Here is a 107,025-nt window from a genome sequence, read left to right on the forward strand (position 1 = left end):
TTGGATACATGTCTTCAGACATGTAATCAGCTTATGTTATTCTGCTGCGTACTCTTACGTACGTTGCTATTTTAAACAAGTCAGTTTCACCCAAACTTACGACGATATGTCATAGAATTTGTATGAATTCCTATGACCAAACTTTATTTATCTGATGAACCCCTTTTGTTGACGTTGATTTCGGCTCGATCCTTCATTATTTATTTACTCTCTTTCTATCCCCGCTTCTAATGTCCCTCCCTTAATTACAATTTTCCGGCTTAACTATCTTTTGTTAAATCCAATTGTGACACTCACTGTCCCCAATCTGAAAATCACTGTCTCTCTATCTCCACAACTCACCAATTGCAATGTTATTTGTGTCCTCTTAATCATTGTCTTTTGCTATTAAAATTGAGAGGGCTTCAGATGCTGCAACTTCCTGTTTGATGATGGGCTCGATCTGTTTATGCTCAAATTGGGGGGATCGACTTCACGCTTTGAAAATAAGGTAAATTTTGGATCCATAAAAATAAGGTGAATAGTATTTTTACAACAAGCTTAGTCTGGAAAAATGGACTATGAAAGTTGTACCGTTACAGTCCTTATGGGAGAGTTGCATGCTTTGATGATTGCACTGGGATGTTGTTTGGAGTAGGACACTGGCCCGATTGTGGTATACATCGACTTTCTCTTGGTTGTGCATGTTTGATCATATAGGAGCAAGGTTCAGATTCTCTATGTGATGATCTTTGGGAGGTTTTTGCTCACGCCCGTCGACATGTGGTTGTAGATTTTTCTCATATGTGTCGTGACGCAAACCGAGCTGCTCATGAGCTTGCTTGACGTTCTTTTCACTTTTTTGATGTGATGATTTGGAAAGCCGATTTTCTTCATTGGCTTCTAGAGATTGTTATTTCTGATTCTTCATAATAAAAGTTCGCCCTTTCCGTCTCAAAGAAAAAAACAGAAAATTGATGCATTAATAATTAAGTTTTTTGTAGATATTGATTGTAAATGAGGTTTAAAATATAAAAAATAATTTTTAGAAAATAAAAGATAATAATTTTTGTGGGCGGACAAAAATGTAATAATGAAATTATAATTTTGGTTGATGGATAAGTATAACAATAAATTTAACTACATCAAATTAATTGATAGTCTATTTATATAAATAAAATAAACTAATTACAGATCACATGATGTGGTAACTTCAATTTCCGTAAGAGCGAGCTGTAACGCAACAAAGGCATATAAGGATTTAATATAATCTGTCTTTATTTCGACAAAATAATAGATGTAACTTGATCACTGAATTTAATAATAGTAAATTATAGACTGAAAATAATTAATTATGAATTATTACACATCAAGTTATCAAATCTTAAAAAAATCAAACACTAAAACTTAGCATCCATAAACCATAATATAATCTGCTGAATTTATTAAAGACCACTTGAAAATCTAAGAGATGGAATGCCAAGGCTTATGATAACGAATAATATGCAAATTTTTCCAAAAAATAAAATAAAATGAATAATATGCATATAGATTTTTGGAGATGGAAAACTTAGACACCGAACTATATTGATAACAAAAAAAGTAAGGCAAGGTGAGAAATATTATTTTCATGTTCAAAATTACATATTCTAAAAAAAAATTGAAATTCTTATTTTTATTAGGGGTTATGACCAAAAAAAAAATATATACGAATTTTAAAAAAAGTTGTAATTTTCACACGAACTTTCAATTAAGTTAAAAAATATATGAATTTATATTTTTGTTGTAATTTTCACCTAAGTTTGACTTTCAGCGAAATTAGAGTTTAGTTGATAATTGGAAGTTCACCTGATGTTGATCTAATTTATGATGATGATGGGTATTTAGAAGTTCGGAGGTCTAAGAAGGTAAAAATGAAATATTTAATTTAATTCCGACTGTCACCTAAGATTTAATTTAGTCGAAAGTCAAATTTAAGTGAAAATTGCTATAAAAATATAAATTCAGATATTTTTAACTTAATTAAAAATTCAAATGAAAAATATAACTTTTTGAAAATTCGCGTATTTTTTTTGCCGTAACTCCTTTTTGCCATAACCCCTGCCCTGAGTCCCTGACCCCTTTTTTATTATACTACTCCCTCCGTCCACTAATTCAAGGCCTTCTTTCCTTTTTGGGACGTCCACCAACTCAAGACCTATCCATTTTTAGTAAGTTTTTATTTATATTTAATTGGTTGGTCCCAAAATAATACACTTTTTCTCCACTCAACTAATAAATAATACATTAATTATGGGTCCCTTTCTCCACTCAACTAATAAAAATACACTTTTTCTTAAAACCCATGTTTTGCTCCTCATGAATTAGTGGACGGAGGTAGGGATGGCAGTGGAGCTTGGACCCGGTCCAGATCCGTGGATCCAGATCCGTTTTTACGGATGTGGATCTCAATTTTTTGGACCCGACGGATCTAGATCTGGATCTCAGTTTTGAAAACGGATTTGGATCTGGATCTTGAAATTTTAGATCCGGATCCGGCCCAGATCCGACCCGTGGATTCGTTTTATTATATATATATTTTTTATATTTTATATTTAGTTTACTAATAATATTAACTAAATTAAAAATAATAAATAAATTATATTCAAAAGAATAAAAACTAAAAGTAATTAGATAAAAGTATTTTGTGTTATATTTTTCATGATAGAAATTAGATGTTGTTGATTTTGTGAAATTGTTTTAATTTAATTTAAAAATAGTAGATCCATGGATCTGGATCCGTGGACCCGCGGATCTGGATCTGGATCCAAAATTTTTAGATCCACGGATCTGAATCTGGATCTGGTATATGAAAACGAATCTGAATCTGATATTGGCCAGACTCGGTTCAGATCCGGCCCGTTGCCATCCCTAGACGGAGGGAGTATCAATTAAAAATCTCAAAATCGAAGGCAGAGAGAGTACCGTTCCAAGACCACTCCCAGTGCACGTGACATGTGAAATTTGAATTGTGGATATCAGATGCAACCGCTGTTTCTCCAATTCAATTTTTTGAATTCCATCATACCCTCTCTCTCTCAATTAAATTTTTTTGCATTTCCATAGTAACCTCACTCTTTCATAGATCTATCTGTCTCTCATTTCGAATGGAATAGCCGCCATCTATCTCGCTTACTCAACGCCGATTCTGACTCTCAGTTCACAACGTATTTCCGCTTTTTCCTTACAATTCAGATATATGCTTCTGCTGTTCTGTTGTTTTGTCGGGGGATTTTTGGTGTAATTTTTTTTTGTTTGGTTCAAAACATGGGTTGCAGCTGATTGTAGACAATTTTCTCACTTTAGTGCATTTTTTATTCGTCTTCCAGATTGTATGTAGGCAAGCTTAGGAATTTGGTAAATTGAGAGAACGCAGCTGAAGATGGAGAACTCCGAATCGTCGTCGCAGAGTGTGAGGGTCGCGGTCAATGTCAGACCGCTCGTCACCGCTGAGCTTCTTGCGAGCTGTACCGACTGCATTACCGTTTATCCCGCGCAGAAGCAGGTCTTTATCTCAACCAAATTTGCTCTCCTTTTTAGATTGGCTTATGTTTTTGTTGATGTCTGCTAAGTATATGTATTGTGGAACTTGTGGATTGGAACTCATTAACAAACATTGGCACTTAGACAAAACTCATACGTTTTTTTTTTCTTTTTTTTTTGTCTTATTAATTTATGATTTGGATGCTGAAAATTTAGCTATGAGATTGCAACTAATGGGTTTCCTCTTTTGACCGCATCAGGTTCAAATTGGATCCCATTCGTTCACATTTGATTATGTCTATGGTAGCAAGGGATCCCCATCTTCAACAATCTTTGATGAATGTGTTGCTCCACTTGTGGATGCTTTATTTCATGGATATAATGGAACAGTCCTTGCCTATGGCCAGGTAAGCAAAAAAAATATCCTGAGAATGACTGATTTCTTTGTTTCATACTAGCAGTATCAAATTTTTTCAGGGGATGACATCTCGACTCTCGAGAAAATTTAATAATCTCATATATGATTGTTTTGATCTTAGACTGGATCTGGGAAGACTTATACCATGGGTACAAATTATAATGGCGAAGAGCATGGAGATGCCATCCTTCCTAAAGTAATGGATACCATTTTCTCGAAAGTTGAGACTTTGAAAGAGTCTACCGAGTTTTTGATTAGAGTATCTTTTATAGAGGTACCAAACATAAAATTGCAAAATTTTACATCTAAATATGTGAACTTCATTTCGAGTTGGTTACTGATTAACCTTGAAATTTATAGGTTTTCAAAGAAGATGTGTTTGATTTGCTAGACCCAAAGACTACAGGACCTGCAAGAGTTCCCATTCAGATCAGGGAAAGGGTGAGCGGAGGAATTACGCTAGCTGGGGTTACAGAGTCGGAGGTGAGGACAAAGGAAGAGATGGCTTCATACCTTCTCCAGGGTTCACTAACTCGGGCAACAGGGAGCACAAAGATGAATAGTCAATCAAGGTATGATTTTATTTTTTTTATTATTTATGGTGTGTTTATTTTTCATTTTAACTAATCAAAATGTTTAGTAGTGCAAGTATTTAATCAAAAATACTTTACATGTATCAATAAATGGTTCCAATCACAATTGATATGCTTCTAACTTAAATTATCTTATTTATTTAGCCGTTCACATGCTATTTTCACAATCTCAATGGAACAAAGAAGACGAACTAATGCTTTAGCTGAAGATGACGTCGGTGACGATGTTCTGATAGCGAAGCTTCACTTGGTTGACTTAGCTGGCTCTGAGCGTGCTAAACGTACAGGTGCTGATGGTTCACGTTTGCTGGAAGGTAATACTTATTATTTGTTGTGTGACTTATAGATATGTATGTAGATGAAAACTCTTTACTTTTAAGAGGTAAATCTTTTCTATTGGTTAGTTTTTGAACACTGAATGAACTTTCAAATATCTGTTTCATGTCTTCTAGGTATACACATTAACAAGGGATTATTGGCTCTTGGGAATGTCATCAGTGCTCTAGGTGATGACAAAAAGCGCAAAGAAGGAGGTCATGTTCCTTACCGTGACAGCAAGTTAACACGCATATTACAAGTAAGGTTTTCTTTTACGTATTATCTAATGAATTTATTTTTCTCAAAAGATCTATAGAAAATATTTAATAGACTTCAATGTGCTTATCGTGCTAACTAATACATAATCTGTAACAGGATTCACTTGGCGGCAATTGCAAAACAATTATGATCGGTATGCTTTTGCATATATTACCATTGTTTCATTGGATGACACATTATTATGTGATTCGTATAATGCTTGTTGAAGATTGACTATTGATGAATAATTGGCATATACTCTTCTCCCACTGTTATCCAATAATTGTTTGGATGTTTACAGCATGTGTAAGTCCTGCTGACACAAATGCCGAGGAGACACTTAACACATTGAAGTATGCAAACCGTGCAAGGAATATTCAGAATAAAGCAATTGTAAGTTTGAAATTTATCACTTATCTCTAATCATCATGATCATAGTTTGTAACTTAAAACCTCATATGTTCAAATTTGTAGATCAACCGTGATCCAGTGTCAGACGAGATGCAACGGATGCGAAGTCAAATTGAACAACTGCAATCGGAGCTTCTTTATTTTCGCGGAGATTCGAGTGCACCTACTGAAGAACTCAAAGTAATTAATATCCACCAGTTCAATGTTTTATTTTATCCAAGACTCTTCTGAGTTGAAACAAGACAGTAACCATGTTTACTGATAATCTTGTTTTTACAAAAATGTGATCTACATCTTCTAGGAAGTTATTTTAATCATCCCTCTGGGGTCGGGGTACTAATTTACTACACATTCTTTGTTTTCCGCTTGATATTTACACTAATTTTTGATGCACAGATTCTTAAGCACAAAGTATCTTTACTTGAAGCTAGTAAAAGTGAGCTACAGGAGGCTCTTCAGGAATGCCGAATCAGTTATGAGCATCTGAAGCAACGAGCTATTGATGCTCAGGTTGGCATTACATTGATGTAATTTTGACCTTTTCCTTATGGGCACAAATTATCTGGAGATCAGGAAATGCTAGTCTCATCCATATTAATCTATTTAATTTTATTACAGGTGGAAAAGGATAGACTGGTTATGCTAGTTGAATCAATTCGAAATGGAAATCCTTTGGATGAGATTAATGACAAATCTGATAAGGTTAAGTTCTTAATCATCTTGAACTTTATATTCAACACTTTCATGGACTATTCAGTAAGGACTGTCTTCCTTTTCTCTCTTGTTTGACGAAATTATTTTCCTTACTTCAGGATTTTGATCTGGTGAAAAGTTATATCACTAGGATTCAGGAACTAGAAAGTGAATTAGTAAGGATACGAAGTTCAAACCATTTAAGGCACGGAAATTCTGATGGTTTTCTTTATTCTGAAGACGATGGAACTCACTCAAGAAATTTGTTTATGGATGCTGATATCAGAACTGAAGAAACTGATGGTATGCTGCCACCTACTGTTTTGAAATTCAATGTTTCTGGCAGCTGGTACTTTTGCAGCTGCTTCACTTTTTGTGTAATCATAGCGAGTGAATAAATGATTAGATTGGTTGCTACATGATCTCATCCCCTAACATCTTACAGTTGTGGTGGAAGATGTGGAAAAAGAGCTTGAACATTCTTCTATTCAGGAGCAACTGGACAGAGAACTGCAAGAATTGGACAAAAGACTTGAGCAGAAGGAGGTAAATGTGTTGGGCAGCATTTTAAGTTTGCAGATCCCCCACTACTTTCATATTTATGAATTTTCCATTTCTCTTGGATGTGCATACACTGACTCATTGCTTTATCTCTTCCTCGTATAGGCTGAAATGAAGCGGTTTGCAAGCGGTGATACATCAGTCCTTAAGCAACATTATGAGAAGAAAGTACACGAACTAGAAAATGAAAAGTGGACTCTACAGGTGTGTTCTTGTTCGTGGTGCTCTGTTCCATGATTTTCTATTCAAATGCCTATCTCTAATGTTGTTGTCTTTCACGTTTGTAGAAAGAGATCGATGAACTTAGGCACAATCTTGCCAATATCTCTTCCAATTCTGATGATAGTGCTCAAAAGTTGAAGGAGGAGTATCTTCAGAAATTGAATGTTCTTGAAAAACAGGTGAATAATAAAGAGATGTTATTTTTCAGTTAACATTTTTGTTATAACTCCATTCTTTCTAGAGGTTTCATAGTGCTCTTGTTGATGAGTCTGTCATCTCTACAGGTAGCTGAGTTGAAGAAAAAACAGGATGCTCAAACTCAACTGCTGCGACAGAAACAAAAGAGTGATGAAGCTGCTAAAAGATTACATGATGAGATACAGAGAATAAAGACACAGAAGGTACACATTTTGTTATTTTGGGCTTGACACAAAAGTCTTGGTCTTCTCATGCAACTAATTTTATTTTCTGTAAAGGTCCAATTGCAACATAAGATCAAGCAAGAATCTGAGCAATTCAGACAGTGGAAAGCATGTCGGGAAAAGGAAGTGCTTCAGGTAATTGTGTTTTATTTGTCAATTTGAGCACTCTGAATTTCTACCTAAACAACTACCCTCTCTTTCACATTGTTTTCTTGTTATTCTTTTCAGTCCAGCTGTTCTGATTGAACAATAAATTGTAGAGAAAAAAATTGTAACTAAAGGAATAACATCTCTCAGATGAAGTTACTTCATTACATCGTTAAATTTTTATGAAACTAACCCTTTGGGAATGTCTTTTCTATAGCTAAAAAAAGAAGGAAGAAGAAATGAATATGAGATGCATAAGTTATTGGCACTCAACCAGCGGCAAAAACTGGTAATTTTTTTTTCCAGCTTAGTCATAGTTCTTTAATATTGTGGAAATCTTGATCTTATGATTGTTTCATGTCAGGTCTTGCAACGAAAGACTGAAGAGGCTGCAATGGCTACAAAACGTCTTAAAGAGCTGCTAGATTCTAGGAAAGCTTCATCACGTGAAACATCTGGTTCGAATCTATTTGATAATATTCATTATCCATATTAGTATAAGATAGATTCTTTAAATATTTACAATTTTAGCTTTCACTTTGAAATTTATGCAGGTGCAGGAAGTAACAGAGGTCCTGGAATCCCGGTACGTGTCTAGGTGTCTCTACTAGAGGGGCTTGCAAGGCATTCCCCCTAATTTGTAAATTACCATATCTTCTTTCATTTTGAAGGCACTAGTGCAGACTATTGAACATGAACTTGAGGTAACAATAGGAGTGCATGAGGTGCGGTCAGAATATGAGCGGCAAATGAAGGAGTAAATGCAATCACTCTCATTAATTATGTCCATTTTACTTTTGCAGCTCTTATGTATCATAGCGCTTCGGTGTTTAATTTCTTTTCTTAGTAACTTCATTTATCTATGACTTGTAACCTGTGTTTCCTTTTATATCGTTTCCCAATCAATTTATTGCCCTTTTTGAAGCCTGTGCAAATATCAATCAACAACTAACTAGAATTAGCAATAATGTTAGATATTATAACTTGTGATGAAAGCAACAATGAAGGTTAGTTCTATACTTATAGCCCAAATTCTTATTGTGATTTCTATATACATATAGGAGGGCTAGAATGGCTGAAGAGCTAGCTAGGCTGAAGGAAGAAGCATTGATTGAGAAGCAGCAGAACTTCAGGTCTGAAGTTACTGAATAAGTTTTCAATTGTATTACACGTTTTTGGTTATTGACTATTTGTTCCCTTACAATACAATGGCTTCATTTACTAAATTAGTTTATTCCATTTATTGTAGTGAGTTCCCACAGGTAATGTCTCCTGGTGCTAGAAACTCCAGGATTTTTGCCCTTGAGAACATGCTTGCTACTTCGTCAAGCACCCTTGTTTCCATGGCATCTCAACTATCAGAAGCTGAGGAGCGTGAACGAGCATTTAGTGGCAGAGGAAGGTGGAACCAAGTTCGTTCTCTTGCTGAAGCAAAAAATGTTATGAACTTCCTTTTTAACTTGGCATCATCCTCTAGGTAAGTAATTTTCGTAAACTTCTTATGGTTTTTGAAGTTCATAATCATAGGCTGATGGCTTTCTTCTCACATATTTCACCACTGACAGATGCCAGCTAAGGGATAGAGAAGTTGACTGCAGAGAAAAGGACTCTGAAATTAGAGACCTGAAGGAAAAAGTAGTTAATTTGGTAAGACAACTAGAGCTAACAAAGACAGAATTCAGTCGTCGGGAAAATTTGATGGTGAGTGCACCATATTGTTTGTCACAACATATACTATTTTGTATGTGGTTAAGTGCAACTTTTTCATTATGGACCATTTTATATCTACAGCAATGTCTAATACTTTTAATTTCTAATTTTAGATTTGTTACTTTATAGTGAAATGTGACAGTGATGATCCTGATTGAAACTTGTTTGAGTGTGGTTTTTATGATTCATTTGGCAGATGTTGGCACTGGAGAGACAATCAAATGGAAAAATAGGTTCTGAGAATACGACGAGCAATAGTGACAAACATGTTTATGACTTGCGGCCTAAGGTATATATATGTATATATTGACACTATTTGTTTATTCTTCTACTTTTCAAGGAAAAAGAACTTATTATCAGTTGAACACCACTATAATACTATCATATAACAACAGAATCTCTTTTGCATGATTTATTTTCAACGACGTACTGATTGATGTTACATGCTTTAGGGATCTCGAAATTCTACTATTCTCAGTAGTGGAATATATGATCTGGAGCTTTTAGAAGATATGGATACATCAGATGATGAACAATCAAATCTTGAAAATGATGAGGATGGAGATTGGGGCAAGACAAGAGAACGGAAAAGACGCACTTCAAGAAAAAGGAATTCGAAAATGGAACATTTTGATCAATCCCTTTCTATGAGGTACACTGAGGGAGTGTGCTGCTCTTGCAGCAAATCGTCTTCCTGCAAGACCTCAAGATGTGAATGCCGAGCTGCAAGTGGCATTTGTAGTTCATCATGCAGCTGTGAGGCTACTAGATGCAGCAATAGGGAAGCATCTATGAAGAACATGTTGCAGCTTTCTGATAATATGTCGGTGTGTGATGAAGCAGAGACGAGTCATGATCTTGCTGCTCATGGTGCAATGCTGCTTGAAACTGCTCTTTCTGAAAAGCCTGCCAACCAAAACACTGATGGTGCTGCGAGGAAGCCATTATCTGACATTGGAAATAACATTGTAAGTGTAATTCACATGCTTTTTTAAATAGTGTATGAATTCAGATGATATCTTTGGTAACTGTATAATTTGGCGTCGAACTTTGTGATCTGAACTTGACTTTACAATTCTCTTTTCTTAATATTTCAGGGATTATCTAGTATACCAAAGCCAAATCTTAGGAAAAAGTGGCGCAAGTCAGCCATTCAGCTTGTGCCTGCTACTCCACCCATCGCTCAGCCTCAGAACAGTGAAGCTCCTGGACAGCCACCCATCGCTCAGCCTCAAAACAGCGAAGCTCCTGGACAGTCAAAAGCTAACAGAGAAAATGACATTCCATTAAAATTACCTAGAGCAATGCGCTCTACATTGACGAATAACAATCAGCTGAAACAGAGGAATACAGAGCAGCCGAGCGAGTTGGTTGATGGTGATATCTACACTTCATCTCTTGGAAGTCCTCGTCAACAAGCAAAAACAAGAAATGGGAAAGAAAACAAGGGATTGTAAGCTCTGCTTATCTCCTTGAAATATTAAGGATGATGTACATGTTGCTTCCCCTAGTTGTATTCTTGCTTTCTTTTATATTGACACCTTTAGGAGATAATTATTGTTCAATCACTTAGGAACTGTTGCAGTGCAGAAGTTTGCGTTGCTCCTGATCAAACTGACATTATGTGAGAAAAAAAAGAAAAATGGTTGTGTCGTGTTAGCTTTGTATGTTTATCCATACCGGTTTATTCTACATGAAATTCGAGTGATGATTTGTTTGGATGTTAGATTTATTAGAGCATTTGCATTGGTGCCTACTTGATAAGAGGGGACGACATTGAGTAAGAAGGTCGCATTGGGGTTACTTGATAACCTACTTGATTTTTTTAGTTTTTATTTTTCTATTTTTTATTTAAGTTTAATTGCATAAATTTAAATCACACAATTTACTTCAAATTTAAATTGCATTAATTTTGAAATCCTAAAAATTACATAAAACTTAATAAAATTAAAACAAATCCTAAAAATAACTATTTTTGCTTTAGAGGTCCGAAACGTGCCCAAACATGCTCGATCAAATCACGTTGGAGCGTAGCGTTCATCTGCCTATCTCGGAGAATAATATCTCTTTGCACATATTCTTCAAAGGCAACTGGGGTTGCTCGAGCACTCTCCGTCGAATCACTGCTAGAAGCCCCGTGTCCTACGCCGTCATCTCTCCAATTAGTTGCTCCTTCACCTTCGTGCTCCACAATCATGTTGTGGAGAATGATGCAACACAACATGATGTCCTTGAGGTGCTCCACGTACCAATTGCGCGCCGGCATTCGAATGATTCCCCACCGAGCTTGAAGGACTCCAAAGGCACGTTCGACATCCTTCTGTGCCGATTCTTGCATCTTCTTGAACCTCGTCTCCTTCGAATTTGTTGCCATCGATGGACTCTTGACGAAGCAACGCCACTCCGGATATATGTCGTCGCATAAGTAGTAGCGATGGTTCGCCTGAAAGAACACGAACGGCGCCGTTCCATCCAACACATCGGCGAAGAGAGGCGATTGGTTGAGAACGTTGACGTCGTTGTTCGAACCAGCGACACCGAAGAAGGCATGCCAAATCCACAGATCGTGGGATGCAACGATCTCCAAGATCAATGTTGGCTCCCCTTGATCATCGCGTGTATATGCGTCGTGCCACGCCTTTAGGCAATTCTTCCACCCCCAATGCATACAATCAAGACTCCCTAGCATCCCGGGAAATTCGTGTCGCGCCTCGTGCATCTGAGTAAGGCGTGTGATGTCCTCCCCCGTTGGACGACGCAGATAATGGGCTCTGAAAGCCCGGATGACAGCCTTGCAGAACTTTTTGAGGCATACACGCCCGTTTGAGTCGGCGACTTTGAGATACTCGTCAATATTATCCGCACTGACGCCGATGGCTAATTGGCGGATAGCCGGCATGCATTTCTGCAAATGGGAGAGAGAATCCTGACCTATTGCATCAATGGTCATCTGGAAGTAACTATCTTCACCTTGAACAGCCTCGACGATGCGCAAGAACAACTCCTTCTGCATTTGAAAACGACGTCGGAAAAGTGTAAGCCCGTACGTCGGATTATCGTCGAAGTAGTCTTGCATAAGATGTAGATGGGCATCCTCACGATCACGGTAGACGTAAGACCGGGGACGCTTAACACGTCTCGGCTCCGGTGCCGGTTGGGTGTAGATTTGAGCAAGCAAATGTTTATGCAACTTTATCTCCTCCATGATCGCGTGAGCTACACCGTCGGATGAATCAGACGAAGAATCGTGCTGGTGTTTCGCCATTTTTTGAAGAAAAAAGAAGGAAATATTGAAAGAGAAATATTGGAAGAGTGAAAGAGAAGAATTGTTGTTGTGTGAATGAAGAAGGAGTTTAGGGGTATTTATAGATAGGAAATAAAAAAAAAATCGGTCAATATAGCCGTTGAAGGCAAAAATAAAAAATAAAATCGGACATAGCTGTTAGAGTTCAAAATTCAAATTAATTTTTTTTAATTAACACGCGCCTGATATTAAAGCCCATCGTGCTTACCCTTTCTATCGGGTAGCACTTAAGTAGGGGGGCTGCATCGCCCTACTCGATCTCGACCCTACTCGAGTAGGGCGTTGTGGGTGCTCTTAGTTACTTTACATGTCGCATGCGGCAATATGTTATACAGGAAGATTGCATTATCTATATCTATATCTATGCTATATTAAAAAATGAGTCTCCAATTTCAAATTGATTTCAAATTGATTTGGATGACAATTTCATAAATAAATTCAATTAAAGAGGGTGGTGAAATTACGTATTTAAAAAACTGCCAACAAAATTTGAAAGTTGAAACATACACTAATTGCCATTAGGGATGTCAAAAAAGTCCGAAACCGACGGGTCGGTCCAAATACACCCATAAAAAAGGAAGGTTAGGGTTGAAAATTTTAAGCCCGAAAAAAATTAGCCCGAATGGCCCGAACCGAAAATAGCCCGGCCCGATAGGGTTGGCCCGAAAACCGAGTGGGTTGGCCCGACTAACCGAACACTTTCTTAATAATTAATGTTTAAACTTTAAATACTTTACTTTTTAATTCGATAAAAACATTTTGATGCTTGTAGAATATATTTTGAATTTTTTGCTAACTGTTAATAACAAACATTTATGATATAAAAGTAAAAAAAAGATAGTCATTTATGTTAAACCCATGTACAATTTTTATCGGAAATAAAGTTAAATTTAGATATCATGTAAACTTACGTTAAAATAACACTAATTATTATATCTAACACAAGGCGAAATATCTTTATTTAAAAAATACGACATATTTTTATTACAAGAATATGATTATTTATAAAAAAAATAAACATATAAAAATCGTAAACTTGCGGGCCCGAACGGGCTAGCCCGAAACCAAGTGGGTTAGGGTTAGGGTAGAAAAATTTTAGCCTGAAAAATAAAAAAATCGACTAGCCCGAACCGAAAATAACCCGAAACCGAATGGGATGACCCGAAACCGAGTGGCCGTGTGATTTATTATTATTGTGATTTTTTCTTAATTTTCTTATTTTTTCAATATTCAACTAAAATATATTTAGTTAAAATTAATTTTTTATTGCATTTATAAATATGATAATTGAGATCATGTCAATTTTATATAAATATATAATATAAAAATATTTTTCATGCATTGCACTGCATGCAAATGCTAGTTTGGTCGAATAGTGATTTTTTGGATTAATTGAAACAAAATTTTGTGAACTTAATGGATTATAAGAATGTACGTCTCCTTTATGTGAACTAGTGTGGCACCCGTGCTACACACGGTATGATGATTTATACGTATTTTGAATTAGTATAATAAAATTATATAATTAAGGGTTAAGTACCAAATCCCCCCAACGTTGGGGCCTCTATCGCGTATAGGATCCTATAGTCAGGGTAAGCGCTGTTTACTACCTCAACGTGGCTAAACCTAAGCAAATACGTTATTTAACGACCCCAAACGCCGTCTGCTATTTAATTTTTTTATTATTATTTTAATGAAGGTGGGCCCCATTTCACACGTCACTACCACTAACCTTCTCCCTCCATCCCCGCCGCCGCCCCCAGACATGTTCTTCCCCAACCTCCGCTGCCGCTTCCCCCGCCACCGCCAGCCATGCCTTTCACCGCCACCAGACATCCCTTTCCCAAACCTCCCGGCGTCCTCCTCTCTCTCTTCACCGTAGATCCTCCCCCAATCTTCCCAGTAGCCATTGCCAAACATCCTCCCCCATCTTCCCAACCACCACCACCACCACAACAAAAGAAATCAACCCCAATTCAGAGGGAGGTTGAGAAATTGGGAACCAAACCCCAATTTTTGGAGAAATCAAACCCCCAATTTTTGGAGCTTCAGTTGGTGCGGCGGAGGCGCATAATCTGGTGGGGGAGGGCGGCGGAGAAGGAGAAGGGATTGCTGGGGGTAGGCGACAGAGGCCGTCGAGGAAGGCGGCGGATCTGTGATGGTGGTGGGGAAAGGCGGTGGAGGAAGAGGTGTGGTGGTGGGGGAGGGTAGCGGAGGGAGCTGGAGCTGGAGAAGACGCGGTGGAGGAAAGGCGGTGGATCTGTGATGGTGGTCGGGGAAGGCATGGCTGGCGGTGGTGGGGGAAGCGGCAGCGGAGGTTGGGGAAGAACATGTCTGGGGGCGTCGGCGGCGGGGATGGGGGGAAGGTTGGTGGTAGTGACGTGTGAAATGGGGCCCACCTTCATTAAAATAATAATAAAAAAATTAAATAACAGACGGCATTTGGGGCCGTTAAAACACGGGGGGAAGGGGGGATTTGCTTAGGTTTAGCCACGTTGAGGTAGTAAACAACGCTTACCCTGACTATAGGGTCCTATACGCAATAGGGGCCCCAACGTTGGGGGGGATTTGGTACTTAACCCTAAAAGTAAATATTACCATTAGGGTTTAATATTCAAGGTTTAGGGTTTAATATTCAAGGTTTAAGGTTTAGTATTCAGTGTTTAGGGTTTGGTATTGATTATTTAGGGTTCATTGTTTAAGGTTTAGTTTTCAGGGTTTAGGGTTTAGAAAATATAATACTTTATATTGAATGAAGGGAAATAATTATATTAATATAAATATACATTTGTGCTAACAAATGTATATTTTATACTTATTAAAAATAAATATTGTCTTAATAAAAAGTAATTATTCATAGTAATATTTTAAAATTGTTACTTTTTACACGAAAATTGTTGATATAAAGAAAGGTAATGTTTTAAAAATATTACATTTCTTCATGAATATAATTACTTTTCATCATAACGATATTTACTTTGAAATCAAATGAAAAATAGAAAGAAAAAAAACCAAAAAAATACTCCCTCCGTCCACGAAATGAGTACCCATTTGTGGACGGCACGGATTTTAAGAAATGTATGAAGTGTAGTGTGAATAGTTTAAGGGTCCCACTTTTTGAGTGTATTAATTAAAGTGATGTGTGGGGCACACTTGCCAAAAAGGGAAATGAGTACTCATTTCGTGGACAGACGAAAAAGGAAATATGAGTACTCATTTCGAGGGAGTAACAGAAAATACATTAAAAACAAAAAGAAGGAGTGTATTAATTAAAGTGATGTGTGGGGCACACTTGCCAAAAAGGGAAATGGGTACTCATTTCGTGGACAGACGAAAAAGGAAATATGAGTACTCATTTCGAGGGAGTAACAGAAAATACATTAAAAACAAAAAGAAGGAAAAAACAGAAAATACATTAAAAACAAAAAGAAGGAGTGTATTAATTAAAGTGATGTGTGGGGCACACTTGCCAAAAAGGGAAATGGGTACTCATTTCGTGGACAGACGAAAAAGGAAATATGAGTACTCATTTCGAGGGAGTAACAGAAAATACATTAAAAACAAAAAGAAGGAAAAATATGTAGCTATTGGGTTTTGAACCTGTGCCCTTTACGTTGAAAGTGAGATGTTGCTTCCAACCACTACACCACAATACATCTTTAGTTATTATCTCTCAAAAACAATATACATATGTTGAAAACGGGTCGGTCCCGGTCGCATCCCATGCGGTTACGCATGTAAGACCAGCTCATATATATATATATATATATATCAACATTTTCAACACAAAAATGCATTTATATAAAATATTCTATTAATATATTACATATATTATGTAAATATTACATATATAATACTTATTTATTTATTTAAATTATGAAATTATAAAATTTTAGGACCAACAAAAAATTAGTATATTGTGGGATGAAAAGAAAATGAAAAATATTTAATGTTAAATGTTGATATTATTATACTAAATGATAAGGTCATGTTATGATTGCGATTAAATTGAAAATTGATGTATTTTCTGGTCAAATTATTAGGTCGTGTTATAAATTAGAAAATTGACAAATTATGAGTATTTTCTGGCAATAACGCCTAAATTATACTCCCTCCGTCCCGTTAATAATGGCACGTTTCTTTCCGGCACGGAGATTAAGGAGAAGCAAGTTAAGTGAATAAGGAGTGTGATGTTTGTGATTAATGAATTATTAATTGTTTCTAAAAATTTCAGCAGCAAGACCACAACAAGATTGCAGCAAGACCACAGCAAGATTGCAGCAAGATCACAACCAAAAATTTCAAAAAATCTGCAACAAGATTTAACAACATTTTCGACTTTTCTTTCTTCTGCAACAAGATCACAACAACATAATCTGAAAAATTCAAATTACTCAAAACTAAAAATTCCAACAATTTCTATAACCAAAAATCAACAAATTCCAAAACTAAAAATCGAAATTCAAGAACCATATTCACTAGCTGCTATCCATTCGGCATGATGAGGGAGTGAAAGAGAGAGAGAGGCAGGGGCGCGGCTATCGTCACCTGAAATCGAGTGGGAACATTGGGGATCTAGGGCTCGGTTCTTCTACAGAGAGGGGTGTGAAGTCTGTGAAGTCGCTGGAGTCTGTGGAGCACTCCGCCGTCGACGCTGCTCCGCCGTCGCCGCTGCTACGAGCGCTAGGAGGTGGTGAAGTCGATGTGCGCTAGGAGATAGATCTGAGACGGACATGGAGGCGGAGTGAGTGAAGAAGAAAGAGGGAGCAGAGGCGGCGGCGGCGGCGGACGGTGCTGCATGCGCCGCCCCGGCTCGCAGCGGCCGCCGCAGACAAGAGATAAACGGAGATCGAGAGGGAGAGCAGAGAGAGGGCAGGGAGAAATAGATCTCGAAAGAGAGAAAAAGAATGGGGTTACCTGAAACAGGGTGGAGGCGGCGGAGGAGGGTGGGTGGACGCGGAGTCGCTGCGCCGTCGCCGTGGAGGAGGGTGAGGCGGCGAGGGTGAGAAAGTGAGAGTAATCGGGAGAGAGAGAGAGAGTTAGAGTGAGGGTAGGTTTGAAAGTTGTTTTAATTAGGTTTTAATTAACATTAATCACTCCTTATTTTTTCCAAAAAAGGAAACGTGCCATCAATAGCGGGACAACCCAAAAAGGAAAACGTGCCATTATTAACAGGACGGAGGGAGTACTATATTTTTTTAGAGTAAAATTGAAAGATGATAAAAATATATAATGTGAGAAACTATTATCATATACTCCCTCCGTCCCACGAATCTTGACACGTTTTTCTTTTTGGGCCGTCCGACGAATCTTGACACATTTCCAAATAAGGTAATAATTATTATCTTCTCTCTCCTATTTTATCAATTTTATTACATTCTCTCTCTTACTTTATCACTTTTATACTTTATTAACTACACACTTAAAAATCTATAACTCCTTAATTCCTGTGTCGAAATCAAACGTGTCAAGATTCGTGGGACGGAGGGAACACTTGTAACTTGTGATAATATTATTATGAATTGAAGTGATCATGAGAAAATGATTGCTCAGAATTTTTGTTTTTTAGCCGATTTTTTTTTTCAACTAAAAAAATATGTGAAAAAAATGAGGAAAAGAAAAATATATGTATGCTACCGTTTCCGAACGCAGCCTAACTTTTTTTTTTTTAAGGTTGAAACTTGAAAAGGAGAGTCCATTTAAGGATCCGGTGGGTTTTGATCTGAAGCCCAAAAGAAGGTAGGAAATAGAGGAGAGTAGAAAAGATAAAAGAAGAGTTATATACAGTAGTTGCCGTACATCCATGCGTAGTGGATCCGAGCCCGTTGTGCTTCTGCACTCCAGTTTTACCTTTCCACGATTATTCAGAGCATACTTCACGGATCGAATCCCTCACCCCTTCCCCATTACTATTACTTTACTATATATAAAAAATGTTTTCATTTTCTCACTCCTACGTTCAGTGCTCCCCACATCTCTCTCTCACCTTCTCTCTCTAGACTTTGGTATTCTTCCGCCAAATTAAATGCTTGATCCTTCAGCTACTGCTATCGCAATTGTTTCCGAATCGGTACACATATGAAGGCATGCACGGCGACTGCGTAGACCGGAAATTGGGAAGGATCGGCTGGTGAATTTGATCGGGAAAAATGGGGGCTTCTCCGGCCAAGTTCCTATCCGGATTCCTCTTTGTCTCCGTCCTACTATGGATTGTATTCATGTACGCTGGAGCTACTCATTTTTTATTTTCTTCTAATTCGATGTCGTTGATCATCACGTTGAAACTGAGCTTATTATTTTTGTGATTAGAGCAATGAGATTCGTGTTCTCCTTGAATTAGGTGATGTCCGGTTTCGCTTGCTGTGATCATTGCCTTTGTTGTCTAACTTTTTAGCGAACTAAAGAAAAACATGAATGCCGTGCTGATATTTAGGTGTAACATATGCACCTTTAGTTCGATTGTTCCGTTTGTGTCTCGGTTCTATGGGATGAAGTGATTTCATTTTGCTTGACCCTATGCGCTACTTAATTTTGTACCAATTGGACATGTCATCTGTTATTTAATTTTTAACTCAAAGGTTTACTTATAGTGTGCAATATGATTTGTTTTTGGGGGCTGTTGGACTTTACTCAATTCATTAGCTAGATTCTCTTGTGTTTTGCATTGGCACCTGAAAGGGGCTCATAAATCCTTGGAATGCAAAAACGATCGGCATAGAACTTTACTTGAGCTAATTTTCATAAATTTGTGTAGTCAACTAATCCTGGTAATCATCTAATACCCAAACATGAATAACCATATAGCAGCATTACACTAAATGGAGAATGTGGTGTTTTTCTTCTGGCAATGACATTGGCTAACTGAATAATTACTTGCTGAAAAAGGGAAGTGGGCCAATGTTGTTCATTGTTCACCTAGTAAATTTCCAATACTTCTGTCTGTTGTTTATTTTGTCCATCAAATGTTACATGTTATGGTACCTCTTGCATGACATGTATCAACTATCCCCTTCTTGTTTCCAAGGATTCGAGACCCTATGAGACAGTAACAGGACATGTAACACGTTATGTTTTAAGCAGCAGTAAGGTTTTAACAAAGGGAAATGCCCTACTACCGAACTGTGGTTTCAGTAAACTAAGTAAGGCATTCCTGATCACCCCAAAATTATCCTTTGTAACTTTGTTTGGTGATGTAGGAGTTAGAACATGAAAGATCCTCAGGTCATCTTTAAATAAGACCAGTGGCTATTCAAGGTTTGCCAAAAAACAATGGACAGGGGCTTGATAAAATTTATGACTTAGAGAAAAAACATAAGCTCAAAATAATTGCCACCCTGCCTTATTATGAAACTCAATAAAGAGAGCTTTGTTTATTAATCCATTTGAAATGGACTTGTAGACATAAAAGTAAACAAATGTACTTTTTAGAGTAGGTGACTGCTCTAAAAGTTCACCTCGAGGAAGTGAAAGTTTGTGTATTTTGGATTTCTTCTTGCACTTTGATGGATGGATGCATAAAAGTGTATTTTCTCCTAACACATAAGAATATTCATAAGTACATTTCAGTCCATTATATTTATAACAAATGACGTTAAGGACTTGTATTTCAGAAGTGCCACCAAATATGCAGAAACGTAAAATTGCTCATTGAAGAATGTACCACATCATTTTATGTTACCTTTTGGCCTATTCTTTTTCTATGTTATTTCTAGGTAGTTGTAGGTGACTGGGGAAGAACCTTCAGAAAAATGTAAATGAATTTTATGGTGGGCATGGCATACGATCTATGGCAATTCTGTTTTAATTTATGGAGTCGATGTTTCAGAACCTATTGGTCCTAATTTCAGAATGTGGAAACATTTGGATGGAAACAGTCTTTAGCTAAGGTGGTTTATGTATCGAATTTGTTCATCCCAGAGATATTGATACTTAGAATAAGCTTTTGCAAGCTCTGACCACTGTCAGTTAATTATGGATGGTTGTCTCAACGTCTTTTCTTTTGCCACTCAACTTGATTAATTTCATTCATGAGAGGTGCCAACTTAATAAACTCAACTTCACTACAGAAACTTGATTCAATGAAAAGCTCATCACGTTTTTACCACTGTCTTCTGATTGTGTATGGTCGTCCAAATTTTTTATAACTTAATCTGGCTACTTCGATACGGTCCAGAATATCTGCCAACTCTATGGCAATAAAGAGAAAACCCATCAGCAACCCACCTTTACAAACTATTTATTAAACTCAGCACAAAGTTGTCTTCTGCATTTCATGTATCCTGTGAGAAGCTCGCATCTATAAAAGCTACTTAAAATTTATGAACCTTGTGCTTCTGCAAACGTAGTAACGGAGACTTTGGAACGTTTTCCATTGCAATAGTTCAAGTCTATGACGCTAATTGGTATGTTTTGATCTTTCAGTTGCTTTTTCAAACCTAATTTTACTTTTAAAAAGTTCTTGAAAATAAATTTTTTTACTAGCATCTGAAGACTTCTATAGCTATAATCATGTAGAAAAAAAGGATACTGAGAAAAATTCTCATTGTTGAGCTATAAGAATTTGCTCCATTTTGCTTGGCAATTATGCGAGGCTTACTGTAATAATTCTCCTAGTTCTTGATATTATTATATTTTTTAAAAGCTGTTGTAATGACTTTAACGCATAGATTGCGTAATAAAACTTTTGTTTCTTATAAAAGAAACAATAATTTAAATAAGTTGCATTGTGAAATTAAACATTGTGGGATTATTTGCATGGTTGTCCATTGTGCTCATAGACATTTGCTGCTTGTTTTGATGCTTCATGAACAAGATTTTTGTCTATTTTTTCCCTTTTTGTCCTTTTGTTCTTTCTGCTGAGCATATGGGCAACAAATCCCTTTTGGAATTTCTTTTATTTATTCATTTTTCAGTACCCCTAAATCTTGTTCTTTTGAATTGGTCATGACTCAAGAGATTTGGTTAACTGATAATGATGATCCTTGATCCAGGTTTGCTTCCAGGTTGCTGGCATGGATATTAAGTCGAGTTATGGGAGGTTCAGTTGGATTTCGGATTGGTGGATGGAAATGCTTGAGAGATGTTGTTCTGAAATTCAATAAGGTATTTTTTTTAAAGCTTTATGAAGGGGATCAAAGTGCTTATATTCCTTTAGACATTTAAAGCAAGACTGGATGGTTAATCTTAGCCTGATTAATCTCAGAAAAGAAATCTCTGGTTTTAGGAAAATATTATTGTTACACTTAGCAATTAGCATGATTAGTTCATGCTGACATTGTATTTTACATATTTGGTGGATCTGGTGACAACAGGGTGCTGTTGAATCTATCTCTGTTGGCGAGATCAGACTAAGCTTACGGCAATCCTTGGTTAAGCTTGGGGTAGGCTTCATGTCAAGAGATCCAAAACTGCAGGTGTTAATATGTGATTTAGAAATTGTCATCAGGTCTTCAAAGAAAATCCCTCAGAAAGCCAGATCAAGGAAATCTCGCAGTTCAGGTCGCGGAAAGTGGATGGTTTTGGTTAACATGGCAAGATTTTTGTCAGTTTCTATTTCTGATTTGGTGTTGAAGGTAAGTGGTGTCCGGTTGAAATTAATGCTTCCATTTAGTTTTGCAATATTTCTTCAGCATTTATTCATCTCCAGAAACATGCGAATAGTGATTTTTATCTGAGCACGAAAAGATTCTTAGAAATTAGCATCAATAGTAGTGAAAAGATGAAATTGTTCTTTTGGCCATGCCTCAAACCTAATTCCTTACATCCTTGTATTTACACTTGGTGAAGAAGTTATCCACATAAAAATTTCTTAATTTGAATTGAAGATACTCTTATATTCAGATCAAAGATAATGGGGATGTGTGGTCAATTGGATAGTAAAAATCCACAAACAGAGATTCTGCTAGGACAACCTTTAGTAGGATAGGAACTCATCACATTTATTAATACCAGATGCACTACTAATACAGCCAGGGAACCAATAAGTCGTTAGTATTGATATCTAACAGTTACCTAGAAATAAATAAAAGTAATGATCCTGAAGAACTCAAGCCCCATAAATAGCTTGCACTTAAGATAATGATTCACATAGAAAAGGAAACTGTACTTTGGCAAAACAATTGAAACATGGCAGAGTTGGCAATATAAACTTGTTTCCTTTTTGGACTGATTCCGACTTTGTGTTGACCCATCTAGCTTGAAAGGAATTGAAAAATCTTTGAGGAGTGCGAGGTATGCTTACAAAGTTACAAGAGTCTTGGGATAGATTATGTTTAGGACTTTAGGGTCATTTTAGAATTTTCATTAGCAGTAAGATTATTAGTCTTCCGGTCAATCTTATTTTATTGTTTGTGCTTGTTCCTTAGGTTGGTGGGTGTCAAATCATAATGAGTTTAACCTTAATGATATCGTATATATGAGTTATCTGGAAATTGAAGTTGTATTTTCTAGATTGGATGATGTTTGTGCTGCCGTTTTATCTTCAGTTATAAAGTTTGTTTTTCTCTTATTGAAAGAAAAAGCTTAGGGTAGATGATGGATCTCTAATCATAAATATTTTAATGCATTCTAGTATTAAATTTAGTTAAAGACTAGAGATGTATCTTTGGTTTGAATTGTCTTCAGTTTTAAAGGATACCTTGTCCCTTTTAATGCTTCTTCTATTATAATAAAAGTTTATTCTTCTCTAAAAAAAAGTAGAAGTTTGTTCTTCTTTCAAACCAAAAAAGAAGGAAAACAGAAACATCTTGTTTCCTTTCACACAATGTTGGCTTGAAACTTTAATAAAATTGGTTCTTATGTAAGTGAAGTGCATAAAATTTTGATGTTTGATTGGTGCAGCTAAGATACATGGATGATTGATTGTTCTGGAATAAAAACAATGCTATATGCTTGACGTCATGTGCTGTTTTCTAGGATATGCAGACGTTTGTATTACATGTTTATATGGTACAGAGACAATTTCTAGTATTACTTGATACTCACCGTACCCAACTACCTTAAACTCTATGCTTGATATTGCAGACACCAAAGGCTACTTTGGATATTAAAGAACTGCGAGTAGACATATCTAAAGATGCTGGATCTGAGGCAGGGTTGTTTGTAAAGCTGCAGCTTTTTCCCATTACTGTTCACCTAGGTGAATCACGTGTGGCATCTGACCAGCCAGTTGTCTCTGGTGGATCTTTTTCTGCTAACCAGTTGATGGATGGGGTTTGTGCTCCTTTCAGTTGTGAAGAATTCTCTCTCCTGTGTGAGTTGGGCCATAACAGGTACCTCTTGCTTCTTGACTGTTTCGGAATGATTGATGGAATATGGCCACGTCTTCTACATACTAGTGTTTTCTTGTATTGTATAATGTTAGCTTCGGTTCTCTTTTCAAACAAATAGTGGTTTACTTTTGTAGTTAGAATAAATTTCTGTATGGTGAAGAGCATGCATGTATTGTTTTTCGTGTTCGGCATTGCTTGTCATGCATATGCATTTTCTTTTACTCCTGTCCTTCCCCTCTTGAACTCTACACTAGAAACAAACTGCACCTAGCTTGAGGTAGCTGTACAGAAATGATCAATTAATATCTATTTCACTCATCACTCTTTGAAGACAAACACAGCGGATACTTCTCTTTAATATTAGAGAACAGGTTAGTCTCTTTAGTTTGCAGGGCCTTTAAGGAATAAACTGAAAGGACAGGACCATTATTCGTGTTTGTCTTGAATTCCTTCTGAAGTTCACCTTCCCTTAGGTGTATTGGTCAGAGATATTAGTGCATGAATATAATATTTTACTCTCTCCACTTTGTTTATTTATCCTTACACTTCCAACAAACTACTTAGAAGTGGTGCTATGCTATCCATTTATATTAAGGACAGTTGATGCACCATAATTATGAATCTTTTTTACATCTTTAGGGATTGTATTTTCTGTTAAGACATCCTGAGGATTTTTGATGAACACAACTATCATATTAGTGAGACTTTGGTTGATCAGGATTCTTATGAGGATATGACTTCATACAATCTGAGTGTGAAGATAGTCATCACATTCTTAGTGATATGGGACAGGAAAGTGCTGATAGCTGGATAGATGCGACTGCAAAGGAAGATGAGAACTTATCAGCTAATCACTTTCAGAAACAAGAGAAACACATCATAGGACAGTGCAACCAGTATCAAACAATGCCAGGATATATTATTTGTAGAAAGAGTTGACAGTTAGATCTTGATGTAGTTAAAAAGGAGGAATATCTGGATTAAGATAAATGTTATGAGGCAGTTGAAAAAACCTTAACTTTGGTATCGTGAAATGAAATATGTGGGAAGTATAGGTTCTTGTCAAAAATGGTAATAAAGTGAGATTCTAGGAGGATTTGAGGGTGGGTAATTTGTTATCTTCGTTATTCCCTTGTATTTCTTCATTCCATCATAAATCCATTGTTTCCTTTGTCTCCATGATTCCTGACTCCCTTCCTTGCTCTTTTGTTTCTTGAGATTTACATCTGTTTCGTAACCTTAAGATTTTGAATTGCGAGCTTGTGCTTTTTGCTTAACCTTTTGGAAGGAGTTCATCTTATAGAGGATTTGGATGATGCTAGAGGTGGGTTTTAGATCCATTTGGTAACTTCTTTCAAATTTGAAATGATTCTATCTATGATTCTTTTTCCCATTTCCCTTTCTTTAAAGCAATTTGGTAGGTATCAGTGCCTCGAAAAGTTTAGGTCTTTTCTTGGCTATTGGTTTTGGGAAAGAACTCACTTGTGATGCTTCACAAAGATGTTTCCTATTACAATCTTCTCCCCCCAAATTGGTGTTTCTTATTTAGGAATTAATCCAAAGACCTCAACCATGTCTTTCTACAATGCTTTTTGTAAATTGGTTTTGGATTCTGCCGCGATGGGCCAATGATTTATTTTTGTCTAATCATGGCAGTTTGATCTATATAAGAGGCCAAGTGTAGTTGGTATAGTGGTTAGAAAGGAATAGGAGAATCTTTGATGATGAAGAGAAATCTTTGGAGGAGGTATGGGATAAAGCTAAGTTCAGAAATCTTTGTTAACATTCATGATATGATATTTTATGAAGCAAAAAATATGATAGCCACTTTGGTTAAAGAAAAATAAATAATAGCCACAACTCTAAAAAGATATGAATTTTAGCCACTCTTACCACAATAACCTTCAGTAATTTAAATATAGAGTTTACTACAAAACAAAAATAAAGTTAGAAACTAAATCTGAAAATTAATTTTAAAAACTAAATTTGAGTGGTAATTTAGTAATAGTTTGTCAATTACCTTAACTCTATCAATCTATGATTGGTAAGTCTGCGGACTGAAGAACGGAACTATCAATCTATGATCGGTAAGTCTACGAACTGAAGAACGGAACTATCAATCTATGATTGGCAAGTCTACGAACCGAAAAACAGAACGAAAATATAAATTCATTTTGTGGCGGATCACCTCTACTGTTTCTGTCTTAATATACCACAATGCTGTATCAGTTTAGGGCGTGTCATTTAAGTTAGTTATGTTTTTGTGGTTTTTTGCAAAATAGAATGACCTGCTCAATACCGAAAGGTAGCCTGCATGGTAATTGCTTTTGATTGGAATTTGTAACTAAATATAAATAAGAATTCAAACTAATAATAAGAATTCAAACTAACTTATATCTCTTGGTGCAGGGAAGCAGGGATACTTATTAGGAATTTGGATATTACTAGTGGGGAAGTCCGAGTAAATTTAAATGAGGATTTACTGCTCAAGGAAAAGAATTTGGCTGACACATTGCCTGACCTTCCCCAAGAAGTTGCAAAAGTGAACAATGAATCTGGGTCTGACGATAAACAGCGGGGCGAAAAAAATTCTCCTCTATGCAAGTACAGCTCCACAATACCTGAAAAGGTTGACTTGATTTCAACTGCCTTGACACTGCTTTCCTTGTCATTGTCCCTTGCCTAATATTCTCTTTAAGATTATGCATAACCATCAGGGCTTTTTGCTAGAATAACTTTTTGTGTTTGGAGGATCTTGATGTTTGTCAGCGATAGGATGAGACCTGCCAACGTTATGTCTTTGGAATACTAGGACTATGTAAGTATCTGATAATATGAGTTCCAAATGAAGTTGATGGGTTTCAACTTAAGAAAACAAAAATTACAAAACCCTGTAGAGACTTGATTGTGTGTAACTCAAAGGGAAGAATTCAAGAATAAGATATTGATTAATGAATGGTGTTAATTTTGCAGATGCCACATAAAATTTCAACTTCCTCTGAATTATATCAAGCTTACATTGCTGAAGAGGGGAAATAATTTTTAGTTTATTGTTACATTGGACCATCATTGGGACACTGCTGATAAGCCCGTAACTTTATCAAGGGCCTCTTAGTTAAAAAACAAATGTTTTTCTTCAAATTTCTTATTGCTTCTCTTGAGGTCCGTGTTATGTTCTTCTATTGGTAGGCCTTCTTTAGATAATGTTGACCAAGTAATTAATGCATGTCTGATTTACTTTTCAATAGACAACCTTCACACTGCCTAAACTTGATGTAAAGATTGGACATCGGGGTTATGGGCTTTTGGTTGAGAACAACATTAGGGGGATCCAATTGAAGTGCATGAAATCTCAAGCTGTTGAAGATCTGGGGGAAAGTGTGAGACTTGATGTTCAGATGGAATTTAGTGAGATATATGTAAGTGCGTACAAGTTCCACCCTGAATTTCGACCTGGAAGTATAATCTATTTCCTGTTTATACTGATGTGTTCTACTATATTGTAGCTGCTTCGAGAAACTGGCATCTCTATTGTGGAAATACTGAAACTTGATGTTGTTTCTTCCATCTACATACCTTTACAGGTACGCTCATTCTGAAACTACAGGCTATAGCATTCTATTTTGTCAAACAGAATGCATTCTAGATATGTGCTTTACAATACTCAATTTACTTTGCACTTACTGGGAAAGTAGCTTGATATAAAATTTATTTTTGTCTTCTACTTTACACAATATATAGTATTAAATTGTCTCTCTAAATATGCTATAAGTTTCTGGGTAACTTCTATTTTATGATTGAGCAGAAATTTAAATCCTCAATTTAAACAATACTTTACTTATAAGTTTCTTAAAGCTTTGAAGATGGAATGCATGAAACATTTATAAGATGCTGTATTAAAATATATTCAGCTCTACTCAAGTCTTGAATAAGACATGCCCTATTTTCGTCTAGCTCTAGATATCTTACTTTATAAATATCTGAGGAATCGTACTAAAATCAACTTATAACTCCTGAAATGTCTGAAGCATAAGTCAACTCAGACTAGAACTCTCTACCGTAAGTAAAGAAATATCCCTTCCCAAAGATTTTTCTAAAAGAGCTACACTGAACAAAGTGACATGAAGCATATGGACAAATGTAGGCTTGAAGAAAAGTTGATATATGCATTAGTTCCAGGGGAAGGTTTCTTTGTTCCCAATCAAAGCTTTAGTATGATTCTACACTTTTGTCTTGCTAAATTATCTTGCATAAATAGCGAATACTAGAGTTAACTGTTAGCATGATCTCTCATGCATTAGACATTGGTGGTTTGTTGACATCTTGGTGATAATATCTGCATAATGGTATTAATCTTTCATCATTTCTTAATGTCTTTTCAACAGATATTTTTCTTTTGCTTCTCGTCATGTTGTTGATTTGTGCTGTCTGCTGCAGCCTAACTGCCCTGTCAGATCTGAAGTTGATGTTAAGCTTGGAGGCACACAGTGCAACTTAATTTTGAACAGGTTAGAGCCATGGATGTCCATCCGTCTTCCGCAGAAGCAAAAAAAGGAAGTACTAGAAAAAAGTCCCGCCAAAGAAAAATCACATTCATCTGAACAGAAAAGAATTATGTGGACATGCACTCTTTCAGCTCCAGAGATGACTGTTGTGCTTTATAGTTTGAGCGGGTGTCCACTGTACCATGTAAGCACCTACCCGATGATAATTACTCAACTCTATATTCGTATGATAGGTTTTATCTTTTATCCATTAGCAGCTCTTTTGGTCCATTTTTATTTTCTATAATTTTCAATCTTTTTTTTTTCATTTTTATATATCATGTATACTTGCTCTGACTGATGCAAAATGAGTGTTCTGAGGCAAAACGTGGGCATCTTGTATATGTTCTATGATTTTCCACTGTTACAAGTAAGTTAGTCTGTCTTTCTAGTTTTGTTTAGTTGATAAATTTTGTGAGTTTGACAGAAGAGCCAGCTACTTGCATATGATAAATAATATTGCATTACTTGCATAATCATGTTGCCTTTATCTCTAATTGATCATTCAGCAAATAAACTAGCCTTAACTTGCAATCTCAGAGTCATTCAACCTCTACCGTGATAGTGTAGCATCCAATTGACCTAACTGTCCTTTAGATAGAAACAAGACCCGAACTTACTTCTCTTTACATCCTTATCGTTATCTGTGGACATGCTCAACCCTTTTCACTTGTTGCCACTGCCTCTATCTCCTATACTTGCCCCCCTTCCAGCCACCACCTCCTCCTTTCTGCTTCACTTTAATTTTCTATTCCAACTGTATCTTTATCCCTCTCCTCTCCTATATACACATATATCTCTGTGCAAATGTGTCTATAAATTCTGTGTGTGTGTGTGTGTGTGTGAGTGAGTGAGTGTGTGTGGCGCGCAAGCGTGTAGAAAATATTTATACACACTTGTTGATTGAACAGCAATAGAAGTGAAGCGAAAGGACAAAGAAAGAAGAAATTTTTGTAATAAATACATGTAGCCATTTTCTTAAAATGAAAGCAGTTATATCTTTTGCTTTAGATATTCCAGAATCTTTTCCAAACATCAAGACAATTTTTTATCTTCACTATATTAAAAGGTAAGCAATCTTGGCTATGCTAATCCTTAGTTATGTTATCACCATACCTTACAATAGTTACAGCAAAGGGCAACTTAACAGATTTGTACATCAAATACCTCAGATGTTTAGGCACTATTGCATGCCACCTTTTGACTGTTGTAGGAACCATTGTCCAAGACATCCTGCGGTTTATATGGCAAGCTATACTCTCTTTCTCTCTCCCCCAATTTGGCGTTCTTGTATTGAGGTTCCTTCTTGCACTTCTGTTTCTTTATATTGTTTTGTTCATATCTACTGGACATCTTCTTTTAACTAGCTACATAAACACTGTCTTTGCAACACTTCTCATTGTATATCATGTTTCTGGCGAATGATGATAGATTCTATATTAACAATTCTTCTAATCCTAGACTTGCATACCTCAGTTCTTGCTTGAGAAAACTCAATTCACAGTTATCTGTGATCAAACTCACATGATTATACCCTCCACTCTCAGAACATCAGGTTCATCTGTATTGATTTGGTAGTTTCAGAATCTTTGGTAACATATGACAGTTAGTTTTAGTGATAGGTTCTGGAATTCGTTCTTCTTTCCCATAATTGTCATGTAAGATAGTGGTCTTTTGCATATTAACAAGTTATAAATATTATCTGTGATTGTTGTTGTGAACCACAACAGATAGGAAGATGTAGATTTTCGTGTTTTTTTTTTTGGTGCGAGGTTGTGATGATGATGATACTTAAATTTAGGTTTCTTGTTTGAATATTCCAATGTGCCATGGCCGTCTCATGACTTCCCATTATTAGTTTAACTGCAACTCTATCCTAATCTCTTGTTGAAATTGCCAGGGCTGCTCACAATCTTCACACATATTTGCTAATAACATATCTAGCACGGGTGCAACATTGCATATGGAACTAGGGGAACTAAACTTACACATGTCTGATGAATATCAAGAATGCTTGAAAGAAAGCTTGTTCGGTGTGGAAACAAATACAGGTTCACTGATGCACATTGCTAAGGTCAGTGTGGACTTGGGCAAGAAAGATATGGATTCATCAGATGGCTTAAGTTGTAAGATGGCTCTTGGTGCTGATGTTAGTGGCATGGGTGTTTACTTGACCTTCAGGCGTCTTGAGTCACTGATTTCTACTGCTCTTTCCATCAAGGACTTGGTGAAAAAATTATCTAAATCCAGTAAGAAACCAACACAAAGCAAAGAAATGAGATCATCTAAGCCATCTGGAAAAGGGATTCAACTCTTGAGACTAAGTCTTGAAAGGTGCTCTCTTAATATCAGTGCAGATGCGAGCTTGGAGGACATGGTTATTCCTGATCCGAAACGTGTTAATTATGGATCCCAGGGTGGTAGAGTATTAATCAGTACCTCAGCAGATGGGAGCCCACGGACTGCACATATAATGTCTACAATTTTAAACGAATGTAAAAAGTTGAAATATTCTGTATCGCTTGATATTTACCACTTCAATGTTTCCATGAACAAGGAAAAAAAATCTATACAAATGGAGCTTGAAAGAGCTAGATCTATCTATCAGGAATATCCTGAAGATAGTAATCCTGGAACAAAAGTTATGTTGCTTGACATGCAAAATGCAAAGCTTGTCAGGCGGTCTGGTGGACTTAAAGAAATTCAAGTCTGCTCTCTTTTCAGTGCCACAGATATCTCTTTAAGGTGGGAGCCGGATGTGCATATTGCATTGGTTGAGCTGGGGTTGCACTTTAAGTCTCTGGTACAGAATCACAAACCACAGGGACATGATGCTGGGGAGAGTATTTACATGAGAAAAGATAAGGTGCCGAACATGTCTCCAGGATCGTTGAAGTTAGAAAAACCTGTGAAGAAAAGTGAATCTATTTTTGCTATTGATGTAGAAATGCTTAATATGTCTGCTGAGGTTGGAGATGGCGTTGAAGCCTTTGTCCAGGTTCAGTCCATCTTTTCTGAGAATGCTAGAATTGGAGTGCTTCTTGAGGGACTTATGCTTGAGCTAAATGAAGCTAGGGTGTTTAGAAGCAGTAGAATGCAGATATCACGAGTTCCCAATGCATCTGGAAGTTTATCAGATACAAAATTTGAGACTGTAACTACCTGGGATTGGGTAGTTCAAGCCCTTGATGTGCATATATGCATGCCGTTTAGATTGGAATTGCGTGCAATTGACGACTCTCTGGAAGAAATGCTTCGAGTTTTGAAGCTTGTGACTTCTGCTAAAGCTAGTTGTATACTTCCTCAGAAGAAAGAGCCATCAAAACCCAAAAAGCCCAGTTCAACAAGAACTGGGTTCATAAAGTTTTGCATTCGTAAACTAACAGTTGATATTGAGGAAGAACCACTACAGGGTTGGCTTGATGAGCATTACCAGCTTTTGAAGAATGAAGCTCGTGAATTAGCTGTTAGGTTAGATTTTCTTGATGAACTTATTTCTAGGGGCCAAGGTCATGGTACTGATGAACCAAATGATTCTCTTGAAAGAAAGATTCATTATAATGAAGAGGAAATTGATCTTCATGATGCTTCAGCTATTCAGAAATTGCGCGAGGAAATATATAAACAGTCGTTCCGGTCATATTACCGGGCCTGTCAAGGCCTAGTTCCCTCACAAGGATCTGGGGCATGTAAAAGTGGATTCCAAGCTGGTTTCAGGCCTAGCACATCCCGAACTTCTCTTTTCTCCATTTCTGCTACTGAGTTAGATTTGAGTTTGTCAAAAATTGAAGGTGGTGATGCCGGAATGATTGAAGTTCTGCAGAAACTTGATCCAGTATGTCGTGCCCACAACATTCCGTTTTCAAGGCTGTACGGAGCAAGCATCAATTTGCATACAGGTTCCCTCGTTGCTCAGATAAGAAACTACACATATCCACTACTTGCTGCTACTGGTGGTCAATGCGAAGGCCGTCTTATTCTAGCTCAACAGGTCTGCCATTTAAATGTGGTGCTTTTACTCTCTTATATAGCTATGTGAAGCTTATGTTCTGATAATTTGATTGAAGCTTTTGAGTTCAGTAGTTGTAAATTTTCAATCAAATTGACCACCATGGTTGATTTTAGGCTTAATGAATAGTCCCATTAACAGCAGCATTTGTTTTTTGAGTGTTCACTGCCATCTAAAAGTAAAAGAGTTGATAACATAGTAAATTTCACCCATGCCTTTATATCCATACCTGTTCAAATAATCTTTTATTTACCTGCTCTATGCCACAGTTTCACATTACCTCATTTTTTGGCTTTATTTCGTTCTTTTTCCCTCTGCAGTAAAATCATTAAGTTCATTTCCTTCCAAAATATGGAGTATATACTTTTTAAGACATCCTAGTTATAACTGTGCCTAATGTGTATACAACCACTCTTATAACTGTGCATAAGTCATCTAAAGATTTCTCAACATGTTCGAAGTGTCTCCCATTCTATCCCAACCAAACACTCTAGAAGAATGTGTATACAATCACCCCTCATAAATCTTCTCTCTTTTGCTGAGTGATAACCTTATTCCAGATCCAGAAAATAGACTTCCATATCAGTTTGGTATGACCCAGAAAAGGCCTAGTTCCTTCAACACTCAGCCCTGCAGTGAGAAGTAAAAGAACAGTTTAGAAACATGCAATCTTGATATCTGAACAACTCTTACACAACAGATATCGGCATCATCACATCATCGCATCATCACATTATCACATGTTGCAACTCTTTTGGCTGCCAATTAAGAGAACTGTGAATGAACATCATCATATGACGGCAACTTTCCTAACAACAATAGCCATGAGAAAAAAGTGAACCTTTGAAGGTATTGGCCAGATATTCCATAAAGGGCAGATCAGTAACAGTTGGACAAAAAGATCTGTAATAATTGGAATATATGGATCCAAATTCAGATAAGAGCTTTTTTCTCAGAGTACTTTCTAGTTTCTATTTCCTACCAATAAAGCTAAGTGTAATACAGAAGGGAGCATAAGTGAGAAGAGAAACGCGGTGGGAAGGGATTGTAGATTTAACTAGGATAACCCTTGTAACTGCTAGAAGAATTGATAAGAAGTTGTCTGTCTTGAATCTTGTTCAACTGGTGGATCCATAGAATTCACAGACAGAGAAAAGGATGTGAGTTTTCTTTTTCTATGAACATGTCTGAAAATTAATGGCTTCAACAATCTTTATCTTTTGAATTCCACAATGGAACCTCTAAGAAATACAGAGGGGATCATGTGTTGTTGGTTAAAAATCTTTACAACAACTGTTGAGATATTGGATAAGTACTCATGCTAAAATCATGAGGGGAAAAGTGTTGAGATTATCCTTCGGGCGGGCAACGCGATCAAGCTATTAGAATTTGTATATTCTGTAATTTCATTAGTGAAAAGGTGGCTTCCATGTTTTCAATGCTGTCTTTAGCTTTAAGAGTGTTCATGCCATCCATCTTCATCATTAGTGGGAATCCCTAATATAACATCCTTAAAGAAATGGTTAAACTACTTATAGTCTCTTAGAAGTGTGCCTTTTACTTGAAGAGTGAACCTTCACACTTTTGGATTCCATACTGAAAGTTTCGTGGAGGTAGATGTTATGGTATCATCGATAAACTATTTGTATGTAAAATATATTGAATACTTTATTAGCAAGTTATGGTCATAAGCAATAAATTAAGCTTTTATTTTTTGCAGGCAACTTGTTTTCAACCACAAATTCACCATGAAGTCTACATTGGAAGATGGAGGAAGGTGGACATCCTTCGCTCAGCCACTGGCACAACTCCACCAATGAAAACCTTTTGTGATCTGCCAATACACTTCCAGAAGGGAGAAATTTCCTTCGGTATTGGATATGAACCATCTTTTACTGACATCAGCTATGCTTTTACTGTGGCTCTTCGTAGAGCCAATTTAAGCATTAGGAATCCGAATCCGGTGGTCCAGCCCCCTAAAAAGGAAAAGAGCTTACCTTGGTGGGATGAAATGAGGAACTATATCCATGGGAAGACCACTTTATACTTTTCTGAGACAATTTGGAATGTTCTTGCAACCACTGATCCCTATGAAAACTTAGATAAGCTTCATATCATGTCAGGTTATCTTGAAATTCAGCAATCGGATGGTTGTATTTATGCTTCAATTAAGGATTTCAAGGTTTTTCTTAGCAGTTTAGAAAGCTTGCAGAAGAATTGCACCTGGAAACATTCTTCTGGATTTTCTGCACCTTTCCTAGAAGTCCCAGTTTTAACAATTGAAGTGACAATGGAATGGGATTGTGAATCTGGAAGTCCGCTAAATCATTATCTATTTGCTCTTCCCATTGAAGGCACTCCCCGTGATAAGGTTTTTGATCCCTTTAGATCCATTGCTCTTTCAATGAGATGGAATTTCTCCCTCAGGCCTTCCCTTCCATCTGATAGAGACCAGTTACAGTCCTCTTCAACTAGTGATGATGTTGTTGGTGATGGAGTTTCTTGTAATCCATTGAAATCAGAGAATGCATCGTGTAATTCACCTACAGTTAATCTTGGTCATCATGATTTAGCTTGGCTTATCAGATTCTGGAACTTAAATTATCTGCCTCCTCATAAACTACGGACCTTTTCCAGGTGGCCTCGCTTTGGGGTCCCCAGGATTCCCAGATCAGGAAATCTGTCACTGGATAAGGTAATCACAGAATTTATGTTTCGAGTTGAGGCGACCCCTACATGTATAACACATATTCCTTTACATGAGGATGACCCTGCAAAGGGACTATCATTTAAGATGACAAAGGTGAAATATGAACTCTATTTTGGTAGGGGAAAACAAAAGTTTACGTTTGAATGCATCAGGGATCCCCTTGACCTTGTCTATCAGGGTCTTGATCTGCACATGCCGAAAGCTTACATAAATAAGGAAGATTGTGCGACCGTGGCAAAAGTAATTCAGATGACTAGGAAAAAGTCCCAGTCTGCATCAACAGAAAGGGCACCGAGTGAAAAACCCAGCTCTCCTAGGAACACTACGGAAAGGCATCAAGATGATGGGTTTTTGTTGTCATCTGATTACTTCACAATCCGCAGGCAGCACCCAAAAGCTGATCCTTCAAGGTTACTGGAGTGGCAAGAAGCAGGTAGAAGAAATCTTGAGATGACTTATGTAAGATCTGAGTTCGAAAATGAGAGTGAAAGTGATGACCATACCAGATCTGACCCCAGTGATGATGATGGATATAATGTAGTTATTGCTGACAATTGTCAGCGGATATTTGTTTATGGTCTGAAGCTTCTGTGGACTATTGAAAATAGAGATGCTGTTTGGTCTTGGGTAGGTGGGCTATCCAAGGCATTTGAGCCCCCAAAACCTTCTCCTTCTCGCCAATATGCCCAAAGGAAAATGCTTGAGGAGAATATTGCCAGTGACGGACCTGACATCCAGAAAAGTGATAACCAAAAATCTCCTTCTGTTGTTGATGGTACAAATACGTCTTCCCAGAACATGGAGGCTTCAACATCTCTCTCATCTCCTTCAAACTTGGAGGCAGTGGAAAATCCTTTCTCCAGTGCAATTGGTAAGCTTAAGACTGCTCCCCAATTCCCCATCCTGTTTATCCATACTCATATCCATGTAATGCATTTATCTTAGAATTATTAACTTAATGTGTTGGACACATTCATACATGTGTGCATATGTAACTGATTTGTACATGCATTTTATGTGAATGTTTTACTACTTCTGGGTCGAGGATCCCCTCGCAATCACACTCCTTATATATTTTTGTTCTATTTTATGTGTAATCTACTCTATGTAAATATATAATGGATTAATTGCCTGTAATACATGAAGTATATCCAAATTTTGGTTTTTAACAAACACTATTTTTTTGTTCAATTAATACATAAAACTTGAACTTTTTGGAATTCGGCCCGAATTAAAATTCTTGCAAAATTTTATCCTATGTGGACGCTGAAACATTACATCCTTTTATTCTTCGTCATAGCTAGCTCATATAAAAAATGCCACAATAAAATTCCGGCGTCTACGTAGGATTAAATGTGTTCGGAATTTTAATTCGGGCCGAATTCCAAAAGGTTCAAAGTTTATGTATTAATTGACCAAAATAATAGTGTTGGCTAAAAACCAAAATTTGGGTATACTTCGTGTATTTACAGGCAGTTAATCCAAATATAATTACTAAACTTAAGGATGACACCTAGTGAGAATCATCCATTTGGTGAGAACTAAACACATAATATCCATGAGGTGAACAAATAATTGTAATACATGCACATGATTGACAATCAACTAATGTGGTTGTGCGTTTCTTACATGTATTTGTTCAATTTGGCCATCTCTTGTTCATGCTTTTATGTGTACGTGAATGCGTTCTTATTTCTCTCTTAAAAAGGTCATTCTCATCCTAAACCTATATATATATATTACTGGAAAAAACAGAAAATGCATTGCGGTGATTTTGGGAAGAATCTTATGTATATGTGCATTATTCTTGTCAATGTATTTGTAAAGTTATTTCATTATAGTACAAGTGGTGGCTTAGGTTCCACAAGTCTTATTGGTATTGAATCACCTTGTTTCTGCACATAAATAATGAAAATCTTAAATGTCAAAATAAGTTTAATATTTTCTTTTCTCGAAGTCACTTGTATTCCATAGAACTTTTAAGTCATTGGTTAGTGTATATACATCGTTTAGTATGTATGTTGGTTAGAAACATGTTAGAAGAAGTCTTGACTGCGATTTAGTATTTCTTTATTATGTCTCATCATCATCATCATAAGAGAATATGACTTCCGTAAGGTAACTCAACTAGGTCAAAATTCTTGCATAAAGTAGCAGCTTTTCATTATTAGAGACAGGTCGTACTTTGCCAAATCAATGACTATTAACAAATGCAAACATGTACCTGAGATTAGTGTGAGAATATATCTTTCTGTCAATGTTACTTGAAGTGTAAAAGTCAAGACTATTGTACACCATCAAACCCTTATTTTGTTAGTACCGAATATTTATGATACTTTACTGAACTTTCATATATGTAGATTTCTATCCTTTGAGTTCCCCTATATCCGTAAACTGATTTTTTCGTAATACAATCCCGAGTTTGTGTGTCTGAGATGATTCTGAGCTATTTTATTGTTACTGTCCAAGTAACTCTATTAACTCTTTTCAATTTATATGAGGATATAAATGATAGACTAAAAAAAATTACCTTTTTTGGATGACATTCATCCAATATCATCAACCTTATACATATTTTCACTGAACAAACAAACATAAAAGTACATATATGTCACAGCTATAATTTATTGATAAGCCTAGTTCTGACTTGATGTTATCCCACATACACATAAGAATACATAAAAGTAGGATTAAATTTTAATTGCCAATAACCTCAAAATTGGGACTTATAATAATATATTTGGTGGTCTAATATAAATAAATTATAGAAATAGGAATGTTAAAGAGCCACCTGACGTTGGTGGAGAATGGGTATTGGGTGTTCAGATTTTGAATACATTTTTCTAAATTTTATTGGCCGTTTTACATCAATTGGAATGATGGAGAGAAAGTGCCATATACCATGCGAGTCTGGGAGATGCTTGATTTTACCACAAGTTAATGCTGGTATGAATAGATAGCTTGTTAATATATAAAAGGGAACCAAAATTTTAATCAATCACATAAGGGCTTCAGGACTTTGTAACTGAATGTCAAATCACATTATGCGCAGTTCTATGCACATCATATTTCTCATTTGAAGAATGATCAGCATATATTGTTTTTATGTGTTTGTTTATGTTTGCATGATAAAAATGGGCATGCCTTACATAAATGTTTATGTTTAGTATTGGTGTTGATATATGGGTAGGTTAAATTGGGCTGGTATGAGATCCAAGTTCATCAGATTCACTTGGTGTGATCCATACTGTATTTTGTTTGGGCCCGAATCAGACCAAATGTTACTATAACTTGTAAACCTCTCTATTCTTTTGTCCATAGTATTTTTCTGGAACAATAGTCAAAAGAACTGCCATTCGTTTGTAATACTAATAGTGAGTCATTGTAAGTATCAGACTATCAGCTAACCAACTATATATAATTATAGCAGAATATAATTCAAGATCCCCATTTTGGCTATGCACCAGATAGCAGATTTCATGGTAGCTTTTGCCGACCATAGAAAGAAAGGAAGTTATAAATTACAATATTTCTTAAGGAAAAATCATGGAGTGAACTGTTCTAATAATCAGTTTGTATTATGTCAGAGTTACTGTTCTTGATTTTTAGATAGAATTAGATGTTCCAAAAGGAGGTAGTTTAGATGATCAAATCATGGTAGATGTGTAATCAAATCGAGCAAAGGCGAGATTACAAAGCTGAAGATCAACTCATCTATTACCGAGTCAAGCTTTATTACTGAACAGTTCAAGGCTCATCCTAAATGAGCTTTCTAGATTTAGATTTAAATTATTTATTATTTTTTGCAAATAAATTATTTGTTCACAAAAAATATACTCCCTCCGTCTACGATACTGTTTCCACTTTGTGGATGGCACGGGTTTTAAGAAAGTGGTGGATAGGAGTTGATAGTATTGGTATTGTTGTGAGTGGAGTTTGGGTATAAATGATGAGAATATAACAAATAAAGTTTATTTGGTACTTGATATGCTTATTGCTAATTATAGTATTTTAAAGAATATAGCTTGTGCCAAATTAATATTTTTATATATTTTAAGCTTACTCTCTTAACGGGCCACTAGCTAAATTCAAGCTTCACTAAGCTGAGTTTGAACGAGCTTTTATTGAGCCAAGATTGGAATGGAATAGTTTACAAGTAGCTTGACTTATATACAACCATGCTTGGTGGGGCTAAGGGAGGTAGTGGCATGGTAGGGAGCAGGAAAGTGTAAGACTTTACTGAGGTATGGCTTTGGGTGCGTGTCTGAATATGGGTTTTCAGTATTTAGAAGATCCTCTAGTTCTCATATTTTTTACTTTTGAGGTTATTTATGTATTATGTGGTGTCTAAGTGGATTTTTTTAAGATTCAAACAATATAATTGAATCAATCCAAAATCTTACTTCAGTAAATCCAAATGGACCCATAACCCCAGTGGAGTAGACCTAATTGGATAGGTCTCGATTCATTTGATCTAGCACTGTGATGTACTCATAGTCTCATACTGTAGGCTGAAGCATATTCTGACGTATACCTTCTGTCATATGCTTGACAACTTATTGATTCCTCAAAGATTGCCAATGAGTGGTGGAATACAACTTAAGCTCATAAAAGTAATTTCATAAGAATGTTTCGAGTTAGCACAAAAGCAGTAAAAATAAAGAAATCTTTTGAAAATAACTACTGATTGCAATTCATTTGTCTTTTGCCTCAATGTGGTTCTTTAGAACATTTTGAATCTTCACAGTAAAAACAAAGAAATCCACTTGTGAAAGGAACCACCGATAGTAAAAGTATATCGCCTGAAGGCATTATTCTATTTGGTAGAATTTGATTTGTCTTTTTCCACTATGCAGTTGGGTTTGTAGAATCAGTTATAATGTCCATCCTCATGTAAATCAATTCTGTTTCTAGTTTTGTTATGCTTCTGTGTGAATCACTGACCTATATACATCAGCTCCTTTGTATCACATGCATGAAAATGTTCACATTTGAAAATGTCCAATATTCCCTTTTTCCTAGTTAATATGCATCTTTGTTGGTTTATACAGCAAAATACAGCTTTGATGACTCTGATGAGGAGGGCACACGCCATTTCATGGTGAATGTCATTGAGCCACAATTCAATCTTCACTCTGAAGAAGCTAATGTAAGTTCTGAGACAAACAATATATATGTTAGATATCCAAAGCTTTTTCTTGGAAAGCACATAGAATATAAATAGAATAAGTCGAGAGAAAATTGTCTTTTAGCTTCCAATAGTAGTCCTTTGAGTGGATTTGGATCTCATCCTTAAGGTTTATGGGATTTAAAGACAATATATTGCACTAATAATCTTTCTTTAAGGGGGTGGAGGATAAGAAACCGGATAATTTTGTTTGAAAAAAAAATAAGAGGGTGTACAAAGGGCTCTTCCTATACTAATATGTACAGCGCCAATCTCTAATTAAATGAGACACAATATGATTTTGAATTTTTTTCGAGTTGAAACCTGTTGAAGACCCAATTGTCCCACATGGATTTGGTAAATATCCTGCTTTCAATATAAAACTTGGATAACCCTCTTTTCTTATAAGGACTTTTAAGGGAATGATAGGCCCAATTATAATATGATATCAAAGGAGGCCCAAGTCGATGAGGGTTTATTTGGTCTATGTGTAGCAGCCGATGGTCATACCGGCCCACACGTGCGGTTGCATGTTGAAGCATTGTTTGTCCCACATTGACTTGCTAAAAGATCTTGGTTCTGTTTATAAGTTGGATAATCCCTCTCCCTTTATATGACCTTGTAAGGGTATGATGGGGCTTTCAACAAGACCCACGAATCTATACATTCTCTATAAGATTTCCGGATGGACCTTGACGATTCTTTTGTTCTTTGAGCCATACAGACCAACATAATGCTGGAACAATACCCCCATTAGTATACCATCTTTGCAAAATGAAGCTCTCGGGATTAGACAAACACAGATCAGTCATTGAGCTTAGCAATATCTACTGATGACTTAAATCTTGAAACACTCGCTGCCACAAACTGAAAAAAAGTATTGCACAAAAACAGGATTCAGGTATTTCGTCTGATTGCTTTGGTACCAATTTTTTGGGAGGAAAATAAATGGAACATGTCTCTCTAACACATTGCTGATGAGAAATTTACCAAACAAGTACCATGAAATTGATAAAACCTTTCTAGAGATAGAAACGTACAAGATAGGATTGAGAAATCTGTAGGGTGGGTAGAAGTCTTTAGAATATAATTGCTGGAGAATTTCCTAGATAAATCCAAAATTCATCTTCTTACATCTCCCTAACCGCCAACAAGTGCATCCCTCTAATTGCTTAAGCACATAGCATTTGTTTTTTTCCGGAACCAAGCAAAGAACATTGCTCTTGAAAATTTGGAATTGGGTGTTTGGAAATTCTGATATAGTTTTGGCTTTCATAAAGTTAGCCAGTTGGAAATAGGCCTTCCTATCTGAAGATGGTAGACTAAAGTTTGATAGAGTAAAGAGTATTTTCAGATGAAAGAGATTTCAAAACAATATTAAAATAGAAGGAAAAAACAACTAGCAGGCAACCCTGCCCCAAGCGCCCATCAGGAGAAAACCCAAGAAGAAAATCTGCCGAATCAACTAAGATAAATTTTCTGATGACCCTAAATGATTAAACTCTACTACTTAAATAACAAAGGACCTAGGTCTCCGGAAACAATCCATCTCCTGAAGATATCCTTATATAACTTAACTCTAAACAACTTAATCAATTAAGGAAACATAATATAACTCTGGTCTCATCATATTCTTGGGGAAGTGTGGTTGATTGGGGGGGGGGGGGGGGTTCAGATGACTCACTAAGATGGAATTTAGAACTTTCAGTCTTCTTTCCTTGTAGATCCTTCTTCAGGTCATTGTTCCATTGCAATTTCTGAGGTTCCTTTTGTCAAAAGATTGAGATAATACTAATACCAATGTTAGAAATAGATTTGTATATATGGTATGTCTTGTAGAGCAAGATAGAACTTTCCTAGTTTAGTTAGGACTCTTGTGCATATATAGGTGCTTTGATCAATAGGACAATACACAGAAATTTCTCCAACGTTATGTTTTGTCATTTGTCATAACAACCAACAAAGGTTCAGTTTTTCTTGTAGTTGTGAAATGATTTGAATAATACTGATACAAACATGTGATGTTCTCAAAGATGTCAAGTAAGAGCTCTGGTGATAGTCAAGTATTTCTAATCCTTTTTGCTCCAAAAAGTTTTCTCAAGTAGTGGACCAGTGGTTGCTCTATATTCAAAACCCACTAGCCCGAACTTCGGGTTTGGCCATTGGTAAGGGTGAAATACACATAAAAGTACGGCAGTCTGAAGCACCTTAAGACTTGACAAAAAAATGTGAATAATATATTTTACTTCTCTTCATATTTTCTAATAGGATTAATTTTTTGAGTTCAAGTCTTTGAGCTGCAGTTCATTGCTGCATTACTGAAGCAATACATATTTTATCAAGCTATCAATCAAAAAGAGGAAATAGTGATGTAACATTTGTTAAGCTTAAAATAGAATCTATTTTGACAGGGTAGATTCTTGCTCGCTGCTGTGAGTGGTCGTGTTTTAGCTCGATCCTTCCACTCAGTTCTCCAGGTTGGCCATGAGATGATTGAACAAGCTCTTAGTGAAGGAAAGATCCAAGTTCCTGAATCACAGCCTGAATTGACATGGAACCGTATGGAGTTCTCAGTGATGTTAGAGCATGTGCAAGCTCATGTAGCCCCCACTGATGTGGACCCAGGGGCTGGACTACAGTGGCTCCCTAAAATTCGTCGCAGCTCACCAAAAGTGAAGCGTACTGGAGCTTTACTGGAACGGGTATTTATGCCCTGTGATATGTACTTCCGTTACTCTAGGCACAAAGGTGGAACTCCTGACTTGAAGGTATTCCTCTAAGTTTGAGGTGATAACTAGCAAAGGATTAACATGCATTCTACTGGTGCAGGAAAACATATCTCTAACTTTGTGATGCCAATTCATGTTTAAAATTTACAGGTCAAACCTTTGAAAGAGCTTGCTTTCAATTCTCACAATATAACAGCTGCAATGACGTCCAGACAATTCCAAGTCATGCTTGATGTATTGACAAATCTTCTCTTTGCTCGACTTCCTAAGTAAGAACAATCTTGACCCTTTCTTTTAGAAGTTAAGACTTCCTGTGTGCTTTTCCTTTGGAACATTTGATTTATTGCTCCACAAGTTACTTTTCCATTGTTGTGGTGCTGGTCAGATCTCCATAATTCAAATTCTTTCACCTCTTGTTGATAATAACTCGTCTTGTCCAGATATCTACAAAATGATATCCTTGTTTTAATCACTTCAGGATCAACGTCTAGACTAGCTGAATTGTGTATTGTTGCAAATGTGACACATGCACTGATGCATTGCCTGTTTTTACATGGACTTTTTTTTTTCTAATGAGGTCTATAATTACTACATGATTATGAGGAAATAGGGATTCGGAAAATAAATAATTTTCCCAGTAGAAACTACTAATAATTGTGATGATAGATTATTTCCACATAGAAATTGATTATTTTTTGGCTAATTTCATGCTGAAAACCGTTTTTTCAAGCATAGTGCATGAGACTTGGCAGAGTGAATTTTGTTTGTTTTGGAGATGGAAAAATATTAAGATACAATTGGTGCGTAGAGTAGCTACTTTTCGGATTTATTTATCATTTTTGTGGATTTCAAGTGTTAAGTTTTTGATCCAGGCCAAGGAAAAGTAGTCTATCATATCCAACTGATGATGAAGACGATGTTGAAGAGGAGGCAGATGAAGTGGTTCCTGATGGTGTTGAAGAGGTGGAACTGGCAAAAGTTGACCTCGAACATAAAGAGCGGATGAAGAGGTTAATCCTGGATGATATAAGAAACTTGTCTCTGCAGACTGATATAACTGGAGATCCTCATGCAGAAATTGAAATGGAACTCTGGATGATAACTTGTGCAAAATCCATATTGGTGAGTTCTGAACTAATTGAAATGTCTTTAATATTTAAGCCCAGTAAGGTGTGTTTATTACACGTTGGAATTGGCTTGCTTAAAGATAACATTATTTTGTATAAAGCATTTATACCATTAATAATAATACACAGAAAATCCATTTACTCATAAAAAATTCTCAATTGAACCTATTAATCCCATTTTTGATTCGGCGTTCTATTCTATGTTTTTATATCTACTAATCAGATTCATGTAGAAATTTCTAAGATATCGAAGACTGTCAATGTATTCAGAAAAGTTTAAACATACGAGGGGCTTCCTGTATATTTACAGTATGACTTTCCCTGCCTGTTTCTATGTTGGACTTTATGATTTAATATATTCTCAGGTGCAAAGATTGAAAAAGGAGCTAGTTAACGCGCAAAAGTTAAGAAAAGTTGCGTCAGCTTCCCTAAGGACTGCTTTGCAGAAAGCTGCACAACTACGATTAATGGAAAAAGAGAAAAATAAAAGTCCTTCTTATGCTATGCGTATTTCTTTGCAAATAAATAAGGTGGTCTGGGGCATGCTCATTGATGGGAAGTCCTTTGCTGAAGCTGAGATAAATGACATGGTACGTATCTATAGTTTACGTGCATTATAATTCTTTTGCGGACAACTATGGTTAACATGCTAAACAAAATTAATTTTAAAATTTTGCTTTAAGTAGGAGGGCTTATGATATTACTACAAGTTGCTTCTCATGTTTTTTGTTTGTTGTGATGGTTGTAACAATTTACCTAGGGAAACAACTTCAACACTACCACATCAGCGGCACATCAAAAGTTTGAACCCACCAACTTCTATAAACCCTATCCCCAAAAGCAAACATCAACTTGGGTTCCACTAATATATACACACACATATATATAGGGAGAGGATCATGTGTGAACTGATGAACAACGATGTTCATGTGCGAATCAATGAACAAATACATAAAATACATGAACAAAAACATATGAACAACGATGTTCATGGAGAACCATGAACAAATACATAAAATACATGAACATAAGCACATGAACAACGATGTTCATGACAGTAAGTCATGAACACCGTTGTTCATGTGACGCATGAACAACGATGTTCATGACTTAATGTTGAACAATCGTTGTTCATGTCCAAATAAAGGGCTGTGATTGGTTCCTCATTCTCACAAAAAGATGTAATTCTCACTTGATCTCATCCCTATATATATATATATATATATATATATATTTCGTTGAGAATGCTTGTGAACACGCGCGAATAAGTCAATAACTTTTACAAATAAGTCAATAATTTTTATGAATAGGCAATTTGGTCTAGGTTCGAATCCTGAAGGGGGCGAGATTTTTACCATATTAATTGGATACGGCTATTTGTAAGTTATATTGATTTATTCGTTATTCTCATTTCTCAAGAAAAATAAAATTCGCAATGGAATCACACCCTATATATACAGTGTGCGTGAGAGAGAGAGAGAGAGAGAGAAATGTTATGCTACATACCTATGTGACCTCCTTATGTGAGCACCACTCACATTTAGCATTCGTTAGCGTTATCTTTTTTGTTTTAGACATTTACTTTTATTTTAATACTTCATAAAATATTATTGAGATCATTAATTTTATAAGTTACATAAAAATCAAGGTCCAATTTGTTCTTTTTATTAATTATTTGAAGTTAAAGTGAATATGAACAAATTGGACTTTTATTTTTATGTAATTTATAAAATTAATGATCTCAATAACAATTTATGAAGTATTAGAATAAAAGTAAATGTCTAAAACAAAAAAGATAACGCCAACGAACGCTAAATGTGAGTGGTGCTCACATAAAGAGCTCACATAAGATATGTAGCATAACATTTCTCTATATATATATCATGGGATCTGACAAAATTAAAACTCATTTTAAAATAAATAAACATAAAGTTATATAATTTTTTGAAACTTCAAATGGTTATGTCTTGCTTGTTTCAAGTCCATTTTCTACATATCATATTAAAGATTTTTTTATTTTTGATTTAATTTGCATATTTTGTTAGGAACGAAATTATACGACAAGGACCAAGGTAGATAACAAGAAAAAAAAAATGAAAAGAGATGAACACATTCATAAAAATTATTATAAAAATGAAAACTATTGAACTTAGGAAAAATTATAAGAAAATATATTGTTCGATGCTTCAAATATTTTATGAACACATTTAAATACTCTGAGGTACTTAAAAACATTATTTTATATTTTTATATAAATCAAAATATATTATCCTCCTTTCTAATAGCTTAAGCTTTTCGATAATATGGTTGTTCGTACGGTACTGAAGCAAGGCAAATAAAAGGTCCATGTGTATAATCTCCACCTCACGGTTGTCTAGAAATCTCCAATATGAATTAACTTTCTTGCATGCCAGGTGGAGAAGTCATTAAAATATTAAGTTAAATGATTTCCCTATATTTTAGTTTAGCTTTTAAATATCAATGTGTCCCTCTTTGTTAGTGGTAGTTTTTAGATGTCAATGTTCTCTACAATTTTATTTTTGGTTAACTTCAAGTAATCTGCTTCTGGATACTTGTATATGCATCCTTCATCTTTAAAGAATTTGAGGGAAAGCAGATAACTGAAAAGGAAGGATGCTATAGTCTTCGTACTTATTATTGCTTTCCTTTCTTCCCTATTTTACTGTAGTTCCTTACCTGCAACATGAAATTGGCTATGTAAATGTATCTAAGGTGGTAACATCAATGATAAAAGTTCAAATTTTTGTGTTTCAGAATATTGTCCTTTACATCTCAATTGGATGTCCCTTATGTTTTAATAGAATCCTTAAAGAGGAGCTTTTGATGTCGTTTATTAGCACTACTTTTTTTGTCTAGTTTTAGCACTTAGGTTTTAATTCTCTCTTCAGATCTATGATTTTGACAGAGACTATAAGGACGTTGGTGTTGCTAAGTTCACTACAAAGTACTTTGTAATCCGAAACTGTCTTCCGAATGCCAAGTCAGACATGCTCTTGTGTGCATGGAATCCTCCTTCAGAGTGGGGAAAGTATGCTTCATTTCCTATATCATATTTTTTATCGTTTATCTCTGACTTGATCTCAGCAAATAAGATTTAGTTGATTCGTTACATTTTTAGTCCTTGTGACCTCTCTCACATGGACATGTTGACATGCTCACATCCTAGTGTATTACTATGTTTTTTTATTGTCATCGTTGTGAACTTATTTCCTTTCTTTATAAATTAGGAGCTCTGAAAGTTTACAGCACTTATTTCTGCCATGACCGCTGATTCTGGTTCCATAAAATGCTTACTATTATCCTTCTCTATGACTCTTAAGTCATTCATATCTAACAACCTGCCAAAAGTATCTAAGGGTTTGCATGGATTCATTCTAATATTTTTGGGCTTGAAAGTTTAAAAATGAGAGATGAGATTTTTTTTTTGTTTTACTTTTTATATATCTTTTGGCATATGGTTCTGGAATGTTGTTTCTCAAATTCTTTTCCAAGAAGCCAATATTAGAAAGAAAAAAAAAATAGCAAAGCAAATATTGTCTGATCTTGGAAGTGAAGGAACAAAAGACAGTTCTTTGAAATAAAAGCAATCTGGCTTTAGCTTTATGCTTGTTTTTTCTTTATTTTCCTCTCAAACAAATATTTTCTTAGAACTTTGGATGGAGATCCATTAGGGGTACTTATAAAAGTAAAATTTTGTTTAGCTAAGTGAAAATCAAAGTTTCATCTAATTAGTGCTGTGACTGACTTGGAAAATAGTGTTAATCTTTAAAACATTTTTTTGATAATAACTTTGAACATCGAACATTTATACAAAAAGAATATTTTTGACTAAAAACATGAGAATTGTTTGAGTAATATTGTTTTTGAGCAAATCAAGCCTTCAAGAACACCAAGCACTTTTAAGTTGCTAACGTGTTTCTATTCAACTTCAGTACAATTTTCTTAGCTAGCTATCAATCCCTTGTCGAATGCTCAGCACAAGTTGGCAAAAGACTGACTGACCACTTTTTAAGTGTTTTCTTATTTTATTTCCTGTTATGACATTGTCACGTATGTCCTCTATGCAACTGAGATGTTATTATGTTCCAAATTTTCGTGAAGTTTTTAGTGTTTGATGAATCACAGGCAAGAGATTTAGCTAATCTTTTCCTCTGCATTGTCCTCTGTGTTTCGGTTTCTGGATGCAGAAAAGTGATGCTCCGTGTAGATGCAAAACAAGGCTTTTCAAAGGATGGAAACTCTCCTCTTGAACTATTCCAGGTTGGTACTTCATTAATTAGTGTAATGTCCATTTTCACTTGCATCCAATATTGGTGCTCACTCGTCAGTGTGTGTGTATATGCATTTGATTCATGGACACAGAGATGCATCTTCGTAAATAGATAAATATGCCCACACTGCTGGCATAAAATTTAACTGTTACTGTGTTCTTGAAGTATTAAAGTGTGAAAGCATCCAGAAACCAATTCGGGTTCTGTTCTCATATATTCAATAGAATCAATCCCCGTTGAATTTTCTCATGATCAAAGTGACAATCGATCTCAATATGCTTGGTTTCGCTCATGAAAGACTGGATTAGATTCAATGTGAAGTGCAGCCTGATTATCACACCACAACTTTCAAACCCACTTCATTTACAAACCGATGTACATACATAATCTCATGTAAAAATTTATCCATAGTCCTATACTCCCATAGCTCTAATGAAATCAGATCACTTTCTGTTTCGTGCTTTTCCACGAAATCAAATATTCTCCAAAGAACACACAAAATCCCGAAGTAGATCTTCTATCTTCTTTCGACCCTGCCTAGTCAACATCTGAAAAACATTTAATCTGATTGTGACCATGGTCACCATACAAAATTCCACGTTTAGGTGCTCCTTTCAAATACCACAAAATTTGCTCCACCACCTTCCTGTGTCAACAGTTGGTGATGACATATACTGACTCGTCACACTGACTGGATGAGCTATATCTGGACATGTCACCCTCAAATAATTCAACTTTTCAATCAATCTTCTATACCTCTCAATCATCAAATAACAAACCATCTTTAGCTCCCAAGTTTCTCGTCTCTGAAAGTAAACCAAATTTGCGACAAGAATATTCCTTTCTTCTCATCACCTCGACAAAAAGTACTTAAGCTCTCCCACATATTTTGTATTGAAAGGGAGACAAGCTTTTAAAGAAGCAATTCCTTCGGAATCACTACCAGTTATCATCACAATATCATCTGCATACACGCCCACCAAAATAATACCACATTCAAACTGTTAGTAGAAAACAGAATCATCAGATTTACTTTATTTCATACCAAACCTCTCAACATCACTAGCAAATGTACCAAACCATGCACGAAGATAATAGACCTTCTTAGATTACTTCTAAGCAACAAACTCAAAACTAGGGCGGTTGCTCCATATAGACATCCTCAATTAGATCACTATAAAGAAAGACATTCTTGATTTCGAGTTGGTGAAGTGGCCCTTTGCCAGCGTAATGAGAAAACTTGATAGAGGTGAGTTTGGCCGCAGGTGCAAATGTCTCAGATTGATCAACACCATAAGTCTAAGTGTAACCTTTAGCAACAAGGCGAGCTTTCAGACGATCAATGGAGCCCTCATGATTGACTTTAACTGCAAACACCCATGTACAACCAATAGATCGTTTACCTTCATGAAGCTCCACCAAAACCCAAGTGCCATTAGGATACAACCATTCATCTCCTCAATCATGCAACTGATCAAAGATGGGCCCATGCTTCAAGAATGATTTTAGGAACATAATACAGAGAAGCAACAAAAGAGCGAGAGGAAGAAGGCAAGTGACTATAGGAAACAAAAACAGAATTGGGATAAGTACATGAACGTTTACATTTACAAAGAGCAATGGGAAGTTCATCACTCGTGGTTGGATCTAACAACAAAGCTATTAGCTCATCACGATAGGAGGCTTGCGCAGCTGGAGCAGAAGCAACAGCAGGAACTGAAAGTGATGACAGCAAGAATATGTCCATGTGATGGGAATTTTTTATCTATATTCATCTATTGATCAAAGCACCTATATATACACAAGATTCTTGATTAAACTTGGAAAGCACTAATTTACTCTACAATTTATCCCATTTATACAAATCTACTTCTAACAATCTCAAACTTTTACTTAATTTTTTTTAATGTCTAGTATTAATTTCGGCATGTGAAGCCATATGAATTCAGTCAATTCTTATATTGTGTATTAGGTTTTCTATATTATTTCTTATTTCTATAAGTTTATATAACATAATACTCCCTCCGTCTCTTAAAAAAACATGCATCTTTTGTCATTTTGGGCCGTCTCACAAAAACATGCACTTTCCATTTTTGAACAATACCCCACCACAATCCCTTTATTTTTTATCCATTCTTTTCATACTTATTCACAAAAAAACCATCATGGCCCACCATAGTACACTCTCATCTAACATACTTGATAAAGTGGGACTCATTTTCCACTCACAATACACTTTCATCTAACATCTAACATTTCTTAAAACTCGTGCCACTCATTCCCGCCACATGTTTTTAAGATATGGAGGGAATGTATAATAAATTTTAAAAAAATGATAGTTTGGAAATGTTACCAAGACTTTCCAAGGGAATGCTATTATTAGTTTCTATAAATTTTTTAATAGGTTTCTACGATTGAAAAGTAGATCTGATAAAAAACAATTATTTAAATTATAGGATAAAAATAATGATATGATTTTCCATTCCATCCTCATTCCATAGACATACCAATTTAGGAAATGTTATTCTTGTACGATCCTTTTCCATTTCAACTGAATTCTTAATTTTACTCCATATTGATCACCTCCCTCCTACTCCTAGAGGTCCAGTTCAGCTGTTCTGGCATAACAATCTGCTATCCTACTATTTAGGTGGAGATTTACCCTTTAAAGATACATTTGACTGAGAGCATGTACCGATTGATGTGGCAATACCTCTTTCCTGAAGAAGAACAAGACTCCCAAAGGAGACAGGTCTGTGTAATCTGAACCAACAGAATCTTTCAACCAGATAATCCTCCAATCTTCTCATTTATTTTATATTTCTCTGTGATGTATAGGAAGTATGGAAGGTTTCAACAACTGCAGGTGCAAGGCGTGTAAAGAAAGGCTCAATAATCCATGATGCATCTCAATCTGGCAGTACAACGAAAGAGGTTGACTCGTCCAAATCAAATTCAGCTGCAGCTAACCAGATTGGAACTCAAGCTGATTCTTCCCAAGTGAGTATCTTTTAATAGTTTCAACAATTTATGTATCGTGCTCTGGATATATACAAATTTAGGGATGCGAAGAAGATCTGCATCTTTCGCTATTAATTTTTATGGATTATATTCCAAAGAAACTGAAAGCTGGCCTTTAGGATAAGTACTATATGGAGATCTAGAGGGAATGAAGCATATATCACCTAGCAGAAATCAGGTTAGCAGAGTTGTTGTTTCTATTAATCCTAAGGGTTAAAACTCCTGTCAATACATCTCCTCTGCATCATTTTGAACTGAAAGATAAAACTGCTGTATTTGAGTAGATAGCCAGTAAGGAGAACATGATTATGGGCTTCATATTTGAAAAGAAAATTTTCTCTGGAAATGGTATGCAGAAAAAGTGTGGTCATTAGTATTTGGAAGTTTCAGCAGAAGATGGACAAATTCCTAAGGGAGTAAGGATAGGAACACAAACCCAATATATATTGGAAAAATCAATCATCAGTTGTTTACAGTTTTGATATTTCTCTTCTTCAATTTGGGAAATTGTCTGCATCACAAATTTTCAAGGATCTGAAATACAATACATTAGGCTAGAGAGGCAAACAAGTGCCAGTGCGTCTAGTATATTATTTAAGTGTGTGTTGTCAATAGGTTTATAGGCATCAACCATCACAACCACCTGATTCTCAGGTAGTAAAGGTATTATTTTACTTACAGCTTTTAAGCAAACAACTTGTTGCAAGATATGCCCTCAATGAGCAAATTTTAGCTCTGAGGATTTGAGGAACTTAGGAGTTATATGACCACTCAGCCCTCAGAGGATCCTGGGGTGTTGTTATTCGAGGAGTTTGAATAATGTTATTGTTATGTGTTTATTTTCCTTTGCAAAACCTCTGGTCTGGAGAAGGAACATTACACTAGATGATCACAGCTTGTTGCCAGGAATATTATGCACCCTGTGTGATACTGATAGAGTAAAGAAGAGTGATTAAAGTAAACTAACCGAACTGAATAATTGACTCACAATTGAATGATAAAAGACAACCAGGAGAAGAGTTCTCCTGTCCAAACGCTAACGCTATTTCAATCTTTCACAATCGTCTTTGACAACCCTAATTGTGATGGCTATAAGCACCAAAAGCCCATGCAAGAGCCCACAACCCAAAGTAACTAATAACAAATAACATTATAGAAATAAGGAAACTATATAATCAGGGCAGCTCCCTACATCCGCTTCCCTCGACGGGAGGTGTAGACTCAATCCTTAACAGATTCTCAATAACCAATTATTGCAGGTTCCTCCATGGTTTCATCTGAGATAACATCACCGCCTAGCCATTGTTCTCCAGCTATGAGATTGTTTTCGTAACTGTTTGACACAGGGAGACAATAGTTATTTACAAATTCCTTGGCCTTAACTGAATGCAGGCATCGAAGTTGCAGAATCTAAAACCAAACCCAGAGCTAAGGAGAACTTCTTCTTTTGACAGAACATGGGAGGAAAATGTGGCAGAATCGGTGGCTAATGAACTTGTACTGCAAATGCATTCCTCTACAAAAGGGGGTTCCATTTCTTGTATTGAACAGCCAGATGAAACCAGTAAAAGTAAGTTAAAAGAGACAAAACTAGTAAAACCTGGTCGGGCCTCTCATGAAGAGAAAAAGGGTGCAAAAGCTCAAGATGACAAAAAATCTCAACCTCGAAAGCTGAGGGAATTTCACAATATCAAAATCAGCCAGGTTGATTCTTTTATAATAAATTTATTTCTGATTTCTTGTCCTAATATATTACTATTATTATTTGTATTGAAATTTACTTGTGCTTCATGAATTAGGTTGAGCTGTTAGTTACCTATGAAGGATCAAGATTTGCTGTGAGTGACTTAAGGTTGCTGATGGACACCTTCCACCGCGCTGAGTTCACCGGGACATGGAGAAGGTTGTTCTCCCGTGTTAAGAAGCATATAATATGGGGTGTTTTGAAATCTGTCACAGGGATGCAGGTAAACTCTTATTATTGTTCTCTCTATCTGTCTATTGGAAAAGCGTATACAAATTATATCTCTTGACTGATGAAAATGATGAGTGTTTTATGTCCCTTAGGCAGATACATGCATGAGCATGTTTAACCTTCATGACTGTACGGTGTAAATCTTTAGTATAATAAAAGATTGGTTGCCTTGAACAGGCTACAGAAATAATATTGTTTTTTCCTATATGCAAAACAATTGTAAAGAAATTAGCATCAGGAAACATGTTTACACCCTTGTAACATTCTCACCCATTATTTAAATATATAGGGTAAGAAGTTCAAAGACAAAGCAAACACGAGTACCAGTGTTACTGTTCCGGAGACTGAACTTAATCTGAGTGATAGTGATGGAGGTTCAGCTGAAAAAACTGATCAGAACCCAATGACCTGGCCGAAGCGTCCTACTGATGGGGCAGGAGATGGTTTTGTGACCTCCATAAGGGGTCTTTTCACTAATCAGCGCCGTAAAGCAAAGGCTTTTGTTCTGAGGACAATGAGGGGTGATGCAGAGAATGAGATCCATGGTGAGTGGAGTGAAAGTGAAGCTGAGTTCTCACCATTTGCCAGACAGTTGACCATGACAAAAGCTAAAAGGCTGATTAGGCGTCACACTAAAAAGTTCCGTTCTAAGAAAGGTCAGTAGATATCATCTCTCTTTTGGTAATTTATTACTGTTATATAATCTTTTCATTAGTTGTTTCTTTGTGTGGGTATGCTCATGTGTTTGTTGGTCAACATATTTTTATATGAAAATAAAGGATGTTAATAATGCCTTGGCTGTTATCATAAATTCATAATAACTGTTGCATCAACTGTTCCGCATGCATACATAGTCAATTTAGTGGCAGATAAAATGTCAGTGGAATGCTGTTCTATGCTTGTTTGAAGTTCATACTCGTATCGCTGCTTCTCATCTTGGTAGTTACATACACCTTTGATGAATAGAAGCTTCTGGTCCGTGTTTAGTACCCAGACTTTGTTGAAGATACTTGAATTAACTATATCATTCCTTCAGGCTTAACATTGCAGCAGAAAGATTCACTTCCTGAATCTCCCAGGGAGAGTGAACCCTTTGAAATGTTTGAAAGTGACTCTTCAAGTGGATCCTCACCGTATGAGGATTTTTCACGAAGTGAGGAGTTTCAAGAAGTGTAGAAGGCACATCATAATTTTCAAAGTCGGAGAGCCTGCCGCATGGCATCTTGCGTTATGTATAGAGGATTCTGATTCAGAAATATATATGTGCACCTAAACTTCCCAGAAATATTTGATTGGTTTCCTAGCCATCTGGGGATGAAGTGAGTTGGAAAGAAATGGAGGTACAGTACCAACTGTTCGTTACACTTTTTACTATTTAGAGGTAGAAAGCCCAACCCTGTTTCTTGGTAAGAGTTGTATTCAGTGCTACTCTCCTTTCCTTTTTATGAAAAAAGAAAAAGAAACAGTAATTTTTGGTGTTTCTCCGTATGAGGAAGTTTGAGGCTCATAGAGCCCAATAATTTTGTAGCATAGCAAGAGGCCGAGATGGGTTATACAAATTGAAATTAACTTGTATTTTGTATTAGCTTATAAATTATAATATACATATATGCATTCATGTTCCGAGTGAAAATTGACCACGCTAACATGCATCATACCACAAGCGTTCACCTACTTAGAGTGTTATTCTACTGTTTTTAATTTGATTATTCCTTAGCCTAAACTAATCATGGTTATGATGATATTGAGAAATAGAAAACTATTGTTAGCGATATTGTAAGATAAAGTAGTTGGATAAGATGATTTGTATATATTATCTAAAAAATGTACTTAAATAATTAATAAATTGGGAACCATGTTAAATGGCTAAAATATACTCCCTATATCTCTTAAAACCATGTGGCGGTGTGGATGACATGAATTTTAAGAAATATTAGATAAAAGCATATTGTGAATGAAAAATAAGTCACACTATAAAAAGTAGGGATAAAAAAATAAAGGAATTGTGATGGAATAACATTCAAAAACATGTTTTCGGGAGACTATCCAAAATGAAAAAAAAGTGCATTTTTTAAGATACGAAAAAAGTATTTTGAATTACGATATTGTGAATAGTGTCATAACTAGTTGCATTCATTTTAATGTATTTTCACCAAATATCAACAATTGTCGATGTAGTTGTATGCCACAGAATGAGTATCGATTTTAATGTATTCTCGCCAAATATCAATAATTATATTGTTATGGACCGGATGGGATCCTTTGTCTCAGAATGTAGTGTGTCTTATCGTGTACCACTCTTATTCTCTCTATTTGACAGTTGTTTGTTGTAAAAATATACATATAAAAAAATTTATTATATTATGAACTCTAATTAATATTTATCATTAAAAATTAAAATTTTAAAAAATTATATATCATAATTTTGAATTAATTAACCAAAATAATCTATTATTAATGAAAATAAAATTAAAAAAAATATTTATAAACCCAATTAGGATGAGTAAACCTTGTTAATTATCTTTTTATTATATTAAAGCATAATAAATTAAAATTGAAGAAAAAATAATTAAAAATTATAACAAATCAAGAGTAGTATATATTGGGACGCACTAAATTATGGGACATATGGTCTCATTTGGTTATGGACGGTATGATATGGCAGTATCTCTCATTTGTAGTGTAAATGAGGAATGAGTAAGGGTCAAGTAGGATATGTGGAAAAAAAAAAGATTTAAAGTGTGAAATTTTATTTATTATTCATTTTCTCATGATAAATTTATAACCAAAGAGAACGCACCCTAAAAAGTTTTCGTGATTACTTTACAAGCTGTAATTGGATAAATTCTCATTGTTTTTCACCAAACCAGGCGCACCCTCGTGAAATTAGAACGCTAGCATTAAATGCAATTAATATCATCGGATCTCATCTTTTTTTCGCAGAGGATAATTTCCATATTTATTCTCAAGTACTATATAAAGATTCAGAGAAATAAATACGATAGGTAGATGAGATACTTCATACCAATCATCAATTAGCTTCAATTCCTCTTCTTAACATCGTTCAGCTCAGTTGCTCATCTAGATTCGACAATTGCAGTTTTAGTGAGGATGTCACCTAATCTTCTCGACAATGATATCTTTTTTTTTTTTTTTTTTCACATAATCATTGATGAAATAGTGTCTGAAATCCAAATAACAAGTAACGTTTCAATCACAATATACTGATTCTTAAATATATGAACTTAGTATAAGAAGTGATCCATATAATTAAATTGGGAATCCAAAATGCACATTTCCATTTCATTTTTGAAACGTTATTATATTGAAAATGCTATAAACTACTCCCTCTGTCCCACTAAAATTGATATACTTAACTTTTTTGTTTGTTCTACTAGAATTGACATTTTTCTAAACTAGTATGTGGTCCCTACTTTCTCTACTCACATAAAATAAGTAGACCCTACCTACTTTACACTCTTAACCTTTTATTCTTACGCCAATTATTGGGTGCGACTGTGCGACGGGTCGACCCGGCTCCAAACCCGCCATCTTGACCCGAAACCCTGACCCGCGTTGGTTTGACCCATACTCCTAATTATTACATTTATTTATAATAATTGTTACTTTTAATAAATATAATATATACATTTGTTCATATAAATGTATATTGAAATGTATAATGTTTTATATTGAATGAAGGTAAATATTTATATTAATATAAGTATATATTTATGCGACCAAATGTATATCTTATGCTTATTAAAAGTAAATACTCCTATTAGAGTTTAGTGTTCAGGCTTAGGGTTTAGTTTATAAGGTTTAGGGTTTAGTGTTCAGGCTTAGGGTTTAGTTTATAGAATTTAGGATTTAGAAAATATAATACTTTATATTAAATGAAGGTAAATACCTATATTTATATAAGTATACATTTGTGCGAACAAATGTATATTTCATGCTTATTAAAAGTAATAATTATTATAAACAAATGTAATAATTTAGGATTCAGGATTTCGGGTCTGGGCACGGGTCGGATCGGGCGCGGGTCGGGGCGGACCCGTCGCACTGGAGTGCGACCGCCGCATGCAAGACCGACCCTTATTCTTAATCTCCGTGCTCAACTCAAAAGTGTCAATTGTAGTGGGACGGAGGGAGTACAATTGTAGTGTGGGAGTACATTTTTGTATAATCTATCAAAAACTATGGATCTTTTCGGTAGAACCAGGGGTGGGTGTAACTGAATTATTACTCATTTTTTAATTTATTACATCTATATTTAGTGTAATAAAATTCTTGAAAGTTGTGTATATATATGAATATATATTATGTTATTACTCTTATTTTAATACTCCATGTAATAGACAAACATGGTGAGCTCCGATCTCACTGAATAAGTAATAAATTAAAAGAACCCAAACAATTTTTAATATAATTTAGAGTTTAGGGTCAATTTAATTAACGTGTAATACTTTTGATTCAACAAGTAATCATTAAGAAATCCCAAGATCTGGGAGGCTCAATGCTGTATGAAATGTGTTTGTGTACCAAATGTTGGATTGTTCTCAAAATAATATAATCAGACTAACAAGTAACTAAATTAAACTTGCAGAATCAGTGAAACCACCGCTAGCAAGGAATATCACTTAAAAGTCTCTTTACTTACTCTGACTTTATTAGTAATTAATTAAAGAATTGTTCGTAAATCCCAAAACATCTTGGGTAGGAACATTAACTATGTGGATTACTTATTTAAAGACAAAAAGTTATGTCACTAGGTATGCTTTTATTTGTTTAAAAATAAATTGGAGTATGTCCCATAACCATTTATGAAAATGATCGGCAACGGCCAGTGGGGTGTGTACTAACGAAAATATCACTCAATAAAAAATTTGGCTGCACTCATCTTCTTTCTTATTGGTACAAACTGAACCTCCAATAAAGTCAAATTCATAACAAAATAACTAAAGCCTTTACATAATATTCTGGTGCTGATTCGCCAGTTTTTAAATTTGAATATTGGCTAATGCAACCCACCGTTTGCCCTGGGCCACAATATAATTTAGGTAAATTTTATACTCCATTAATTAAGATTAGTGATGTATGTGTTGAATACGTTAGTCTGACAAGAATAGTTTAATATATCCCTTTGCAATATTTTGATGAGGGTGGAATAGAATCACAGCATCAGCACCGCTCCGGCTTATTGCCCGGCCGAGCTTGGCGATGCAGACGGTGGAGCTTGAGGTGCGGCTCAAATGAAAGAGTCAGGTGAGGTGCGTGTCAAAATTTGAACCAAGCACCCAAAAGAACTCTCTCGACGAGGGGCTTGATGTATCGCCATTGTGAGGCCGCCCATTAATGGATACTTCACGATTATTTCAACGACAACCCAATTTACGGTCCAATTTTTTTCAAACTTGTTTTCGAATGCAGAAGGATTTGTTTGAATGCATCGTTTATAGTGTCCAACAAGTGAATTTGAATTTCTGAATAGAGAAAGATTGTACGGATCGGAACTCGCTCACGTCGTTGCAGAAATGTATAGTACAGTGGCTATCCGGCAACTAGCTACCGATGTTTCAGCATACACTTTCGATGAGTACCTCACTTCACTGACCGGCTATGGCTCAAGCGGTTATGTAGAGCAATCATCAAGGCATATAGCGCAGAATACCTCCGGCGCCCTACACCGACCGACATCACGCGATTTCTTCAAATGCACGAGTAGTGGCACGACTTCCCCGATTAACAGAGTGTCTTGCAGTAGCTCTGCTGATGCCCGCTAATTACTCATGCCTTGTTTTGATGGCTATTTTTCGAGAGATTCAGCTCTCAGAGATAGATTAATTGTTGCATCGCTTCAAGGCGATTTGATCGAGCACATTTAAACCACTGGAGCTGGAATAGTCATTTCTATATTTATTTAAAATTTATGTTTGATTTTTAAAATTGATGTATTTTTCTTATTTATGTTTATTAATATAATTTCATGGTATTTCAATTATTTTGATTTTGAACTTAAATTAAATCAAAACTAAAAAATTCATCATTAATCCATATAATCAACATGACGAGCAAAATCAACTAGAGGTTCAGCCAATATGGATGCTCTTAAGACGCTTTAATTGGAGCTGAGCACATCAAATTGCATCATTTGTTTTTTCTTTTTTGAATTACATATTCATGTACTAAGAAGGTGTTCGGCTGAGTTTGTAAGCTCTTTAAAATAGCTTATAAGTTCATTCAATGTGTTTGGCAAAATAAGTTCTTAAACAACTTATAAGCTCTAAAAATAAATTTCAAGAGCCTATAAGCTCCCCAAAAAATAAGTTTATCTTCCTCAACTTATTTTTTCATAATCTTATATGCAACAATTATTTTATAAATACTCCCTCCGTCCATGAAAGAACTTCCTAGGAGGGAGTGGCACGAGTTTTAAGAAAAAATATTGTTGAGTGTATTGAGAGTGAATAGAAAGTAGTTGAGTGTATTGGGAGTGGTGAAAAAGTGTTATAATTAATATTGGGAGTTGTGAAAAGTGAAAAGTAAGAGGATTATAAGTGGTGGGGTATAGTCCAAAAATAGGTAGGAAGTTCTTTTGTGGACGTCCCAAAAAGGAAAGATAGGAAGTTCTTTCGTGGACGGAGGGAGTATTATTCAACTACAAATTTTTTTTCATCATATACCCTACGAAGTTCATATTTATTCGATTTTCTCTCTCTAACTAAAAATTCTCTCTTTAGCTTATAAGCTCAATTGTTCAAACACTTTAATAACTTATAAATTACTCATTCCGTCTCATTACAAATGTCTCACTTTCCATAATAGGATGTCCCATTACAAATGTATAATTTCTTTTTTGGCAATATATTATCTTTCTATACCTAATATTTAAATAATTTCCACCAACCCACTTTATCTATGTTTTACGCATTTCTTAATCTCTATGCCCAAAAGTAATGGGACATTTGTAATGAGAGGGGGGAGTATATCTTACTCCCTCCGTCCCGCTAAAAGCGGCCACGTTTGTTTCGGCACGGAGATTAAGAAAGAGATTGTTATGTTTTAATTGAGTGTGACCCACTAAAATTAGTGAGTAATTTTTAGAAAGTGGCCTACAATTATTGACCAAATTAGTGAGTAATTGTTGACTTAATTAAAGCTTTTGCCATTTTTAGAAAGTAGCCACTTTTAATGGGACACCCAAAAAGGAAATGTGGCTACTTTTAGCGGGACGGAGGGAGTATAAGTTCTTGAAATATTTTATAAAATCCAAGAGTTTATAAGCTCTTTAACATAAGCGTAGCTAAATACTCTCTCAATTCATTCATATTTACATATATTAAATATCTGGAATCTCCAACTTAATACTCCCTCCGTCCCGCTAATAATGACACGTTTCTTTTCGGCACGGAGATTAAGGAGAAGCAAGTTAAGTGAATAAGGAGTGTGGTGTTTGTGATTAAGGGATTATTAATTGTTTCTAAATTAAGAAGATCACAGCCAAAAATTTCAAAAATCTGAAACAAGATTTGGCAATATTTTCGACTTTTCTTTCTTCTGCAACAAGATCACAACAACATAATCTGAAAATTTCAAATTACTCAAAACTAAAAATTCCAACAATTTCTATAACCAAAAATCAACAAATTCCAAAACTAAAAATCGAAATTCAAGAACCATATTCACTAGCTGCTATCCATCCGACATGATGATGGAGTGAAAGAGAGATAGAGGCAGGGGCGTGTCTATCGTCACCTGAAATCGAGTGGGAAAATTGGGGATCTAGGGCTCGGTTCTTCTACATAGAGGGGTGTGAAGTCGCTGGAGTCTGTGGAGCACTCCGCCGTCGCCGCTGCTACGAGCGCTAGGAGGTGGTGAAGTCGGTGTGGGCAGCGCACTCCGCCATCGCGCGCTCCGACGGCGCTGTGTAAGATAGAGAGTAAGATGAAGTGAGAGATAGATCTGAGACGGACATGGAGGCGGAGTGAGCGAGGAAGAAAGAGGGAGCGGAGGCGGCAACGACGACCGGTGCTGCATGCGCCGCCCCGGCTCGCAGCGGCCGCCGCAAACAAGAGACAAAAGAGAGATCGAGAGGGAGAGCAGAGAGAGGGCAGGAGAAATAGATCTCGAAAGAGAGAGAAAGAATGGGGTTACCTGAGACAGGGGTGGATGCGGCGGAGGAGGGTGGGTGGACGCAGAGTCGCCGCGCCGTCGCCGTGGAGGAGGGTGAGGCGGCGAGGGTGAGAAAAAGAGAGTAATCAGGAGGAGAGTAATCGGGAGAGAGAGAGTTAGAGTGAGGGTAGGTGTTAAAGTTGTTTTAATTAGGCTTTTAATTAGTGTTTTAATTAATATTACTCACTCCCTAATTTTTTCCAAAATAGGAAACGTGCCATCAATAGCGGGACAACCCAAAAAGGAAAACGTGCCATTATTAACGGGACGGAGGGAGTAGTTATTGAGAAAACATCTAATCAATTAAATTGATTTCGTTGTAGTCAAATTTCATCATATGCGCGGGAAGTATATCTAATAGTAGTAGAATAGTTTCAGAAAATAATTCTGCGGATTGAATTAAGAATATTGTATCTGCTCAACTTCTTCCACTTTAGTGGACAAATGTTATAGATGATGACATTATCTTATACATGCCGATTAGGTGTATGAAAAATTTAAAATAATGAAGTGCATTACCAAATATAATAGCACATTTCATATATTTAAGAATAGGATCACGATAGATATGATAATAATTAAAAGGATACAACTCAATAATAAGCTGATCCATTTTTAAATTCACCATTTTTTTTTCTCACGGTTGTATTTAACTTTAATTAATTATCATTAATTAAAATTAAATTAAGCAATTTGTTTATTTATTAATATGTGTGAAAGTTAAAATTAGAGGATTACGTAGGTAAACTTATCCAAAATAAAATGAATATATTTTTTATGAAATCGATGGATGGAGCGAGTATTTGTTAACATTTGAAGTCTGTAGATGATGTAATATTGTGGTTTTGGTGTGTATTTCCCAATGCGATAGGGAGGCAGCACTATTGGTCCTTTTCCTCGTTAGTTTACGAGAGCCGCTAACATACGCCGGGGTTGGAGATTTACGTGTCCCGTGGCCAGCTCCTTCAAACTCGACGTGGCAAACTACGAAGCAGGGTGCGCATCCACACCCGCGCGTAGTTTAGCCGCGAGGCCCATAAAAATATTCATGTTTGCGCAAGTTGGCGCTTAAAATAGTCGGCTGAAACCCAACAGTATGTATAATGCTCTTTCTACTTCTTCTACGGCAGCGCATATATTATATACACATCTTTCTCACTTCATTCATTAGTGCGTGTGCTCCGTGTGTTTCATATCCATCTGCTCTTCTTCTTCGCGTTGGGAGTCTCTTTTTTGAATTTTCTTTGTTTCTTCTTCTTGTTTAGTTTTTTGATGAGTTTGAATGTGCATGAGTTGCCGATCACTTATGGTTTTTGGTGTATGAGAATGTGATTTGGATTGTAGTTCGCCGGCGGTGATTTTGGGTGCTTGAAGTTGTTGACGTGGATGTTTTGATAGAAAAGGAAGCGAAACACATCACGTGATAATCAAGAAAAGATGCCGCATCGAACCACTTACTTTTTCCCGCGGCAATTTCCTGACCGCAGCTTGGCGGCGGATCACGAGAAGAAGCAGGTGGTGGTAGATGAGATTCAGGACAAGGAGGACTCCCCTCCTAAAGGTGGAGTCACGTGCGACAAGATTCACGGGAAGCAGCTCGCCGCCTTCGTCAAGTGGCTTTCCGACAAGAAACACAGGGACAAATCCCAATTCGCCAAGATCAAATCGTACGATCACGACCATGATATTGAGGAAGAAGATGAATCGACGCAGCGCCTCCTGCCGCCGCCGGAGCAGCCTACAAATGAGAGTGGTATCGAGCGGCAGATTTCGCTGCAGAGAGTGTCGAGCGAGGGGAGCACCAGCTACGCCGGGAGCTTGTTTTCCGGGACCACTTTGGACGGGAATTGGTCGGCGAATACTACTGGAATACTCAAGGAGCCTGCCGGAGTGAAGGAGGAGGAGGGCGATGGGGTGATGCAGAGGTATAAAGAGGGCTACTATCTGCAGCTCATGTTTGCCAAACGCCTCACTCAACAGGCGGCGCTTGTGACGGAGCCTCTGCTTCTGCCGGAACGAAGGATGGGCGGCTCCCCCGATGCCGACACCGTCTCCTATCGTCTTTGGGTATGGGAATAATGAATCATTGGTTTTTTTCCTCCACTTTTTTCTCTAGCTATTTGATGATTGATTTCCATTTGTTGTTTCAGGTGAGTGGTTGCTTGTCATACAGTGACAAAATAACTGATGGATTCTACAACATTTTGGGGATGAATCCATATCTATGGCTAATGTGCAACGAGGTGGAGGAAGGTAGAAGGATGCCCTCATTGATTGCACTCTCAAATGTCGAACCCAATGATTCTTCATTGGAGGTGATTTTGGTGGATCGTCGTGGCGATTCACAGCTCAGAGAGCTTGAAGATAAAGCTCAGGAGATATATTTCTCTGCTGAGAGTAACATCACTTTGGCAGAGGAGCTTGGGAAACTTGTTGCTCTCTCTTTGGGGTACATGTTAAGCTTATATAGCTTTACTATATACGTACATCGGATTAGGGTCAAAAACTTGATTTTCCGTAAAATTATAACTACGAACCTCTTGCACTCGACTCTCATGAATTCCATAAGCGCTGCAGTTTCTTTCTTTATAGGTTAAGGTTAAGTGCAAGATGTTGGTAGTTTTTATGGAAAATCAAGTTTTCAGGGTAAGAAGCCAATCCTACATACATCTATCTATATATGATGTGTGCTTCCTTGTCATCACCTTAAGTTTGTGAAATTTAAGGGGCTCTTTTCCTTTGGAGCAAGGCGACCTTCACCGTGGCTGGAAGTTGGTTGATCAGAGATTTAAGGATTTGTACAAATGCATCGTCATTCCAATTGGCAGCCTATCTATGGGACTTTGCAGGCACCGTGCTATTCTGTTCAAGGTGAATATGTATCAACAATGAATCATCTTCTTACAATGCCTTTACCTCAACATACTTCTTTTAGCAGACAATTTGTGGTCTAGCTAGATTATTCATTATATTTTCCATCAACATGAATCTTGGATTTGTTCTACTGTCCAAGGCGAAGTTAGTTCCTATTTTTGCAGTTGGGTTCATGTAATTCAAGATTTGTTGAATCTTGTATCCCATAATGTATGGTCTGAAAAAGGTGAACCAACAGGCATATTTTTATTATTGACATTTGTAAAAGTATACTCATACAGTTAACTTCAAGTGTAGTAAACTACTTTACTTTTCATGAAATCTAACATGCTCTCAACTCACTTTGATACTTGGTTGGTGACTACTGCAAAGAATAATTCGAAAGATATGTAATTATGAATGTGTTGCACTTTCTCTCTTTCTTGCTTTGCCAATGTACGCTTCTGATATAATCACTCTACCTTTTGTCTTCTTACTTGGGCACACACTATTTTTCACTCATCCCCTTTGTTTTCTGAAGGGGGTGTTTTGCAGGCAGCAGGTGGACTATTTATATCAGTTTATTGTTTTTATTTTATTTTGTGAGCAAGGCTATGCGTATCACTCATTGTGCCCATTTTCATGAGTTAGCTAATAAACCTCATTGATTTAGTATTTTAAAACAACTTATTTCTATTTTCAGAAACTAGCGGATTATGTAGGTCTGCCTTGTCGGATTGCTCGAGGTTGCAAGTATTGTGTTTCTGAGTATCAATCGTCATGCCTTATTAAAATTGAGGATGAAAGGAAGCTTTCAAGGTTTGATTTTCCTTTGTGTTTCTGACTATCAATTTCTATTATACATAACTCTTTGTTCTTACTTCTTCGTATTCTATAAGTATCTTTTATACATGCTGCATCGTTTGGGACCTTGTGCGTCTCTCACTACTGGCATCAACGTTCCATGCTTTCTTTGAAGATCATGTTATCACTGATTTTCACCTAATGTCGTCTATCAGCTCTAGATCCTCAGAGAAAAAAATTGTATGAACTTGATTTCTTCGATGCAAAGCCAGACGGCATTTAATTTTGAAACATATCAAGTTACTCTTTCACAACTCTTATTTAGCTTAGCTAATGAAAAATATCCTGTCAAATAATCTGAGTTTAGAATGAATTGAGCCTATGACTGCCTGTTCCGAATACACTCCCTAGTTTTAATACTTGAAATATAATGTTGGGATGAGAAATTAGTTTATTTACGTTGTATCTTTTTTTTTTAAGGAAGTATTTACATAGTATCCTAGTACAATACTTACTAGGACATACAACTTCATTTCATTTATTCGTTCTAATGGATATTGTTTTAGCAGGGAATATGTTGTTGATCTAGTTGGGCAACCAGGACACATTCATGGTCCCGATTCATCAATCAATGGAAATATACTTGCCCCTGTGCCCTCTCCGTTTCAAATAACTCACATAAAAGAAGTTCAGCAAGATGTGAAGAATAAGATTGATTGTCAATCGGTGAAATCAAAGTATGCACGCGGGAATAACAATCCTATGCGTTCAGGTTGGCTTTACATGCCTCTAGGCATTTTCTTAAGATACAATATGATCAGCAGCTATCATAGAACATTATTTTCCTAGTAGTATTTTAATTTGCAGCCTGCAATTATCATCTTCGTCCATCTTGGCTGGCTATTCTGCTTCAAAAGGTAGATCTTGGTCATTTAGGGTGTGCTGCATGAGTTTAAAAAAATCTTGTAGTTCCTGTCTTTCAGAAGCATGAATGAAGATCAATAATTAGACCAATTTAATTCGAAATAAAATAAAATAAAAAGTTGTCAAACTTGCATAAAGGACTTACTTGCAGCTTGCACAGATGGAGCCAAGGGTGTTAGCCTTCCAGATAGAGTAGAAAATGACGAGAGCAGCGTGGAAGTTCTTGATGCTGGTGCCACAGTGTCCAAAGATGGTCATTCTAAACCAGGAACCGACAGAATTATCATAAAACAGACCTACAAAAAGGAGATTGTTGTAGCAGGAAATGCACTTTTAGCTCAAGCTGGACGACAACCTCCAAAAGTATCCTTCTGTGAAAGCAAAGATGAGTCGCAGATTAAGAACAAATGTTCTGATAATGTGAAATATCATGCTTCATTGATTCCTAGATATTTGAGTATAGAGCCTTCTCTTGCAATGGATTGGCTCGAGATCGCATGGGATGAGTTACACATTAAAGAACGCGTTGGAGCTGGTACTGTGATTGTTTATTTATTGTTTCTTGTATTTAATGATGCTAACCAGTTGTTTATGATGCAGTTGCTTTTTTCTCCTGATAGGATCTTTTGGCACAGTTCATCGGGCGGAATGGCATGGATCGGTTAGTATTGGTTTAGACTTGTGTTAGTTTTGTGCAAAATGGATCTCTCATGTTTTCTTGATATCTATTCTTTTTCCCCTCAATTTGGTCAGCTCTTCTCGACATTTTGGGAGTTCGAACTTCATGTAACTTAAATTGTAGTATAACTGCAGGATGTAGCAGTTAAAGTTCTAACTATCCAAGATTTTCATGATGATCAATTGAAGGAGTTTCTAAGGGAGGTATGAATAATATTGAATAATTGAATTTATCTCTAGACATATTTTGCAAAGCCTCTGTGAACCTTAAATTAGTGATGGAGGCTTAAAAGTTTCTGATTTTTTAAACTTATGCATCGGTATAAGACAAGTAATGTATTATGAATCTTTGAGATTGTATGTTACTCATTTTAATCTTGTTCATTTACACTTTTGTGAAGGCTGATTATACCACAAATTCTGTAACTACGATCTTCTTGACCACTATGCCTATCATTGCGATTCAAATTACAAATCCTACACTCATGCTTTAAAATAATTCCTAAAAACTGAAAAGATCATTTAAAGTCTCATTTTCAAACTTTCACAAATACACATATGAACTTCAATTCATGTCCTCTAACACAGACCAATACATAAGTATGTTCAAAATACAGAGTTCTGAATTCACAGGCCCTCTCTGTGTATTCCCTAAAACAGTTTAAGATTGTCTTCTGATAATACTGTGATATAATTTCTATGAGATAAGAAATAAATATACTTGTTCTTGGCTTGCTTCTAGGATAGTTTTTATTTCTTATACATATTTGAATGTTATCTCTTTGGCAGAAATAATAATATTCCCATGAACATAGAAGTCAGTTAAACATGGTGTAAGCATATGTGCCGGTGTACGTTTTTAAATTCTGTTGCAATTTCTGATTCATCTATTTTTTCTGGTTGTCATTCATTTTGTCATTAACTTTATATACGTGGTGAGGGTTCTGGTTGTCCGGGTATATATACGTATACTTACTGGTTTATGCATCAACTTGTTGGTTGCTACTATAAATTCTGTACACCGTTTTATAATGAAAGTTTTCAGTTGGTGCCTTCCATGCCACTTAACCTCTAATTTTCTACTTATTATTTTCCCGCAGGTTGCCATTATGAAACGTGTCCGTCATCCCAATGTCGTGCTGTTCATGGGTGCTGTTACGAGACGTCCACATCTCTCAATAGTAACAGAGTACTTGCCGAGGTAGTATGTTCTGAATCCTAGTACCAATCTAACAGTTTCTACAAAGTAAGACAATATGGTTTCTAAGCTTTGCACTATTCATTTCTATGAATCAGAGGCAGTCTATTCCGCCTGATACACAGGCCAGCTGCTGGGGAGATATTGGACCAGAGGAGACGACTACGCATGGCTCTGGACGTGGTTCGTTTTGAATCTCATATCTTTCTTCCAATTGGTCTCTTGCTGAAATCAGCTAATTATGGTTCATACTGCCTGTAGGCTAAGGGAATAAATTATCTTCATCGTCTCAACCCACCTATTGTCCACTGGGACCTAAAATCGCCGAATCTGTTGGTTGATCGGAATTGGACTGTTAAGGTAATACCGTATTGCGTCTCTCCAAGCTTCACCTAATCTTGTTTGTTACTAAAAGATATTATGGCTTAGGTGTGTGATTTCGGCCTGTCAAGATTCAAAGCAAATACATTCATATCATCAAAGTCTGTTGCTGGAACCGTAAGTCCCTCCCTCTCTTTATCTCTCTCTCACGCACACCAGCGTGAGTGGAGTGCACACAATCTCTCTCTCTCTGTCTGTTCTCTATAAAAGAGAGGCGATGCGTCGTTACCTGCAACATGTAGGTAGAGTTGAACAGAATTAGAAAGGCATACTTTCTCCTGCCACATATATGATATAACTTCTTTTCTATCAGCCTCATTTCATTGCATGTGAAACTACCGGGAACCAATTGATGGTATCATCGGAGTAAATTAAGAAGTTAAACGGTAGGGTAAGGCGGAATGCTTGTGTTCCCTTTTTTCCAAAATAAGCTGTTCGGTTACTTTGTACTACAGATAAAGTGGATGTCGTCTACTCTCAAAACAGATGGACCCTTGTCGGCATTCATTTTCCTTTTCTCCCTCTCGTCTTTGATTCCAACGATTCGCATCATTTAAATGACTGGCATTTATTAAGAAACCTCGAGAAATGATAAAGTGAAGTACCCGTGTCCCTCATGGTAGATGACCGAGCATAGTGAAGTAACACAACAATTGAGGTTGTGGTAACAAGTACTTTACACTATCTGTTAATCCAAGTAAATGCCAGTTGTTTCGATCTCCTGGCACAGTTTGTCCTGGGGTCTGTTATCGGCTTTTGTTTGAAGTTATGTCATCTCGGCACGTGATTGTAGAAAATGAGCTAGTGCAATAAAATATCGCTGCAGGTTATGCGTTTTCATGACATTGCAATCAGCATCTAACTCTCTCGATCCTTGTTGTTTCAGCCTGAATGGATGGCCCCTGAATTTCTTCGGGGAGAGCCCTCAAATGAGAAATCTGACGTTTACAGTTTCGGAGTAATTTTATGGGAGCTCGTCACAATGCAACAACCTTGGAGCGGTCTTAGCCCTGCCCAGGTAACTATATAACCCCGAGATTCATTAGATAGATAAAAGTAATAGACGTTAATAATCTATCATATGCTTCAAGGGATTGAACAATTTTGAAATTTGATCACGTAATCCATTCAAATATTAAAACTAGTGTATTGCCAATCTCATCTATCACCCAAGCTAAAATCCCCATGAAGCTGAGTAGCGTAGAATGATGCTCCTTCCGTTAAATATGGGCTTGCAAGTCGCAAACATTTAAACTACAATCTTATTAAGCGTGTCCAAAAGAAATAGGCCAAGTCGGGTGGGAGTAGAAGATAGTTAATCTTAGTTTGGTTTTGCTTAGCATCAATGGTTTTGAAACTGTTAGGTGGTTGGAGCAGTTGCTTTCCAGAATCGAAGGCTTGCGATCCCAGCAAACACCTCGCCCATCTTGGTGTCTCTGATGGAGTCTTGCTGGGCCGAGTAATACTTTTTCCTTAGCTTTCTCATCTTCATATCCTGGCAAACTAGTGATGCATGTGTCTTTATCATCTGCAGCGACCCCGCGGAGCGCCCCTCATTTGCGAGCATAGTGGATACGCTGAAGAAGCTGCTTAAATCTCCGCTGCAGTTGATACAGATGGGCGGCCCCTGATCGTTGTCTTCACTTTTCTTGATACCCACAGATTCTCATTCCACTTTGCTTAATTAAGATGGATATGGGAAATATGGAGCCAATAATTTTTGTCAGCGTCTATGCTGAATCTTATATGAAAGCTAACCTTATATCGCAACTTTATGTTGTTGCAGAAGATCATGTAATGCAATTATTAGTCAGCTGAAAATTGTATTGCTGGCCTCTCACTGTATTTTATCCAGTCGAAATAATAGTAATTTAAGAGTTATTAATATGATGTTACTAATTATTTAAAGTGATGATGTATGAGTTGAAGAAAGATAGGCTGCAGCCGTGGACCCAAAGTTGACCACCTCCAATTTTCATCTACTTTAACCAATTTTCTTTCATCCAATTTAACAAACAAGAAGAAAAATGTGGAGCGATTTGGTTCTACAGGCTGCAATATTTGTGATCTTGGCGTTGATGTTCCTCTTCTCACAAAGCATCCCCCAAAAGCTCTTGACGAAGCTGCGCCTCTTCCGCCGCCGTTCCCAACTCCAAGCGAAGCGCCACTTCGTCCTCGCGGCCCAGCTCCTTTCGGAGGCCACCTCCGCCGACGGCGCCCGCCGCGCCGAGGCCGAGGCCGATCAAGCCATCGCCCTCGACCCTACCGACGCCGCCTCCCACATCCTCAAGGCGCTGGCCCTCGAGCGCCAGGGCTTCAGGACCTCCGCTCTCGCTTCGCTCGACGCCGCGCTCTCGCCGCTCGCCGTCGGGACCCTCAGCCACACCGAGAAGACGGACGCGCTGCTCAAGCGGGCCCAGCTGCAGGCCGCCGGAGCCTAAAGGTTCGCCCGATTTGGAGGAAACCAACTCTACGTCTTACTGTAGGATGCCAATTTCCAAATAGAGTATCAATTTAATTACGATTCACAACACTATTTTCAATTTTTATGTTTTTTATAATAATAAATTTAGTTAAATAAATTGTTTTTAATTTTAATTTTGTTAAATCGAGAGTTTGTTTTATGTACTGATAACACATTATTTTGACAGTTAATGTGTATTATTATACTGATTTATCAAATTTCACATCGATTTTTGTGATATTTTACAAATTGAAAATCTAATAGCCATCGGGATACTGCACATAATTCCAGATTTTAGCGGTTTGATGAGAAAGGAAGGTATAGCGTGAAATCGGGATACTTGGCTGGAGTGGGTTTTTATAGCCCCGATCCTAACTCGAGGTCGGGAGAGAAACAACGACAATGGAAAGTAGCTTGGGGAAGGAATCTTCCTCCAAAGATTAGAATTTTTCTGTGGCGTCTCTTGAACGATTGGATTGCAACGGATTTGAATCTTCAGGGACATCATATCCCCATTTCGGGCGTGTGCTCTTGGTGTCATGCGGATTGGGGTTCGGCCCCTCATTGTCTTTTTTTTTTTTTTGATCAGGCAAAGGTAAAAACTTTTATAAATGAAGAAATCAAAGGTACCAGAGGTACCCCACCAACAACACAGCTGGAAAAAAAACGAAACACAAAAAGTAGAAGAGAAATACAAAGGAAGAAACACCTGACTTAGCCACACAATTTCACCCCAAAGAACCATCTCCTGAACTCGTCTGGTTCTGTCTTCTGATTAAACGCCAGCGACCACCCCCAGATTCTTGTTTTGATCTCTGCCATTATTTTCTCAGTCTTCCATGGGCTTTTGTTGAATTTACCCTCATTTCTCTCTTTCCAAAGACACCACGTTGTGCAAATCCACACTCCAATAAGAAAATCAGTGTCCTCCTTATTTCCAAGATGTACGAAAGCAAGAAAATGGCCCCTCATTGTCTGATTCTCTGCTCTGTGGTTCGACGTCTATGGAAGTCCTCCCCTTGGTGGAAGTGGCTTAAGGATTGCTCTCACATGTCTATGCGAGATATCTTTTTTAAGGTTGCTGATGTGGTGGATGATAGTGAGCTTGATCTGTTCTGTGTCTGCCTTTGGTGGGTGTGGAGGAAACTTTGTGATTTGAAGCATGGAAATCCAGTGAATGTACAGGGGGATATGATGGATTCTTACTCGATTTTTTTGCAAAATTTTTAGGAGGCTCGGGGTTTGTGTGATGCGGAGAACCGCAGCCTTCCCAGGGAAGGAGATTGTCGCTGGGTTCCGCCTAAGCGGACCTACCTGCGTCTTGATGTGGATGTGGCGAGGAAAGAAGGGGGCTGTGTAGCTGGGGTTGGATGCATTGTCCGCAACTGGAGAGGCGAGCCTATAATGGCTGTAGCGCAGCAGATCGGGAGTACCACTTCTGCTCTAATGGGAGAACTACAAGCTATGGTGATTGGTATTGGACATTGCCTTCATAGAGATCTTGGTCCTGTTATTGTCTTTTCCGACTCTCTCCTAGCGGTTCACGTTGTTCATGATGAGAAAGTGAGTGCCGACTTTATGCGATGATTTGAGCGAGACTTTTGCTTTTGCTCGCGAGGCTTGTGTGGTGGATTTCCGCCATGTTCGTAGAGAGGCTAATTGTGTAGCCCATTCTTTAGCGAATTTCGCTATTTCTTGTGCCTATGTAAGGATTTGGGAGTCAGCTTTCCCGAGCTGGCTTCTCGGCTTGATTCATCGGGATTATCATTAATATAGTCTCTAATCTTACTCTAAAAAATAAAATCTAATAGCCATCTAGATATGATATGATACATAAATGAGAAAAACGGAATCCAGTTTCGAGCGGCCCACTAAGTTAGTTGTCCAAGGCGTCCTTAAATTTAAGTAAGAATATTATTGCATTATTAGAATTTAGAATCACTTCAATGTCACTTTTTTTTTCACAAAGTTTTTGTGTCTGCATCAACTTTTCATGATAATTCGCTAATTGAAAATTTAGGTAGTAAAATACTTGAATTCCAAATTAACTTTTTAAGAACTATACCACTTCAAATAAATTGATACTTATCCTCTAAAAAAATGAAAACATTGATACTTATATCATCTCATCCAAAAATGCACATTTAATTTGGTATCATGGTCAAAAGTTTCGAGATTGCTGTTATTTGAACTGTAATGTTCATTTAATTTGGCAATAAATAATTTTTAATATAATGTAAGTTATGTAACCAAAAATATTTTTATTGTACGACCTCATCAATATATATACGAATAGCGATAAATATACTACAACAATCCTGTATTCTATATGTGGACTTTTTATTTATTTATTTATTTGTGATTGATGAAGATGGTATTTGGGCCCATCTTAATTATAGTAAAAGAGGCTCAACTACCCAAGAGCAAGCCCAAGAATGAGCAATAAAGGCTCAAAGCTAAAGGATGACTTGTTGGACCAAGTAGAAAGGTGTAGGCAAATAGGTAAACTAGGAGGAGAGAAGAAGAGATTTGGGCAAAGAGTTGAAAGCAGAAAGAACAAGTCGAATGTGAGGATGATGAAAATGACACCTTTCGGTGGGAACACGTGGCAAACCTCTTGTGGTTTCATAACCGTGTTTTGTTCTGACAAGCTACGTTATCAGTTGACGTCACCATATTACACGAAGACAAAGCACAACAAATTTGAAAGCATGCGACTTGAAAAGATCATTCTACCCCTTACCTTACTTGGAATATATAAAGGGGAACAACTCCTTATTTGTAAATACGCTCACTCTACTATATTTAATTGCTGTCAAAATTAATACTCCATAATACTGTAAGTTAAAAGCATTTCTCACTGTTATTAGTTATTTCTAACTATTATTTGAAATTTCACCCATTAAATACAAAATCAATATACTGTTTGCGGGAATTTCGAAGATACAAGCTGTTAACGGCAAGGAATCATCGAGATCCGTTCGTGTCAAGCAAGATCGAACAGTTTATACCATTTAACATGTTCCATTTTCACCATAATAATTAAGCATGATTTAAAGAGCCTTTACCAGTATTTTTCTAAAACATTCAATCCACGTTGACTTTATGGGTGCGTTCTCTTTAGTTGTAAATTTATCATTAGAGAAAAAAGGATAAATAAAATTTAACCCTTTAAATCTTTTTTTTCTTTTCCCACATTTCCTATTTGACTCATACTCACTCCTCATTTACACTACAAAGGAGGGATAATATTATCACACCATTTTTGGAGGGATAATATTATCCCTCATTTGTAGTGTAAATGAGGAATGAGTAAAGGTCAAGTAGAAAATATGGGAAAAGAAAAGAAGAATTTAAAGGGTGAAATTTTATTTATCCCTCCTTTTCTCATGATATATTTACAACCAAACAGAACACACCATATGAAAATTCATGGAATGAAAACTCGTGTAAAAGTTTTTTTGTTTTTTTTTCTTTCTCAAAACTATCAATTTGGTCGATTTTTTCAGTCCTATTCGATCTACATACACCCTGAGGCACTAGAAAAGATTTTGGAACTTCCAGAAGAGTTTGAGGAATCTCTCATTCTACATGCAATCTCGAAGATTAAGCCAAACCAAATCTTATTAGATCTCATGTTTGCAGCGTATCGTATTGGTAAGGGTTTATAACTGTACATTAGAACTCAGTAATATCTAATTAAAAATCAGTTCAAAGAAAACATCTAATAAAAGATGATGAACATGAATGTAAATGAAGATCCAAAAGTGAGCAGTAGTTGACTAGTAGTTGGATGTAAGACTGTAATTGAAGTGGTCTCCTGTACACCAGGTGTTGGAAATTGGTTGTGAGTAACCAATATTTGATAATTTTTCGAGTACCGAAAATATTTAATTTAACATAATTAAATGGCACAGGATCGATCTACGTACGTTCCGAGTAGATGATCGTAGTATATTTATTTATTCAAAATCGATTTCCGGTGAGTGGAAAATAATTATTTAAAGTTGGGTACTTGTAATATGGAGTTGTTGGAAAGTGATAAGCACTAAAGAGATGTTAATGCCTAACCCACATTGTTTTGTGGATGATAACTAAGACATTATATAAGTTATTACATCAGTGCATGTAATAAAATTGTGTGCACAAGTGATGGGTTGCAAAGCCCACACGTGCGCGCCGCCGCCGCCTACCCGGCCTCGGTCGGACTTGGATCTTGGCAATTGGTTTTTGGGCTGATCTTTGGGCCTACCCTTAGCTCCCAATGAACCAACGATTTCTCGGTCCAAAGAACGAGGCCTAATCGTTTGGGCCTACACGTGCACAAGGGGCTCAACCCGACGGGAGGACTCGTTGGTCTCTCAACTAGAAGCTTCCACACCTCCGAAACTCCCGTCATTATTGGACGGGAGGGAGTTACAACGTAACTGCCGTCATTATTAGACGGGATCCTCCATAAATGGACTGTGCCTATAAATAGGACAGCCACTCCATGCATCAAAACACTTTTTGAAATCTGCATTCTAGCATCCACATACTCTCTGCACTCATATAGTTCAGGAGCTTTGTTCTCGCCTCGTTTCAGTTCGCCGGAGCTCGTTGGTCTGTGGTGCTGCTACCCACGAGACGAAGCCATTTCATCTTTGGAGACGACACGCCAAATCGTGAGCACTACCGGGGTGTATCTCGTATTGCGGATAGAGGATCATCCTCGACTCGGCTACATCTTTTCACGGGTTTTTTCATTCTTGTAACTTCAATATAGTTTAGTTCATTGTAATTCTAATCTTCTACTTTTCTTTTACATTGTAATACGCCCGCAAGCTTGTAATCCAACACCTGGGATGTACCCGACCCGGATTCGAACCCAATTGGACTATCCTGACCTATTTTTTTTTAAATGATACTAACACTAACACGAAATGACACTAAAACTAACACGATCTTGTAATGACACTAACACTATTTTATTTTACAAATGATACTATTTCGAAAATAACACTAACACTATTTTGTTTTACAAATGACACTATTTCGAAAATGATACTAATGCTATATTGAAATGACACTAACACTACATGTAAATGACATTAATATTATAGTGAAATGACACTAACACTTGACATTCGGGTAGGATAGTTCAGTTGGGTTAGATCCGAGTCAGAATTTGGGTCAGATATGACCCAAGTGTACCATAACCCGAATGTACATGAGATTTTGTGACTGAAATTCGGGCAGAATGTTGCTAAGTCCATATTCAAATACTATGAGTTTATCTTTTTCTTAAGCCCAACTCTGGCCCGTATCCATAAAAAATGGTCATTCACCTTAAATACATGAATTTTGGGTGCATTTTGACTTTTCTCACAAATTTTAAAAGTTATTAAAAAATACATAAATTTTGATTCATTTTTTTTCTACGAACTTTGAGAATTGTCAAAAAGCACACGAATTTTAGCTCATTTTGTTTTTTCCCACGAAATATATTGTTATAAAAAAATGGTCCAAACAATTCTTTTATAATTAACAATAAATACCGTTTCACTTGAGATTAGGCATTAGAAAGTTTCTCAATCGCATGATTATGTGATGAATATTTCATGTAATAAATTAAATCGGGAAATGCTAATTAGATTTATACAATTAGACGATAAGTAATCATACATTTATTATCTCTCGTTATCTTTTTAACTAGCTAGCTTAATTAATTTAATTAATGATAGAGGACAATGAATATTCATGCGTGACATTAATTCCTTTTTTAAATAAAATATATTTCGTAATCAAAATAACGTCATTTTAATTAAAGTTGTGTCACATGACATCATTTTAGATTCAATGTTAACTTAAATTTTATGATTATCAATCGCCCAATTATATAATGCTAATTAGCATTTTCCTATCCAATTAATAATATGATATATCCATCACATGAACTTATGATTGAGAAACTATCTAATGTCTAATCTTAAATGATTCGGCATTTATTATTAATTATAAAATAATTATTTGGATCATTTTTTATAATAATATATTTTGTGAAAAATATAAAATAAGCTATTATTCGTGTATTTTTTTTTTACAATTCTTAAAATTCATGAGAAAAAAATTGATGAGAAAGTATAAAATAAATTAAAATTTGTATATTATTGATAATGTTCGAAATTTCGTGAAAGAAGATGAAATGAACTCAAAGTTTGTGTATTGAACCTAGAATAATCGTATAAAAAATAGATACATTGGTCAAATCTGTATTGAAAAATCAAAATATTAATCCGGATAAAAAATTTGAGGAAAGAGTCGAAATCCAATTTTTTTTGGAAAAACAAAGTTAGATGGAGGGGTATAAATGGAATGGTAGATTAGATGTAGGAAATTGAAGAGTTGGAATAGTGGATAGATACAAAAAGGGGGAGGTGAGGTGGCAGCCCTCATTAATTAATTACTCCATTAATTGCTACAACTTCCACCGCCTTCGCCGCCCGACTCTCTACTCACCAATTAATTCTGCAACTACCAAACCTTAGGTTTAGGCTCTTCCTGTTCCTCACCCCACCAATTACTTTACCATCACAGCCTACAACTATTCTTCATTCTTACTCTGCCAATTTAAGGTTTCGTGAATGAGGTCAATTATTGAAACAATGTGGCTATGTACAAATTAGTTAAATACGTAAATTTATTATACTGTTTACATTATAATTATTATTTTAATTTTTTTAACTTTTTATACTTTTTGTACTTTTTATTTTTTTAAAATAAAAAATTTATAAAAAAAAAATAACTACAATATGAACAATATAATACATAGTAATTTTTTTTCTCAATTTAATTAGTGTGTGGCTGCAATAACTGTTTAACATCAGTCTTATTGAAACGTGTATTGTTAAGTTATTGTAAAATTTATTCCAAAAACAATGTCGGTATGCATAGAGTTTGATTCAGAGTAGTCAGTGAGATGCGGATCCCAGTGTAGCTCTATTTGGCAAAGAATAATAATGATACCCACTTTATGAATAGAGTAATGCTAAACAGCCACATTGTGGCTGCCCACAATTTACTTAAGTAGAAAATAATTTAATTTATTTAACTTATTTTTTAAAATAAAAATAAGATTTAGTCATTTTATCATATTCTCTACATTATAGTAATTTTTTGATAATTTTTTTATTTTTGTTAAAAAATAAATTAAAAATAAAAAATGCAAAAAAAAAATTAAAAAAATAAGTACAATATAGAGAATATAATAAAATAACTAAATCATATTTTTATTTAAAAAAATAAATTAAATAAATCAAGATTATCCTTATTATATTAGTGTGTGGGTGGCCACAATGTGGCTGCATAGACTTATTGTTATGAATATAGCGAAAAAATATTTGGTTAGTTTAGTGGTAATTAATAAAGTGGTTTTCTACTTTAAATGAAAAGGTTAAGTTTCCCTCCTTGATTAAAGTTTAATTATTTCACTTGCTGAATTGGGTTGTAAATAAATGGGATATTTGCCGTAAAATACACGAACTTTCAACAAATTTTGGTTTTTCTCATGACCTTTAAAATTTGAAAAAAAATACACAACCTTTCGATTTCTTCTAATTTTTCTCACGAATATGAAATACTCTAAAATAGAAGCCGATTTTAGGGCTTTTGACTTAAATTTTTTGATACTTAAGCGTGAGGGATAATAAAGATGTCATAATAAAGTCGATGTACAAGCTTAAATATAAAAAAATCTAAATCAAAAGCCCTAAAATCAGCTTCTATTTGAGAGTATTTCATACTCATGGGAAAAACTAGAAGAAATCAAAAAGTTGTGTATTTTTTTTCAAATTTTAAAGGTCATGGGAAAAATCAGAATTTGTTGAAAGTTCGTGTATTTTACGGCAAATATCCCTAAATAAATACATACGTCTCGATCTGAATATTTTAAAATTTAATTATTTCTCTTCTACCTTCAATTTGGATTGAAGATTGTGTTAGATCTAGACCGTTCTACTATATCATGTATTCCCTTCTGTCCACTAAAAATATGATATTTCTTGTGGATACAAATTTTAATAAAATTGTTCATGATTTCTATATAGTGAATAAAGAGTTCTATCATTGTATAAAATAAGCGGTTGATATTGAATTAAATGTGGACTATAAGTGATTTCTTTTTATAAGTAGAAATATTTGTAAGGATAAAAGATAAAGAAAAACTGTGAAGTTATATCCTAAAAATAAAAGTGTCATACTTTTTATAGACAAAGGAAATAACTTGATATTGTAAATAGTTTTTTTGCATTGCTAGTAACATGATAACATGTGATACTTATTATTATTATTATTATTATTATTATTATTATTATTATTATTATTATTATTATTATTATTACATGTTTGTCCTCCACATTAAGGAAAAAACTGCAATGTAATTAAAACTAACATTTATTAAATAAAATTAGTTATTGCTTTTAATAGGATAAGTTGCATAATCCCTAACAAACATGCGAAAAGGCTGCAACAACATGATTTACGATTCAGGGGCTATGGGTGAGCATTTAGACGATCTGGTCTGAAACCGAATCGAATCCAAAAAAATCGAACTTAAATTGGGTTTGAAAAATTAAATCGAATTGCATCATTTAAAGACCAAATTCAAATTAAATCAAATCGTAAATTTTCAGTTCAGTTTGGGTAAATTTTCAGTTCAATTCAGTTTGATTTGATGGTTTCTATTAGGGTTTGCTTAGGGGCGATATAATATTTGAGATGGCAGAATGATTAAAATTTTAATTATATCATGCAGTTCCCTTTTTCTCACTGCATGATTACATATATGTAGATATAAATAGTTAGTTTCTTTGTTCTTTTTCTATTTTATTTGTTTAGCTCATGAGAATTCACGATCAACATTTTTGATGCATATCAAGTAAACTCATTTTCTATTCAATAACTTGCAAATTACATAAAAAATTATATCTTACAAATTAAATACGACAAACTTAAGCTTATAAAGACATTAATAAAATAGTTCACCGTTAAAGTTCCTGATTTTCACTTCATCATCACATGACTAAGAGGGAGTAATATGATGGATTCATGTATGCATGCTTGTGATGGATTTATATGCTTGTGACGAGAGAGTAATTAAATTTTCAACTTTTATGATGGATTCTTCCTCCCCAGTCACAAAAAGATAAAATAGGTGTCCGTGTGTTGGCTAAGTGATAAGAAATTAATGTATAAAGTCAAAGATTTTGGGTTCGAAACTCCTGTAGCGCGATTTTTAAATTTATTTATTTAATATTGTTAATTTATCAGAAAAAAACAAAAAACAAAACAGAAATAGGATTGCTGAGATATTCTTACTTCATTTCTAAAATGCATTCCTATTCTTTTTTAACTTTCAAAGTATATTCTTATTTTCATTTTTACTAAATATACCACATAATTCATTCACAATAAGACAACGTTTATTTTAAAGAATTAATTAAGCTTGATATATAGATAAAAAATAGTAAAGTTAATCCCTCATTTGCTTTGATGAATTGATACTTTAAGATATCATAAGGCTTTTGATTATTTCTACTCCCTCCATCTACAAAATATTTATCACATTTTGAATGACACGAATTTTAGTAAAATGTATATAAATGAAATTGTTAGTGGAGTAATATATTAAATGTGATTGGAGTTGTGTGGACCCTACTATCACTATAAATAAAAAGTGGAGTTAGTCTCTTGTACACCCGGGTGTACCGTACACCCGAATTGTACCCGACCCGGATCCTGATCCAGTTGGAATATCCTGACCCATTTTTTCTTGAAATGACACTAAGCTAACACGATCTTGAAATGACACTAACACTATTTTGTTTTAATTTACAAATGACGCTATTTCAAAAATAACACTAACACTATTTTATTTTACAAATGACACTATTTTGAAAATGACACTAACACTACGTGTAAAATGACACTAACACTATATTGAAATAACACTAGACATTCGGGGTTAAATAGTTCAGTTGGGTCGGATCCGGGTCGGGTACGACCCAGGTGTATCGTACATCCGGGTGTACGTAAGTTTTTGTGTAAAATGTGACAATGGATGGACCAAGTTTTTTCTAAAAAAGAAGACAATGGATGGACCAAATTAAAAAAATATATATATATATGGAAAAAATTTCGTGGACGAATGAAGTATCATTGAAGCTAGTTTTGTTTGATTCTTATCCCATTAAAATAGTGGGATCAGAGAAATTATATACGTGAGGATGAAAATACTCAATCATGTATTTTAATCATCTTGTAAAATAAATCATATTTAATCAATTTTATAAAATTCATGTATTCTTAAATGAGAATACATTTCGAGAGGATGGATGAAGAATAATGTCTAGTGTCTCATCATGTTTATTACCAATTTCACTACTTAATAAAGTTTTGTTATAAAAAGTAAAAGTAATACTCACAAGCAGTGACGGAGGGAGGGGGGGGGGGGGGCAGTGGGGGCACTGGGCCCCACTGGAAATTTCAAAATAATTACTAGTATAGTACTATAGTAATATTTATATTTTTAGTTAAATATATGTAGTTTTAATTCTAAAAAATTCTATTTTTTTCCTTAAAACAATTATAAATTCACAGTATTTTTTTAATTTAGGTTGATGTTATTTTATATTGTTTGTTATTATTTTTTATTGAAAGAGTAAATTTGAATTTTGAATTATCTATAATGAACGATCATAAAGAAAATAGTAAATTTTGAATTGTAAATGTAACTTTTTTTTATAATCACCTTGCAATTTACTTTCCATGTTTATTTTACTTTTTTAAATTATGTTATGGATTGTTTGTTTTAGTTTCTTTATTAATAATATTTTTTTAATTATAACTTGATTTTATTATGTATTATTAGATATTATAGTTTTCCTTAATAAAATTCCATTTAATATTAGATATTATTGCTAATATATTTAAGTAATTAATCCTAGTTCATATAGTTATTAGCTCAAACCATATGCTAGTTAATTAGTTTTCATTTCTTTTTTGTATATATGTTATTCTTATTTACATTATTAATGAGGATTTAGTATTTCTTTAGTTATGTGAAGTAGCGCGTTAGTGAATGAATCCAATTATTACTTTTATTTTCAGATATCAAGTTATTAATTATTATTAATAATCCTAAATTTTGTTATGTAAGTTTTTAGGACATATTTTGATTAATCTTAGTACCTCCAATTGAAAGAGATATTTTTGAGTCTACATCGAAAGAGATTTATTTTAAATATTACAATGAAGTTTTTATATAGATAATTTTAAAATACTAAATGTAAAAAAAATACTATATGTTATAATATAGCAATGCCTAGCTATTAATTTTAAACGATGCATTGTACATAAAATATATTGATAAAAAAATAATTTTATTTTTAATATATATATATATATATATATATATATATATTATTTTAAAATTATTATAAATTGGGCCCCCCTGAAACAAAATCCTCGCTACGTCACTGCTCACAAGTCTGAAGTCTCCATCTGTGCTATGCATTTTTTTTTGCCATTTCGGAACAATACATCACAAATAAAAGTATGCACATCCCATTAAGCCGTGTGAATCCGCAAATCACATATATAAATACGACTTATTATATAGCATCAAATTAAGTAGGGGATTGTTGAATATTTGCGATGGTGTGGGCGGAGTTAGATGACATAAAGCTGTCGACGGTGGTGCCGGCGAGCATCACCGGCGAGGACAAGAACCACCAGTTGAGCGATCTCGACTTGGCCTTCAAGTTACATTACATAACAAGCGTCCACTTCTTCGGCGCAGATGCGGCGGCGGAGCTCACCATCCACGACTTGAAGAAGCCTATGTTTCCCTGCCTGCAGCTCTACTACCCTATCTGCGGCCGACTTAGGCGCCACGACGCCCCCGCCCCCGCCCCCGCCCGCCCCTACGTTAAGTGCAACGACAGCGGCGTTCGGGTTGTGGAGGCCACCTGCGCCAAAACGGTGGCGGAGTGGCTCGCCGCTGTCCACGGCGGAGATCACCATCGCCTGCTGGTTTATGATCAGCCCATCCTCGCTCATGATTTCGGCTTTACGCCGCTTGTGTTTCTGCAGGTACTTACCAAATACAAATCATTGCAACTTTTCATTTTCAATCTGCTACCTTCTTCCTCATTCCATGTTTTTGCTCTATTTTCTATTCTTTCTTATACTTTGATTAGTATTCTAGCGGACCTGTCTTTATTTCGAAGGATTAGGTTTGATAGATTGAAACTTTTATTTTTATCATTTAAATTAGTGGATAAAATACTCAATTATGCAAAGTAAATGTCCCTAAATACAAAATTAAGATTTTTTTAATGGTGAAAATTTAGCATTATACGAAAAATAGTGGGATGTGTTTAGGATATGTCATCCAATTCCGATGGATTCATCATATATATATACAAAAATTAAGCATGAAAAGGAAGATTATTGATCGCATATTAATTCTTATTTATGTCGGCATGTGTTTTTATTTTTAGGCAATTATCATATATATAATTTAATAACATTCAGACAATGCAAATAATTTAAGTTGAACATTATAATACCCAAACATTTTTCTCTTTTTTATTTTGGTCCGTTTTCAAAACATCTTTTTAATTTATTTTTGAAAATAATTCCACTAACTGTTGAAAATAATACCTTACAATTTTTATTTTTTATGGGATTCATTCTTCACTCATTAAATACATAATTAATTTTTATTATAATTTGTGCCTACCTCCCTTAAGAAGATATTTGAGGGATGGATGAAGTATCTGATAATACATATATAAGAAATATCATAAATGTTGATTGTGTTTTGGGACCTTCTCCTTGAATTAATTGGATTTTAATACAAGGTTGATGCGGGAAACCTGTCATTATCCGCCAGCGAAACAAAATTAAAGTTCAACTTTTGTTGATACTCGATTTATTTCTCTAACTAAAGTTTCCATTATTGATTTAATTATCTCCCAGCAGTTTCTTGTTAAGCGATAAATGCGATTTTCTAATAAACGTATATAGATTTTTTTTTCTTTTTCTTTTTGAAAATGTAGATTTTCAAATTGAAGTATGTAGATTTGTACAAATATAGTTTCTTTCAGATATTAATTAACTACTAGAATAATAATTGCTATAAATTAAATTCATAATAAGAACGCTATTCAAATATTCTAGTAACTTTAGCAATATAAATTTATACAAAATAAATAAATTAAAGTTGATTTTTAGACCAAATTAACAATCTTTATACACTGCGTGATCAGATTCTTGAGAAAATATTTTTTGTCATTAAATTTTGATTGGACTGTTGTCCTGTGTCGCTCATCTTTTTCTTACATAAAAAGGAAAAGACATGAAATTTCAATGCCACATTTAAATTCACGTGGGCTCCTGTGAAATCGGACACTTTAATATTTTAAAGTGTCATTTATATGTTGAAGTAGTGTAATTGAAAAGTCGATTTCCCAATGAAACCGGTTTTAAAGGAGCTTTGTGATTTAAATTTAAATCTGATAACTATATTTGCATACCATATAGTGAAGCCAAAAAAAAAGTAGGATACTGTATTTTACCGAATCACAAAATCATTAAATAAGTGATACTTTTTGTGCATATTTTACCTTAACTTTCTTCCACACTATACTATACTAGTTGGGTGCATTTACATGTAAAAGGAGCTACTCTAATAAATGGTTTTGATAGCGTATAATTCACGTTTTTTAATTTATAGTCAACTTCTCCATTTTTGTATAATTTTTTAAAATGATTGGGAATTTCTCTAAATCACATACTCCATCCGTCTCAACTAACTTGATTAATATTAATTTTTAGGTCATTCCAACTAAATTGATCAATTTCCTTATATGAAATAAATATAAGCACATAAATATCTAATCATTTATTCACTTTATTATCAAACACACTTATAACACTAGTTTCTAAATCTCGTGTCGAAAAGAAATTTATCAATTTAGCTGGGACGGAGTAAGTACTATATAATAAGCGAGAAAATAAAGAATAGCAAACACTGCTGAATTAAATACACTATATGTTTGTTTTGAATTTTTACCTTTCAAAAAGTAGAATATATAAGTGTAGATAAAATAATAATTATGCATGTACAAACTTGGTATTGTAAATGTACATTTTAATTAAACATCTTTTTAGTACTAGTGTATAAGACTTTTGTCCAGTGTCGCTCATCTAATAGTTAAGATTTTTCGCATTTTTTTTTTCAAGTTTTAAAACAAGTTTTTAATGGCAAAAAGGATTTAAACGTATTTTTAACATTTAATGTTAAATATTAAAAATGCATACAGTTAAATAGAAAAATGTATATTCTTGAACTGATCTCTCCCTAGACCCTAAACCCTACTAATCAAAAGGTTAGTTGTGTGGTATATAACGAGAGAGGGAATTGAGTTATCGTGGATTGAGCATAATGAAGCTCTTGTACATGACATATCGAGTTTGTGCAGTTAACGAAGTTCCAATGTGGAGGACTGTGTGTGGGGTTAAGATGGGCTCACATTCTTGGAGATGCATTCTCAGCTTCAGAATTCCTCAACATGTGGGGGAAGTTTATGGCCAATGAGACCACGCCACGTCAGCTTCTCACAGCCCCCGCCAACCCCCCACACCCGAGCCCGCCCTCGTCTCTCTCGGCCGTGAAGCTACTGGACCCCATCGGAGACGATTGGTTAGCTCCCAACAGCTCCAAAATGCAGACTCACAGTTTCCACATCACACAGACACAGCTGAGCGACTTGCTGGCCAAGTATAAGGCGGAGCCCTTCCAAATCATCTCAGCCATTCTATGGAAATCCATGGCTAAAATAAGGGGGACTAATATCATAACCGTGTGTAGAAACACAAAAAATCATGATAAAAATGATCATGAGATGCCAAGCAACGCACGCCATTTGATTGGCGTGGTCGAAGCTGAAACAAGTAGCGTAATCGCAGAGGCTGATATACTCGAAATCTCTAAGCTGATTGCTGACAAGTTCTTCGATCAAACCGGCATGATCCAAAAACAAATGGAGGAGGGAAAGGGGCTTCTCGATTTTGTGGTGTATGGAGCAAATCTAACCTTCTTAGACTTGGAAGGAGTTGATCTGTATGGACTCCAGCTTAAGGGGAGACGGCCGCTTCTAGGCAGCATAAGCATCCGAGGGGTGGGAGACGAAGGGGCGGTGGTGGTGGCCGCGGATGCAAGTGGAGGTGGACGGCTTGTGAATGTGATTCTGCCGGAAGATCACATCCATCACTTGAAGAATGACCTGAGGCTGGATTGGGACATTGTCTAAAACTTTTACATAGAAAGGCATGTCTATTATATTGTGTGCGATTCCTCCATGTTTGTGTTAGTCTATGTTTGCAAAATAATGTTTTTCATCTTACAACTTTGAATACAAAGTTCTACAAATAATTTTCATAGTACAAGAAGCAGAGGGCTCGTTACTAAGTATCAAAACCTTTAACTATAACTTAGAAAGCAAAATCTTGCACAGATTATTATCAAGGCATCGGCCAGTACCTAAAGGAGTAAATGTGCAAAAAAAATCCCAGGTAAACGTGGCGACATATATGATGGAGTTTGATGAGTGCCAGTGATTTATGCACAGCCTTAAACAATAGATGATCACTTAGCCACCATCAACCTATACAAAGATCACAACACAATATGGAGACAACTACTGTCAATGTCGCGATGTGTCCGAGTTCTGCTTGAGAGGCCAGGAAAAGTTGTATAAGATGAGCCCCAACATAAGAACCACGCTGCCCAAGACGAAAAAGGGGCTCAAGTTTACACCTCCTGGGAGGTATGGTAGTGGAAGGGAAAGAATGTAGATTGAGATTGGCACTACAAAACCAAGTAGATGTGGTTAGCATAGCTCGATTTTCAAGCAGTCAAACTCATAGTAAGCTAACAGGTAAGTGATGAGGGTACCTGATGACATCACAGCAAGGGAGGATACAACAGCGGATGAATATTTCAAAAGATTGAGCACAGATATGTTGAAAGCAATATTGGTTATTATGTAGAGGAGAGGTAGTAGTGGGGCCCCATCACAATCTGACAAAATGAGAGGTTAAAAGACTACTTCATATAATGTTCTTATTGCTCCTAGATTATAAAATGACAATAATCTGATATGGAAGCATGTTTTAACTCATTGAACCTACTAAATAAAAATATCCATTCACCCAGTTCCACTTATAAATGAGGTACTTAACGGGGACACTAAAAACACCTCCCTATCCAAGGCGTCTTCAAAATAATTTGCACCCACCACTAGATGAACCTTAAAAATATTAAACAAATAAATTAAATTACGGCCTGTACTCGGGGAACACACTAATGAACATGGATGAGGGTCCAGCATCATGGAGTCCTTGAATTCCCATGGTAAAAAAGAATATAAATACTCAAGCACAGAGCTTCATTAGGCCGCAGCTGAAGTTGCAGGTCACTACTGGGTTTCTTCAGACAAAACTTCTCCTTTTTCCTTACTGCTGAACAAGATTAATTCCTCTGGACTTTACTAGAAACGGAGTTCAAACTCTTATCATGCCTAGTTTGTATTTGATGAATATCATTACTTGTAAGCTAGCTAACATGGCTGCTCTTTTAACTTTATATGATCATCTAGATATTACTTGCATTAATTGGAAACTATTAGGGTGAAGACTTACTTAACTACACCAGACAAAATATGATGTTCCTCCATGAGAGGACCATCTCTTAATCTATAAGTAACTAAAAATGAACTTGCACCATGGTTTTGCACTTGGGGGTGAAGTGGTAACCCAAGAACTACTCTTTGAACTTTTCTTCAATGAAATGGCTAAAACTGAGATCAAAGGCAAGTGAATACCTGTTGTATTGGCTCCAATATTAAGGAAGCAAGCAGCACCACTTCTCAAGTATGAAGGCAGTTCAGGTAATGGTATGCCCTTCAAATTTGATAAAACTGGCAGAAAGAGGAGTACAAAAAGCGCCTACAAGTGAAAAGAAAGAATGAGATAGAAAAAATAACAGGTTCAATTCAAATTAGCTAAAGTTAATGACTCGATGAGTTTCATTCATGTGAGTAGAGGGTAAACCCAATACAGTTCTCATAATAAGGGAGTCCAAGGAGGTTTAGTGGTCTGCAGGGCCGCACTCTTAATAGCCTTCCCATCAGCCATGGGCATGGCTCTCATACTATTTCCTTACCTTTTCTTACTCACGTCGCTTCATGAACCATTCAAAGTGGGAAAAACAAAATAAAGATCATTAAAGCCCACTACTACTACTGATGAGGCTGCATTTGTGACTTCCTAAGACAGTCATACTTTCTATATTTGTACCCTTGTCAATTTGATAATTATATCACTTGGAGGCATATTGACATCCAGATAAAGCTAAAATATCTCTACCAATAAAATGGTCTTTATTGTTTAATTCCTTGTGGAATAAATGGTCGCCAGACAGTCAAAACTGATCACTGGGAACGAAAAGCCCAAGAGACATCCTTTGTGTGGATTAGAACACATTGCGCAGATTGCAATTCCCTGGAATGGTTATAGAATGAAGACAGGTCCAAAATCCATGACAATTCAAGATTCAAAACAAATGATTCAAGAACAGAAAATAAAACTAATAGAAAGATGCACAAAAGGTTAGAAGAAAAAATAACAATACATAGAAATTTTATTAACACTCAGGACAAATCCGCATGGTAAAGTTGTTGGGAGGTTCATTACTTTTTACTAGTCCACATGTTCCTTGAACCGAGCCCTAGTTTAGTTCTTGAGAAACTTGCACAAGAGCAGTATCTCAGCATCCTGGCTATCCAGGGGACTATTCCATATAGTTGACAGGAGGGTGCAGAAACCTTGATATTAAAAAACATACATGGATCGATACCTGCTTACTGCTTGGAGAAAGTAGAAATGGAAGACTATAAAAATCACAATGACACAACGCGTCATAAGCAAAAAATTCCAATGGTAATTTATGTTTGACCCAATTTTACAGCTTCAGCTTGAAGCAATCTCTGAAACAAGTTCCATCATAATAGACACATATAAACACAATGTATAATTTATGTCAAATATACCCAAAAATGCAAATGTACAAAGACTTAAATTTAATAGTCAATGATATCCTTTTGAGATATTCACCTGAAATCCAGATCCATAGGAATTGACCACAAATATGTCTAGTAGCTTTCCCTGTATCAAGTAGCCAACAAGTAGAGTTTTATATTTTATACACTCTAAATATGAAGTAGAGCGTAGTAAAACCTCAACAGCAATACTTGAGGGAATTCATTTTTGGCACCTTGAGACGGGTCGCAGCATCAATGAAAACAGATTCCTGTATACATCCAAGAATTTGAGAAAATAAAATTGCATTTCAGGTGGTATTTTAGCTACTAGATGGTTTAGGCATTACCTTGAGAATGGAAGCAACTGCTTGAAATGCAGTTGAAGTTATCATCATTGCTGGCCATATCATTCCAACTCCAGAGAGCATTTGATCTTGTTCTGATCCGCTGCAATCCAGAAACAAAACTATTACCAGAAAATCAGATGTCTACAAAAATCCACGTGACTATCATTCTTGACTTGTTCTTTCTAGTGCATTCTCTTAATGCCAGACCTTTATCTAGTCACCCAAGGACCAACAACCCACTCTTGCAGATGAAAGAGGACCAATTATAATACAATGACTTTACATGGACAGTGGTGTATTCACAGACTTTCTGAGATTATACAGATTAGTTTTGTAGATCAAACACATAGGCATCAGCGACAGAGCAACACTGAACAAGGAGAAAAAAATTAGCTCGATTCCTTGCGCATCATAGTTCTCTGTTTTGATAAGACTGGAAACTGTTCTGAAATTTACTAGCTGAACTAAAGTGAGATTTTCTTAAGAGTGCCAATTCAGTCATGCTCGAGTCATTCAACAAGCAGTAGACCTGTCTCAGACATGATTCTAAAACGCACACCATAGTAAAAAAAATACAATGATTCACTTGACTCAACTTGACATCTTTATAATTGTAATAAAAAAGAAAGTACACCCTTTTCTTCCACATTTTGACCAATTCAAGGTGAAAAATGGGGTTATACACACTTGGATAAAGTTAAGACAAAAAATTGTGTTTCAAGATTTCAAAAGAGGAAAAATAAATCACTAATGGAAGGAACAGAAGTTCCCAGAAGAGATATCCCACAACGCAGTATGGATATTACCACATTCATTTTGATATTTACATAGCAATGACTCATTCGAAGAGGAGTAAACCTCGTAACTGACAGCACAACACCAGCAGCAACAAGAAAGCATCCAGCGAGTCGGTTCCAAGAGTATCTCCTCCCCAAGATGAGCACAGAGAAGGCTAGTTGCCATACCAAAAATGCCTGAAATAGTAGGTCCCCCGAAAAAATGAACCTTGAGAACAAAATGAATCTTAGCCTTTGGTCAGTTGTACTGGATATAACTAGGTTAATATAGCTTTCTCTCTCAATAAAAACAAATTAAAAATAAAAAGTAAAAGTTCCCTAGGTTAGTCCATCTAACACATGAAAGATGAATCAAGATGCTCCAAGCCAAAATAACTAGGGAATGTACGAACAAATGGACTGCTCAGTCTGATGATTCGCCTTCTAAAATTCAACAAAAGATGTGTCCCCATCAGGTAATACAATCCAAACAAAGTGAATAGCCACTTAAGCTTAGAGTTGGATGAAAAGATATGTTATCAAAATTCCAGTGAATATTCCAAGCAAACTTACCATGCAAAACTGCATGCATAAATTTTGGGGACGAGACCAACTCAGAGACTTATGCTCAATTTTAAAATTAGTTATAGTGAATATTCAGAACTTGACATTTCAAAAATAAAAAAATATATATATTCAGAACTTGAATCTCAAAGAAAATAGAAATGGATAAAGGAAAGCTGCGAATGAATTAATAGTCCATCTGTTCCAATTCTTGTGCCTTATCCATAATGGGAAATAACCACTTCAATCCAAATAGAAGTGACATAAACATTACCTGATTTAATATAGGTATGGCTGGTCCAGGAAGCTGGGCTGTAAAAGATACTCACCGCTCAATTAAAATGCCTCTAAAAGAATAAAAATAATCAATTTGACTGTGCATTCACAAGTTGGAATTCTTTCTGTTCTTCGTTTCACTCAGCAGCATGCCCTTACTCGCAAGTCGCAACAATTGTGAATTAAGAAGTAACTCACATGTTTACCACAAAGCCAAGAAAATATCAAACAATGGCAGAACACATACATGTAATATGGTTGTTGGGAATTATTGAAAAGGTAAGTTTTTCCTGAGACATCTATCAGTCATGATAGATTATGATTCAGTCATGAGAGCCAAAAACAAAGTTGCTTGTACCTCCAGAATACATTCCAGCAACAACTCCAAGAGCTTCCAGAAAACCAATTATTATAAAAGGTGTTTTTGGAAATGCTAACATCTCATCCGTTACAGTTCCAGCTATGTATCTCGTGAAAAGTATAGAGAAATATATAGCCACATACCTGGCCATCAAAAACAACCATCAAGCTTAAGTTACCCTGAAAAGACATCATAATCCCAATATTTAAGAGAAATTAAGCTACATTATCATGTTGTGCATTTTATATATAACATAGCAGTTATCCCCCATGATACTCTTTCGCTTTAACTGATTAGCACATCAATGAAATTTAGGAGCTCTAGAAACTACACTTTCTTCAATAATATCACCATTAGTTTTCCGGTAAGAGTCATGAACCCTACAATTTTAACAATCTCAGCAGCTATAAGGACAATCCAATTAATTATGATATTCAATAATAAATGGATAAACTTGATACTCAAAGCATAAAAAAACCATACCCAAAAGTAGTGAGCTGAGCCAAAAAGAAGGGGAACTCCTTCATGGGGACAAGGGCGAGCTTGTATAGCACACGATTGGCAATGGCCAGTGCTACAGTAACGGCGGAGCACGCCACCACCAAAAGCTTCCGATTCTTCGTATCGGAATTCGGCGGCGGCGGAGGAGGAGGAGGCGTCGCATTGGCGGAGACCAGAGGCAAACGCCGCCTCAAAATGGTGTCGTTGTAGTTAATCTTCAAGTGGTGAGCAGAGGAAGGGTGGGAGAAAACGGAGAGTCGTCGGGGAGAGGCATTGCGGTTGAAGGCGGATTGAAGATGGAAGGAGAGAGTGGGGGTGGATCGGAGGGGTACGCAGTGAGCTGAAGGAGCAGATGCTGGTCGGAGAAGCTCCATTCGCGAAGAAGAAATACGAAAATGGCGGCATTAACAGCCACGTGCAACTACTTTTATTGTTGGGACTTTAGATTTATTTTGACTTCTTATTTCTCACGTCCTCTTATATACAACAAGGCGTGTAATAGTATCAGCACGTGTTTTGCAACCACTGTTTTTCTTTAATTCTTTACTTTCTTCATTATGTCATTATTTATTAAAAAATTCTCAGGTATATGGAGTTTTTTGTTGACGAAAATTGGTATTCAATATTTTTATTACAATTTTAATAGTTCGAACATTCGATTGATGTTATCGGTATTTCTGGATAGTTTCAGAACGAAAAGTATAATTTATGATTTAAATTACTTCCTCCGTCCCGGCTATATTGAGACTTTTTTGCACGAATTATGTGTATGTAAAAAAATAAAAATGTAAATAAAGGATAAATTTTTTGCCAAATAAAGAATTGTCTCAAGATAGGTGAGACATAAAAAAAAGTCTCAAAATAGGTTGAAAAGAATAAATAATATTTATTTTAGAATAACCAGCCGTGTAAATATTATAAAATATATACAAATTTATTAATTATTATTTCTCAAATAAAAGGATGGTTTTTATTTGATATTTTCTTATATGTACACACATGTACTACTGATAAAAGTATTATTTTTATAATTGGAGATTGGACCTTACATCTAATTAGACGAATGAAGAAGAAATTGATTACATCTAATGAACTTGAGTCCATAAGATGAATCAAAAATAAATTTAGTCCTTAACATGAGAGTAAACATTATTGTTACAAAATACAAAGTTAGTGTTTAAATGAGATTAATTAAGCTATGAGAGTTCGTGCATTTTGCACGTGAAAGTATCAAAACTCCCGCTTGGTGAAATTGTAGATGATGAGTCCCACTACAAGAATGGCGGAGCCCACGTGGAAAAATGGGCTTAAACTTACACCTTTTGGAAGGTAAGGCAATGGCTGAGAAAGAATATAGATTGCAAATGGCACTACAAAAATTCATTGTTAAAAACTCTCGTCAATTTACTTGATAATTACTCCCTTCGCCACATTTCAAATGTCTCAAAACTATAAAATTGTCATATAATTTTGAGACATTTGAAATGAAACAGAGGGAATATGTATATATTTGAGAGAGAGAGAGAGAACCTGCTGCTCTTCCTGCCAAAGAAGTCACGATTGCATTGGAAACTTTGAGAAGATTGAGAATGGATATATTGAAGAAGATGTTGGAAGCTATGTAGAGCAATGGTAACAAAGGCGCTCCTTCACATCCTGAGGAAAAAAACATCAATGTTATGTTTGTCTAATTGATTAAAAATGAAAGTATCTTACTTTACCAAACAAAAGACATGATCAAAGAGAGTCCTAAATGAAATGATGAAAATTATACCTGTTGTGTTTGTTCCAATGTTGAAGAAGCAAGCAGCACCACTTGTGAAGTATGAAGGCAGTTGAGATAAAGGAATGCCCTTCATGTTCGACAGAATTGGCAAGAACCCAATTGAAAACAGGGCCTACCATAACAACTCATCTAATTAATTTTTTAGAAATCATTATCACTAAACCAGTTTTTTTTTTCCTGCTAACTTCTTCTCGAAAAAAGACAAAAAGAAAGAAAAAAGAAACGAGTAGGACATCATGTCGTTACCTGAAATCCAGAAGCAAATGAATTGAGAACAAAAATGTCCAATGATTTTCCCTGCATGCATGATGTGAAAAATGATCAACAAAAACCTCAAATAATTAAATTATATGCTTCAAAACTTTTTCTTTTGCACCAAAAAAAGATAGTAGAAAGAAACTTAAGCCGACTGTTTTTGCATTTCAAAGCTTGGACGAGGAGAGTGAGAAAGCAATATATATTTGGTAGAAATAGAAATGCAAAAATTAATGTTATTTACCTTGAGATGTTTTGCAGCATCAATGAAGACTGATTCCTGTACATGTGCAACACCTTGAGTTATTATAATTTTGCTAATTTGGAGCAGCAGAAAATAATGGGACAGTACCTTAAAAATAGATGCACCTGCTTGAAAAAAACTTGAGGCGATCATCAGCCCCGGCCATATAGGGTTGATTCCAGACAGCATTCCGCTATCTGTTCCACCACTGCATGCAACCAAGACTAGTAGCTATATATAATTGTGCAATTATATTTTTTCATCACAATATCTAATTATTTATATATCTTCCTAATGAAGAAACAAGAAACTGGTACTTCAAACAAATAGTAGTTGATGCAGTGTGCAAATTGTGTTAGAATAGAGTAAGACTTGAACAAGAGCAATACCTTGAAACCGCGACTACGACACCAGCTGCCACAAGAAAGCATCCCATAATTTGGTTCAAATAGTATCTTTTACCCAACAGGAGGCTGGAAAAGACCAGTTGCCAAACCAAGAATGTCTTGCACACACAAATCACTTATGGCTATAAGTATTTAATTTCAGAATAAACAAGTTAGTACAGTCAACAACACTTTTAATTTGCTAGATTGGATAGTTTGTAAGAGAACAATCTCATCAAATTGTATGAATTAATCATTCCTTGTAAATGTAGATCAAAGTTGTTGCCACGTATATACATCATTCAATTTTGTATTGGAACGAAATAAATACAACTTGTCGAATTGCATATCAAATCTGCAGATAATTACATTGCTAAAATCTAAAAATCGACAATATTTCAGATAAAGAGTAGTTGATTACTTGATATAACAAGGGTATGGCTGGTCCCGGAAGCATGGCTGCAAGAGATGGTGTTGAATAAAAAATGAGTAAATTAATCTTATATGATCTCATGTGTTGCCAATTAAATTATACACAAAAATTGAGTATTGTACCTCCGGCATACATCCCGCATATAGAAGAAAGGAATTCAAGAAAGCCAATCGCAACAAAGGGCGACTTGGGAACAGCCAGCATCTCATTGGTCGTTACGCCAACATGATATCTCACATACAGCACCCAGAAGAAAACTACCACCAACCTGCATCAATTATTAATTCTATATATATATCACAAATTAATCTAATGTTTGTTTATCAGCTACTACACAACCATCATGCTCACATATACCTTACAACTACTCAATAAATTAACATATGACTCAACACAATACTAATATAGGAGTAATATTTTTGAACAATAATATTAATTTGTAAGTGGTTACTTCTACAAAGTTTAAACAACATAAATGTATATGCATGTATATGTCATTGTAATTAGTTGAAGTGACATAGATTACATCGTTTAGTACGTTGGTCGTGTAAGCTATATACATATAGAAATTTCAGACGGTCACCTCAAAATTAATTTGGAGCCATTGATAACAATGTGAAAAATCGGAACAACTTAAAGTTGATGTATTTGGAGACATATATATATAACTTTTAATTCATATGTATGCAAAATAAGATTTTTGTGAAAGTAGGTGCTAAAATCATGAAAAATACTAACGCGAAGCTGTTGAGCTGAGCCAGAAAGAAGGGGTAGTCTTTCATGGGGACAAGAGCAAGTTTCTGAAGCACCCGATTCGCAACCGCCATCAGCAGAGTCACCACGGACCACGCCACAACCGCAAACTTTCTCTCACTGCTCGAACTCGAACTCGAACTCGACCCGTCGCGCCAAGGAACTTTCAAGATAGCTGATGGAGGAACTATGGCCTTTCTCTCGTACAAAGTGTATGATCTGCTACGAAACATGGAAAACTGGAGTTTATGGATTGATGGTTTTGATGGATGAAGTGGCAAATGGAGACGAGAAGACGGAGTCGGAGAAACGCCGCTGTTGCTGCCACCGCTGCTGCTGCTGGAAACTAGGCAGCGGGAGGGGGATTTGGCGCCGGCCATGAACGGTTTCATGGGAAGAATGCGTGCTTACGAATTTCGGCTCATGAAATTAAAATTCGACCATCAAAATCTATTTTACTACTATTTGTGGTGAAGAAGTCGTGGAAAGCGTTGCGAGACATGTCAAAGTCATACTTCAAGTAAATAATAGAGTTGTCCAAACAAGCACGTAGACATTGATTGAATCGTGAAACACGGTTAAGTTGGTAATTTGGTATGATTTTATTTTTTTTTAATAAGTTTGAACTCGAGCTAGTCATTTAGAAAAGTTGTATGTATGAGCTTATCTAGCTCTAAAAAAAAAGAGGTAAATATTGAGGTAGATAATGCAATGTTAGATTATTAAAGTTACATTCAAATTATTCAATCCATGTTAACATTATTATTTTTTGTTTTATATATTTATATGAATACATGAGGTATATAAATAAATGTACAGAACTGAAAATAGATCATCTTAATCCGAAGAAATGGGGTTTGGTGAAGAGTAAGTGATCCATTTAGATTTTTGGTTGGGGCGTCCGATGATGATCCGATTAATAATATATGTTCTTCGTCCATTAATAAAACATGTTTTTTAGGAAAATATGTTTAAATAAAAGCTACGCCACAAGAAACAGCGGTGTGCCGGCATTTGCGCAGTCGGTTTGGTGAGATTGAGAGCAAGCTGCACGCTGCTTTACTGCAGTTTGACATCTCCCATAATGATTAAGAAAGTAGTAATTATTAACAATACTGGGATGTCCATTTCAATATTGATAGTGTGGGATGTCCATATCATATACACCAGAACTAGAGTTTAATGTTAATAAAATTAATAACCTCTATAACATATTTCTTTATTTTTTTTATTTTTATTGAACAGTAACATATTTATTTTTAATAATAATAAACTCATGATATTCCGTGTGGTTTGATGATAGGATATGTGAGAATTAATAGAATTGAAAAGTGATTAAATAATTTTAGAATAATAAATAATTATTCGATTGTATAATTAGAGCGTGAATTGAATTATTTATCACAGACTCAATTATGAAAATTAAATATTTAATTAAATTATATAAATCAAACGCCTACATGTTATATGATGAATATCTCTTTTTCTTTTTCTTTTTCTTTTTCTTTTTGAGAATATATGTTGAAAATCTCTAACTGCATAAAATGGGAAAGAAGACCCCGAGTAAATTTTCAATTTCGGCATGACTTTTCTAATATTTCTTTTACTTAATTTATACCAAATTCGATTTTCTCAACTTTTTCAAATGATTGAAAAATGACGCGTCACACTTAGGGATGAATATAAGAATTTAATTAGGACCGGGCGAGATTTCATCGAATGATTTTAATAAATTTTTAGTAAAGAAAACAGACCTGGCGCCGCCGAGATTTCATCAATATATATATATATATATATATATATATATATATATAGGTAATAAAAAAAATTGACCAGGCGACCGCCGAGGCTGCCCGGCCTCTAGATCCGTCTCTGGTCACACTTGCTTCCTGAACTACTAAATCCCAATGAATCACTCAAACACGCAAAAATCTTAATCCTATTTTACAATAAATAAAAGTTGCGATTTTACATTATTTTAATAAAGTCTGATAAATCCTTTTGAAAATTCCAAATTAACAAGACCACAGAGTAATAAAATCTTAATCCTATTAGGGAGCTTCGAGGCGTATGTAATCATACATGATTCCCTGGAATGGAGAAGTAGCATTTGCTTGAGTCAAATAAATAGTGTTAATCCCTTTAATAAATAAAGCTGATGGCATTTCCACATTAAACAGCCAATAAAGACCATGGATTCCATGTCTCGCAATTGCGTTGTCTTTTCCTATTAATCCACTCGTAAACAATGCTGGATTTTGGTCAGGATTATTTGTTCGTACCTTAAGAAATTAATTACATTTAGACAAACAAAAAGAACTAATTAATTAAATCAATGTAGCAATAAAAAAGAAACTTATTTTTTCATCTAATTAAAATCGTACCTGTAATTCAGCTTGAGCTGCAGATGCAATCGCCAATCTCAAATAGTATTTTCCATTTGGTTCGACTGCCTCGAGTTTGAACTTGATTTGCCATGTTGTTGCTTTATATGAATTGGCGTTTTTTCTTCTAAATTTCGAATGAAAAAAAAAAGTAATTTAATGAGTAAAGCATTTTATTTTTTGTAGTCTTTACACTAGGGCCTTTTTCATTTATTGAGACTTCATTATTTTTTTTGAGGAATATTGAGACTTCATTAGTATTATTTAGTAAGTTCAATATTATTTCAGGAAGTTCAAGCATAAAATGATACTATCTCCGTCACACCAAAGGTGACATGTATTCTATTTTGAGTTGTTCAATTATAAATATCGGTTCCATAAATGACAAAGATTAACCATTTAAAAACTGTGGATCCTACCACATTTAACCAATTTATATTTTCTCCTTAATTAAGTTTATGGAACAGAGAAAGACGAGATATCCATGACGTGTACGTGTTGGATTTACGTTCCTAAAAGTTTTGGATCCCTCATAGTGCGTTAGATGAAGTACGTAATTCATTCAAGATTAGCGGGAAGGTAATTAAAGTGCATATATATGCTAGCCCCTACCTTTTTTTCATTCTTCTACTTTGGGAGTTTGCATATATATACAATTATCCCGTACCTTTAATTAATTAACCATTTTTGCAACTAATTATAATATAAAACAACATGTTTTAACTTGGTGACTTAAATGAATCTTAGATCTTGTTGTTTAGAGATAGAAGTTCACACCGATCGAATGTCTAATTACGGAATATTTATAAAAAAATTAAGAAACATTAATATTATTCATATGCGTGTATGCATGTGTTTGTACCTGGGAACGTGGGCAAAGAACCAATCAGTTGTGTAATTGCTCTGCCCAACTGTATAGACTAAATCGCGATCGGGATATGATTCCCCATATCTCTCCCATAATCCATATTGCCTGAACCTACATAATTAATCCAAATTTAATACTATATAGTTACAACTACTAGTCAATCGTCAAAATGATCGATACTAATTAAGGAAAAGGCAAAAAATAAAATAAAAAGTTAGGTACCTGTCGGGATGATTAATATAAAGTTTATTAATGTATTTGGGGTTAGGATCTGGAACGTAAAACTGTTGAGCAGTACGATCAGGAATGCCTATTTCCCACAGGGTTGGTCCATCTCGAGCTGGCTCGTACACTAACTTCCCCATATCAATCTTGCATCCTGCAAGATATTATTAATTAATTATTCTCACACCTAACAAATTTCACTTTCTTTATTTTAATTTAATTATAGACCTGGGGTTATGTTAAGGTTCTGATCATGCTTGAAACCTCCAATGAATCCTGGCATCCATGCATACAGATTGTACTCTCCAATTCGGATGTTGTTGATGCTAAAATCACCTTCTTCATCCGCTCTACTCCAAAACTGATAACCCTGCAAATTAATACCAAAATTTTAAGTTAAATATTAATTTTGATAGTCCACCGTCTTGCCGTCTCTAAATAATTTTTATTTACTTGTGTAATTTATTTATATATATATATATATATAACTACTAAATAAAATAAGAACGGATAATCATTTTTAGCCCTTTAATCATTAAAATCTACAATGAATGCATCATCTTACTCGGTGAATACACCACCTGAGTTCGAATCCTTTTTTAGCTCTTTAATCATTAAGAATGCATCATTTTACTCGATGAATACAACACTTGAGTTCGAATCTTGAAAGGAGCGAAATGTTTATTTTTTTTCGAGTGCAGTAAATTTAACAGTGGATGCGTTAATTTTTACAACATATGCTGTAATTCTAATGATTTTCAGGTTCTTAAGAAAATTGTAGTTCTTACTAAAACCTTAAACCACAATATCTTATATATATATATATATATATATATATATATAATTAACTAGTCTTACAAATTTAATTTACATTAATTCACACAAAACTCCTTAGTCGTGAATTAACATTATTTTGCCTATAATTCACAATCATTAAATTCCTTAGTCGAGAATTGACCATATTTTAATTTGCCTACAAAATCACGAAGCTTTAGTGTTGTGAATTAAAGGATAAAAGGACAAAATAGATATTTTGATATATTAACTCAAATTTTTAAATTTAATTTCTTTGTGTTAACTTATTATATATGAGCGCTCATAAATATGTTCAATATATTGATTAGATTTAAATATGGTAACTTAATTAATAATGAGATCAGTTAATGATAGTAAACTATGAGCAGTCTAGAATAATGAATCAACAATCGCACCTTGCCTTCTGTTTGCCATGACCCTACTTCTCCTGGTGGAGCCAACCCAATGTAAGCACCATTTCCCACCACATCATCATCACTCACATACCTATATTTCAAAATATCGAAATTTCACAAAACAATGGGAACCTTAGACTTTCACGCAAATGTTTAACTAATTTGATTATGAAATCTTCTCACAATTTCATCAAAAATCATCCTCGTGTGAGAATTACAAAGTAAGCTAATTTAATTGTTCTAGACTACTAGGAAACCCCCTCAAATGTAGCTGAACTGAATAGTCAATCTTTCTATCAATTAGTGCTTCTTTATATTGTTCTAGTTTGTAATTTACAATTATATGAGATAGTGTATTATAGTATGTCACAACTTAACATACATATTTGTATAATTTAATTTTCTATCCTATTGTTAGTAAAAAAAATCGTCAATTCTGATGAGAGTGCTCGGTTAACCTTCGCTCAAAAAGTAGAGTAATATGGGCAATGGAAATTAATATTTAATAGAAACAATGTTGTATTATAGTATTATATGTTGATGAGAAATTCAAATGATCTTGCATAATGTATAGAAGTATAGTCAATTGGGTAATTAACTTATGCAATATACCTGTCTTTAATTAGTAATGTGCCGGTGACGTTACCCCTTTGAGCTGATTTTGGGAAGTCCTCCGATGCTGGAAAATTGTAAGGCCAACTCTCAATTTGCTCCAATGCCTGTTCCATTTCCACTATATATATCAATCAAATTATTATATACTTAATTTCAACTAATTAACTCGTGTATTTTTAGCAAATCTTAGAAAATTATAATCAATCATATCAGAATAAGTAATTTTATTTCTAATTAAGACCTGTTGTTTGGCATCTTCCCAAAGCGAAAGGGGGTCTTGTTGAGGTTGTGAATTGGTAGAATTGAGATAAATGAAAACTGGACCAAAAACTTTGTTCCATGCCTCTCCTTCTCCAAATTTGAGCACTAAATCCTCACCCCCATAGTGTGCACTAACAAACATCTGATCAACATATACTAATTAATCACGTAGATTTGAATATTACAATATATAGTAGTTTTAAATCGAGTGTTGTATATATATACGCACAGCAAGAGTGGTGGGACCGACATGAGAGGTGAGGTCTTGCTTGGTAGAGCCTCCTGTTCTGAATTCATTGCTAGCCATTATCTGCCAGAAACCCACACCTCCATCCATGCTTATCCATCCATGCACCTTCACTTCTTCGTTCTCACCCGAGTACGAGTACTTGTCGTCCACCTACAATTCACAATTCTAATTAACCACCCCTACCTCTTCGTACCTAATTTAGTTAAATAACTATTACCTCTCCCTTGAACTGAGGGTCGATGGGGTCCACAAGTAGTACAGCTTCAGGATAGTCCAAGGCTTGTCCTCTCCCCGGTAGCCTGTCATCTGGCAACGGCATGTATCTTCGCCTGTTGTCTGCCATCGCCATATATCTAAACCTGTTCATATCCATTTACCTAAATTTAATATATTACTTCACATAATTATTTACAAAAATCTTAACTTGTTTTTCTTCAGTTTGAACGCGATTCTTGTTTCGTCCAGGTTGAATCCAGGCCACCCTTCCAACCGTTCGTATATTGCATACGAATAGAACCCTGACGAATCGCGAAGCAGTATGAACCTACAATTAAATTATTACATAATTAATTTCTAATACTATATCAGTATATATATAGTGAATTTAAAGTACGTACCTTTTGTCTATGTTTAATGGAGCAAGCTTTCCCTGGAGGGATGTATCCCATTTTCTTGAGAATGATAACTCTATTTGCTCCTCTGTTTCCACCACAACTTCAAAATTTGTTGCAGCAATTCTGTAAATATATATATATATATATATACGATTATATGAATATTTCTACAAAATTTATTGTAGAAATTAAATCCAAACACATGCATGCATCCAAATGGAGTACCTATCATATGTCCCTGTAGTTCCACTACTTCCTGCTTCACTCCAAACCAAGTCCCAGTACCTGCATTCATATTCTCAGATATTTATTATCCCTGAAAATATTGATTTTCTGCAGATTATTACCCTCTGTTAGATTCATCGTTGGCTGTTTCCAGCAGATTGTCCATGTGATTGTATTTTATTGCAGTTACAATGCCATCTGGTTTTGATAATGTGACTCTAACGATGGCATTTTCCATCACCACCTGCATTCAAATATCAAACATTATTATGTATAGTCTATGAATTCAAATATCCATTACATTGAACCAAATATGACATGATCATTTTCCAATTCAAAAAAATAAAATATACATAACATGATTTTGTATGCGTGTTTGTCTTACATAGCGTTCTCGAATGTGCAACCGTAGTTTTGTAGTTGACATATTGTTTTATCCTTCTTATATATTCTCTGCAGACAAATGAAATATTGTGAGTTATTTAATACTAGTCTGCTTGCAATCAACTTATATACTCGCAAATGTTAAATTTAGGCCGAATTTTAAGCTAAAGTTAAGCAAAATGTCAATATTTTTGCTTTTTTAGTAAGTCTCTTTTAATTTGAATACTAAACGTGTATCTCTGCTTTAAGTTTTTAGAAGGTTTAGTATCAAGTTACTTGTTACATATCTAGATCTTGAACTTTACTCTTGGAAGGGAGAAATAGGTGTCAAAGAAGTAACGAGGGGTGAGGGATTATGGGTGCGCAAGCAATGACTATTGTTGGACATTACTTGAACTACAAAGTAAGAAACCAAATCTTTATTATGATGTACTCGTAACTAGGACACATATATACATATGGATCGAGTTAAATAAAAACTTACTTTAGTGTGAGAATTAAGTGCTAATCTTATATTTTTCGATACTAGCTTCATCCTTGATTGTAGTGTTGTCAACTGTAGATTGGTTTTGAGGTGCCTTTTTTCAGTGGCGGATCCAGGATTTTTAAATTGGGGGTGTAAAAAAAATGGGTTAACAGCCAAAAAATACACGAACTTTCACTGGATTTGCATATTGCACATGACCTTAGAAAATAGCCCCAGAATACACCACCTTTTAATTTAATCGCAAATTGCACACGGCGAAAATTCCGGCAGCTCTTAAGTTTGACTGGCGATGACATGGCATTGCTCGTGGCTTTTTTACACGCTGGCAAGCCACGTGAGCAAAACGATGTCGTTTTGCCCATAAATTAAATTAAAAGGTGATTTTAATTAAGCAAAGTCTGATTAATTAATTAAACAAAGTAATCAATTCATCTTCTCCACCTCTCCAGGCAGCGGCCATCTCTACTGGCAGGCGGCAGCGCCACCTCTCCAGGAACCCCTCCGGCAGCAGCGCTTCCAGATTCGGCTTCTCCGCACCCTTCCCCAGCGATTCGCAGCCTTCATCCTCTCTCTGCCCTCCATCTTCATCCCTTGCCCACCACGCCTTCTGTTTCACCGGATCGTGGATCTCCGCTGCCCACAATCCACCATCGATTTCTACATGTTTATGCTCATTCTTCTCTTGTTTCTCACAGACACACACACACACACACACGTTTCTGCTCCACTACTACCGCCGCTGCCTAAAGCCCTAGATCCCCAAAGTTGTCGCCGCCTCGCCCTCCTGCAAACCCCTCTTCCTTCATCGTCCTTGCAGAGGCGCGTCGTCCAACACTCGTCGCCCCACCGTCTCCCTCTTCCCCCACGATTTCCGCCGTCCCGCCGCCCTCTCCTACCCTAATTTCTCAGATCCGAACTGGAGCCCTTCGAAACCCTAATTTTCGCAGCGGTCGCAGGCTAAAGCTCGGGCACCTGCTCTCCACCACCACCACCACCACCACCGTTTCCCCTCATTTCCAGGAGGAAGGCAGCGATCGAGATTTGTAGAATGAGCGACGAAGGCAGTCCAGACGGGAAGAAGGTTTAGACGATAAATCAGGGGATTTTTCTATTTTTTTATTTTTTTTAATTTAAAAGAGCTTGACAAAACGACGTCGTTTTACTACATCGGAAAATCGTCCACGTCAACAAAATCCGGCAGCCACGTCACCACCGATCAAGGTGTTAGTCAACGCGGGTGCAATTTGCGATTAAATTAAAAGGTGGTGTATTCTGGGGCTATTTTTGAATGTCATGTGCAATATGCAAATCCGGTGAAAGTTCGTGTATTTTTCGGCTATTAGCCCCCAAAAAAATTCATAAACATAAAAGGAAAATATTTAATGTTAAAAATAATACATTCTAAAACATTGTCAAAAAATTAAAAAAAAATACATAACTATCTAATTTATTTTTCGACGAGTCTTCATTTCTTCAAAGTGTTTGATAACTTCGTCATCAGAAACTTGTAGAAGCATATCTTTCTCAAAAATAATCAAGCAATCATTTAAAACTTGATCCCCCATGCTATTTTGCAGCTTATATATTCTTGATGTAAGTCATTCTTAAGAGCACACTATCTACACTTACAATAGCAACATGAAGAATCAATACATTTAATGAGTAAAAATCTATATATTATACTAAAGGAAGATTGTCTTCTAAAATTTCCCTCCAAAAAACAAGCAACTAATGCAAAAACATGCAAAACAAATATATTTTTTATTATTCATATATGCCTGCCTAAAGAGTGAATGTATGCTTCACATTTCAGACATCCTTTAACAATTTCTATGCATTCATTTTAAAAATATGTATGAGTCCTTAAAATTACACACCAAATCCCACTAAAAACAGCATGTAATTTCAAATATGTAATAAAAAAATATAGCACGTCTCTCAAATATAACACAAAAAAAAAAAAAAAAATTGCTATAATATTAATTGGGTAAATAGCTTTGAAATAGTTTCAAAAGTTTTGGACTTAAAAGATAAGATTGTATTTAGAATTAGATATATAAATGTTATAATGATAATGTTCAAATTAAATTTAACGCATTGCTATATAAACTTGATTATTTCAAATGTGAACTATCTTGAAAATTCAATAACTTCATTGAAATGAAGCATTGTATAAATGAAGAATTAATGAAAATTATATTTTTATTAATGATAAAATTTAAAATTTAATAGATATATAAAATTAATGATACAATCCAAAATTTCCATAATAATATACATCTTGAAAAAATAAAACATTAAATCACATTTGTATATATAAAGAATATATGTACATCATTATATTTCAAATAACGCTACAAATAAAGCATTTGAAAATTCTCAATAGCGGTTCTATTTTAAAATATGTATATAATGAAATTTATTTTCTACTATCATATTTATAATAATTTATCAATATAAGATTTGTAATTACTTTTTATAAAATTTAAATCATAAAAATAATAAATTATAATGTGTATAAATATAAATAATGAACATTAAATAATAATAAATTTAAGTTTTTTATTTTCTTTTTTAAAAAAATAACATGCAATATGCAGTCCCGTGTATAGTGTGGGAGCACAACTAGTATTAGAAGATAAGTCACATATCTCTTTATTTCAATAAGCTTTAAAAAAAAATAACACGCTTTGGAACTGTTTCCCCCATTGTTTTTTTTTCCTGTAAAAAGTAAAACTCTGCATTCCAAAGTGATGTGTACTTGCAACTTTTTTGTTTAATTAAGAATTGAGGTAATGCCGTAATGGATTAATTGAATATTGGGCTCGATCAAAAGAAAGAGATGATGGGCCTTTTTTTAGTTGGGTCAATAGAATTTAGGATTTTAGAAACTGGATTTCTCGTTTACTTTGGGTTAAAACTTTTTTTTGAGGGTGCAAATCTTAAATTAAACCGGATTCGCAAATTCCATAGGCGAAATTCATTTATCTCGTGCACGAAAGGCCTACACAAGGTTATTTTGATAATTTTATTTTCAGTTATGACTTATATATTGGACTAATAATATTTGAATCGTTATATTGTTGCTCAATTAACTTATACTATAATTGAAAATGTAACTTTTGGGTAAAATAAAATGTAAATTACATAGAATTAATTTAAGAAAATTTAAATTGTATATAGTTTATAAGCATTATATATCATAAAATTTTAATAATTAGATGTATCCTTGCCGAATCGCACCCTATAATTTTTAAAAATCCGTATCCCATACTCGAATCGTATCGCCCCCGCATCCGCACCCCCGTACCTATGCAACATAGTTGGAGGGTTTATGTTAACATTTAGTTTCGGCACAAGAATTAAGGAGTTATAGATTAGTATTTTAAGTGTGTAAAGTAGGAGAGTGAATGTGATAAAGTATGAGAGAGAATGTAATAAAGTGATAAAGTAGGAGAGAGAAATGTAATTAAGAACCCTTATTGTTTAGCTAATTGTTACTAAATTTAGAAACGTGTCAAGATTCATGGGATGACCCCAAAAAAATACGTGTCAGGATTCGTAGGACGAATGGAGTAGATTATAAACAATCCAGTTCTGTAATGCCCAAGTTTTAACGGGCTTAATCTATTGGGCCTCATTACTGCGGCCGAATTCGGGCTTCAAAAGCCCGTCAAAATTACCCCATTTGTATAAGTTTGAAAATGCCAAAAAAAAGATTAGAGAAAAGAAGTGTGGTATTTTAACACGTTCATAAAAAATATTTTCTTTTTATTTTTAAATATTACTCCATA

General features: G+C 35.5%; 10 protein-coding genes across 13 annotated transcripts; 6 read left to right on the forward strand and 4 right to left on the reverse strand.

Annotated features, from left to right (window-relative positions):
- Window positions 1-2,939: 2,939 nt before the first annotated feature.
- On the forward strand, window positions 2,940-10,980 carry LOC130992540 (kinesin-like protein KIN-4C). The gene is made up of 28 exons (XM_057917211.1): window positions 2,940-3,185; window positions 3,348-3,523; window positions 3,762-3,908; window positions 4,041-4,193; window positions 4,280-4,491; window positions 4,657-4,826; window positions 4,965-5,089; window positions 5,206-5,242; window positions 5,390-5,481; window positions 5,563-5,679; window positions 5,896-6,009; window positions 6,118-6,201; window positions 6,312-6,495; window positions 6,638-6,738; window positions 6,859-6,957; window positions 7,041-7,154; window positions 7,260-7,376; window positions 7,452-7,532; window positions 7,762-7,833; window positions 7,909-8,002; window positions 8,099-8,130; window positions 8,216-8,301; window positions 8,606-8,677; window positions 8,794-9,021; window positions 9,110-9,245; window positions 9,451-9,543; window positions 9,707-10,222; window positions 10,352-10,980. The coding sequence occupies exons 2-28, from the start codon at window positions 3,401-3,403 to the stop codon at window positions 10,709-10,711; spliced, it is 3,759 nt and encodes a 1,252-aa protein (XP_057773194.1). The 5' UTR covers window positions 2,940-3,185; window positions 3,348-3,400; the 3' UTR covers window positions 10,712-10,980.
- On the reverse strand, window positions 10,820-12,519 carry LOC130993823 (uncharacterized). Its single transcript, XM_057918860.1, has 2 exons — window positions 11,816-12,519; window positions 10,820-10,859 (listed from the first exon to the last, which is right to left on the reverse strand). Exons 1-2 carry the CDS (start codon window positions 12,517-12,519, stop codon window positions 10,820-10,822), a joined length of 744 nt encoding a protein of 247 aa, XP_057774843.1.
- A 5,796-nt stretch (window positions 12,520-18,315) lies between these two features.
- On the forward strand, window positions 18,316-55,035 carry LOC130992535 (protein SABRE-like). The gene is made up of 23 exons (XM_057917200.1): window positions 18,316-18,778; window positions 21,549-21,660; window positions 21,870-22,130; window positions 23,581-23,828; window positions 26,238-26,457; window positions 27,077-27,247; window positions 27,335-27,412; window positions 28,266-28,517; window positions 30,273-32,363; window positions 34,102-35,962; window positions 40,143-40,240; window positions 42,670-43,026; window positions 43,138-43,256; window positions 43,860-44,109; window positions 44,480-44,704; window positions 47,024-47,163; window positions 48,323-48,395; window positions 51,057-51,158; window positions 51,245-51,406; window positions 52,820-53,131; window positions 53,227-53,394; window positions 53,692-54,058; window positions 54,439-55,035. Exons 1-23 carry the CDS (start codon window positions 18,708-18,710, stop codon window positions 54,576-54,578), a joined length of 7,878 nt encoding a protein of 2,625 aa, XP_057773183.1. The 5' UTR covers window positions 18,316-18,707; the 3' UTR covers window positions 54,579-55,035.
- A 7,380-nt stretch (window positions 55,036-62,415) lies between these two features.
- On the forward strand, window positions 62,416-70,302 carry LOC130992553 (serine/threonine-protein kinase CTR1-like). Of its 2 annotated transcripts, none has more exons than XM_057917230.1 (15): window positions 62,416-63,644; window positions 63,728-64,026; window positions 64,304-64,448; window positions 65,134-65,249; window positions 65,804-66,006; window positions 66,319-66,693; window positions 66,779-66,819; window positions 66,972-67,040; window positions 67,937-68,037; window positions 68,133-68,217; window positions 68,296-68,394; window positions 68,464-68,532; window positions 69,302-69,433; window positions 69,780-69,874; window positions 69,950-70,302. In XM_057917230.1, exons 1-15 carry the CDS (start codon window positions 63,015-63,017, stop codon window positions 70,044-70,046), a joined length of 2,556 nt encoding a protein of 851 aa, XP_057773213.1. In that variant the 5' UTR covers window positions 62,416-63,014; the 3' UTR covers window positions 70,047-70,302. The 2 variants fall into 2 exon arrangements, with proteins under 2 accessions (XP_057773213.1, XP_057773212.1); XM_057917229.1 differs by having other exon boundaries at window positions 62,434-63,644; window positions 66,310-66,693.
- Window positions 70,303-70,442: 140 nt separating this feature from the next.
- Window positions 70,443-70,856, forward strand: LOC130993824 (uncharacterized). The gene has a single exon (XM_057918861.1). It carries the CDS (start codon window positions 70,443-70,445, stop codon window positions 70,854-70,856), a length of 414 nt encoding a protein of 137 aa, XP_057774844.1.
- Window positions 70,857-71,762: 906 nt separating this feature from the next.
- On the forward strand, window positions 71,763-72,655 carry LOC130992690 (uncharacterized). The gene is made up of 2 exons (XM_057917441.1): window positions 71,763-72,009; window positions 72,110-72,655. The coding sequence occupies exons 1-2, from the start codon at window positions 71,822-71,824 to the stop codon at window positions 72,237-72,239; spliced, it is 318 nt and encodes a 105-aa protein (XP_057773424.1). The 5' UTR covers window positions 71,763-71,821; the 3' UTR covers window positions 72,240-72,655.
- Window positions 72,656-82,399: 9,744 nt separating this feature from the next.
- Window positions 82,400-86,374, forward strand: LOC130992623 (protein ECERIFERUM 2-like). Its single transcript, XM_057917336.1, has 2 exons — window positions 82,400-83,008; window positions 85,405-86,374. Exons 1-2 carry the CDS (start codon window positions 82,571-82,573, stop codon window positions 86,233-86,235), a joined length of 1,269 nt encoding a protein of 422 aa, XP_057773319.1. The 5' UTR covers window positions 82,400-82,570; the 3' UTR covers window positions 86,236-86,374.
- Window positions 86,303-92,646, reverse strand: LOC130992617 (protein CLT2, chloroplastic-like). Its single transcript, XM_057917325.1, has 10 exons — window positions 91,833-92,646; window positions 91,347-91,492; window positions 90,987-91,024; window positions 90,231-90,346; window positions 89,373-89,472; window positions 89,259-89,294; window positions 89,099-89,149; window positions 87,808-87,931; window positions 86,880-87,005; window positions 86,303-86,792 (listed from the first exon to the last, which is right to left on the reverse strand). Exons 1-10 carry the CDS (start codon window positions 92,222-92,224, stop codon window positions 86,629-86,631), a joined length of 1,293 nt encoding a protein of 430 aa, XP_057773308.1. The 5' UTR covers window positions 92,225-92,646; the 3' UTR covers window positions 86,303-86,628.
- Window positions 92,647-92,914: 268 nt separating this feature from the next.
- On the reverse strand, window positions 92,915-96,292 carry LOC130992621 (protein CLT2, chloroplastic-like). The gene is made up of 10 exons (XM_057917334.1): window positions 95,693-96,292; window positions 95,077-95,222; window positions 94,943-94,980; window positions 94,525-94,640; window positions 94,244-94,343; window positions 94,136-94,171; window positions 93,883-93,933; window positions 93,625-93,748; window positions 93,381-93,506; window positions 92,915-93,220 (listed from the first exon to the last, which is right to left on the reverse strand). Exons 1-10 carry the CDS (start codon window positions 96,097-96,099, stop codon window positions 93,081-93,083), a joined length of 1,284 nt encoding a protein of 427 aa, XP_057773317.1. The 5' UTR covers window positions 96,100-96,292; the 3' UTR covers window positions 92,915-93,080.
- Window positions 96,293-97,635: 1,343 nt separating this feature from the next.
- Window positions 97,636-102,844, reverse strand: LOC130992571 (probable rhamnogalacturonate lyase B). 3 transcript variants are annotated; one of them, XM_057917257.1, is made up of 15 exons: window positions 102,746-102,844; window positions 102,483-102,604; window positions 102,361-102,420; window positions 102,139-102,258; window positions 101,946-102,065; window positions 101,739-101,880; window positions 101,501-101,671; window positions 101,252-101,413; window positions 101,008-101,114; window positions 100,396-100,486; window positions 99,413-99,554; window positions 99,182-99,338; window positions 98,954-99,070; window positions 98,092-98,218; window positions 97,636-97,989 (listed from the first exon to the last, which is right to left on the reverse strand). In XM_057917257.1, the coding sequence occupies exons 1-15, from the start codon at window positions 102,785-102,787 to the stop codon at window positions 97,759-97,761; spliced, it is 1,911 nt and encodes a 636-aa protein (XP_057773240.1). In that variant the 5' UTR covers window positions 102,788-102,844; the 3' UTR covers window positions 97,636-97,758. The 3 variants fall into 3 exon arrangements, with proteins under 3 accessions (XP_057773240.1, XP_057773242.1, XP_057773241.1); XM_057917259.1 differs by having other exon boundaries at window positions 101,522-101,671; window positions 102,746-102,836; XM_057917258.1 differs by having other exon boundaries at window positions 98,092-98,215; window positions 102,746-102,836.
- Between the last annotated feature and the right edge of the window lie 4,181 nt (window positions 102,845-107,025).

This window comes from Salvia miltiorrhiza, chromosome 7 (assembly GCF_028751815.1).
Source record: "Salvia miltiorrhiza cultivar Shanhuang (shh) chromosome 7, IMPLAD_Smil_shh, whole genome shotgun sequence".
NCBI lineage: Eukaryota > Viridiplantae > Streptophyta > Magnoliopsida > Lamiales > Lamiaceae > Salvia > Salvia miltiorrhiza.

Bases quoted from the DNA above. Each gene is read 5' to 3' on its own strand.
- LOC130993823 (XM_057918860.1), bottom strand. From the start codon at position 12,519: ATGGCGAAACACCAGCACGATTCTTCGTCTGATTCATCCGACGGTGTA. The intron at 10,860-11,815 runs GTGGATTTGGCA...CAGTTTGATCAG, and splicing joins ATCGTTGCATCCCACGATCT to GAGCAACGCAAACTTCTGCA.
- LOC130992535 (XM_057917200.1), top strand. From the start codon at position 18,708: ATGGGGGCTTCTCCGGCCAAGTTCCTATCCGGATTCCTCTTTGTCTCC. The intron at 51,159-51,244 runs GTCTGTGTAATC...TGTGATGTATAG, and splicing joins AAGACTCCCAAAGGAGACAG to GAAGTATGGAAGGTTTCAAC. The intron at 54,059-54,438 runs GTCAGTAGATAT...TCATTCCTTCAG, and splicing joins AAAGTTCCGTTCTAAGAAAG to GCTTAACATTGCAGCAGAAA.
- LOC130992621 (XM_057917334.1), bottom strand. From the start codon at position 96,099: ATGAAACCGTTCATGGCCGGCGCCAAATCCCCCTCCCGCTGCCTAGTT. The intron at 94,981-95,076 runs GTACAATACTCA...CATCTCTTGCAG, and splicing joins ATGCGGGATGTATGCCGGAG to CCATGCTTCCGGGACCAGCC. The intron at 93,507-93,624 runs GTATAATTTTCA...TTTTTTCCTCAG, and splicing joins CATTGGAACAAACACAACAG to GATGTGAAGGAGCGCCTTTG.
- LOC130992623 (XM_057917336.1), top strand. From the start codon at position 82,571: ATGGTGTGGGCGGAGTTAGATGACATAAAGCTGTCGACGGTGGTGCCG. The intron at 83,009-85,404 runs GTACTTACCAAA...GAGTTTGTGCAG, and splicing joins CGCCGCTTGTGTTTCTGCAG to TTAACGAAGTTCCAATGTGG.
- LOC130992553 (XM_057917229.1), top strand. From the start codon at position 63,015: ATGCCGCATCGAACCACTTACTTTTTCCCGCGGCAATTTCCTGACCGC. The intron at 65,250-65,803 runs GTTTGATTTTCC...TTGTTTTAGCAG, and splicing joins GATGAAAGGAAGCTTTCAAG to GGAATATGTTGTTGATCTAG. The intron at 68,218-68,295 runs GTTCGTTTTGAA...TACTGCCTGTAG, and splicing joins TACGCATGGCTCTGGACGTG to GCTAAGGGAATAAATTATCT.
- LOC130992617 (XM_057917325.1), bottom strand. From the start codon at position 92,224: ATGGAGCTTCTCCGACCAGCATCTGCTCCTTCAGCTCACTGCGTACCC. The intron at 91,025-91,346 runs GTACAAGCAACT...TATCTTTTACAG, and splicing joins TGCTGGAATGTATTCTGGAG to CCCAGCTTCCTGGACCAGCC. The intron at 89,295-89,372 runs GTAATGCCTAAA...GGATGTATACAG, and splicing joins CAGTTGCTTCCATTCTCAAG to GAATCTGTTTTCATTGATGC.
- LOC130992690 (XM_057917441.1), top strand. From the start codon at position 71,822: ATGTACGAAAGCAAGAAAATGGCCCCTCATTGTCTGATTCTCTGCTCT. The intron at 72,010-72,109 runs GTGGGTGTGGAG...CAAAATTTTTAG, and splicing joins CTGTTCTGTGTCTGCCTTTG to GAGGCTCGGGGTTTGTGTGA.
- LOC130992571 (XM_057917257.1), bottom strand. From the start codon at position 102,787: ATGTCAACTACAAAACTACGGTTGCACATTCGAGAACGCTAT. The intron at 102,421-102,482 runs GTAATAATCTGC...ATATGAATGCAG, and splicing joins AACGATGAATCTAACAGAGG to GTACTGGGACTTGGTTTGGA. The intron at 99,071-99,181 runs GTACCTAACTTT...TTAATTATGTAG, and splicing joins TATATTAATCATCCCGACAG to GTTCAGGCAATATGGATTAT.
- LOC130993824 (XM_057918861.1), top strand. From the start codon at position 70,443: ATGTGGAGCGATTTGGTTCTACAGGCTGCAATATTTGTGATCTTGGCG.
- LOC130992540 (XM_057917211.1), top strand. From the start codon at position 3,401: ATGGAGAACTCCGAATCGTCGTCGCAGAGTGTGAGGGTCGCGGTCAAT. The intron at 5,680-5,895 runs GTAATTAATATC...TTTGATGCACAG, and splicing joins CACCTACTGAAGAACTCAAA to ATTCTTAAGCACAAAGTATC. The intron at 6,739-6,858 runs GTAAATGTGTTG...TTCCTCGTATAG, and splicing joins AAAGACTTGAGCAGAAGGAG to GCTGAAATGAAGCGGTTTGC.